Raw genomic sequence first — 144,179 nt, forward strand, 5'->3', positions numbered from 1 at the left:
CATTATCCTAAAGACATTCTAAATAGTTCCTATCATCCTGAGGAACTCAGCAGTCACCCTCCCAAACCCCTAAGGGAAGAGTCACAGCTGCCTAAGAATGCCTGCCTTCTATGTGACTCCTTTTGCCGTTTGTTCCCAATTTAATCAACTTTACCTGAACTTATAATCTTATTGACTACCAAACCTCTGTCCCATTTACGCCCATCTGCATTGTGAGTTCCTAGTTTTACCCACCTTAAACTCATTTCACCACATGATTTTAACTCTATAAAGGTCCCTAGAAAAGACAGTGTTTGGCAACCTGCTGAGGACCCCTTCTCTCTCTCAGGTAGCTTTCTCTCTCTCAATAAGTTCATTCTTTTCTTAATCTCTGTTCTTCCTAAAATTCATTCTTTGTTGGTAGAGAAACAAAAACTCATATTATACATAGTAGACCGGGAGATTCATTCTGCTATAGCAATATCAGTATAAACTTTTCTTAAAGTCAGAGAACTCAGTAGTAGTTTGTATCACACATTGTTGATCTCATCTTGCCAGGGACACTTGCATTGAAAGGCCTTTATCCCTGCCTTTAAGTGCTGCTACTTTTTCTGAAAGTGAACTGATCTGTAATTTTGGTTATGGTGTCGACAATGCATTAAGGAATTCACTCAAAATATTTCTTATGCGTGGTTTACCAACAGCCGTGGAGGAAGACAGCAAAAAAATTTTTTGTTTTGATTTCTTCATTAAAACCAAAGGATGTACTTGAAAGAGCTTTGCCCTTCAAACAATTACAGGACCTCATGGTGGTAGTTCAAAGTGGAAGAAGGTAAAATCAGGGATGCTTACTCATATGTCCACTTCCTCTTTTCTCCTTGAGTACAATTTCCTCTTTCTTTCCCAGGGGCCTAAAGAAAATTCCCATCAGCTCCTAGCATGACATCAATGTCCCCTCCAAGCACCACATCCAGTCAAAAGTCACATATACCCCATACCGCCATAGTCAGTGGGGGGGGGACTCTTGGTAGTTGTGGACGCCTCTCCACATTCTTTAAATAAAAGGCCACTTTTACATTTCTTATATTCTGCTTCTCTATTGTGCTAATTTACCTCCTCAGTAACCTCAGTAATCTAACACACTTTAAACCTATCTCATCACATGATTTTATTCTATAAGGTCTCTAGAAAAGACAGAGTCCTTTGCTACAGGCTCAGAATCCTGCCTGTTTTTCTCAGACAGAAGCTTTCCGATAGGATTTTTGGTGTAGTAAAGAAGAGAATATAAAATCAAAATGGCCTTTATTCTAAGAATATGGGGAGAACCCCATGACCACTGGACGTCTGGATTTTTCTTCTGGAAGTATGTGGGTGGCATACATATAGTTTTTGACTTGGGCGGTGCTTAAAGGTTGCATTGCTGATATGCAAGTAGCTGATTGAGATTCTTTTCTGGCCACAGGTAGGTTGAATAGGGGAGAGGAAATTGACTTCAAGGTAAAAGTCCCCTGGTTCCACCTCCCACTTCCAAAATATCCTATTTAGAGCAAAATATTATCACTTTCTTTCTCTAAATAAGTATATTCTGCTCTTCATCTCTGTTGTTCCTAAAATTCATTTTAGCATTTTAGTCAACACAAATTCATACCAGACATAGAAGGGCAGGAATTTCATTCCACTTCATCATGGAATGGTTGCCTGAATTTCTAACTAACTCAGCTGCCTGTAACTTTAAGAATTGTTTATCAATTTGACTTGGAGTAATTGTAACAAATAAAATATTCTTAATGGATATAGGGAAATATATCATTAAATTGAAATAATGATTATCACAGTTTTTCTAGCTAGCATCAGCAAACATTTTCAACTTTCAAGTATGTGGGAAAACAAAAAATAAAAACAACTCAGAAAATAGCAACTTATAGGGGACAGTGCATCATTCACTGTAATTGCCATGTTATCTGCAGGTAATTCATAGACCACAAAGGAAACATTAAGCCTATTAATTAACAAGTATCAGTTTTAATAAACATGCTCATAGCATTGCATCACTGACAACTGTGATTTTTTTTTTGTATGAGGGATTGAACTCATGACATTGTGCTCTCCAGGCAGCTCCTTGTATCACTGAGCTCAATCCCCAGCCCCAACAACTTTAGGTACTAAATATGACTCTTAACAATGTTTAATTTGCCATTGACATGTTTAGTTATAAATTTTGTAAATTTACATTTTCACAAATGAAATTACTTTCTTTCCTTGCAATTTAAATTACTTTTGGTTATAGGTACTGGGGATCAAAATTACAACCTAGCACTTTCCAGGCAGATGTTTCTGCCTGCTAAGCTTAAATCCCTGGCCTGTATTAATGAATATTTTTAAATGTATAAACATCACTTTATTCATTCAAATACTATTGTGATTTTAGCAAAGGATGTCAATGTAGACAGAAATTGATATACAATCAGACAGGAACTGGAACCTCAAAGAGTCAATGCAAAAAGCTAAATACAACAATCACTGTTACAATCACAGCAGAAGAAAACCAGAACTGAAGGTGAAGATGCAGTGACCATGTCTATGTGCTCCTGAAGAGAAAAACCATAGCTTGAAATGTACTACAGTTACCACCACCTCCTCCAGGAAGTCTTGATAGGCATCAATTACCATACTCAATGACCAGGAAAACTGGACTATTCTTCCCACAAAATGCCTTGACTCTTTCCACACACCTTTTCTGGCTGACTTATTCCCCTGATGAATAATATGAATTAAGCAGCTATAAGTTTATAGGTTGATTGTAGTCTGAGACCAACACTATACCCACATTGTGACTTTCCTCTATAAATGACCCCTGACAATAGGTCTGTGGCCAAAACACCAAAGACCACTCCTGAAAATTCAAGGCTATTGTTCTCTCTTTTTTCTAAGACAATTTTTGAACTTCTTTTGGTTTGTGGCTTCAGTTCTCAATTTTGTGAGCCATTAAACTTGGTGCATTTGACATCAAACAGGACAGGATTATATTTTTCTTATTTCAATTTAAATATGAAATTCTATTAAAGGCCATGTTCCAAAGCCTGGATTTCAAACTGCTTGTTTGCCATGAGTTTAACATTTCCATGAGCTTTTAGAAGTCCTCAGTCTAGTAAACTGCAAATGTATTGGAGGAAAGAGGTCATTGTTGTGCTATAGCACAATAAGTGCCATTCCTAAATCTGTGTTTGTCACTGTCTCCTGGATGCCACTTCATGGCCTTCCTTCTTCTGCAGTATCATTCAATAATTTCCATTTTGCATAAGTCAACTTTCACTCAGCTCTATTATCATTTTTTTAAATAGTCTTTCTGTCACCTTGGTTGTTTATTTTTTTCATTTTAGGTTTTTGATTTAAAGACATAGTCTCACTTAGGAGTTCTGGCCAGCCTTGCACTCACTATGTAGGTTAGCCTGTCTTTGAATATATAGCCATTCTCCTGTTTCAGTCTCTTCATCACTAGTGAAAAGAGGTGGGCATTATAACACATGGCATTTGTCTTTTTTCTCCTCTCCTTTTCACTATTATTCTTTCATTTCAGTGGCACTGGCATTTAATCCTGGTGTTTGCTTGTGTCAGTAAAGCTTTCTGCATCTTGAGATGAGTTGGTGAACAACAATATAGGAAGACAAGCAAACCAATTGAGAAATGTGAAATTTAATTAGCTGGTCTCAGGACCACTTCTATACAAAACCCCCACCCCCATTTCAAGATCTAAACAAGAGGCTTTGAACTGGAAAGTTACAGATATTTTAAAAGATAGAATCACAAAAAGATCCTGTTGGAAATCATTTAGCTAGAATCTTATAATAATTTTTGGATGACAACTGTATTCTGCTTCTTTTGTTGAGCAGGTTAATTTTTTTCTTTGGGTACAGCTCATTTTGCTTTTCTCTTGGGACTTTTACCCTGAGTGATTTTCCATCTTTCTGGGTGAAATACAGGGCACTAGTTAAATGCAAAGCTCAAGATGGCATCTATTATGACAAGCTACAACAAAGCTAAGTTATAAGCCTCAATATTTTCTAGGGTAAAAACACACATATCTATAATCCCAGCACTCAAGAGGCTGAGGCAGGAGTGCTGCTTTGAGGTTAGGGAAACTCTGCACTCCATAAGGGGTTCAAATCTAGCTGATATACATAGAGAAAACCTGTCTCAATAAAACAAAACTAAACTAAACAAATAAAACCAAACAAAACAGCTGAATGGAGACTGATTTCTTCAAATCTTAATTCCATATCTTGGGGATTAATTTTTTGTATATACACATTTTTTGAGACAGCAAATTTTATGCTATATTTCAACTCACCGCTAATGTAACAGCCAAATAGGAGCACTGATTCTCATGCTGAGTCACTGCAAGAGTCGTTGTGCACTGTCTCTAAAGCAGAGCTCATAGTGAGAGCCTGCAAGACCAAATCCATAAAGCACATAGGCAGACAAATATCTCATCTATCACTTTGATGTAAGGCAATGATATCTCTTCAAATCTCAATTAGGTCACTGAGTCCTTTGTTCTTAATATACTTAAGCAGCATTTTGATATTTGAAATTGGTTTCACAGAACAAAACATAAATAACATCAAATATGGTACATAAATAATAACTAAAATGTTCATGGAAAACTGCTGTATGTAAAAAACATATAAACAATGAAACCTGGTGCAAGCTTCAAATTAGAGCTCAGTGTCACCAAGTGATCACTTTCCATTCAGATATAAGAAATATATCTTGGGAGGCTGATGCAGGAGAACTGCCTTGAGTTTGTGGCTAGCCTAAGTTACAGAGCTGTCTTAAATAAAGAAACCATGACTGAGACACCCCACAGACAATATGAAACTTGGAAAGTGACTACATAAGACACATTTGGTTTGCTTTAAAAAATTATAACCATACAATATAGAAAAATTCCACAATATTCAACATTTTCTGAGGAACAAGGGATATCATCCATAACATACAGAAAACACTTTCAGAGCTGGGTATTTAGCTAGCAGCATGAAAAGCTAACTTGCAAGCTTGAAATCATGAGTTCGATCCTTGGTAGAAAAAAAATTCAAATTTCACCTTCATGATACTGGGTCATAATTCAAGATAATCAAAGCTAGATCTCCAGGGAAGAACACAGAATTCATGGTTTGGCAGGGATGTGGAATACTGATTGTTACCAGAGCTGTTGTTATTCACCTCAAGGAAGATATCATAAGCCAAGTTTAACTTCATGCTTAGCCTAAGAACTACCTGACTTTCAGTGAAGACCCTCTCTGTTGTATGTCATGGGATTTGCACACTGTGTCCTGCCGGTCACTTCCACATCCTTTCCATGCTCATCTGATCCACTCTAACCAGGAAAACCTTCATGCCTTAACTATTGATATCCCTACACAATTTCAATTTAGGGCATCTCCTTACATGAATTAGTGAAGACCATTACAGAGCATTTCCATATTTAAACAATTTATATGATCAACCAAGCTAGTCAATCAGCTCTTAATTCAGATATGACACCCATATTACTTTCCATTCAGAAGGATATCACGTGTATATATGTTCATGCACATGACTACATTTAGGCATTTTTCAGTGAGAATTTCACAGGCAGTGCTTTCTGGAATTTGTCCTTAGCAAGCACACTTTACCCTGCCCTTGATGACACTTTTATATCTCCTTCATTTTTCTCAAAATTCAAACATCTAAGGCTGTTCTCACAAACATAGTCTATGAGCACATGTGTCACATAAAGTATGTTCAGAAATTCTTTGCACTGCTATTTATCATACACAGGAGTTCACCAGGTGTTTGGAAAATCTTCCTGCACTGAAGCACATCACTACACATCTCTGAATTCTCATAATCTTTGCCAACACCTGTCATGGGTTTTGAAATGCGAGAACATATGATAAATGTAGGCAATCTCTATAAATACAAAAAAGTACAAGTTTAAGGAGTGCTGTTGTGGATATGAGGCCCTGCATTACAAACATTTATAAGCTTTAGAACATCACGATTTCTGATTCCTGGAATGAGAACAATAACCAAGCTCAGTACTGCTGCTCCAGCTACAAAATGCATCAGAGTCAGGGGCTTCTGATGGTGAGGTGCCAGGGCAGTAGAAAATTTCAAAGATGATACTCCAGTCTGTTGCTATCATAGTTAATTCAGGGTTCTGGGGACACAGAATCATCCTTGCTCCCAGCAAGAGAAAAAAGGGAAAGTGTACAATCCAAAGCCAATGCTAGAAGACCTCAGGAGCTGAAGCTAACTGAATACCTGAGTCTACAGACACCAGAACTGCTTCTAACCACTTGTAACTGGTTTCTCCCAATTCCACGCTATTTCTGGGCTCCCATCGAATGCCTCACCATTCCGTAGCTAGAGGGTCTCCCAGGTTCTTTGCTAATCAGGCCACAGGAGAGCAAAACCAGTAAATGAGATCCTGCAAGCATTCTGCTCCCAGTTTTGTGTTCCAAACAGGTAAACAATGTCTACACACCGGAAGAGACCCAAGAGACTTACTGTGTTGGCTCGCCTGATTGGACATTTCATTCAGCCCGCCTCTTCATCACTGATTGACTGCTGCTCTACTGCCCTCCATCTGAGTCAAAAGTAAACAGGGAAAAGAACTCCTTCCTGCAAGAGAGGACCCCAAATGATAGTAGTCAGAGACTTCTGTAGCTGATTGTCTTCAACAGTGTTGATCTCCGCTACACAGAGTAACATGTGTACAAAAGTGCCTTACCTCAGGCTTTTCATTTCCAAATCCATTTCATTTCAAGGATAAAAAGAAAGAATAAACTAAAACTAAATTTCAAAACATGTGAATCAGGGGGCAACACTGGTATATACATTGCACACTGTCATCTCCAGATCATTCACCCAGAGCACAAGACATTTGTATTCAATTTTCCTAAAAATACAGTTATGTGGAGCTGAGTTAGTTTATTATGATTAGCAATGAGACAGGGCTATGTCCTCCGAGGAGCCCATCCAGAAACCCAGATACCTTGCAACTGTGGAGAAGATGGACAACTCCTGCTATGGGCTAAGCCTCAAGACAGAAGATCAACTAATTCATCCATATCCTAAGGACTCATATTCTAAATAGTTCCCTAGCACTCTGAGGAAGTCAGGAGTCACCATTCAAAGAAATGTAGCCTTATCCTAAAGACTGACATTCTAAATAGTTCCTATCATGATGAACTAAGGAGTCACCCTCCCAAACCCCTAAGGGAAGATTCACTGCTGACTAAGAATGCGTGCTTTCTATGTGACTCCCTTCCCCATTTGTTCCCAATTTAATCAACTTTAGCTGAACTATTTATCTTATTTGGTACCATAGCTCTGTCCCATCTTATGCCCATCTGCATTGGGAGTTCCAAGTTTTCCCCACTTTCAACCCATCTCACCACATGACTTTACTCTATAAAAGTCCTTGGAAAAGACAGTTTGCAACCCAGTTAGGACACATTTGCTGTCTCTCACACAGCTTTCTTTCTCCCAATAATTATATTATCTTGACTTCTGTATTTTAGAAAATTCATTTTTTGACTTCAGAGAACACAAATTGATACCAGACATAGTAGACCTGGAGTTGCATTACCCTATAGCAATAACAGTGTAATTTTTTCTTTCTTTAAGTCAGAGAAATCAGTAGATGATTGTATTCTTAAATGTGGTCTCACCTCTGAAGGACCAGAAATTTAAAGGTTAAAAACAAGATGCTGTTTCTCAGCTAGAAACAGCACTGGGCCTCATGACTTAGTCCAAACTCAGCCCTGAGGGAGGATCAAAAAGAAATAATCTACAACTGCGATATGCTTAGGCTGCGCTGTGCATCAGGGTTGTAAAGCATTTCAAACTCGAACCATACAGAAACCAGGTGTCCTAAAGATAAGTTGTGCAGAACAAGACAGTTAATTAACTCTGACCTGCTGGTCAGCCTTTATGAGTTAACCAACCACAAAGAGATAGACAGCCGACTATCCCGCTCTAACTGCTATGATTGGCTTCTGTGAAAAATGCTTGCTTTGCATTTTTTTCCCCTTAAAACACCTGCCTCACCTATACTCGGGGCCCTCTGTTCCCGCTAGTCCGGAGGAATCCGTGCGCACAGAATAATAAATACCCCTTTGTTCTTACATGAGAGCAGAGCCCTTGGAGTCTCCTTTGCGACATCGGTCTTACACCTCTTAAGGGACATTTGCACTGAAGGGCTTTATCCCTTCCTTTTAGTGCTGCTTCTGTTTTCTGAAAGTGAACTGATCTGTAGTTTTGTTTATGCTATCCACAATACATTAAGGAAATGACTGGAACTTTCCTTGAGAATTGTTTACCATTAACCATGGAAGAAGATACATAGCAAAAATTCTTTATTTTCATTTCTTAATTTAAACTGAAGGATGTACTTTAAAGATTTTTGCCCTAGAATAAATTACAGGGAATGATGGGGGTAGTCCATCAGGGTGAAATGTTAAATCAGGGAAGCTTACCCATATGGCTACTTCCTCTTTTTTCCTTGAATACAACTTCCTCATTCCTTTCCCAGGGGCCAAAAGAAAATTCCAATCAGCTCCTTACATGATATCAGTGTCAGTGCCAGCACCAACAAATTTCATATATACCCTATAATCCAATAATCCATCAGAAAAAAAAGGCAAACACTTGGTGGCTGTAGGCTCCTCTCCACATTCTTTAAATAGAAAGGACACTGCTACTTTTTCTTATATTCTGTGAAAAGGTTTTGGCCCAGACAGGAATCTGTAGCCAGGAAAGCCTCAACTATCTCCCCCACCTCTGGAATTTACCTGTGACACCATCTTCCCATCCCTAGAAATTTACCTATGGCGCCAAACCTAAGAACAATGGGCTACCTGTGTATTCCTAAAGTCCTCATTAGGTTGCACCCCACACTGAGGCTATTTACATACTCCCACCCCACGTGTCCACCAGAGAGATCACTGGACTCCAGCGGTGGGAGGGGGGGTGCCAGTCATCTTTCTCCATGTTCTCAGAATAAAGGCCTGTTTGTTTTATACTTCTCATCTTTTGGAAATATTTTTCATCTTTTGGAAATAATCCTATCATTCTGTTTCTCTATTGGGCCATAAAATCCTAACTGATTCTTGTGTATGTATGAAGCTAATTTACCTCCTCAGTAATTCACATGCTCTATGCCGTGAGTATCCAATGGAAATTAATGCAGTGGGCTTTTGCTTCACTCTATCAGTGTCAATGCAGTGAGTTTACTCTTAAGATAAAAATAAATCTTCATACAAGTTTCAAAACAGAATTGTGGATCAAATTATAGCCAAGGCCCTAGAGGCCTATGGACTGCTTTCAATAATATAATAGAAACCTTCTAGAAACTGAAAAAATACACAGTTTATCTAATTAAAAATTGTTTAAGCAGCCAATAATGTAGAAATTTTTCTAAACAATTACAGGTGAACCTTCTCTTTTATAAGATATAATCTAGTGCCATGGCAAAGTCTAGATCTTGCTAAATAATACAATCAAACCAATTATTTTACACTTATCATGACTGTTGTATACAGTTTTAGATATTGCCAGGACTATAATCACTGTGAGTTGTATTAATCACTTGAAACTGCAGGAAAAGAAACAAATTTCAGACATTATAAAACTATAGTCATGTTAATTTGGCTCATGTTATTGGTATAGGGGAATGAAACTCCTTACCTACTATATATCCAGTATGAGTTTGTGTTCCCTAAAATTGAAGAATGAATTTTAGGAATGATGGAGTTTAAGAGTGAAATATATTTATTGGGAGAAGGAAATCTTCTGTCTGAGAAACAGGAAGGGTCTCAGTGGGTTGCCAAAGACTCTGTTTTTTTGAGAAACTTGTATAGAGTGAAATCATGAGGTTAGATGAGTCCAGGGGAGGGGAAAAATGGGAATCTGAAAGTTAAGCATAAGGTGGAGTAGAAATGTGGTCAACCAATAAGGTTAATTGCTCAGGTAAAATTGATTAAATTGGGAGCAAATGGGAGAGCAAGTCATAGTAAGTGGGCATGTTTAAGAGCAGAGACTCTTCTTGTAGAGCGTTGGGATGGTGACTCTTGTGTTCCTCAGCGTGATCAGAGAACTATTTGGACTGTTGGTCCTTAGCACTTGGTTGTATTTAATTTATCTTTTGTTTTGAGATTTGGCCCACAGCAGGAGGTGATTGTCTCTTCCAGTTCTACAATAATGTGAACTTATTTTCTCGCTCCTTTGAGGGGCAAGCCCTATTGTTATAGGCAGCTGAGTTAGTTAGAAATATATAGCCAGGGAGACAGGATCAGGTCCTAGATGTAGCCAGCTCAGAAGCCCACATACCTTGCAGCTATGGGGAGATAGATACCTCCTATTATGGGACAGGCCTCAAGAGAAAATTCCAAGCAAATGCATCCATATCCTAAGAATTGATTTTCTAAGTAGTTCCCTGTCACCCTGCTGAAGTCAGGAGTCACCCTCCCAATCCCATAGAGGAGAGTTACAGCTCTGTAAAATGCCTGCTTTCTATGACCTTGCTTCCCCATTTGTCTGCAGTGTAAATGATTTTACCTGAACTATCAATTATATTGGATAAACATAGCTCTGCCTAACATAATGCCCATCTGCCTTGTGAGCTCCCAATTTTCCCACCTTAAAACCATCTCATCCCATGATTTTATTCTATAAAGTCCTTGAAGATACAGAGTGCTTGACAACCCACTTATGACCCCGCCTGTTCTCTCAGACAGAAGCTTTCTGATAGGGTTTTCACTGTGGTAAAGGAGAATAAATTAAAAATGGCCTTTATTCTAAGAAGGTGGAGTGTACAGCATAACCATTAAACATCTGACTTTTTCTGCTGGATACGTGGTGAGTATCCAGCACTTTTTGACGTGGGTGGTGCTTAAAGGTGGCATTGCAGATGTGCCAGTAGCTGATTGGGACTCTTTTCATGGCACAGGTAAGTTGCCTAAGGGAGAGGTAAGTGATTCAGGGTAAATGTCCCCTGGCCTTCTTCCTACTGCTGTAATATCCTATCTAGAGCAAAAATATTTCACTTTTTTCTCTCAATAGTTATATTGTGCCCTTCACCTCCATTGTTCCTAAAATTCATTCTTCTATTTTATAGAACACAACTCCTACCAGACACAGTAGGTCAGGAGTTTCATTCCATTATATCACTATCTGACTGCCTATATTTCTAACACAGATGACTGTAACATTAAGAATTATTTATTTATTTCACTTAGCATAATTGTAGCAAATAAATGTGCTTAATGGATGTAGTGAAATATCCAATAACATTGAAAAAATTATTATCATAGTTTATCTATCATCACCAATCATTTTCAGCTTTCAACTATGGGGGGGAAAAAACAAAAGTGGCTCTCAGCAAATAGCAATGATGTAGTGCACAGTTTATTACTCACTGTACTTATCATGTAATTAGTAGGTACTTCATAGATGACAAAAGAAACACTGAGCTTTTTAATGAACAACTATCAATTTCAATAGTTGTACTTATAGCACTACATGATTGACAACTGTAGATTTTTCTTTGGTACCTGGGATTGAACTCCTGACTTTGTGCTTGTCAGGCAGGTGCTTTGACCACTTAGCTCTATACCCAGCCCAATATCTTTAGATTCTAAATATGAATATTAACATTGTTTAATTTGCCATTGACATATTTAATTAAAAATCTTGTTTATCTACATCTTCACAAATAAAATTATTTTCATTCATTGCAGTTTAAAATACTTTTTTTTAGGTACTGGGGGTCAAACTCACAGCCTAGCACTTCCCAGTTAGCTGCTTCTGCCTGCTGAGCTAAATCCCAGGCCCCCATTAAATAATAATTTATAAAATGTATAAATATTACTTTATCCATTGAAATAGTATTGCTATTTTACTAGAGGAGGCCAAAGTAGAGAGGAATTGATATAAAATCAGAGAGGAAATGGAACCTCAAAGGAGTCAGTGTAAAATACTAAACACAACAATCCCTGCTAGCGGCACAACTGAAGAAAGCCAGAAGGTAAAGATGCAGTGACCATGTATACATTCCTCCTGAAGAGAAAAACAATAGCTTGAAATGTACTTCAGTTACCATCACCTCCTCCAGGAAGTCCAGAGAGGCATCAATTACCATACTCAATGACCAGAACAACTGGACTATTGTTCCCACAAAATCCCTTGGCTCTTTAACATACTTTTTCTGGGTGACTTCTTCCAAGTTTGAATAATATTAGTTAAGCCACTACAAGCTTATAGGATGATTGTAGTTTGAGACCCACACTGTACCCACATTGTGACTTTCCTGTATAAATGACCCCTGACAATAGGTCTGTGATTTAAACACTGAAGAACATTCCTGAAAATCCAGGACTATTCTTCTCTCTTTTTTCCCAGAAAAGTTTTTGAACATCTTTTGTTTTGTGCCTTCATCCCTCAATGTTGCGAGCCGACGAACTTGGTGCATTTCACATCAAACAGGGCAGGATTATACTTGTCCTATTTCGATTTGAATATAAAATATCTGCTAAAGGCCATGTTCCAAAGCCTTTGTGTGAAGCTACTTGCTCACTATGAGTTTATGATTTCCATGAGCTTTTGGACCTCTTCTTTCCTGCAAATTGCAGATTTATTGGTGGAAGGAGGTCACTGTTGTGCCGTAGCCCTATAGGCACCATTTCTAACTCTGTATTTGTCACTGTTGCCCAGATGCTACTGCATGGCCAGCTTTCCTCTGCAACATCATTCGATAATTGCCAATTTAGGTCAGCTTTCATTCAGCTCTATTGTTTTGTTTTCCTTTAATAGTCTCCCACTCCCTTGGTTTTCTACATTTTTCATTATTATTTTTAGTTTTTAAAGACATAGTCTTACTTTGTAGTTCTGGCTACCCTTTCACTCTCACTGTGTAGGTTAGATTGTCCTTGAATACATGGCCATTCTCCTATTTCAGCCTCTATTTTTTTGTCTTTTTCATTTTTATCGGTACCAGGGGTCGAACTCACGACTGCCTGCTTGCAAGGCAGGCGCTTATGCCGCTGAGCTAAATTGCCAGCCCTGTTTCAGCCTCTTTAATGCTGAGGAAAAGAGGTGGGCATCATAACACATGGTGTTGGTCATTTTCTTCCCTCCTTTCACTATTGTTCTTTCATTTCAGGGCCACTGACTTTAATCCATATGTTTTCTTGTGTCAATAAATCTTTCTGCATCTTGAGGTGAAATTGTGAACAACAGTATAGAAATTCAAGCATCCAAAGGATAAATTTGGAATTTAAGTAGCTGAGATCAGAACCACTTGTATACAGACCCCTTCCCCATTTCAGAATCAAAACAAGTGGCCCTGAACTTGAATGTTAAGCATTTTTAAAAGAGAGAATCACAAAAGACATCCTGTTTGGAAACAATTTAGCTAGAATCTTAAATGAATTTTTATTTGACACCTTTATCCTGCTTCTTTTTTTAGCAGGTTACTTTTTTTCTTTGTGTACAGGTCCTTTTGCTTTTCTCATGAAACTTATACCCCGAGTGGTTTTTAATTTTCCTGGGTCAAATACAGGGCACTAGATAAATGCAGGGCACAAGACGCCATCTGTTATGCCAAGCTACAATACAGCTGAGCTACAGTGCCAAGCCTTAATATTTTCTAGAGTAAAAAGCCCATAATGTTTGAATATTTCATAATTTGTAATGTTCATCCTTATAATAAAATGTGATCTATAGTCAGGACAAGCTAAGCTAACCAGTTCTCTCATTGCTTTCCACTGGTTTTTTCCAGTAACCCTTAAACACAATACTCTCTGAGTTCTTAATACTAATGCTCACATTTGATTCATATTCCTACCTGTGACATCTCCTGTTTCTGCAGTAGTCTAGACTGGCATCCCCAGCCCATAAGAGATAGAAACTCATCTTGTGATTCCCTACAATCCAATGAAGTTATGTGTTAAATTGGACATTTTTCCTTTAAGGGGATGGCAGTTAATGAAGACATGTGTATCTCATGACTGTTTCTTCATGTTTCAAATAACAGCATTAATTGTTTCAAGCATTAGGTGCACAACTGTAATCCTAGGACTTAAGAGACTGAAGTCGGACAATCAGTTTGAATTTACAGGACTAAGAAGTGAGTCCACAGTCAGCCTGAACTGCATAGGGAAATCCTGTCTCAAACAAACAGAAAAAATATCATATTATTGTGGATATCCTTGGGAAGAAGAACTCCACAGTTTGAAACTCTGAAGATCATACACATTAGGTTTCATCTGGTGAATATAAGAGACCAGTAAAACTACCTTCAAGGATATGGAGAAAACTCAAAAAATCTTATTGCAAACTGTCATATAGATGTAATGCATTGCCCACCAAAATACCATGAGCTCACAAATGTAGAGAAAACATTTCTAAAATTCATTTGGAAACAGAAATGCTCTAGATCGCCAAAGACATTGTTGGGCAACACAGGCAATTCTAGAAGCATCACAATTCCTGACTTGCTATAATGCTAGAAAGCTACTATCAGAAAATCAGCATTTTTCTGGCAGAAATACAGGCTTTAGAATCATCCAAAAAGTCTAGAAAATGCAAATACAACTAGAAACAGACTCTGCTAGCTTGTCTTTGACAAAGGAGTCAAATATGTTCAGTGGAAGAAGATAGCCTCTTCAATAAATGGTGCTGAAGAAAATGAATTTCCTCATACTGAAGACTTAAACTGGAGAAATGTCTATCACTATGAAATAAATATGTCCAACTAGATCAAAGATTTAAATATTAAAACAGAAACTAGACTAATGAGGCTTCATGAACAAAATACACATTTTAAAGAATCAACCACTGGGACCTCATTTTATTAAAAAATATTCATACATCAAAAGAAATCACTAACAGAGTGAAAAGACAATGCACAGAATGGACAGGGGGGCTGCGCCTGGCCATAGGTCTGCAGAGGAGGAGCTGGGCAGATCTGGGGTGCCCTCACCGGCCTCTCTGCATGTCTGGAGGACAATGGATATCTCCGCCCAGACTGCTGGAGTTCCCCCAGGCTTCCAGGTGCAGTGAAGGAGAGAGGTGGGTTTGAGGCTTCCACATCAGCCTCCCCATTCCACCTTCACTTGGAGACCTGCTGAGCTCCCGATAAGTGGGCTGGCCCACACTACCAGCCTAGCCCAGCCTGTTTAGCTGTCGTGCCTGGCCATAGGTCTGCAGAGGAGGAGCTGGGCAGTTCTGGGCTGCCCTCACCAGCCTCTCTGCATATCTGGAGGACTCTGGATATCTCCGCCCAGACTGCTGGAGTTCCCCCAGGCTTCCAGGTGCAGTGAAGGGGAGAGGTGGGTTTGAGGCTTCCATATCAGCCTCCCCATTCCGGTTTCACTTGGAGACCTGCTGAACTGCGGACGGATGGGCGGGCCCACACTACCAGCCTAGCCCAGCCTGTTTAGCTGCCGCGCCTGGCCATAGGTCTGCAGAGGAGGAGCTGGGCAGATCTGGGGTGCCCTCACCGGCCTCTCTGCATGTCTGGAGGACTCTGGATATCTCTGCAACCAGGGAGGGTCCACAGGTTCCTGAAGCACTGCAGCCTGTGGTGAGTACCCTAACCTGGCTGTGATTGAAGAACTGTGGAGCTTCCAAGGGGCAGGTGGGCGCACAGTGTCCCTGAGGCCCAGCTTGTCTGGAACTGCGGAGTTCTGAGGAGGCAGAGGAGGGCCACTGGTTCTGTAGGCCCAATGGCTTGGGGTAGCATGGTGCCAGAGTCTCAGTAGCTCCAAACATAGAAGGGGATTTTCAACAGATCCTGAGGAAGCTTTCAAATAACACTTGAAACACAGAAATATAGGAAAATGACAAAACGAAAGACCAAATTACAACCTCAAACCTCTAGCCCATCTCAAGAAACGCTAGGAGCGATGTATATAGAAGAAAATATATCCCATCCACCTCATATATCGGACACAATAGCCACTGAAATTGACAAGCAACTCCAAGAAGCTTTAAAGAAATTCAAACTCGAAATAATCTCCCAGATAAAAGAAGAAATGATAAAAGAAATGAAAGAGATTCTAAATATATCTAAAGAAAACACAGATAAAAAATTGGAGGAACTAAACAAAAAGATAGAATCCCTAGATGAGCAATATAAGAAACAAACAGAATACATAATGCAGATGCACAGAGATATACAGGAAATAAAAAACGCCACTGAAAGTTGTAAAAACCGCCTTAATGAAAGTGAAGATAGAATTTCAGACCTTGAAGACAGGATGGCAGCTAGTGAACAGGAAAGGAAAGATCTTTTGAAAATAACAAGGAATCAGGAAACAACAATTCAACAACTGCAAGACGATGCAAAGAAGAATAACATAAGAATGATAGGGATTAATGAAAGAGAGGGAGACAACATGAAGGATGTCAGGAGGATATTTAGAGAAGTAATAGCTGAAAATTTCCCAAGCATGAGATCAGAAACTGACATCAGGATCAGTGATGCATATAGAACTCCAAACAGTCATAACCAAAATAAAACTACACCCAGACATATAATAATCACCATCCCAGAAATCCAACACAAGAATACATTATTAAAAGCTGTCAGAGAGAAAAGACAGATCACTCATAAAGGAAAACCTATCAGAATCACAGCAGACTTCTCAGCACAAACGATAAAGTCAAGAAGAGCATGCAGTGAAGTATTTCAGATCTTAAGCAAAATGATTTCCAACCAAGACTGATATATCCTGCAAAACTATCATTCAAAATAGATAGTGCAATACGATACTTCCATGACAAAGAACAGCTGAAGAACTTCATGAACACCAAACCAACCTTGCAAAAAATATTGAAAGACAGTTTAGATACACAAAGGAAAGAACCACTAAGCAAAGCAAATAATTAAACAGAACAGAAAGATAAAGATGCAACAGCAGAGAGATAACATTCCTACAATTAACCAGCATTTAACAGTAATAACCATTAATGTAAATGGTCTCAATGCACCAATCAAAAGAAACAGACTAGCAGAATGGATCAAGAAACAAAATCCAACCATATGCTGTTTACAGGAAACCCATCTAATCCAGATGGATACTCACAGACTGAAAGTCAAAGGATGGAAAACAATTCTTCATGCAGCAGGAATCCAAAAAAAGGCAGGAGTAGCCATTCTGTTTGCAGACAATGTGAACTTTAAACCAACAATGACCATAAAGGACAAAGAAGGTCACTACATACTGTAAGGGGAAAACTCCAAGAGGAAGAGATAACTATCTTAAATATATACGCACCAAACTCCAGAGCACCCAGTTATATAAAACAATTATTAACAGAAATGAAAACTCAAATTATCAGTAACACAATTGTAACAGGAGACCTTAATACACCACTGACACCAAGGGACAGATCAACCAGACAGAAAATGAGCAAAGAAATAACAGAACTGAATCACACCTGTGAACAAATGGGTTTGATAGACATATACAGAATGTTCCACCCAACAACATCAGAATACATATTCTTCTCAGCAGTACATGGATCATTTTCTAAAATAGACCATAGATTAGCTCACAGAACATATTTAAGCAAATGTAAAAAAGTTGAAATCATCCCTTGCATATTATCGGATCATAGCGCTCTGAAATTAGAAATTAATGACAAAAGATACTGCAAAAATTCCGCAAACACATGGAAACTAAATAACACACTCTTGAGTAATCAGTGGGTCACAGAAGAAATTAAAGAAGAAATTAAACAATACCTAAAAGAAAATGAAAATGCAGATACAACTTACCGGAATCTGTGGGATGCAATGAAAACCGTTCTGAGAGGAAAATTTATTGCACTGAGTTCCCACATCAGGAAAACAGAACGAATACAAATAAATAACTTGATGCTACACCTCAAACAGCTAGAAAAAGAAGAGCAAGTCAAGCCCAAAGCCAAAAAAAGAGAGGAAATTATAAAAATCAGAGCAGAAATCAATGCAATAGAGACTAAGAAAACAATCCAAAGAATCAACGAATCAAAGAGTTGGTTCTTTGAAAGAATAAATAAAATCGATAAGCCCCTAGCCAACCTTATTAAAAAAAGGGAAGAAAAAGCTCGAATTCATGCAATAAGAAGTGAAAAAGGAGAAATCACTACAGACCCAATAGAAATACAGAGGATCATCAACACCTATTTCGAAAACCTCTACTCTCAAAAGTTTGATAACACAGAAGAAATAGACAGATTCTTAGAAGCATTTGAAGTACCAAAGCTAGATCAAGAGGATATAAAACTGTTGAATAACCCAATCTCTGCTAATGAACTTGAAAATGTAATTAAGGCCTTACCCACCAAGAAGAGCCCAGGCCCAGATGGATTCACTGCAGAATTCTACAAGAAATATAAAGAAGACCTAATGCCGACACTCCTCAAACTATTCAATGAAATTGAAAGGGAAGCAATCCTTCCTAAGTCATTCCTGGAAGCAAATATTACTCTAGTACCAAAACCTGAGAAAGACCCAACTATAAAAGAGAACTATAGACCGATCTCCCTAATGAACACAGATGCAAAAATCCTCAACAAAATATTGGCAAATAGGATCCAGCAAATCATCAAGAAGATTATACACCATGACCAAGTGGGATTCATCCCAGGAATGCAAGGATGGTTCAACATACGCAAATCAATAAATGTAATCCACCATATCAATAAAGCCAAAAATAAGAATCACATGATCATTTCTATAGATGCAGAAAAAGCCTTTGATAAGGTCCAACACTTATTCATGAAAAGAACTTTACAGAAAATTGGAATAAATGGTCTTTACCTCAATATAATAAAGGCCATTTATGACAAACCAACAGCCAGCATCATACTAAATGGCCAAAAATTGAAAGCCTTTACTTTAAAATCGGGCACAAGATAAGGATGTCCTTTATCACCACTCCTATTTAATATAGTACTGGAAGTACTAGCCAGAGCAATTAGGCAAGAAAGAGAAATAAAAGGGGTAAAGATAGGAAAAGAAGAAGTTAAATTATCATTGTTTGCAGATGACATGATACTCTACATAGAAGACCCCCTAAACTCCATTGAAATACTCTTAGATACAATAAATAAATTCAGTAATGTGGCTGGATACAAAATCAATACTCAGAAATCAATAGCATTCCTATACACGAACAACAAAATTACAGAGAGGGAAATAAGAGAAACTGGACTATTCACATTAGCAAGCAAAAAAATGAAATACTTAGGAATTACTCTTACGAAAGAAGTGAAAGACTTATACAGTGAAAATTATAATACACTGAAAAAGGAAATTGAAGATGATCTCAGAAAATGGAAAGACATCCCTTGTTCATGGATAGGAAGTACAAACATTGTGAAGATGGCCATTCTCCCAAAACTGTTGTACAGATTCAATGCAATCCCAATAGAAATACCATCAACATACCTTATAGATCTAGAGAAATCACTCCTAAATTTCATCTGGAACCAGAAGAGACCTAGAATCGCAAAGGCAATTCTAAGCAGCAAAGACAAAGCAGGAGGCATCACAATCTCTGACTTGAAGTTATACTACAAAGCAACAGTAGTAAAATCAACATGGTATTGGAATCAAAACAGAGCCGAAGATCAGTGGAATAGATTAGAAGATACAACCACAACTACGAACACACTCAACCACCTTATCTTTGATAAAGGAGCCAAGCAGGTTCAATGGAAGAACGACAGTCTCTTTAATAAATGGTGCTGGAAAAACTGGCTCTCCATTTGCCGAAAACTAAAGCTAGACCCATGTCTATCACCATGTACTAAATTAAAATCTAAATGGGTCAAAGATCTGAATATTAAAACATGAACACTAAATCTATTGGAAGACAAATTAGGTAGAAACCTTGGAGACATAGGAGTAGGTAAAGAATTCATGAACAGGACTCAAACCGCACGGGAAATACTTCCCAGAATCAATAACTGGGACCACTTCTTATTAAAAAAGTTTCTCCATGTCAAAAGAAATCTCCAGCGTAGTGAAAAGAAAACCCACAAACTGGGAAAAGATTTTAGTGAACTCTCGCTCAGACAAGGGCCTCTTGTCTAAAACATATAAAGAATTAAAGAAACTCAGACCTCCAAAATTCAAAGATCCAATCCAAAAATGGGCATCTGAAATGAATACGCAATTCTCAGATGAAGAAATGCAAATGGCAAATAAATACATGAAAAAATGCTCATCATCATTCGTCATTAGAGAAATGCAAAATAAAACCACACTGAGATACCATCTCACTCCTGAAAGAATGGCCAGGATCAAGAAAACCGACAACAAGTGCTGGAGAGGCTGTGGGGAAAAAGGAACTCTCCTGCACTGCTGGTGGGAGTGTAGACTGGTACAGCCTTTGTGCAGATCTGTCTGGAGATTTCTCAAAAAGTTGGGACTGGAAATCCCATTTATTCCAGCTATTCCACTTCTAGGCATATTCCCAGAAGAACTGAAAGCATCATACCACAGTGATATATGTGCACCTATGTTTATAGCAGCACAATTTGTAATCGCCAGATCTTGGAAACAACCCAAGTGTCCATCAACTGAGGAATGGATAAAAAAGTTGTGGTATTTCTATACAATGGAGTATTATTCAGCTATAAAGAAGGATCACATTGAGATATTATCAATAAATGGGCGCAGCTTGAGACCATACTCATAAGTGAAATAAATCAATCTCGCATGTGTGAATACCGAATAGTTTCCCTAATGTAAGTAATGATTCAAATATATAAAAATATGTGGTAATCATGATTCCCCATTAGGTGGCCTTGGAGCCTTATAAAGTTTTCACTCCTTAATTAGAAAGGCTTTATTCTGGGCTTCTTGATATGAAAATATTCGAAGCTAGAGTATATGAAGTTTTATCCAAATATTTCAAGGAAAAAAGACACTATGGTATCTACTATTAAGTCAGGTTATATGGTGGTGAAGTACTAGGTTGTTGAAACAGTCATGCTGTGACCTCTATTGTTATATTGTTATGTCCTGTTTTATCTCAATCTCCCCCTTATTGTTTTAAAAAAATATTTAGTCATTTCTTATGTTTGTCTTAATTAAAGAAAAAATTCAAAAAATTAGGATATATAAATAGTAACTCTTTTTGATTTCCGATTAACTTGTTTTGAAGTCCTGTAGTACTCCCACGATCTTGTTTTGACTGATTAGACTCTGTTCCATTCTATATGGTAGTATCAAGTTTGAAGACATAGGCAACTACTTTGAAGAAAATAAGATTCACTAAGATACCCATTCTGGTTTGACTATTGTCTTCTTTGGAAGTCCTGTAATGTTTACAATGCCTAAGTTTTATTGGTCTTGTTCTCTACTGTTTTGTCCAACTTTATAATATCTAATGAGATAGACAATTCTTTTTAAGGAAACAAGGGACAACGTTGATAACCATTGTTGATAAACTTGTACTCTGTTCTACACCATGTGCTATGTCTATCCTTGGTATTGACTGACAGCTTTGTTTTGCCATATTTGACTGTATTCTTTCCCCTCCCCCAAAAAAGTAATAAGCACTAAGGTGTAATAAAATCCAAAATGTGTAAATTTTGTTGTAAAAAAGAGAGGGAAAAAAAAAAGAAAAAGAGCTCTAACGGATATAACAGCAAGTGTGTTTAGGGGTGTTAAATAGCTGACTATATCAATGTTTTTGGATCATTGAACACAGCTGTTTGCAGTCTCCCTGTTTGAATGTCCACCTTGTATTCCTTGATACTGTGATTTGAGGAACTATTTTCAAGATGATAATATGTAATCTACTAACAGGTGATTTCTTACTGTTATGTTTTTTGTTTGTTTGTTTTGTTTTGTTTTTTTGTAGCTCTGTATTACGTGTACCCTTACACCATTTTGGTTTGTTTTGTGTTTTTCTCTTTTTCCTCTTAAATTAAAAAAAAAAAGAATGGACAGGGGATATTTTTCTATTTTCTGATAATCTCTTCAATATCATTTCCAAAGTACTATAATTTTCAGTATATAAGTCTTTTACTTTCTTTGTTAGGTACTTTCCAAGTATTTCATTTACTTGGAGGCTATGTTAAATGGTGTGGTTTCTGTAACTTCTCTCTTGGTGAGTGTGTTGATTGTGTACAGGAATGCTATTGATTTTTGATTGTCAACTTTTTCTCCAGCTACATTATTGAATTTGGTTATTAATTCTAGGCCTGTTGTGGTAGAGTTTTTGGCATCTTCTATTTAGAATATCATACCATCTGTGAATAATGATAGTTTAACTCTTTTCTATTATATACATATTCTTATTTCTCTCTTTTGTCTAATTGTTCTGTCTAGTGTTTCCAGAGCTGTGTTGAATAGGAGTGGTCATAGTAGTCATCCATGTTCTTTTCATAACTGTAGAATGAAAGTTTTCACTTATTCTCCATTTTGTATGATGCTGGATATTCTTTGTCATTGTCTGATTTTTTTTGTCTTTTTCTTTTTTATTGGTACTGCTGATGGTACTCATGACCACAAAATTCTAAGGCAGGTGCTTATGCCACTTAGCTAAATCCCCAGCTGCGTCATTATTTGATTTTATCAGCTTGAGGTAAAGGTCATCTATTGTTATTTACTGTAGGGTTTTTATCACAAATCAGTGCTTGACTTTATCAAAAGCTTATTGTGCATTTATTGAGATAATCACCATGTGACTTTTGTTTTTGCCTGTGTTGATATGACATTTAAATTTGTTGATTTGCATGTACTGAAACACCCCTGCGTTCCTGGGCTGAATCCAAGTTGGTCAGGTTTTAAAATCTTCTTTATTATTTGCTACATTCACTTTGCTAGTATGATGTTAAAGATTTTTGCATCTCTGTTCATTAGGAAAACTGTTCTATAGTTTTCTTCTTTTGGTTGGGTCTTCCTCTGATGTTAGCATCAGAGTAATACTTGCCTCAAGGAATGAGTTAGGGAGAAGAGCTTCTCTTTCAATATCATTAAACAGCATTGGACTTAAATTGTTTTCTACATTTATTGTAGTATACAGCAGTAAATCCACCGGGACCAAGACTTTTTTATGTTGGCCATTTGCTTTTCTGTTGTCATTGCTTTTCTTATTTTTTAATGTGTTCATGAGGCAGGCTCTCATTATTCAGTTCAAGTTGGTCTTGAGCTCACTTTGTAGCCTTGTTTAGTCTCAAACTCAAAAAAATCCTTGTACCTCAGCCTCCCAAGTTCTGCACCACCATGCCCAACAGGGGATAAATTTTTATTAAATCTTCATTCTCATTAATTGATACTGTATTTTCCAGAATTTTTATATCTTCTTGGATCAGATTTAGCATTTTATATGTATCTAGGAATTGGTGCATTTGTGTATTTTCTACCCTATGAAAGTATAAAATTTTCAAGTAGATATTGATGATCTTGTGAATTTTCACAAGATCTGTAGTTTATTCTTCTGATTCCTCAATGCATCGTTTTTCAGCCTTTATTTTTTTCTTTTTTGATATGGTTGTCCAAGGGTTTATCAATTTTGTTTATTCTTCCAGTGAACCACTTATTTGATTCATTAATTTTTTGAATTTTTTTCTTGTTCTGCATTGCATGAATTTCTTGTCTGGTCTTATAATTTCCTCCCTTGTATGGGACTTGTGTTTGTCTTGCCATTCTTCTTCTGAAAGATTGAGATGCAACATTTCATTATTTGTTTGTGTTCTTTCTATTTCCTGATGTGAGATTTGACTACTATAAATTTCCCTATTTGGACTGCTTTCATTGAATCCCGTAAGGTACAGGATTTTGCATCTATATTCTTGTTAGGTTGTAGATATTTTTAAGTTTCTTCCTTTATTTCGTCTGTTACCCATTGAGTGTTTAGGAGAGTGTTAAGTTCCATATACTTATGAAATTATTGCAACTTCTTCTACCATTATTTCACAATTTAAATACATGCTTAAGAATACTAGCCTTTAGGCTGCAAAGTCAATCAAGTAATACAAGCATTAAGTTGTTTTTATACCTTCATTGCTATCAAATGAACATGTCCTCTAAACCAGTCAGATGGTTGGTGGTGGGAAGAGGTGATTGTGGTGCTCCTCTCCCAGCCAATATAGTGGTTAGCTCACAGGAAATGTAAGTTACATTCTTGCTTTTCTTCTGAGAAATGGAATAGATTCCACAGAATCACAACATAGGCATATTGGCTAGTTTTCCACCATTCCCCTTATGAATTTCACCAGCTCAGAGGAAGGACAAATTAGATTTCTATTTCTCCTCTCAGGCCTGAGATGGCTCGGGATTGTTAATTTTCTCATCAGGATGACTGGGTGGAGACATATCATAAAACATGCATATCTATGTGTGTGTCCTACAGAAAATAATTCATATGTAGGTCATTGATTGGAGTGGAAATATCCTGAGGAAAGTTGTGTCATGTAAGAGGATTTGGCATTAGTGAACCAAAAAAAAAATACAGTGGAAAAGAACAGCTTCTGTTTACTTGAATTGTCTTAAACATGTTTGATACTTTGTCCTGCCATCATCCAACAATACCAGATTTCAGGGCTGAGTCTTTAAAACAGATACATTTTATATTTCATGTTGGGGTCTTTCTTAGACACCAAGATGCCAAAAGGGGGTACCAAAAAGGCTCTAAGAAATAAGAAAAACAGCATGGTCTTCAGGGATACAGGAGAAGAGTGATTCTTGGCAGAGCTCATCACTCTGCTAGCCAGCTGGCCAACTCATGCTGACAGGGGTTTAGTGGACAATGCAGGAAACCTGATAAGGATCTTGGTAGGGGTTCAAGACACCCTGAGAGCAACAGACGATGCCAACTGCAGAGAACTATCCCACAGAAAATGTCTAGATGGCCTCAGCCTTGTCCTATCTTGACCCCTGAGGCATCTCTTCATTCTCAGTTTAATCATGCCTGGGTCATATCACAGCCCTGCTTGAGTAGTCAGCTTCAATGGCTCCAACACATCCCTCCTTTTTGTTTGGTTGATACACAGATAGGTGACCAGCTGAAGATGGAGAAGCTGTGTTATAGCTTCCATCACTGTATATTCCATCCATTCATAATGGTAGTCAGTTACCAGCATAGCCAGCAATTGTCAGAGGATGTTAGTGATCCGAGATTCACTCATAGATCATATTTTACATTGCACTGTATGTACAGAGGCCAGCCTTTTCTGCAGAAGGTTCAAGACCAAGCTAACATAAGGACTGCACTAAGGACAATTGGTTCAGTACTTCCCATTAAGGCCAGTTAGGTCTCCTCAAGAACAATCTTATAACCATGCATTAGCTCCTCATATCTCTTCTGTCAGTGTCAGCCACCTGGAAGAGTCATGGCCATTGCTGACCACGTTGATTTGTGTGAAAGCTTAGGAGATTTCTCTGGTGAATCTTGGCTCTCCTTAGGCACACCTTCATCAAAGTTCACTTTCTTTTTTGGTCTCGTCATCTTCCTGATCAGAATACCAGGTATTCACTGAGTATCTTTTGATGATGCTAGCAGAATTTCTTTTACATCCTGGACCTCCTCCAAGTTTGAAGTGCTGCGGCCAAAATATTGGCTATCCATTATCCCATCTGTGTCTCTCATTTTTGGTCTCTAAACCTTAGCTGTTGGACATCTAGAAGAAATGATTGATAACAATACAGTATATTAGAGGCAATAAGCTTAACACTACTATTTTATCTAAACATGGAACACCTTAGAACGTTAAATGAAATGTATTTTCTACTCTCCATGGATATTTAAACATTTGAATACCTACAATGTTAACAGTGACATATTTTACATAGGAAATCAGAAATCAGAACCATACATATTATTGTATCATGACATCCTTGCAAAAATCTAAATTTCTCTTTTGACATAAAATATCCATTTTAGTCAAGCACCCTTATCTAATACCCAAGAAGTTTCTTATGTATTACTGACCAATTTATTGACCTTTAGTGGAATATGAATCGCACAAGTCTTTGTTATTAGCAAAAGTATGAACATGAATCAAAAGTTTGCTACCATACTTAATCCCCATTTTACAATCTTAGGGGTCTATTCCTCCAGAAATATGAATATATCTAATTTATCATGAAATTGATGACAATCAACTGTCATAACTATGTGAAACCTTTACTCAGCCATCTTCAATCAAAAAAAGTATTAATTCTTTTGATATTGACCAATGTGAACATTGAGGAGTACATTTCATGACTTTAGTTAAGCTGTCTCCTATAAGGCTATGGAGATCATTGAGGTCTCTGATCAATAAATAAGAACTGGTTGAAAACATTACCAGGCAGCCACTTTCTGATTTATCAATTAGAGCCCTGTCCAGAAATCTCAGTCATAAGGGACTTTGTTTATTCATCCTAATAATATCATTTCTAAATAATGAGACTATCAAGTCAATGATAAATAACAACATATTCCATCCATATCCCCAGTCTTTGTGACATTTGAAACAGCAGGCAACAATGTACAAGCGTACTTTACGAATCAGTAAAGAAACAAATCTTTCATTATGTGATCCAGATATGGAAAAGAGAAAGATTACTGAGCTCCAAATGAAAGAGCGGACAAGTGGATAAATGAACACAGACAATCTGTGCTGATTCAAACAAACACAGAAATAAGCACAGAGCTTGTGGAGGTTTTTGAGAATAATGTAAGTTCCTCAGAGGCCATTTGTGTACTTATTCAATATTCCTTTGTTAAACTAGCTCATCTCTTACACTCGGTGCTCCCAGTGCTGGAACACCTGTACACCTAAAGCACTCTGGGTCTTTCCCAGAAGTTCTGGGCCACTTGAGCACTCCTGTATGGGCATTTTTGCTTTCTGCTTTACAAGTTTGAACAATCACTAGCTCAGGAACTCCCAACAACTGCTTACAAACAGACTAAAGAAATACACAACTGATACATGGACAGAGAGACAAACATCTTATAAAATCAGAGTGCACTTGAGCATATCCTTAAGTCCAATAACAAAACCTTCCTACAAAGTTAGAATATACAACTATAAATCAACTAGTTCAAGTTTTTATAGACCAACAAGCTGAGATCCTGTATAAAAGGATCCGAGGCTTGATTCAGGGAGAGGTGAAATTGTACAACTATGTTGTGTAGCCTGTGGTGAAAACTCATTCTTTGCAGAGCAAACACAATGAGCAGGATTCCATACAAGGCCTTGGCAATAACACAGAAATGTCCCCTCTTCCCCACGTTGGCAGGGGCACCAGCCCCTCCCCACTTGAGTCTGGAGGTGTTTTGTATACTACACAAGGCTTTGTCAGAGATATAGCCTGGTAAAAACATATTTGAATTATGTAATAAGACAGCCTTGTTGGGAAAGAGAAGTGACTTACAGTAAATAGCACCATGGACAGAATAGTAAGAACCTGTGCAGGAAGTGCATTATTCTCCTTTAATTGTTTCAAGAGAAGAGATTTGAAGGTATAATGAGCTTGTTCAGTGATTGCTTGGCCAGTAGCATTATACGGGATAAAATTACATGAGAAGTGTTCCATGTGGAACAAGAGGAAGCAAAAGCCTGTGAGATATAGGCTGGACCATTATCAGGTTTAAGGAAAGAAGATACACCCATCACTGCAAATGTAGGCAGGAGATGTTGATTACATGTCGGGCAGACTCACCATGCAGCGGTGAAGCACAAATAAAACCAGAAAATGTGTCAACAGAAGCATGAGGAAATGAAAAAGAAATCAAGATACAGTATGTGGCATGTTTACCAAGGTTCGTTGCAGCAGTGGCCATGAGAGTTGACAGCATCACAGGGAAAAGGGTGAGGTATGGCAGCACAATGGAAACCAGTGAGGGAAAAAAATCTTTAGCTTCAGAAGGTGGAATGTCAAACAATTTATGCAAGAAACAAGTGTATTGGTGAAAAAAAGACATGGCTTTGCTTAGTGTTATCAAAAAGAGGGTAGACTACAGAGTAAACACAAGGCCAGACTGAACTTCATAGAGAGAAAACTGCCTCAAAAAGGCCAAAGGAGTGGGGGGCTGTAGAGTATATGCAATCATTGATCAGAAATCGCATTATCTTGTAAAAAGCCAGGTTAGGCTTAATGACCACATTTATATAAAGGAAAAAGTGCCCCATTGTGAGGGTAAATAATTTGTACATGTAAAAAAAAGATACTAAGTGTGAGTCCATTGCCACAGGAGAGATTAAAAACAGAAGATAGCTTAGATAAAAACAGAAGGAATGAAATAGAAGAAAACAAGCTCACTTCTTACACTCTGTGCTCGCTGTGCTAGAACACTTGTTCACCTCCAGCACTCCATGACCTCAGGACATTTCCCAGATGTTCTGGGCACCTTGAGCACTCCTGTATGGGCACTTTTGTTTTCTGCTTTATTAGTATAAACAATCAGATGCTCAGCAACTTTCAGCACCTGCTTACAAGCCAACTGGACAAACAGGCAACTGATATGTGGACAGACTGACAAACAACTTATAAAATCAGAGCACACTTGAGCACATCCTTAATCAAGCCAAATTATAATACCTTCTTACAAACTTAGAATTTACAGCCACAAATCAACAAGTTGGATTTGTTATACACCAACTACCAGAGATCTGGCATAAAAGGATCCAAGGCTTGATTCAGGGAGAGGTGAAATGGTGGAATTATGTTGTGTAGCCTGTGGTGACAACTCATTCCATGTAGGGCAAACACAATAAGCATAAATCCACACAAGCCCTTGGCAACAGCATAGAAGTATCCCATCTTACCCAGTTCAGCAGGGGCACCAGACCCTGCCCACTTGAGTCTGGAGGTGTTTTGTATGATACAAAAGGCTTTGTCAGAGATATAGCCTGGTAAAAACATATTTGAATTAGGGAAGAAGAAAGCCTTGTTGGGAAAGAGAAGTCACTTACAGTAAATAGCTCCATGGACAGAATAGTAAAAAAAATTGTGCAGGAAGAGCATTTTTCTCCTTTAATTCTTTTAAGAGAAGAGATTTCAGTGAATGATGATCTTGTTCAATGACAGTGTGGCCACTGGGATTATAGGGGATACAAGTTACATAACAAATTTGCTATATGGAACAAAAGGAAGCAAAAGGCTGTGAGGTATAGGCCGGACCATTGTCAGTTTAAAAAAGGAAGATACACACTCACTGCTAATGCAGCCAGGAGATGTTGAATTACATGCCGGGCAGATTCACCAAGCAGTGCTGAAGCACAAATAAAACAGAAAATGTATCAATAAAAACTTGAAGAAATGAAAAAGTTTTAAGGAGGAACACTGTGTAGCATGTTACCATGAGTCACTGGAGCAGAGGCCATAAGAGTTGACAGCATCACAGGGAAAAAGGGGAGCAATGGCAGCACAATGGAAAGCATTGGAAATTAAAGTTCTGTCTGCAGAAGGCGGAATGTGAAACAATTTGTGCAAAGAACAAGCTGATTGGTGAAAAAAGGTGGGTCTTTCTTTAGTGTTATCAAATGAGGATAGACTACAAATTAATCTAAAGATCAGCCTGAACTGCTCATAGAGACATTCTGTTAAAAAGACCTTGCCTGAAAAAAAAAAAAAGAGAGAACAGAATATTCAGTGCTTGATCAGTAATAGCATTATCATATCAAACAACACGTAGGGCTTAATGACTACCTATATGTTAAAAAAAAAGAGTGGCATGGTGAAGGCAAAGAGGAGTCTGTAGATGTAAAAAAGAGACATTAAGTGTGAGTCTATTGCTACAGGAGAGACAACAAGAGAAGATAAGTGTGAGATAGTATTATGTACATATAAAGAGGCAGTAACTAAGTTAAGGACATGCGTTGAAAAAATTTGCAAAGCAAGGATAACACAGAGAGCTCACTGCATTGACAAGAGGTTTTTGGTAGTAAATATAGGTGTTTCCAATTATTATAAAAACATATGTTACAGCTTCATGATGGGGGGTTCCATCAGTGAAGACAGTGAGGGCACTATTTAAAGGGGTGCTAATGAAATAAGTTTGAAGAGAAAAGGGAAGTAGGGTAAATAAAGACAAACAATGATCATGGGGCATATCAAAAGAAATGGAAACAACATAGACAGCCAAAGCCACTTGCAGATTTTTTTTATTTTTGGTCCCAGGGATCAAACTCATGACTGTGCATTTGTAAGGAAGGCACTCATGCCACTGAGCTAAATTCCCAGACCTGCATCTTGCAGAGGGAACAGCAGAGGACAGCAAAAAGGAAAAGTCAGCCTTGGTAAGTGGTAAGATAGTATTGATTAAATCAATTCCAAGCACTATAGGTGTTTCAGTACATCCTCAAATGATGAGAGGGAATAGAACTGACAATGGGAAATAAAGGATTGCCAGGTGAATGGAGTAAAATAAAACCATCAGCTCCAGTGTATAGCAATCCTGAAAAGAAAAGGTTGTCAATAGTTAAACAGAGGCTTCAGCATTCATCTCCCTTGGGAATAGCAGTAGCCACCACAGTAAAGCCAAATGCTTGATTTTCATGAGTAACATCACAAGTTTTAGAGGAGACAAGGCAAGACAATTAGTTGGGCTACAGATTCAAAAATATTAGTTGAGTGGGTAAGAGAGATCACAGTTAAAGCAGCAATATGCCCATATTATCAGCATCAAGGAGGCCAAGGATAATGAAAGTGCCTCTTTTTTGATGCAGGTGAACAGGAAAGAACTGGCCAGCTGTCCAGGAGGTAAAGGATCATGAAAAGTAGTAGGAAGCTTCTAAAACATACCAGAGAATTCCAAGCTAGTGTCAGGTTATCATAGAAACATCTTTTAAAACATTTTTGTAGCTTTGGTTTGCATTTTTGTATGTTAATTGCTTTAACAAGATAGAGGCTACTGCCTTGTTGTCCACCTGGCATTCAATAGCTTTATTTAATCTTCTATAAAGGCAAGGCAAGGTTCAGTGTCCTCCTGTTTAATAGTACTAAAAATCCTTGTGTGTCCACTGCTTCAGGGATTCTTTTTCAAGCTTTAAAAGCAATTTGAGGATAATAGCCAGAGGGTGGCAATTAACTTGATGGCAAATATCTGAAAAATCTCTCTCCTCTCATAATTCAGCAGCTCCTATAGGAATATAGCAATTAAAATTATTTGTAGCTTGCTTGTCCTCAGCAGCAGTATGTTCTTAAGCCAAACCTGATGTTGGGCTGGAGTTATAATAGTATGCACTGAGAGTTTCCAGTGCAAAGGTGTCATTTCACAACCATGAATGATACCCTCAATAATGCCAATTACAAAAGTACTTTTAAATCCATATTCCTTGACAGCCATTTTAATCTCTTTATCTTTCTTGTTTTTGTTGTTTGGAACATGGGACAGAACTCACAAATTTGTGGGTGTCACACAGCCACTTAGGCCACTGAGAATAACCCCTGCCCCTTTTAACTCTTTAAATAGAGTACTGCAAACTTTCAAAGTGGGGCTCTTTTCCTGTTGATACAAAACAGGTCAAGCAATTAATTCATCATGTTGTTTACCTTCTTGGGCCATCTTTTGTCTGGGAAGTCCAAGATGGGAAGAGTTGCCCAGAGGTTTTACAGGGTTTGCATATTTTGGAGGCAGCAGCAGGAGGACGTGAGAAGCAGCACAAGTGAGGCATCCAGGAAAACTGGGAAGCCAACCCTGTGTTGTTCCTTGTGCCTGCCTGCCAAATGTCACAGCATCCCCGCAAAGATACCAAATGTGCAAGACAGAGATCAGAGCTCAAAGCTCCTCAATGCAGCAGTTTACATATGTTTTTCCCAATCTGACACAATGACCACACCGACCTCAGAATAACAAGGAGAATGATCATGAATTTCCCACAAAAGGTGCACCAAACTATCCTCGGACATAACATGGCCTGCCTTCCTAAGGAAATGCAGTTTTGCATTATGTTTCTGTTGCACTTCAGACATAAAATTCTCCATGATTTAATGGATGAAGGGATTTTTTCCAAAGAAAATGAAAGGATTTTCCAAAGAAAGTGAAATAGACATGCTCTGAGGGCTGTATTCCACCCCAGGAACTCAGTAAAAGTAAGTTACACTCTACATCAGACATCTCCACTCTAGAGTCCCTGTTGAGGCAACAAGATTTTGGGTTCCATTACTGGATCCCCAACCCCTCAAATAGGTGCATGGCAAAAGAGCAAAACAATGAAACAAGTGACACAATCTTTAGGGATGTAGGAGAATTAAAATTCTTGGCAGAGCTCATAAGTCTGCTAACCACCTGGCTGAATGATGCTGGGTAGCAAGTATTTAAGCAGAACCAGAAAGGAGTTTAGTGGACAATGGAGGAAACCTGAGCAGGATCTTGTGAGGGGTTCAAGGATCCCTCAGAGCAACAAATGATGCTAATTGATGTAACTAATGCTAAATGATGTAAACTATCTTGCCCTATCTTTCCCCTTGCTATGTCTCCTCATTCTCAGTTCAGTCATGTGCAGGCCATGCCATGGGCTTGCATGTGTATTCAGCTTCAATGGCTCCAACATTTTTCTATATATTACATCAATCGCAAGTGCACAACACTCAGGTCTCATTCATCACTGCCACTTTCTCTCACTCACAGATGTGGCCTTTCAGTTTTACTGAATACTGATAGACATTTGCCCTATCTCATTACATTTATGCTTAGTCACCATGCTCAACAGAAGAGAATTTGTCAGTCTGAGCCATGAGATGCTGAGGACAGGGTAACACTTTTTTTTGTCAATACTGTTTCTCAGCATGCATAATATTTTTTAGACCAAATGAGTATGAAACTCATAGTGGTGATAATAAGGAAAAATTAAATTGCAAGTTTCTGTAAGAAAATGAGAAAAGACCGTGTGAAACTCATTAGCTCAATTGAAGAGTAAAATTGCATTTTGCCTAGAGTTGTTTGAATAACACAAATAGGTTAATGAGACAATGTTAATATAGTATTGATGGCAGAAACAGTAGTTTGAAGCAAAGACATGAGCGTCTGCTGACCATAGAGCCATGGCATTGTTACACACTGTGTAAATGTAAATCAAAAATGAGAAGGGAGGCTCTGAGAAACTTATCCTGCTTGTGCTTGTAGAAGTCTAGTAACATGTTGCAGAATCATTAGGTTAAAGGCCAATTCTAGATGGAATAGGGAAAGCCTCTAGTTGAATTTCCATGATTTCAAATAGGTCTATAAAGTTGTATTAATTGATTACTGGGAACTCAGATTGTGCATCCTACATTTTTTTCACATCAGCAAAATCAGTAAAAGATTTGGGAGACTTGCAAATTCGATTTTTTCAGAACAGAACAATTTAAGCAACACAGTATTTTACCACAAGACAACCCCATATATCAGTAGCTACCATAATTTCTTTCCTTGAAACAGTTGAGTATACTTTCATATACAATAGTATCAAACATAATAAAATAGTATAAAACCATTAAAGAGAATGAAATTATTACAGGGCATTCAAAACCAAATAACACAAAATGGAAAAGTGTTACCATATTATCTCATTATTCATAAAACATTTGCTTATACTATCACACATAATAAAATCCAATAAGATAAAACATGATGTAACCAATGAAAACAGAAGAACAAAAGCATGGTAGCACTTCAAAGCAAGATGATATTAAATTAGCAGTGGCTATTATAATGTCTTGTTTTCTTAAAAGTAGCTGTTCATACCATCACAGATAATAAAATCAAACAACCCAGGATAAAACCATTCCAACTAATGAGTGGGGACATTATAAGTCTCCAAAGCAATGTAATGTGGAAACTCTTATTTACTTTTACGGGCTCTTACACTAGGGAAAGTATACAGTATTTATACATGTGAGTTTGATTGATTTCACATATGAGTAAGGTCTCAAGTTGCATCCATTTATTTATAAATATCTCAATGTAATCATTCTTTATAGCTGAGTAGTACTCCATTGAATTAAAATACCATAGATTTTTATCCATTCCTCAGTTTGTGGACACTTAGGCTGTTTCCAAAATCCGGCTATTACAAGTTGTGCTGCTATAAAAATGGGTGTACATATATTACTGAAGTACGAAGCTTTCAGTTCTTCTGGGACTATGCCTAGAAGTGGAATAGCAGGGTCAAGTGGGACTTCCTATTCCAGCTTTTTGAGAAATCTCCATACAGACCTCCATAATGGCTTCACAAGTTTAAATTCCCATGAAGAGTGCAGGAGAGTTCCATTTTCCCCTCAGCCTCCCCAACATTTGTTGTTAGTAGTTTTCTTGATCCTGACCATTATTTCTGGAGTGAGATGGAATCTCAGTGTGGTTTTAATTTGCATTTCTCTAATGAATAATGATGGTGAATATTTTTTCATGTATTTATTTGCCATTTGTATTTCTTCATCTGAGGATTGTATATTCATCTCAAATGCTATTCTTGGATTAGATCTTTGATTTATTGAGGGTCTGTTTTTTTTTTAATTCCTCATACGTTTTAGAAAGAAATCCTTTGTCTGACGGATGGTTGGTTCTCTAAGATTTTTTCCCAGTTTGTGTTTTTTTTTCACTGTGCTGGGGATTTCTTTTGACATGCAAACACTGTTTAATAAGATGTGATCCCAGTTATTGATTCTGGGAAGTATTTCCCATGTAGTTTGATTCTTGTTCATGAATTCTCTACCTACTCCTATGTCTTCGAGAATTGTACCCTATTTATCTTCCAACAAATTTAATGTTTCTTTTATAATATTCAAATTTTTGATCCACTTACATTTTAGTGTGGTACATTTTGATAGGCATGGATCTAGTTTTAGTTTTTGGCCTATGGTGAGCCAGTTTTTCAAGCACAATTCATTAAAGAGCCTATGTTTCTTCCAGTGAACATGTTTGGCCCCTTTATCAAAGATAAGATGGTTGAGTGTGTTTGTATTTGTGGTCATATCTTCTAATTTATTCCATTGATCTTCAGATCTGTTTTTATTCCAATCCCATGTTGATTTTATCATGATTGCTTAGTAGTATAAGTTCAACTCAGGGATTGTGATGCTTCCTGCCTTTCCTTTGCTGCTTAGAATTGTCTTTGCTATTCTAGGTCTCTTCTGATTCCAAATTAATTTTAGAAGTGATTTCTCTAGATCTATGAGGTATGTTGGTACTATGTTCATTGGGATTGCAGTGAATCTGTATAACAGTTTTGATAGAAAGGCCATTTTCACAATCTTTAGTCTTCCTATTCATGAACAAATGATGTCTTTCCCTTTTTTGAGATTCTCTTCAATTTCTTTTTCAGGATATTATAATTTTCCTTATATAGATTATATTTTTACTTCTTTCATAAGATTAATTCCAAAGTATTTCATTTTTGGGGGGTGGTACTGTGAAGGGTGTGGCTTCTCCTATTTCTCTCTCAATGATTTTGTTCTTAGTGTATAGGAATGCTATAGATTTTTTAGTATTGACTTTGTATCCAGCTACTTCCCTGAATCTCTTGTATCTAGTTGCCTAGATACTTCCAATGGAATTTTGAGGGTCTTCTATTTAGAGTATCATGTCATCTGCAAATAATAATAATTTAACTTCCTCTTTTTGTATCTTTACCACTTTAATTTCTGTCTATTATCACATTGCTCTGGCTAGTATTTCCAGTACTATTTTGAATAGGAACAGCAATGAGGGACATCCTTGTTTGTGCCTTATTTTAAGATAAAGGCCTTCAGCTTTTGGCCATTTAATATGATGCTAGCTGTTGGTTTGTCATAGATGGCATTTATCATATTGAGGTAAAGGTTATCTATTCCAATTTTCTTTAAGGTTCTTTCATGAATGGAAGTTGCGCCTTATGAAAAGCTTTTTCTGCATCTACAGAAATGCTCATGTAATTCTTACCTTTGGTTTTACTGATATTGTGGATGTCATTGATTGATTTACATATGGTGAAACATCCCTGCATGCCGGGGATGAATCGCACTTGGTTGTGGTGTATCATCTTTATGATTTGCGGCATCCTGTTTGCCAATATTTTATTGAGGATTTTTGCATCTGTGTTCATTATTGAGATTGGCCTGTAGTTTTCCTTTTTATTTGGGTCTTTCTCAGATTTTGCAACTAGAATAATATTTGCTTCCAGGAATGATTAAGGAAGGATTGCTTTCCTTTTGATTTCATTGAAGTGTTTGAGGAGTACTGGCATTAAATTTCTTTTTAGTTCTTGTACAATTCCACAGTGAATCCTTCTGGGCATGGGTTCTTTTTAGTATGTAAGGAGAATTATTATAATTTCAAGTTCATTAATGGAGATTGAATTATTCAGTAGTTTTACATCTTCTTGATCGAGTTTTGGTGCTTCATATATTTCTAGGAATCTGTCCATTTCTTCTGAGTTATTAACCCAATGAAAGTAGACAATTTTAAAATAAGTGTTGATGTTCTTCTGTATTTCCCAAGAGTCTGTTGTGATTTTGTCATTTGCATTCCTTATTTCATGAATTTGAGCTTTTTCTTCCCTTTTTTAAATAGGGTAGATTAAGTGCTTATCAATTTTATTTATTCTTTCACAGAACCAACAGTTTCATTTATTGATTCTTTGGATTGTGTTCTTAGTCTCTATTGCATTAATTTCTGGTCCGGTTTTTACAATTTCCTCCCTTCTTTTGACTTTGGGCTTCACTTGCTCTTGTCTTTCTAGATATTTGAGGTGTGCCATCAGGTTGTTTATTTGTATTCTTTCTGTTTTCCTGATGTGGGAAGTCAGTGCAATAAATTTTCCTCTGAGGACTGCTTTATTGCATCCCACACATTCCAGTAAGTTGTATCTGTATTTTTGTTTGCTTTTAGGTATTGTTTAATTTGTTCTTTAATTTCCCCTGTGACCAACGGATTGCTCAAGAGTGTGTTATTCAAATTCCCTGTGTTTGTGTGATTTTTGCAGTTTCTTTTATCATTAGTTACTATATTTTTGGCACTATGATCTTATAACATGCATGAGATAATTTCAACTCTTTTGCATTTATTTAAAAATATTCTGTGGGCTAGTATATGGTCTATTTTAGAGAATATTCCATGTAATGCTGGGAAGAATATAGATTCTGTTGTTGTTCTGAGGAACATTCTGTATATGTCCATCAGGTCCATTAGTTTACAGGTGTGATTTAGTTCTGCTATTTCTTTGCTGACTTATGTCTGGTTGATCTGTCTCTTGGTGTTCATGGTGTGTTAAGTTCTCCTGTTAGAATTGTGTTATTGCTTATTTGATTTTTCATTTCTATATATACTTGCTTTGGATAACGTTGTGTTCTGGAATTTTGTGCATATATATTTAAGATAGTTATCTCTTCCTCGTGAAGTTTTCTTCTAACCAGTATGTAGTGACCTTCTTTATGTCTTAGAATCATTCCTGGTTTGAATTTCACATTGTCTACAAACAAAATAGCTACCCTTGTTTTTTTTTTTTTTTTTTTTTTTTTTTTTTACTTCATGTTGCATGATGTATTGTTTCCATCCTTCGACTTTCAGTCTGTGAGTTTCATTTTGGGTTAGATGGGTTTCTTGTAGACAACATGTGATTGGCCATTGTTTCTACCAGTCTGGTTCTTTTAATTGGTGAATTAAGCTCATTCACATTGATGTTTATAACTGTTATATATTAGTTTACTGTTGACATGTTATCTTTCCATACTGGTTAAATGTCTGCCTTGCTTAGTAGTTTTATTCTATGAGTACCTAAATTGTCTTCCAGTATTCTTTGCAGGGTTAGCTTGATGGTCATAAATTTCTTTAGATGTTCTTTGTCATAAAAGTTAAAGATGCAACAGCAGGAAATAACATGCCAATAGACTTGAAAATTATTTGTCATTATAAAATGACTGCACCTGTGAGTGCACCCCTTATTGGCAATTCAGGTACACAGAGGCCTTGTAGCATAGGCTACAGGACTAGGACCAGGTGACAGGAAGCACCACACAGGTTCCTAACCTATGTGCTTCTTGAGCATGCAACACAGAATGTAGTGGCTTAATATCCGTAGAGAATCTATCAACAGTCTTCAAAACCAAGCTATTGATATAGCTGGGATTCTCCACATGAGAAAAGTGGCATGGAACCTTAGCAACCTAAAGAACTTTTTCATGTCTGAAAAATGTCACCTGTTACCCTTTCCCATCTGTTGTTGTCAGGGTTTGCAAGGAAAGAGATTTAATATGGAACTTATAATTGATAAAATCCTATTAAAATATTCACTCCCAAAAAGTCAGATTTAGAGAGGTGTAGATCTGTCCACATATTAGATACCTAAAGAATCCAGCTGTCAATCTGAAACTCATGACAATATACTTCTTAAGTCCTGCTGAATACCTAGAGCCAATGGCAAGGGCCACCACAAGTTTACCTGGAGATAGAGGCACGGCCGATGTCTCATGCAAGTCTCTATCAAGGTTGTGTACTAGGAAGAGTCAAAGTTCAGTGTTGGAATCTACAAAGTTTGTGCACTTGGGCACAGCATGTGTGCCATCAGGCTGAGTGATCAGTACTGGAACCAAGACAAAAAGCTCAGGATGAGGGCCAGAAAACTGCAAAAGAAAACAGTAGCCATGCACAGTACTAATGAGGTCCTGAGCTCCTCCTCTGATGTGGATGATGATTTCTGTGTTCATATCTGGAAAACTGTGATACCAGGTTCTCCATGAGAATCAATAGCCCAGCCCCTTCCCCTCCATTTCTCCTTTGATGGAATTTGCAACAATCCTTCAATGGATGCTCTATGCCCAAAACCATGATGCCTCAGTTCACTGGGTGATCCAAGTTGACATTACTAAGTGGGCCACACCAACAAAGCAGTTCTTTAGATACTTAAATTCCAAAATAGACTCTATGGGTCCTGAGGATTGATCTCAGTGGCATAAGCATCTGCTTACCAAACTCAAGGTCATGAGTTTGATCCTCTAGAAACAAATAGGACATTATATAACTCCATGTCTTAAAGTAGTCATCTGGTCTACCTCACATAAACAACAGTGAGAAAACCTGAAACTCATTCAAATGTAATAATCGGGAACACATACCTCCACGGAGTTGTCTTCTCATGAGCCTTGACAAACATCTCACGGGAACTATGTGGTCTCTTTTCTGTATGTGTGCTCCACTATACTTAACTGTGGGCTTTTGCATCAAACTGTAGACAAGGTTATTGATTCTATCAGGCAATTTTAAAATCTTTTTGAAGGAAAGTAGAAAAACAAAGGGTTATATACATTTGTACACATAAGTCTCACTGCAGTACACTGACAGCACTGAACCCAGGAGAGAATGTCATGAGGCTGGTTGTATGTATATCACCACCTCAATAAGGTCACAGTGGTTATAGATGCTGGAGGTAAAAAGTGGAAATACTTTAACAACCAAAACAGTTGAAATAAAAAATACTGAATATGCATTTAACATACTAAATCTAAACTGGACCTGATTGCATATGTGTGTAAGCGAAGTACTTGAGAGGCTGAGGCAGGAGAATTGTTTGAGACCACTCTGGGTTATAAAGAGATCTCAAGCCAACCTAAACTTCATAGCAAGATGTTGCCTCCAAAAGAAAAACAGTTCAAATTTAATGAACACAATAATGTAGTAGTGATAGCCTTGTTACATTAGCATGATTATCATGCTTATATCATGCTTATCACACTATGAAAACCTAACTTAGAGGCCATTTCATAATGAAATATCATATCATTTACTAAACGGAGTACACTGATGAGTATCTGTTGTTAATCATTGGCATTTGGTGGTGATGGAGCAGTGCTTGCTGCTGCTCTCCACAGAAAAGTGGAGTACTAAAAGTGAAGTAATTGCTGTAGTAAACAGGAATATACATGAGTCACTGCAATGGGTCCTTAGATCTTTGAGTATGAGACTCATTAAAGGATGCACTGCACTTAGTGGACTTACTATGTTTAATCATTTGAATACTTTGAACACTGACTTCAGTAGTGACTGAAGTACTTGCTGACATTTCCATCAACAAAGTTAAATAGTTCCTTTTCTCCTGCTGTCTCATGAATGTTCTTTTGATCTCGTGGTGATTGGTCTCTGCAATGAGATGGTGTACTGATTCGCTATTCTCTATTGTGCATAAATGCTCAATAGTTCTTCAGGTATTACTTGACAATTTGTACCTGTTCTGAAAAGTGTGTATTCGTTTCACATTTATATTGGATTTACATGTTAGTTGTCAGGGAGTAACATGCAGTCTTCTCCTGTCCTGTAAATTATTTTTTCATCATTTTATTTGACTTTTTTTTTGTTTGTTTTTTGGCTTCTTCATTTGTGCATTGGTATTAAAATCTTATATAATCCTTTTTGCTTATTTTGTTACCCTATCTTATTTTCTATAAAAAGCACCAGCAATAGCATTGAGTAAAAAAGTTTTGTTAATGCCTCTACATTCAGAATGTAGAATGCCTGGCTCATTCATGTTACTATGTTTTACTCTAATACAGACATATTTAAGACTGCTGCACAAATTACCATGCAAAGCATATTTCCTGAGCCAAAAAAAATCATGATTGCAGTTTGGTTCAGTCATCCCATCCTACATTTATATTCTTGACCTAAACTTACTTTTTTCCTTAAACTTCAAATGCAGGTATAAAAACAACTGCCACACATTCTGCTAAATCATCTAGCAAAATTGCCTCCCAAAGTCAGGTTCAAAACCATGATTGTCCCCTCTCATCCTCTACTGATGCTGGGACTAAAGAATCACACTTAGTCTAGCGCTTTATACATAAGTCCTTACCAGTGCAATTATTTAAATAAAAGATAATTAAAATTGCATACTTTTTATTATTTTTTATAAAATAACAAGAGATATAAAAGTGACTATTGTAATGTATTCAATGCAAGAATCAACTGGTTAAAATGACAACTGCCCCAATGATGCTCAGTATAGTCGGTGCATAAACAAATGTGCTTTCTAATTGATGTTAGGGGATAACTACTGAGTGGCCAAGTGATAAAAGTATGATCCTAAAGATTCGTACATATATTTATCAAAGGAAGGTTGAGACTCAAGGCCTGTGATATCTCAAATTTGCTCACAAAAATCTGAATCAAAGCAGAGTTGGTGCATATCTATTATCCCAGCACTCAAGAGGCTGAGAGAGAAGGGTGTTGTGAAGTCAAAGAAATTGTAGGCACCATAGGGGTTTCAAATCCAGCTGATGTACATAGTGAAAGCCTGTCTCAATGATACAAAACTAAACTAAACAAAGTAAAACCAAACATCACAGCTGAATGGAGACCGAATACTTCAAAGCTTAATTCCATGTCTTGGTGATTAATGTTATGTATAGACACATTTTTTGAAAAAGCAATTTCGATGCTAGATTGAAACTCACACCCAAATAGGAGCACTGATTTTGTGCTGAGTCACTGCAAGAGTCCCTGTGCACTGTCTATAAAGCAGAGCTCACAGTGGGAGCCTGCAGGACCAGCATCCACAAAGCAGAAGGGTAGGCAAGTGTCTCATGAATCACTTTGATAGACTACAGATGATATCTCTTCAAATCTCATTTAGGTCACTGAGTCCTTTGTTCTTAATATACTTAAGCAGCATTTTGAAATTTGAATTGAGTTTCATACAAGAAAACATAAGTAACATCAAATATGGTACATAAATAATAACTCAAATGATAATGGAAAACTGTGTATGTAAACAAGGTATAGACATTGAAACAAGGCACAAGTTGCAAATTATAGCTCAATGTCACCAAGTGGTCACCTTTCACTCAGAAATAACAAATATATCTTGGGAGGCTGAATGCAAGAGAACTGTCTTGAGTTGGAGGCCAGCCTCAGTTACAGAACTGTCTGAAATAGAGAGAAATACCCTGACTGCAAAACTCCACAAAAAAATGAACCTTGAAAATTGACTGCATAAAACACCATTGGTTTGTTTTAAAAATTATATCCATACAATATACTAACACCCCAAGAATTTTCAACATGTTCTGAGGTAGAATGTTGATATTTTCCTTATTATACAGAAAACACATTCATGTTTGGGTATTTATCACAGTGGCACAAACACCTGCCTGGCAAGCATGAGGTAATGAGTTTGATTCCTGGTACAAAAAAAAAAAAAGATTCAAATTCCTACCTTATGACACTGGTGCATAATTAGAGAAAATCAAAATTAGATCTCAATTATGGAACACAGAATTCATGGTTTAACAGGTATGTGGAATACTGATTATTGACAGAGCTGGTGTTATTCATCTCAAGTAAGGAATCAGAAGCCAACTTTAACTTCATGCTTACCCTAAGAACTACTTGACTTTCAGTAAATATTCTCTCAGTTGTAAATCCTGCTATTGACACCCTGTATCATGCCAATCACTTGCACATCCTTTCCTTGCTACTCTGATCCACACTCCACAGAAAACCTTTCATGCCTAACAATGGCTATCACTGCAGCACAACTTCTATTTAGGAATTCTATTTTACACCATTTAGTAAAGTCCATTGCAGAGAATTTCTATATATAAACTCTGTATTATCAGCCAAGCTGTGAAATCAGCTGTTAATTCAGAGATGACACCCCTATTCCTTTCCATTCAGAAGGATATCATGGGCATGTGTCCATGCAAATGCATAAATATTGGCATTTTGCAGTGAGGGTTTAATAGGCAGGTGATTCTCGAATTTGTCCTTAGCAAGTACACTTTACACCTCCCTTGATAACACTTTCATATCTGCTTCATTTTTCTCAGAATTCAAAAACCCATGGCTGTTCTCACAAACAGTCTGTGAACACAGGTGTAACCTAAATAATTATGTTCAAAATTATGTTGCATTGTCCTGTATGATATGCAGGAGTTCACCAGGTGTTTAGGAAGCCTTCCCCCACTGAGGCACATCACTACACATCTTTGAATACTCAGTACCTTTGCTAACACCTGTGATGAGGATGGAAACACAAGAACATTCTATAAATTTAGGAGATCACTCTAAATACAACAAAGCACAAGTTTAAGGAGAGCAGTTGTGCCTATAAGGCCCTGTATCACAGACATTTATAAACATCAGACCCTCCAGGTCTGCTTCTCACAGCAATGTGGGCCGAGACCTTCCTCAGTAATTTTGTAGAATCTTCAAAATGCATCAGAGTCAGGGTGTCCCCAAGCTCCTTCCCTCACTGAGTTTGTGGACGTGCCAAGGCAGCAGAGAATTTCAAAGATAATACTGGAATCTGTGGCTGTCAAAGAGAAGATAGAGTCACTCTTGCCACCAGAAAGAGGCAAAATGCACAGTTGATGACCCATAGCCAATGCTGGAGGACCTCAGGAGCTGAAGCTAACTAAATACCCGAGGATCGAGACACTGAAACTGCTTCTAACCACTTGTAACTGGTTTAGGCCTTTTGCACCCTATTTCTGGGCTCCCATCCACAACCTCACCATTCTGCAGCTCAAAGATCTCCCAGGTTCTTTCCTAATCAGGCCACGTGACATTGAAACCTCTAAATGAGATGAAGCAAACATTCTGCTCCAGTACTGTGCTCACAAAATGTCAATAATACCCTGATACAGGAAAGACCTAAGAGACCACCTGTCATGGCCCACCTGGTTGGACAGTTCATATAGCCTACCTCTTCATCACTGATTGAGTCTTGGTCTACTGCCCTCCTTCTGAGTCAAGAATAAACAGGGAAAGAAACCCCTCCCTGAAAGAGAGGATCCCAAATGATAGACTGTAGTGCAGACTTCTGGAGCTGGCTGTCTCCTTCTGTGCTGATGTCCACAGAGGAGTGCTTGCACCAAAGAGATTTACCTCAGGCTTTTTTTTCCAAATCCATTTGATTTCAAGGATAAAAAGAAAAAGTAAAACTAAATTTCAAAACATGTCAATCAGGGACAACAATGGTAAATACATTGCACACTGCCATCCCCAGTACATTCACCCAGTGCACAAGACATTTGTATTCAATTTTCCAAAAATACTGAGCTGAGTTAGTCAAATACTGTTGGCAGAGAGACAGGGCTAGGTCCTCCAAGGAGCACTTGCAGAAGCCCAGATACCTTGCAACTATAGGGAAGCCAGATACTTCCTGATAAGTGTCAAACTTCAGGACAAAATATTAAGCAAATGTATTGATATTGTACGAATTGAATCGAAATACTTCCCTAACACTCTGAGGAAGTCAGCAGTCACCATTCAAATAAATGCATCCCTATCATAAAGCCTGATACTTTAAATAATTCCTATCATCCTAGTGAAGTCAAGAGTCACCTTCTGAACCCCCTAATTGAAGAGTCACTACTGAATAACAATGCCTGCTTTCTGTGTGACAGGCTTCCCCATTTGTTCCCAATTTAATCAACTTTACCTGATCTATTAATCTTATTGGCTTCCATATTTCTGTCCCATCTTATGCCCATCTGCCTTGTGAGTTCCCAGTATTCCCACCTTAAACCCATCTCACCAAATTATTTTGCTCCATAAAAGTCCCTAGAAAAGAGTCTTTGGCAACCCACTCAAGACCCCTTATCTCTCTCAGACAGCTTTCTTTCTCCCAATAAATTTATTCTACTCTTAAATTCTGCTGTTCCTAAAATGTATTCTTTAATTTTAGAGGACACAAATTCATATTGGACATAGTAGATCAGGAGTTTCTTTCCCCTGTAGCAACTCCATTATAAATTTTTCTCTTTAGTGAACTCAGATAAATGAGTAGTAGTTTGTATTCTGTAATGTTGATCTCACGTCTTCAGGGATACTCTCACTGAAGGTCCTTATGCCTGCATTTAAGTGCTGCTACTGTTTTCTGAAAGTGAACTGATCTGTAATTTTGGTTATGTTATCTACAATTTATTAAGGATATGACTGAAAATATTTCTTTTGAAGGGTTTACCTCCAGGCTTGGGGGAAAACACATAGCAAAAATTCTTTATTTTTATTTCATCATTCAAACTGAGGGATGTACTTGAAAGAGTTTTGCCCTAGAATGAGTTACAGGACCTCCTGGTTGTAGTTCAACATGGTGGAAGGCCCAATCTGGGATGCTCACCATATGGCCACTTCCACCTTTTCCCTGATTACAACTTCCTCATTCCTTTCCCAGGGGCCTGAAGAAAATTCCAATCAGCTCCTCGCATGACAGAAATGTCTGCTTCAATCTCCACATCCAGGCAAAGTCACACATACCCCTAACCCCATAGTCAGTCAAAAAAAAAAAAAAAACCTTGTTTTTTTGGGGGTTCCTCCTCACTTTCCTTAACTAGAAAGGCCACTTTTACTTTTTCTTATATTCTGCTTCTCTATTTCACCAGAAAAAGCTAACAGTACTGATTCTTGACTATGTACCTCCTCAGTAATTCATATGATCAATGCCATGAATATCTAATTGAAATTAATGTAGTAGACTGTTGCTTAACTCCATCAGTGTCAATTCAGTGAGTTTCATCCTAAGATAAAAAAATAAACCTTGATACAAACTTCAATGCAGAAAAAGCATCAAAATATAAAAAGTGTCCTACAGGTGTACAGACTTCTTTCAATAATATAATAGAAGCTTTCTAGAAAAAAATGCAAAAATACAGTTTATGTATCTTAAAATTGTTGAAGCAGCCAGTAATGTAGAAATTGTTCTGAACAATTTTAGGTGAACCTTCACTTTTATAAGAGATAACCTACTGCCATGGCAATATCTAGTTCTTGCTAAATTATACACTCAAACCAATTATTTTACATTTGCAATGACTGATGTATACAACTTTATACATTGCCAGGAATACAACCACTGTGAGTTGTATTGATCACTTAAAACTGCAAGAAAAGGGAAAATCATTCAGACAAATCATAAAGATATTTATGTTAATTTGGCTCATGTTAATGATAGAAGGGAATGAAACTCGTGACCTACTATATGTCTGGTATGAGTTTGTGTTCTCTAAAATAAAAGAATAATGTTTAGAATGATGGAGTTTAAGAATGGAATATATTTATTGAGAGAATGAAAGCTTCTGTCTGGGAGACAGAAGGGGCCCTGAGTGGGTTGCCAAAGACTCTGTATTTATAGAGTAAAAACTGGAGGTTAGATGGGTCAAAAGTGGGGAAGAATGGGAATTTGCAAGGTGAGCATAAGGGGGGATAGAGCTGTGTTCAACCAATAGTGTCAATTACTCATCTAAAATTGATTCAATTAGGAACAAATGGGGGAGCATGTCCCATAATAAGTGAGCTTGCTTAACAGCAAGGACTCTTCCTGTAGGGAGTTGGGGTGGTGAGTCTTGAATTCTTCACTGTGATAGAAAACTATTTGGACTATTGGTCCTTAGCACTTGGTTGTATTTCTGTTGGCTTTTTAACATTTGAGCACTGCAGAAATTTGTGACATATTTTCGACTGCTCACTATTACATTACACAATTTTCTGTTAAAAGTTATTATTCGACTGGTGATCTTGTATTAGCCTGATCTAAATCACCAGGCTGGAACACAAGAAAAAGGCATAAGACATCTACATATGAAAGGAAATATATTTGAAAGCATGAATACACCATCAGATCAGCAACACTGAATTGTCTTAGTAATGTGAACTTTACTCGAGCTTTCTCCCATGAGGCTATAGAGTTTATTTGGACCTCCAATCAGTGAACCTGACTTGGTTAAAGTTATCTGGTTGTCCATGTGTAAATACCATATAGGCTCCCTACTTTGAGAAATGGTAAGAGTATATAAGAGTTTGTGGTAATCCTGCTTCCCCATTACATTGCTTTGGAGCCTTATAATATTCCCATTAATTACTCAGAATGGTTTCATCCTGGGCTGTTTGATTTTATTCAGAACCAAATAACACAAAATGAACAATGGTTACTGTATTATCTATGATTATTTGAACAGCCATTTTGAAGAAAACAAGACATTATAATAGCTAGTGCTGATTTAATACCATTTTGTTTTGAAGTGCTAACATGGTTTTAATCTTCTGTTCCCATTGGTTTCTATTTGTGGTATCTTATTGGATTGTATTATTTGTGATAGCATAAAAATATTTTATGGACAATGAGATAATACAATAACCATTGTTAATTTTGCATTATTTGGTTCTGAACAATCTGTAATATTTTCATGCTCTTTGATGGTTTTATAATATTTTGTTATGTTTGATACTATTGTGTATGAAAATATACTCAACTGCTTCAAGGAAAGAGACATTATGGTAGCTACTGATATGTCATGTTGTCTTGTGTTGAAATACTGTGTTGCTTAAATTGTTGGGCTCCAATCTCATTTGCTAAGTCCTCTTTTATTTTAATCTCTTTGAAATTAATATAAATTTTTTAAAAAGTTCCCAGGTGGCCACTTTCTTATTTATCAATTGGAGTGCTGTTTAATGTTGCCTCACCCCAAGGGATTTTGTTTAACCAATTTTAGCATCATTTTGACCAGCTGGCAACCTAGGTGAAAGCATGTCTTTTAAATCTGTTACTCAAATAAACCTTTATTACATGATCTGAAAATATAAATGTTGAGGAAAAAGTTGATGAGCTCAAATATAAAGAAAAAGCTTCTAACAGAGCATACAATTGGACAAATGGACAACAGATATATAAATTGACAATCATCTTATAAAATTAGAATGCCCTCAAATATATTTGACCATCTTGAACTATCATAAATAGAGTGAACCTTATTATAGATCAATTAATAGAGATCTCTTGAAATAAGAATACCAGAAAAGGAACCTAATTGATGGTTAACCTGAGGTAGCTCAGAAAGTGAAAAAGAAGGAACACAAATATTACTTAATCCTTTAGGTCCACCCTGTTCCCAAAACAGCAGTAGAGATGAGCCCAGCAGGTGCATGTGTGTAATCAACATGGCTGCTGGCAACCATTTGGCCTGCCAAAAGACTTCAATGCCTGAGACCCAGTATGGTGGGCAGGCAGAGAAAATGGTGATGCAGGGGAAGGAGAAAAAGAACCCTCAGATTGGACAGATGGCTAGGGTAGGAGGATTGAGAAGTCAGAGCCTTATGAGAAATGCTAGGGGAAGTATTAGAGACCGTAGGGGAAAGACTGGAGACCCTAGAGGGAGGATTGGAGACCCTGGGGAGTGAAGGAGGAGGAGAGGATGACACATGGGGTATAGAAATCTTTGGCTGAGAAAGCAGCGGGATTTGGTATGAGAGATATGGGGAGAAGCTGTAAACACAGAAGCCGCATCATAAGTGAGGGGAAGGAAGAAATCCTGGTGGAGCAGAGTGAGCCAGGAGTACTTGGGCCATCACAGAAGACAGAGTGAGAGAAAACCACATCCTTAATGTGAAGAAGGCCTAAAAATGAAGGGTTTCTGCCAACTTGTCACTATTGTGACAAAAGCATTAAAAAAATCAGCTTTTTGGTTGTAGCCTTTTAGAGGCCAAAAGCACCAAGGTTATGAACCAGGCACCACAGAGGTGTGTTTTCTGGAGGACAGGAAGTGGTCCCCACGACTGAATTATAAGGGAGCTGAGAGAACAATTTCACCTCAGGAACTAAGAGCTTTAGCTCCCCCAAAGAACATGGAAGCTGTGCTCAGTCACACACAACATAAGAGATTATAATCTATTTTGAAAGTGTGACAGGCAAAATCCCAACACCCATTCTTCTTGGCAGGTAACCATGAGAGCAGGGCGGGATCTCAGCACACAAAAATCTCCATGTTACCTCCAGGTATGTGGCCTAAGGAGTGTGGAAACTAGTAACCCTGTTCGGGGATTACAGGATGGGTTTTCTGTCACAAGCTTGCTAAGGAACCGAAACAAACAAAACAAAAACAAAAACAAACAAACAAAAAAATCACCCCAGATGGTGTCTCACCCATGTTCAGTGAGTAAGGCTGCTTTTGTAGGCAGATTAGCAGTGGCAAATAAACTGTCCCAGAGGAAGAAACAGGTGGTTTTAAGAAAGAGGGACTCAAAATGGGAGGGATTCCAAGGAGACACTCAACTGCCTTAGTGGTCAGGGAACCAAATGATAGGATTTTTGGCGTGCTAAAAGAGAGAATACAAAATAAAAAATATCATGTGGGGGCATACATATAGTTTTCCATTGGGGTGGTGCTTAAAGGTGGCATTGCTGATGTGCAAGTAGCTGATTGGGACTCTTTTCATGCCACAGGTAAGTTGCATAGGAGAGGGGAAAGAGACCCCTGGTCCCACCTCCCAGTGCTGAAATATCCCATCTAGAGCAAAATCCTCTCAATTTCTTTCTCGCAAAAAATATATTCTGCTCTTACTTCCATTGTTCTTAATTATTCATTCTTCAATTTTAGAGAACCTAAACTCATACCTAACATAGTAGGTCAGGAGTTTCATTCCCCTATATAACTGTCTGACTGCTTATATTTCTGACTAACTCAGCTGCCCATGAAATTAAGAATAATTTGTCACCTTCACTTAACATAATTGTAGCAAATAAAATGTACTTAATGGAGATAGTGAAATATATGATTAAAATGAAAAAATAATTATCACAGTTTCTCTACCTAGCATCACCAAACATTTTCAGCTTTCCAGTATGTGGAAAAATAAAAACGAAAAACAACTCTCAGCAAATACCCATAGTATAAAGGACAGTATATAATTCACTGTATTTACCATGTTATCTGTGGATATTTTGTAGACCACAAAAGAAAAATTGAGCCATTGAATGAACAACTATCAATTTCAATAACTGTGCTAATAGAACTACATGGTTGAGAATTGTAGAAAAAAATTTTTTGGTACCAGGGATTGAACTCATGACTGTTATACTCTAGAAAAAATAGCTTCATTATATTTGTATTATAGCAAATTACCTGTAACATGGCCATACCATATATATGTTTTCCTTCTCCATCTGGGTGACCTAATTGATATGTGAATCAATGCTCTCCTCTGTAAAGAATTATAAAATCTTACCTAATTGATATGTTAACCATTGCTGCCCTCTACAAATAACAGATGTGGTGCTAAAATAAGCTAACAAAGGTTGTTAATTGCTACTAGACTTCTCTATTCTCTGCTGAAGGAAACAGAATTGATTCCTGTTTACAGGAAATCTTGCTTGTTTGCAGGAAAATCTGCTTGTTACCTGAACTTTGCTCTTCCCAATGTAATCGCTGTGATCTTGTTCTGTAGTGCACCCCAGCCCCCCTCCTTACATTGTAAGACCAGCAGCTGTTTGCGGTTTTACAAGCTAAAAGCCTGCCTTTTAGCTGGTAGGTGCGCAGTCTGCAAATTGGCTCCTGGAGACTGTCACCAGGCCTGGCCTAAAATAAAGCCTTTGCTCCCTAAATTTTAATTTCTTGCTTCCTTAAATATTATTCTCGGGTCTGAGTTATCACAATGACATTGTACTTGCCTGGCTGGGGAAGGTACCACTGAGTTCAATACCCAGCCTGAACAGCCTTAGATTCTAAATACGACTATTACTACTGTTTAATTTGCCATTGACAGATTTAATTGAAAATTTTGTTCATCTACATCTTCACAAATGAAATTATTTTCTTTCCTTGCAGTTTAAATCACTTTTTTTAAGGTACTGGGGATCAAACTAACAACCTGGCACTGGCCAGGCAGGTACTTCTGCCTGCTGAGCTAAAACCCAGGCCCCTATGAAATAATATTTTATTAAGTATATAAATATCACTTTATCCATTCAAATGGTATTGTGATTTTACTACAGGAGGCCAAGGTACACAGAAATTAATATACAGTCAGAGAGGAAATGGAACCTCAAAGGAATCAATGTAAAAAAACTAAATACAACAATCCCTGCTAGAGGCACAGCTGAAGAAAGCCAGACCTGAAGGTGAAGATGCAGTAACCATGTCTACATGCCTCTTAAAGAGAAAAAAAAAATGTGATAGCTCGAACCCCCAGGATAAAATCCAAGGAAGCAAGAAATTAAAATTTGGGGACCAAAGGCTTTATTTCCAGGCCTGGGGGCACAGTCTCCTTAGGATCGACACAAAGACCGCGTGCCTTACAGCTGGGGGAAGAGGCTTTTAAAGCTGAAAACTGGAGGAATGTTGTAATCACTGACACAGATAGCATCTTGGCTTTACAGAACTTCCTGAAATTTCCTTGAATTTAAGCATTTTCTAAAGAACAACACATTTTATTATAGACCACTGGGTAGGGAAGGGAGTTACAAGAAACTGAAACCTAAGGCTTTTATGGCCTTTCAGGAAATTGAAACTTAACCTAGACAGACAGCAAGGGGGAAGGGGGAATGAGGAAAGGGGAGGCAGTGCGGTGCAAACAGAACAGAAATAAGGTGCAATGGTTAGAGCTAGGCTATAATAAACAATAGCTTGAAATGTACAACAGTTACCACCACCTTCCCCAGGAAGTCCAGATAGGCATCTATTACCATACTCAATGACCAGAAAAACTGTACTTTTATTCCCACAAAATACCTTGGCTCTTTCTGCATACCTTTTCTGGGTGCCTTGCTACCCTTCTGAATAATATTAGTTAAGCACCTATAAGCTTATAGGTTGATTGTAGTTTGAGACCCACTCTGTACTCACATTCTCACTTGGCTCTATAAATGCCCCGTGACAATAGATCTGTGGCCTAAACACTGAAGACCACTCCTGCAAAGTTAGTGCTATTCTGTCTTTTTTTCTAAGAAAACTTTTTGAACTTCTTTTGATTTGTGACTTCATTCTTCAATGTTGTGAGCCAACCAACTTCCTGCATTTGCCATCAAACAGGGAAGGATTATATTTCTCCTATTTCAATTTGAATATGAAACATCTGCTAAAGGCCATGATCCAAAGCCTTGATTTCAAGCTGCTTGTTTGCTCTGAGTTTGACATTTCCATGAACTTTTGGACCTCGTGTCTAGTAAATTGAAGATGCATTGGAGGAAGGAGGTCACTATCGTGATGTAGCACAAAAGGTCCCATTCATAACTATATTTTTCACTGCCTCCTGGGTGCAACTTCATGACCAGATTTCCTCTACCACAACATTCCATAATTCCCATTTTAGTTAAGTCAACTTTCATTCAGCTCTACTATTATTGTTTTCTTTTAATAGTCTTTCTCTGTTCCTCGGTTTTTTATATTTTTCATTTTTGTTTTTTGTTTTTTAACACATAGTCCCACTTTTAGTTCTGGCTGACATTGAACTCACTATGTAAGATAGTCTGTCCTTGAATACATGGTCTTTTTCCTGTTTCAGCCTCTTAAATGCTGGATAAAGATGTGGGTAACATAACACATGGTGTTTGTCTTTTTTCTTCCCTCCTTTTCACTATTATTCTTTCATTAAGGTGACACTGTATTTAATCCAGGTACTTGCTTGTGTCAGTAAACCTTTGTGGAGCTTGAGATCCCATTTGCAAACAACAATATAGGAATCCAAGCAGCCAAAGAATAAATTTGGAATTTAAATTGCTGTGCTCAGAACCACTTCTATACAGACTCACCTCCCCCATTTCAAAATCTAAACGAGTGGTCCTGGACTTGAAAGTTAAGAGTTTTTAAAAGAGACAATCACAAAGAACATTCTATTGGAAACAATGTGGCTAGAATCTTATGTTAATTTTTGGCTGACACCTGTATCCTGTTTTGTTTTGTTTTTTGTTGAGCAGGTTAAATTTTTTTCTTTGGCTACAGCTCATTTTGCTTTTTCTCATTGGACTTATACACTGAGTCATTTTCCATTTTCCTGGGTCAAATACAAGGCACTAGTTAAATGTAGGGCTCAAGATGGCATGATTTATGCCAAGCTACAACATATCTAGGATACAGTGCCAAGCATTAATATTTTCTAGGTAAAAATGCACATAATATTTGACTATTCCAATATTTGTGAGGCTCAACATTATAATAAAGCCTGATCTAGAGTCATGAAAGGCTAAAGTCACCAGGTCTCTCATTATTTTCCACTGGTCTTTTTCCTCATTTTCCATAAATACTCTCTGAGTTCATAATATTGGTGCTCAAATTTGATACATATTCCTAGCTGTGATGTCTCCCATTTTTGCAGTAGTGTAGTCTGTTATCCCCATAAGAGATAGAAACACATCTTTTGATTCCCTACACTCCAGTGGAATTATGTGTTAATTTGGACATTTTTCCTTTAAGTAAATGACAGTTAATGAGTGCATGTGTATCTCATGACTGTTTCCTCATCTTTCAAATAACACTAGGAATTCTTTCAGGTGTTAGGTGCACACCTGTAATCCCAGGACTTGGAATGCTGAGGTAAGATAATCACTGTGAATTTACTGGACTAAGGTGTGAGTCCAGAGTCAGCCTGAACTGCATATGGAAACCCTGTCTCAAACAAAAAAAATCTATTATTGTTGATATCCTTGAGAAGAAGAACTCCATAGTTTGAAAGTCTTAGGATCATACCTTTTAGGATACATCGGGTGACTATAAAAACAAGTAAGACTACCTTTAAGGATATGGAAAACTAAAACAAAAAAATCATATTGCAACCTCTTATACAGATTTAATGCAATGCCCATAGAAATACTATTAGTTTAGCTCACAAATACAGAGAAAATTTTTCTAAATTCATTTGGAAACAGAGAAGATCTAGAATACTAAAGACATTCCTGGGCAACAAAGGCAAGTCAGGAGGCAACACAATTCTTCACTTATAATACTAGAAAACTACTGTCACAAAATCACCAGAGTACCGGCAGAAAAACAGACCTGATAATCTACCAAAGAGACTAGAAGATGGAGACAACTACAAAGACAGTCTTGTCTTTGATAAAGGAGCCAAATATGTTCACTGGAAGAGAGATAGTCTCTTCAATAATGCTGAAGAAATTGACTTTCCCCATACTGAAGAGTTAAACTGGGTCCATGCCTATCACCATGAAGTAGACAAAAGTCAAATCAGCTTGGAGACCTAAGTATTACAACAGAAACACTAATGAGGCTTCATGAACAAAACACAAATTTTGAATAATCAACTTCAAAGAATCAACCACTGGGGCCCCATCTTATTAAATAATATTTGTACATCAAAAGAAATCATGAACATTGAAAAAACAATGCACATACAGTTTGGGCAAGGGATATCTTTCCATTTTCTGATAATCTCTTCAGTATCCTTTTATAAAGTACTGTATTTTCAATATGTAAGTCCTTGACATTCTTTGTTAGGTTATTATAAGTATCTCATTTTGTTGGAGGCTATTGTAAAGGGTGTGGTTTCTGTAACTTCTCTGAGTGAGTTGATTGTGTACAGGAATGCTCTTGATTTTTGATTGTCAACTTTGTCTTCAGCTACATTATTGAACTCGGTTAAGTGTAGAAGTCTTTTGGTGGAGTAATTAACATCTTCTACATAGAATATCATGTCATTTGTGAATAATGATACTTTACTTACTTTCTGTTATGTGATTATTCTTATTTGTCTCTTATGTCTAATTGTTCTACATAATGTTTCCAGATCTTTATTGAATAGGAGGGGTGATAGTAACCATGCTTTTGTTGTTCTTAATTGTAATGCAAAAGTTTTTAGTTTTTTACCATTTAGTATGATGCTGGGTATATTTTGTCTTTGCTTGTTTTATCAGGTTGAGGTAAAGGCTCTCTATTGTTACATACTGCAGGATTTTATTACAAATCAGTGCTCAATTTTATCAAAAGCTTATTGTACATTTATTGAGATGATCACCATGTGACTTTTGTTTTTGCCTGTGCTGATAGGACATTTACATTTATTGATTTGCATATACTGAAACATCCCTGCCTTCCTGGGATGAATCCAAGTTGATCAGGTTTTAAAATCTTCTTGATGATTTGCTACATTCACTTTGCTAGTATCTTATTAAGGATTTTTGTACCTATGTTCATTAGGAAAACTTGCCTATAGTTTTCTTTTTCTGGTTGTGTCTTTCTCTGGTATTAGTATCAGTATAATCCTGGCCCCCAGGAAAGAGATAGGGAGAACTGCTTCTCTTTCAAATTCATTAAAGAGTAGGGGCCATCAGTTTTCTATACATTTCTTGTAAAATTTAGCAGTAAATCCATGAAGACCTAGACTTTTATATGTTGGTCAATTGCCTTTTTCTTGTCATTGTTTTGCTTCATTTTAATGTGTTTTGCAGAGGGTCTTATTATGCCCTCGAGTGGCCTTGAGCTCACATTGTAGCCCTGTTTAGTTTCAAACTCACAACAATGCTTCTGCCTCAGCCTCCCAAGTTCTGGGGTTAAAGGCATGCACCACCCAGCTAGTACCCAATAAAATTTAACTAGATCTTCAGTCTCATTAACAGATACTGCATTATGTAGAATTTTTATATCTTCTTGAGTCAGCTTTGGCAATTCATATGTATCTAGGAATCGATTCATTGCTATATTATCCAACCTAGGGAAGCATAAGTTTTGGAAGTAGATACTGATGATCTTCTTAATTTTCACACGATCTGTAATTATCTTTCTGTTTTCATTCCTCAATGAATGGTTTTGAGTGTTCTTTTCTTCTTTTGATATGATTGGCTAAGGCTTATCAATTTTGTTTATTCTTTCAATGAACCAACTCTTTGATTCATTAAATATTTTTATTGTTTTATGTTCTGCACTTCATTACTTTCCTCTCTGATCATTATATTTTCCTCACTTTCATTGGCTTTGGGTTTGTCATGCCATTTTTATTCTGGAAGTGTGAGGTAAAACAGTAGATCTTTATTTATGCTCTTTCTATTTCCTGATGTGAGATTTGAGTACTATAAATTTCCCTCTTTGAACTGCTTTCATTAGAATCCCATGAGAACCAAGGTTTGCATCTGTATTCTTGTTGTGTTGTAGATATTTTCAAGTTTCTTCCTTTATTTCATCTGTGACCCATTGATTGTTTGGCAGTGTTACTTAATTTCCATATATTTATGAAGTTTTTGCAACTTCTTTTACAATTATCACCCAATTGTATTGCACTATGCTCAGCATGTAGTTTTATTTTGGTTATGTCTGTTTGGATTTCTATATGCTTCAGTTATTTGTAAAATGTATGGGGTAACTTCAGTTTTTCTTTACATTTACTTCAGCATGTTCTGTGGACTAGTTTACGTGGCCTGTTTTAGAGAACCTCCCTTGCAGGGCTGAGAAGAATGGTTATTCTGAATATGTTGGGTCACATACTTGGTAAACATCGATTCAGTTAATTTGTTTATAGATTCGGTTCAACTTTCATGTTTCGTTGCTGATTATTAGTCTAGTTCATCTATTTGTGATAGTGGGATGTTGAAGTCTCTTGGGTCAATTGTGTTATTCTTTGTTGCATTATTTTCAGCAGTAAATCCATGAAGACCTAGACTTTTTAAAACTGCCTTATAATGTTGGGTGGTCATGTATTAGATGTACACATATTTATCATTGCTATCTTATTTTTTAAAAACCTTTGCATTAACATGTATGTAGTGAGGCTCTTTATCTTTTTGGTCCTTCTTGGTTTGAAGTTCACATTGTCTGCAAAGAGCATAGCTACTCATGCTTTTTTCTGGGACTCAGTTGCATGGAAAATTGCTTTCTGTCCTTTGACTTTCAGTCTCTGAATTTCTTTTTGAATTAAACATGTTTTCTGTATACAGCTTATTTTTGTATATTGTTTCTTGATCCATTTCACCCATCTATTTCTTTTGATTGATGCGACCATTAACAATGGTACATATTGGTTTGTCTTTGTTGAAATATTGTTCTGCTGTTGGTTTTCTGCTTTTTTTCCTCTGTTTAATTACTTGTCCTGCCTGGTTATTTCTGTGTTTTTCTTGGAATTGTGACCATTTTTTCCTCTCTCTAATATAACATTCGTTACTTTTTATAGGGTCAGTTTTGCAGTCATATATTTCTTCAGTTGTTCTTTCTCATAGAAGTATCTTATGTTTCCATTAATTTTGAAAGTTTTGTAGGATACATCAATCTGGATTGGATGTTCTTTCCTTTCAGGACTTGTACTTCTATCCAACTTTCAGGACTTGTTCTTCTGTTTCAACTACAGCTTTCTTCTTTACTTGGATATTTGTGTTGAGAAGCCTGAGGTAGGTTCATCAACAAAAATAAAGGAATCAAAGCATACAAATTGATAAATTTGGAATTTGATTAATAGAACTCAGGACCACTCATATAAATTACCTGCCAATTTCAGAGTCCAAATGAGTGCCTAATCTGGAAACTTACAAATCTTTTAAACAGAGAACCACAAAGTGACATTCTATTGGAAACAATTGAGCTAGAATCTTACATTAATTTTTAGTTGACACCTGTATCATGTTTCTTTCATTGAGCATGGTAATTTTTGTCCAGGTGGTAAAGCTTATTCTGCTTTTCTCACAGGACTTGTACTCTGAGTCATTTTCCATTCTCTTGGTTTAAATATATGGCACCAGTTAAAAGCAGGGTCTAGATGATGTAAGTTATGCCAAGCTACAATAAAGAGTGCTAAGAATTTGATGTGCTTTCAATTATAAGTGATCTGTGACTTCTCCATAACCGCATTTTATAATGTGTCCTTGTGCTGTATTTCTGGTATCTTGAATATTATATATCTTGGTGTAGTTTTATTTTGGTTATGTCTGTTTGGATTTCTATATGCTTCAGTTATTTGTATGAAAAATTCTTTATTCATGCCTGGGAAGTTTTCTTCCATTATTTTGTGAAGTTTTTTTATGGTATTTGTGTTGTCTCTGGCTTTCTCATTGACCCCAATCAATGTCATGCAATTCTTCTTTGATGCATTTTGTACCTGCTGGATTGATTTCTCATAGTCTCTTGCTACTTTTAAGATAGCACTGTTTTCATGACAACTAGCTACAATTTTGTCTTCAAGATCTGAAATTCCAAACCTCTCTTTTGTTCAGTCTGTGCATATAATTTTAATCTCTTATAGGTTTTATATAAATCATATATAGCATTGAACTTGTTGAACTCTTGTTTGGATCTCTTTCATGTATTCCATTTCTTCCCTATGTTGGGCAACCTTTGTTTTTCATTGTTTTCCTATGTTCATCTATTCTTCTATTTGCTTGTTCTCTAATACATTTGACTTAAAGTATTTTTTTTTTTTGTATCTGAAAGATTTTCTCTGTAAACTTTTCCACTTTTTTTTTCAATTCTGGGTGATCAATGTAAAAATTTAGAGAACAGTCTCTAGTTGATGGGTTTCACTATCATGCATCACATAGGATCTAATATGCATTCTGCATAATAAACAAACCGTGTGTCTATCATCAGTGTAATCAATGTACACTGCAAAGAAGTTCTAGTAAAAAATGTATCATAAAAAACAAAATAAACAGAAAAAATCCACTTCTTACTTGTGGAGAAAAAAAGAACAAATAGTGATAAATCTCACACATGAAGGACACCCTCCAGGCTTCAAGTAAGGGGTCCTTAAGGCAGATGAAGGCAAGGACGAAGCATCAACTGTCCTCAAGTTAAGACCTTACTAATGGAGTTTCTGGGACCAATCTTCCTATCATAGGAACATGCACTTTTATACTTTGCTCTATACACAAACTAACAGAGACACATGGAGATCTCACTGTGTGCTGACTGCCCCACATCCCCAGAAGCAGCTCACTCTTGGGGAGACAAGTGAATCCACACCACCAATATCTGGTGATGACTAAGTCATGGAACAGAAAGCGAAAATGAAAAGCAGGCAAATCCTCTGGAGGAGCCCTCAGTCTGGCTCTAATGTCCTGCCTTTGTATCTCTGTTCAGATCTCTGATTTCTAGCAAAGTTATCAAAACTGCTGTCTCTTCTCTGACCACAGGATACAACCTCAGAAGTGGGTGTAACAGTGAGAGCTGAAGGTTCCCCTGCCCCTCTGTAGCTGCTGTTTGGAGGTCAAAACCCCTTGTCCTCCTCCATCTCCCTCACTGTCTCTCCCACCTAGCTTTGAAGGTTAAGCTGCTGCCAGGCAGTCTGGGTGGAGATGCTTAGCAGGGCCTTCAACATATATTTATCTGACACACAACTTTTGAGTAACTGATCATGGGAAGGAAAGTTATAGTAAAAAGTGACATCTGAGTGGCAGGAATCTTGCTCTGTACATCATGACACCAGCATCCATGTGGTGGGGATCAAAACACATAGGGTTCTTGCCACACTCCACAGCTTTTCACAACACAGCAGCCCTATTGCTGATGGTACAGGTGCTTGCCTCACACCAGCACACTGGCCTACAGTTTGCAGCTGGACTTGGGAAATCAATTCTGCTGTGATTCAGGAGACAGTGAGCAAGAACAGAGAGAACACAATGGAAGCCTGGCAACTAGGTGGCCAATACAAAAGAAGAGCTGATGGTGGCCATAACCTGAGGCTGGTCAATGGGACAGCATCACGTTGTACATAAGTGAGCCTTGGGCCTGTCCCCTATCCAGGGCTGTCCAGGTCCTGAGGGGCCCAGAGCTATGCCATTAGAAGGCTGACCACACTACCACACCTTCTAATACCATCCATTGCTCTTAGGACAGGACCAAAATGCATGAACTCAGGTGGCAGGAATTTAGATGCAGACACATTTGGGCTGGGGCACACTTATTTGTCTTTATTCCAAAATGTAGTACAGATCTGAGGGACCCACTTCATGGTCTGGTGCACCCAGCCTTTGTTCCCTGAGCTGATACAATTCTGCCCATATCACATGAGTCATTTCAAAGTTACTGTGTCTACCTGGATTCTGCCAGACAGGAGCTTCTGCATTTGTCTCCTGACATAACCAAGAATATATGCATCACACAGGGACCCAAAGCTTATGTCAGGTCCTGCATTGCTCTACAATCAGATTGATCTTGATCCCCCAGTTCTGACCACCATGTCCTGAGGAGAACTCTAGAGCTTAAAGCCAAGAATAGAGTTCCTGGTAGCCTCAGTCCCACATTGTGAATCAAGGACAACACATTTTGGTTCTAGTTTGTTGTGGGTGACAACAAATCATCCATACCTGTGGGTACTGGATTCTCTCTTTGTCAAAAGTGTCTGGGGGAATGAAGAACAGCTCCCAGTCCAGCCAGGGCTAGCACAAGCCCAGATGTGTTCTCTTGAGAGAAGGGAGTATAAGAGGAGGAGGGAGGGATACCTGGGGAAAGAGAGAATGGAAGCTGGAAGAAGAAGGCTAAGAAAATTCCCTGAGCTACACAATGGCTGGCACTTTATTTTGCCACCCACCATACCTTTTGGCTGATAACACCAAGCTGCACCAGCTATATTTTGGGCAGCTACACATGCAGTTTCTCCTCTTGTAGCTCCACTGAAAGGTTCAGAGAAGACTGTGGTGGAACAGGAAGGACCTGGGTAGACAAAGTCAGGCAGTCATACAATCTGTGTTGTGCAAATTCACTATCAGACAGAGCCAGTGTCCACTGCCACCCTGACCCAGCAACAGCAGGCCAGGAGCTCTCTTGTTCAATCCTGATGCCCTCACAGGCACTGGGGCCCACACATCAGAGAAGGGCTGCCTACCTCTGTGGCTTCCACAGCACCTGCTCCTGCCCTTGTTTTGTGCTCACCTTCATGGTGCTCAGCTCCCACATGGTGCCACACAGAGGGGCCTGGATTTTTCCATGCTACCTGGCACTGATCTTGTGCTTCAGCTTGCTATGCCACAGTACCAGTTCAAGTAACTCCCCTCATGCTCAGGGAGTAAGGGAGGCCACATTCCCAGTTACATGGTTGCCATGTGTGAAAGTGAAGCCAAGAGATGCTACTGCCCTGGACTTTGAGCCCGATAATGATGACCATCAGATGGTGGTCAGAGCAGCAAGCTGGGGAACTGCACATCTGTTGCTTGGAGAACAATGTTCCAGTCCAGGTCAGGACAGCTGAGATGCTCAGTGACTTGTGGGGAACAGGGGCGGGATGGAAGTGAGGCAAATGTCATCACAGGGTTTAGGAAATGATGCCAGGGAAGAAGAATGAAACTTAGTCTCCTCTCAAAAGATGTAGTCACCAGGGATTTGGGCTTTAGTTAGTCATCAGTACCATGAATCAGGTCAAAGGGCGGTTTGGTTTGTTCACTGTGTCTGAGGTATGACAGTCCTTGCAGGCACTTGGTAACAATGATCAAATAGGATGAAGTTGTCTCAATGGACAATTCAGTCAAGAACAACCTGCAACCCTCCCAGTTTACTGTTGGCCCAGGAGGAGACATTCACAAAGCAGTTAGCTGCTATGCAGGAGGGGATAGGGTAAACAATCATTGTTTGGGAAGCTGGGGGTTAAGGAAAATACTACTAGTAATTGCAAACACCCCTTTAAATTGTTTACTTATTTCAGATGACATCCTCAAAGTAATGAGAACCACAGAAGTCTTTGCTTTAGGCTGAGGACTTTGCTCAGCAACTTCAGCACCTGTCTAGAAAATGCAAGGTTGCTAGTTTGATCCATGCTACCAAAAAAACAAAGACATAAAATGATAAATTACATTAAACCAAACAAAACAGCACACACACACACACCCTCTTGTAAGTCATCTAGAGTAAACAGTGCTTGTTAAAATCACCCTTTGAAACTGGCATAGTTATGCACAACTGCAATTGCCATACTGTAGGAATTTGAGACAGGAAAATCAGAAGTTCAAGCCTAGGCTGAAGAATATGGAGACTTAAAAAAACAGAGAGAAAGAGAAAGAGAGAGAAAGAGAGAGAGAGAGAGAGAGAGAGAGAGAGAGAGAGAGAGAGAGAGAGACAGAGACAGAGACAGAGACAGAGAGAGAGAGAGAAGTTAAACAGAAAAGCTATGCAAACATTATAATATCTAGTTCTCTACTCAGAAGTGTTCTAATCCACCATTTGTTTTGTTTAATTTTGTCTTTTTGAAACAAGGTCTCACTTTGCAGTGCAGGCTAGACTTGAGCTCACTGTGTAACCTAAGTTGGTCTCAAACTTTCAATAATCCTGACTCAGCCTCTTGAGTGCTGGGATTACAGGTCTGCACCACCATGCCCTGCTTCCACTATTTTTTTAAAACACAGGCTTCAGAAATGTTTGCTAGAGGAAGACACAAAATGCACTCAAGCATGGAGTCTGGGTGCTCAATGAGATGAGGCACCTAATCCACCAGTTTTGATGCACAGTGCACAATGCAGCAGGATCTATAATGTGATTCCAGGAGAAAAGGAAAGTGTCTCCCTCTAGAGGTGAGGACCAGTCCTCCCCACATGGGTGTGATAGGTCTCTCCAGCACAATCCAGCTGCCCTTGTGTTGGGGAGGCAGTTTTGACAGTTACCCCAGCAGCTCTCTTCAATTGCCAATAGTCATGAATCTGTCTTCACTCTGCTATTCTCTGGCAGTGTACACTTTTGGCATTGAACTCTGCAGGGTGCACCCAGAATGCTGTTCCTTTAGTAGTTATGTGTGGGAAGCCGCCTATGATGGCACCCATTTCTTGCTTCCGGGTTCTTCCCGGCCTGAACAAGCCCGCCAAATTGTCATGTCTGCCCAGTTACCCGTGACGCTAGCCTATCAGCTTGTTAGACGCGCTTCTCTGTGATTGGATACTGCTTCCCCTTATAAGAGGCTGTTCCTGCCCCCAACGGGCGGAAGAGGAACCAACGTTGAGGGTGGCGGACCTTGTTAGGTCCGGTTCGCTGTACGCAATAAAGTTTGAGAGCTGATCCTGCTCGAGTTTGGTCTCCTGTCTCCCGCGGCTCCGGTCATCTGGTGGCCCGTACGGGGAAAAAGGTAAAAGACTCAGTGACGTGCCTCTTCGGCCGGGAGGTGCGATTGCTGTCACCTGCGGTACGACGGAGGACCTGGCCCAATAACAACGGAAGGCCCCAAGCGCCTCTTCTCTTCACCCTGATCAGCTACGTGAGATACAGCGGTTCCCGGGACAGGTGAGTACTGGATCGCCTGGGTTGGGTGGACGCACCTAACAGATTTTGAGCGCCACACGGGTGGGCACCGGTCTTTTTTTTTTTCCCTTGCATTTGTTTCGCTTTCGCTTCGCCATTGTGGGCAACGCTGCTCGCAAACCCCTCGCTGACTCCCTAAGAGTCCTGCTGTGGACCCGAGGCATCTATATAAACCGGGTCACCCTTTCGAGATTTCTGGATCGTGTTAATGAAATTGCCCCCTGGTTTTGGCCCACGGGCTCTCTAACCCTCCCGTCATGGGAGAAGTTAGGAGAGGATCTTAGATGCGCCCGAGAAGAGGGACACTTGGATCCCATGGTTTTACCCCTGTGGGAACTGATTAGGGCTTGTCTGACGGACGAACAAACCCCCGGGCTTTGTTCAGCCCGACAGGCTCTTGACAAAGCTCGATCCGAGTGCTCGGAGGAGCCCGAAGTTACACCTGACTTTGGGCCTCCAGAGAAACACAAGGGCTCCAATTCTGATTCGGATTCGGAAGGCTCAGAAGAGGAGGTCGTCTTTGCTAAGCATCACCCTCCTACACCGTTAAAAGAGGAACTTAGGGCTCGGGAAGATAAAAAGGGGAACCAAACACCACCCTGCCCGAGCTACTCCGCTTTGCGGGAGGAACTTAGGTACTTCCGCTCCTTGGCAAGCTCGCGACCCATGGTCGCCCCCTTTAGGACGCCAGGCCCCACTGCACCGCCGTGGCCGGAAGAGGAGTTGCTCCCTGGGCTGCCACCTCCACCCGTGGCCGCCAGAGGGCGCCCACAACCTATGGCACCGCGCTGGTTAGAGGGAGAGCTACTTCCCGGATTACCTCCTGCGCCCCCTTCTGGGGGAGGAGGAGGACGTTCCTTCCATATGTGGTAAATGCTCTCCAAGTTCTGGAGACGGCGGGTCCCATTAAACCCTCTTCAACGGTAGCCTCCATATTCCTAGGTATTCAACATCAGTTATGGAATAGAACCTCAAAAGTGTTCATCTCACATATCAGAGCCCATACTAATTTACCTGGGCCCTTGGCGGAGGGCAATGCCTTGGCAGACTCGGCCACATGCCCGATATGGGTCTTCACCTTTCCCAACCCTCTGGAAGCAGCCCAAAAAATTCCATTCTCAGTTCCATGTTAATGCCTGCACCCTCATGGCGTGCTTCAACTTCACGAGAGCACAAGCACGAGAGATTGTACGGTATTGACCAGCTTGTGTGATCTCTTCACCCCAACAATCTATTGGCATTAACCCAAGAGGACTTCGCCCAAATCATATTTGGCAAATGGATGTTACACACATCCCAGAATTCGGAAAACTTAAATATGTTCATGTTTCGGTAGATACCGCCTCCCAGGTTATGTTTGCCTCGGCAGAACCCGGAGAAAGGGCTACCCACGCTATTAATCATTGCCTGGCAGCCTGGGATGCTTGGGGAAAGCCCAATATACTAAAAACAGACAATGGTCCTGCCTATACCAGCAAAATTTTATGACATTTTGTCAACAAATGGAGGTCACTCTTAAACATGGCATTCCTTACAACCCCCAAGGACAAGGCATCATTGAGCGATCCCATCGGACACTCAAGGGTGTCTTACAAAAACAAAAGGAGGGAATAGGCCATGGCCTAACGCCCAAAGGAAGAATATCATTGGCACTCTTTACCATAAATTTTTTAAACCTTAATCACAATAATCATTCCCCTGCCATGGAGCACAATAACCCGTCCCCAGCCGACAAAGGGCTGGTGAGATGGAAAGATGTCCTTACAGGACAATGGATGGGCCCGGATCCAGTGGTTAGTTGGACCCGAGGTGCGCTTTGTGTCTTCCCACAGGAACCAGGTCGTGAGCCTCTGTGGGTCCCGGAAAGATTGACGCGATCAGTAAACTCCCCACCAGTTCCTGATAAAGCTCAGGAGGATAAGCCCGCGGACACAAGTCAACTCGACCCTTCTGGGACCGACGCTCAGCGCCCGAGACCATCTACAAACTAAAATGTCTGGTTGGGAGCCTTTTCTATTCTGTGGGTTCCTATTAATCACCCCTGTTCGCACAAATTTGACCAACACTGTTAAAAATATGACAGCTTGGCTGCAAGACACCTACCTACCTAAGTTTCACAATTTGTCCCTCATAGTCGGTCAGGAACTTGACAATATGGACGGTATCCAACTAGGTCCAGTCAGGGGTTCTCCTGGCCCATCCTGACTACTTGGATCCTGATTGCCGTGGCCATCCTAGTGGGGCTTGTGGTTATTAAATGCTTGTTAGATCGCCTCATACAAACTCAGCAGCAGGTTAAGATCACAGCTATGGCAGCCATGCAAATGGCAGCAGGTGGCCCATCAGGCCAGCAGGCCGCCGCATATCTCCTTCACATTGCAGAACATCAGCTATAAGAGCTGAGTGGGCAAGCCAATGACGGGTAAGACAGGAAAAGCCCTCCCGGTCAATCTAAGACAGGCTCCACTCAGATATACATGGCCTATAAGGCCAGGGGTCCCTCCCGTAGTCAAATTATTGGCATTGAGATGCGAGATCAAGGGTACTGCAGTGCCATCCGCCCCAAAGGTTGGGGGGAAGGCAGGAATGAATGTCTATATGCATCCAGGTTCGGTTCACAAAAGCCTGGCCCTGCGAAAAAATGAACCACTCACCTTGAGCATGGTCCTGGCACAAGGATATGCACAAAACAGGGTGATGCACAGCAGGGTATAGACCTCTACATTCTCTCATGCCTCGGCCTACAAGGTAGGCCCACTCCTAGGTGTCTAACAGCAACAAGGTCATAGACACCTTGGAGGGACCCACAGACCATCCTATTTTAATAAATAAAAAAGGGGGACATGTGGGAAGCCGCCTATGATGGCGCCCATTTCCTGCTTCCGGGTTCTTCCCGGCCTGAACAAGCCTGCCAAATTGTCATGTCTGCCCAGTTACCCGTGACGCTAGCCTATCAGCTTGTTAGACGCGCTTCTCTGTGATTGGATACTGCTTCCCCTTATAAGAGGCTGTTCCTGCCTCCAACGGGCGGAAGAGGAACCAACGTTGAGGGTGGTGGACCTTGTTAGGTCCGGTTCGCTGTACGCAATAAAGTTTGAGAGCTGATCCTGCTCGAGTTTGGTCTCCTGTCTCCCGCGGCTCCGGTCAGTTATGAAACAGTGTCAGCAAAAAAAAGGGGCCAGAGATATGGATTAGTGAACATTTATCACAATTGTCAAGACTCTTGAGACATGAGCCTTCCATAATCCTGCCTCTTGGGCTGGGAACAATGAACCAACCAGGTTGATTGCTGGGTGCAAGGAAGGCAACTGGCAGCCTGAATTTCTGAAGATGCAGGCAGATGCCAATCAATGATGATTCGGCTCTCAGTCAAATACTTACCAGTCATGAGGTCATTTAGCCACTAGTCCATGAAATTAGTGCCCTCTAGAAGAGCATGGGGTGGGATGCAGCTGCCTCCCTTGTCTGTGACCTAAGGCTCACAGAACAGAAAGGGAGGCTCCCCGACATCTGCCAGGTCCCTCTGCCTGTCCATGGGAGCCTGGCAGGAAGTGAAAGGGTGCAGAGTAACCTCCCTGGGCACACACTCTACCTGCCTCCCAAACCATGACCACATACTGAAATCCACAGTATCTTGTGCCTGGGACCCACCACACTCTGCCTGACATGGGGTTCATGCTCCAGGTGACAGAATATGGTACACTAGGGTATGGTTCCCAATGTGCCCAGCTTCCATAGATGCCTCTGCCTTTTGGGGCCCAGGTCCACCTCTCCCTTGTTGTAACGTTTATTACCTGCTTCTTTGTTATTCTGAGACTGTGAGACAGCTTCAACACAGACCGTCGTGGCCTTGGCCATGACCAAGTGCTAGGTTACAGGTTTGAGCAGCCATAGAGAGCATGGGTTGAGAGGACCACACACCATGTCTGGGTTGCTGACCCCAACTCTCTATTCTGTGCATCCAGGAGGAGGGGGGCTTCCTTCCTATGTAGACAGAGCCTTGTGGTGGGGAAGAAGGCACTGCCCAGCTCCTGGCTGCAGACCCCCTTCATGGTGTTCTCTGTTGCTCTGCATAGCTCCCATGGAGCATGAAGCTCACTCTCTGAATGGACTTTTCCTACTAATAATCAACTCCAAGCACATCAGGAGTCTGACTTTGACAGAAGCTTACTCTTTGGGGCTGAGCATCCCTGAGCCTGGATCTTTTTGATGTGGGGTTTGGTCAGTCAAAGTTCCCCATGATCTCACAGGTCAAAGGCCTGCTCTCAGATAGCACAAGGCTTGAAAGGTGGCCTGTGAGACACAAGCTCCAGTGCAGGTCTCTAATTACACAGGGCCAGCACTGCTCCTTTGGGTATCAGATGCATGGTCTATATGGGAAATGGGTTACACTCAGCTGAATTCAGCAATGTGAGCAAGAATTCCTGAGGCTGAGAGCATGGAACCATATAGCAGGCTGGGTCTCTTGTGTGCTGTCTTAGTTACTTTTCTCTTGCTTGTGAGACAAAATAACAGACACCCAGACTTTAAAAGGAGAGGGTTTATTTAGTTCACAATTTGGAAAGGTTTCAGTCCATTACCTGCTGGCTTCAAGGCAGGGTGGGACATGGCAGAGGGCAACAGACCATGACAGTGGAAAATGGTAAAAGCAACAGGTGAGGAGAGGAGAGGAAGTCTCCTTCCATCCCTAACAATGTAAGCAGGTACCAACCCTAGGGCAGCTGTTCCACAAACACCCTTAATCTCAGCATTTGACCATGAATCCATAACAAACTTAGTTTCAGGGACTTCTGGAAAAACCGTGCTCCTGTGACTACATGCGGCTTTGGGGTACATCGAGACACAAAATGTAACATGTGCAGTATATATACTGCCAGTGAGAGATGGTATAGAATTTTGACCTGGCTCTAAGGCAGGGACTTCAATCGAGAATCTAGGTACTTATGGCTTAATTTCTTAAGAACCATCCTGTGTACAGAAGAAGCTCTGCTTCCCAATAGCCCACTCAGGTGGCCATGAGTCACCAGCAGGAAACAGGAATAGAGATGGCTGTGTTTCAGGCCTTAGATGCAGAGCAGAGGCAACCCAGGTAGAGGGAATCTCACCAGGGCTCTGAGGAAGGCCACATGGCGGCTGATAAGTGAGCCTGAGCTGGTCCAGGGTTTTGGGAACCACAGTGTAAGAATAAATTCTAGATGGGGAGATGAAGGTGGATGAGATCCACTTCCAGAAGGACCCAGGCTGGCTTTCCCACCAGGCCAGCAAGCCCCAGGTGCTATCTGAAAGGCTGCCATGGGGAACTGCAATAAAGGACCTGGTTCATCATATGCCTGGTGGCTTCTGTGCTGTCACTAGAAAAGTGAATCCTTCCCCACTTAGGCAATCCCAAAGGAGACAAAGTGAGACTCCTGGTCTGCTGCCTGGCTGGCTGGTGGCTTTGAGGGCTTCCTGGATCATAAATGCTAGTGAACACCTCTTAGTAACTACCTGCTCAGTGGGTCTGGGTGTCCCTACCATCCATACCATGGGGGAGCAGGGTTATGAGACAGTGTGTGGACCCTCCAAGTTCACAGTGCAGGGCAGACCCTGCAGCTCTATGTGCAGCCTGTGCTTCCAGAAGCTGCCAGGTCTCTGTGCTGTATTCACATCTCTGGGAGGCTTTGTGGAAGTCCTGATGGCCCCCTTCTCTGCTTGTCTGAGATCTCAGAAGCTTCTCACACACTACTAGGCACTGCACCAACTGTGCTGTCTCAAACATCAGCCTGGAGCAGGTCCTTGCAGGGCTGCAGTACACATACCTGTACCACAGTGGGGCCTCCCAATAACAACAGATGCCAGCAGGGGGAGAGTGTGAGCTGAGGGGACTCTGTAATGAAGCCACAGGAGAACAGGGGATCTTCAGGGTCAGATTACAACTTCAGAACCTCCCTCCAGTGTATAGTAAACAGCAGGCTTGTGGTACTGCCTCCAAAGGAAACTGGGGTCTATGTCTTCAACTATCACTTCCTCTCTGCTCAGCCAACTTGGCCAGGTGCCAGGTCACTGTCCACACATTAGTGGTAGCATCATAATAGGGACATGGACACTAAGTCACTTCACTTCCAGTCATGATTTACTTCTGCTGTTTTAGTTCACTGTAACTCCTGGGCCCAGCTATCCCTTTGGCAGTGGCATGACTGTGCTTCTACCATATCCCCCGTTCTGACACATCATCACATCAGAAGAGGTGCACTCATCCAAAACCTAGGCCCTTGCTACTGTGTCCATGTCTCAGGGTCAATATCCAGCCCCTCAGGTCAGAGGTTAGGGGCCCTCTAGGATAATGACATTGTACCAGGAGACAGTGAATACAGCCACTCAGCCTTTCATGGCTAAGAAAACTGGACCAAATTTTTTCAGCAGCACCACAGCGAAGTACCCTGTGAGTCATCACATACAGGTCCCCATTCCAACACCCAGGACAAGCCTGTTTTCTCATCTCTAGAATGTGTTGTTGTCACAGGACACATGAGATGATACTCTTCATGTAGGGAGTTTATGACTTATTTGCTAACAAACTGATCTGAAAATGCTATTATTTCTAACTGTTCCTTATGAAATTTAACCTTTGAGTATCACTGCAGCTTCCAGCACTCACGGTGGGGCATGGCTGGGCCACTAACTCTAGGCTTCCTACTGTCTCATCACAGACTGCAAATCACTCAGTGTAGAACTTGGCAGTGGTCTGCACAGTGAGGGTGGCACAGGCAGAAAGGCTGCACAGCCAGATGGAGCCCCTGGAACAGGACTTTCTGCACAGCAGCCCTATTCACAGCTCTTCCTTCCCAGGTCCCTCAAGGGCCAACATTTCCAGCCCACAGTCCCCGATTGTGGGATAGTGAGTTTGCTCTCAGCTGCACAGTATGACATGGCCACCTAAAGCTGAGTCTTTGAAATGTGCTTACATCTTTCATCTTCACTTCAAGGAGAAATGAGAACTCGACCCAGTAATAGTGCAATTCTCAGAACAGTGAATTGCACCTAAAGCCAAGCTTATCAGGTCCCTATGGTACAAAATGGGGTTTCCAGGCAATTGCTGACACCAACCAAGGCTCTATGGAAGGCCTGCTGGAGTAGCTGTGTTTATTCTCCATAGAGCTGCCTTCTCCGTGGGAAAGGTTGTTTCTCCCTCACTGATCCCTACACTGAGTAAACATTCTCTCTTCATTGTAGAGGAGATTGGATAGTTGCTCTATAGGCTTTGGGATGTATTACTGAGAGCCCTATTCTCTGGGGGCTGGCAGAGGCATCAGGCCCATTCAGACATCAGGGCAGGAACCAGTTGGTAACATGAGTACATGAATATACATTGAGCCACACCACACACAGACACTTTCCAGGCACTGACAATGATCCAATGACCAGGAAAGATATATGTACTCCCCTCTTGACCTTCCACATTAGTAGGGGCTACCCTGGATGGCAGATCATGTACCACTGACATTATAGTACATGAGAACCCCTCTTCGCTCCCCTAGACATGCATGAACAACAGTGAAAGAGGAGCCCAGAGGAAGCACAGAGTACTGGGTGGCAAGTCACTGAGCAATCTAATGACTGAGGAAAGGTGGAACAAGACACAGCCCTCTGTCCTCTCACTTCCAACATACTTATGGAAGACAACCCCTGCACCACAGCAGACAGTTTTCCATCCCCCATGAAAGCAACATGCCACTGGAGAGCACTAGACAGATGTGTGTGCAGCTTCCCTGAAGAAGGGAGAAATGGTCACACCAGTGTACACAGACTCTCCCATGCAGTCATCTGTCAGTCTCTCAGGGCTGTCTAGACCAAGAGTGATTCACTGGTGGTGGAGATAGAGTGGGATTGGGCTCTCCACAGCTGGAGCAGCAGGCAGGTGTCTAACTCAGCATGTTGACTTGGACAAGCATTTTGGGTTTGAGGACCAGATCTCACACTCAGCTCCCTACACCTGTCTCCTCCAGAACCACAGCCTTAATTCTTAGCTCTAAGCAGCAGCTGCAAACTCACATGGACCCTCCAATGCAACTTCACTTTGCTGAGCTTGAGCATTGTGAACACTCTGAGGCAGAAACTAGGGTGAGGAGGACTGGTAAGGTCTGTGGGTATGTGAGGAGGACAAGGCTAAGGGACCACCCTGTAGCTCTGAGACACACAGGAATCAGTGGGTGGATGCAGTGTGAAAAACTTCCAGATAGTGGATTTGTGCACAGAGCTATCTCTAACATGCAGTGGGAAATTTGCACTGCAAGGAACATGGGAAATTGATGATCTTTTCTCTTTTTGCTGTTGAAGTGTCAGCTGCACACCAAGCTCAAGGAGCAGCTGCAGAGTCTGCACCTGATCCATCTCCAGTGCCTTCACCAGCTCTGGGACCACAGGAAGAGCCAGCTCCCGGAGCCCATCTCTGTCCTCTCAGAGGTATGACTAACAGGGGCTCCACAGCAGGTGGCAGCTCCTCATCTCCCCTGAGGCCAGCTCCTGCTGAAAACTTGAGTTTCCCATCTCCTCCACTATTTTTTTTTCCATTTTCTTGCCCTTACCTCTAAACTCCTTTTAAATATTATGGCATAAATTAATTTTAAACAAATGATAGGATGTCATTCACTTTAATTAGCATACTCAGTGCAGTGGCATGCACACATTCTCAATATGAACAATCTTCAGTTTTGCCCGGTTCCAGAATATTTCCCATAACTTCATTCCCATTTGGACACATTTCCCTCTCTTCCCTGCCAGCCCCAGCCACCACTGATCTTTCTGCCTCTGTGATTTAGTACTCTAGGTTTTCACACCAGTGCATCACAATTCTGTTTGGCCAAGCATTAATGGAAGAGACTAACTGATATTTTTCTTTGATAAAGGGGACAGTCCCAGATAGATCTCTGTTTATAAATAAAACTTAAATACATTCATCTTTGAGGTTGGAAATGCTTTTCCATTTGTTGTGTGAGGTAAGAGACAAATACTTGCAATGCAAAAGGGAATCTGCTCATATGGCCAACAAATGTACAAAATGCGCAGTATCCCACTGAAGATACATTCAGGGCCATGTCACTGAGTGATGCTGTGTCCCCATTTGACTTCAGGTTTTAAGGTAAGTGGGGAACAACAGTGTGGAGGAAATGGGGTGGGGGAAGCAGAACCATTTCCCTCAGCTCCCCTCAGAGCTCTACACAGGGTCCCTTGACCTTTCTGAGCTAAGCATAGAGGTTTCTCCCACACAGAGAGCTGTACAACAACACAAAAAAAATAAAGAAAAATCTGCATAACATTTTAACTTTCTTTTAAGTTGTTCACAGCACTTTTAGAAAAGGAAGGAACTAGGACCCTCCCTACCCTGCAGGTAGAGTGTGCAGGGCACCAGTGTAGGCCACAGAAAGCAGGGAAAGCTTCAGGGAAGCTGAGCTCAGTATCTCTGGGCCCACAGAGAAAGAGGCCAAGGAATCTGATCATGAAATTACCATTGATGCAAGATGGATTTGTATGTGGAAGATCTCAGTTTTTACAATGAAATATCTCTGCCATCAATATGCATACACATGGAGATGTGTGTGAGACAACCAGAGGGACAGAGGCAGCGTGAGGCAGAGCCTGGGAGACTTGCCCATCACTTAATGAATGGAGCTGCAAAGGACTTGAAATGTGAATGCTCTTCTTGGTTGTACTCTCAAATTCCTTTATCATACCATGTCATCTTTGGGTGGGGAAGTGGCACAGTGAACTAATCCAAACCTGGTGACATAGATAAATATACCAAGATTTTCCTTTTTTCTTTTTCTAAATCTGTCATTGGTAATAAGAGAGCATATATTAATGGCATACAAATAGTTCTCCAGTAGCAGAGTCCTCCATGGGCTTGTCATTAGCAGGCTCAGAAGACAGAAGAAGGGTGGGAAAAGCAGAGCAAGGTCCATATAAAGGTGGAAATGACATTTTCCCTTAGTTGAAAAAAATGTCACCTGAGACTACTTACTTAAACCAAAGAGAGATGCCACCTCTTCCCAAGGTGGGGGGGGGGCAGCACAGAGTACAAGGCTGGGTAGGAAGAGAGCCAGGGTTCAGCTGTGTGAGAGGGGATCACAATGTACCTATCAGGGCCATTAGCATGAGTGGTCTGCCATCCACCAGCTCCTCTCTCCTGTCATTGCCTGCTGTGAGGGCCTGTGTCTCTTTACTGCTGGGTGGAGAGAGGGCCAAGACATAAGCATTCTGTCATTTTGTCATCTCAAGAAAGACTCGGGACAAGGCCTAGAACATGGCCTTCTTTCAGCATTTTCTGTGCCTGTAAGTTTATAATTCACTCAGCAGTTTTGCTGTGTGCTACATTCATGGTTTCTAATTTTTCACACCTTAACTGAGTAAAAAAAGAATACGGGTGTCTTTCAATCTCACTTTTTGTAATGAAGACTTAGCAGTACATTTTCCAAGTTAAATGTATAGATGTTGACTGTCATAGACACAGATGTCAAACCTGAAGTCTCCAGATTGAGTTGGAGCCTGGAAGAGGAAGTCCAGGGGTGCTCAGATCTTTGTGGAGATCTTATGTCAGGGGAAAATGGGCCAGGCAGTGGTAGAGGAAACCTTGGCACCAGGGGCAAAAAATTGTGAGGTACAGGCCTCCTGATCCACAAGTCAGCTTCTCAGCAAAGCAGCATACACTGCACACTGGACAGAAGATGGCTGGAATGGCCCTGCTACCAGAACTCCTCCCTGTAGGCCTGAGGCCCCCTGTCTCACTCAGGGAAGCACTATAAGAAAAGGTCAGTCTGTTACACAGCCCACATTGACTGAATGTCTTCCATCCAGGTGCAGATCTCAACTTCCACATGTGGATGCACCACAGCTGTGGAGTAGGACAGGTGTTTGCAGGGAGCAGGTTAGGAGGTGGGGGCACTGCAGGCAAGGTCAGTTTATGAAGCCTGAAATAAGAGATGAGCACCTGACCAGCTCCAGTTTCCTTCAGCAGTAACCACCCAACAAGAACTTTTTGCCTTAAAAGTCTAAGTAACTGAAAGGAGTTACTGCCAAAAATATATACTGTAGTATTAGTTGGAAGATACAAAAGTAAATGGCTGCATCCCTAAGTAAAATGAGAAGTGACTCTTAATGGGAATCTTGTCTCCTTTGGTGTCACTGACCCGCATCCATCAGGAACACACACACTGATGAACAGAGCAAAAATTAATATAGGCAATGTGTCAGCAATCAAAACTCATTAATAACAACAACAAAACCCATTGATAAGATAAATGACTCAGTGAATTTTTCAAGTGTATAATAAAGAATAAATAGTAATTACTTTTGTATTCTTCCTAGAAATTGAAGGGAAAAAACCAACACCAACTTCTTTTAGATGACAAAGTCACCCTGAGAATGAAGCCAGACAATAATGTATTAAAAATAAAATAAAAAACAATTTAAAACACCCTACTGACCAATATTCCTAATGAACATATGCAAGATTATTCAGCTAAATGCTTGTCAGCTAAATTTTCAAGCACAGGCAAAATTTAAGCACCATGATTAACACTCGGCTCAATCTCAGTTATGCAACTACCATCGCACTATAAAAACCATTGAGCATCACTTGCCACTTTCCCAGAATGAGACAGAGCTAACCCTTCAATAGATTTGGAAAAATAGCTTTGAGAAATTCTGAAGTTCAACATTTTGTCATTGTAAGAACTATTCACACACTATGTATAGGAAGAATGGACCTCAGCACAGCAAAGATGATACATGAGAAGCCCATCCCGGACATCGTGCCCCGAGGGTGACAAGCTGCAAGATTTTCTTCTCAGATCAGCAACCAGAAAAGGCTTGCAGCAACTTTCAACACAGTACTCCAAGTTCAAGCCCTAGAATTTACTCAATAATAAGAAATGAAGGCTTCCAAATAAGAAAGGAAGAATTAAGCACTGTTTCTGTTTCCTGAGGACACAACCTTTCATATTAGAAACATATGTCTCCACTGAAAACCTTTTAGAACAAATTCAAAAATCACATAAGGTGCAGGGTACCAGATCCACATATCCTAAACAATTTATATCTATGTGCTTCAAACAAACTGCAACCTCAAATACAAAGAATACAATTCATTTCATAATTCATCAAAAAGAATTAATGCTTAGGAAAAATTTAACCAAACTCACATGTTCTTTAAAATTTGTAGAAATTGATGCAAACAGTATAATAGCACTAACAGAAGAAAACACATACCATGATGCCGGATGGGAAGAATTCATGTTGGTATAATGTACATGCTACCCAGCCCTTTCAAAGTATTCCTGTCAAAATACCACTGATATTTTCCTAGAAATAAAAAAAATATGAAATTTCACAAGGAAGGACAAAGTGTCATCCTCTAGCCATGTAAAGAACATTAAAGGTAGAAGCACAAAATACCTGGTTTCCAAATACATTATAAAGTGACAGCAGTCAAAAGGTTCTTATACTGAAATAATTGGACCACAGATGAAAATGACTAGTCCAAAGACAAACCGACTCATAGAGTCACGAGGAATTTGGATTTGTTTCTTCACTCCATTCCTGTCCTTTCCTATATTTTCCTTTACTTTTTCTTTTCAGGTTCTCCCTCTGTTGATCTGCCCTGAGCTGAAATTAGAGTGTGTTGCAGGCTTGTCTGAAACTCCCATTAATCCTGCTGCCTCAGTGGCCTGAATGCTAACATTGCAGGTATTTTCACCATTCCTTGCTCAGCCAGTGAGTTTTTAATAACACCAGGATGAAAGCACGTCTGGTGGGGTGTCTTGTAATCCTATCACTCTGGAAGGCTGAGGCAGGAACATCATAAATTCAAGGATAGACTCCCCAACTTAGCAACTCATTGAGAAACTCCTCAAAAAAATGAAGACTTTTTGGGCTGGGGGTTTAGCTCAGTGGCATAAGCGCTTGTCTTGCAAGTAGGCAATCATGAATTCCATCACTGGTACCGATAACAAAAAAAGACCAAAAGGAAGACTTTTAAAAGTAGAATGTAATAGAACTTAATGCAAAAGCTCTGTATTCAACGTCTAGAAACTGAATGGAAAACCTAAACCATAACCAAAACAAAACCTTGGAAAGTAGAAGGGAAGGCAACAGTGTTTTATCCTGGCCTGGCCTTCTGGAGGGCAGTGCGCCCCAAGTGGGCTTAACCTTCACATCTTTCTTGGGATTTAACACCAATCATCAATTTCCATGAGTGATCAGAGAAAAAGAGAAAGTGCTTTGGGGATATCAAGCCTGAGACCCCCACTGGAAGGCATTTGCAGTGATATTCTGAAGTGCATGCTGACCACAGTTACAGTTAAAAAGCAGTGACTCTAACAATATTGTTAACTGGATTTTCAGTCCTACTCATTGTGAAAGAAACTGCAGATTAGGAAGGTGGTAGAAAGCTTAACTATATGGATTCTTTCTACAAAGTCTAAAGATCAAAGTCAAATATTTTATTCCATGAATATGCAAAATTGTTTGCCAATTGCCACTCAGAATAATGTACACCTGTAATCCCAGCCCTCTGACAGTGTGAAGAAGGATGAAGGGTTTAAGCCTAGCATGGGAAACTCAGAAAACTGGTGAGACTATGTCTTAAAATCTTTAAAAACAAAATTTTACAAATGTATGAAATTATTGATCATTAAGAAATCCTAGAAATCACTATGCAAGGTACATTAACCACTGTTATTCTACAATTATTTTATCTTTACTAAGAGTTAAAAGAGTATATTTTATATGGCCCTTATTATTATTTCAAAAAAATAGCAATCCCTTGATCAACTTCTGATTCTAAATATAAATTTAGGAGAGGAAAAAAAGCAATGATCACATTCTCTTCACACTGAGCTACTCAAATCCTAAGAAATTATATTCAGTAGCATATCTGCAGTTACCTCTGTAAAATATTCAAAAAAATTGAAACAATGCAAACTTGTCAGCACATCAATGTCTACATGATGGTAAACCTTATGCTAGGTGTGCTGACTAAAGTACATTTGCAAGAAAAACTCACATATGTTTTTATTCTGAATTCACAGGTGATATTTGACTTCATATTTTTAAACTTTTTAATTTTTTCTTCTTTTCTTTCTCTCTTTCTTTTTTTCTTTCATTCTTTTTTTGAGATTGGGTTCTGCTATACAGTTGAAGCTGGCTTTGATCTTCCCTTGTAGCCCCGATGACCTGAAACTTACAACAATCCACCTGCCTCAACCTCTGAGAACAGAAATGACAGGTGTGTACCAACATCACTGACTGTGTTTTCCTTTTAAAATTTTCTCCAAAAAACTTACTCAGAGTTATGTGATAATCTTATATTTTCTCAGACTGAATATACAAAATCAAATCAGAAACCACAGAAAATACAGTTTCAAAATCCTCGCGAACATATAACACAATGTAACATAATATAGCATAGCACAGTATACCATAATAAAACAAAATGAAAAGCAACCACCTAACTCTGCTTTAAACAACTGCTTCCAAAGATACTTTAAGAATTTCTGTTAGCCATAAACTAGTAATATAATCCATTAATTTCACATTTAAGTAGTTTTTCTTTAAAATGAAAGACTGCATCCACTCAAGCCCATGAATAAGAATGGCTGTGGCAGCTTGCTTTCAAGGGTTGACCCAGAAACAGAAGAAATGGACATCAGCCGATGGGTGAGGGGTGCATGAACATGTGACCGCTGGTTTTGTTCAGCCCCCCAATGGCATGTGGTGGCAGCACACTGGGAGCCCAGCATGGAGACACTGCTTGAAGGAGACCAACTAGAGAGCATTTTGCCTGATCAGCCTCAGGGCCATCACCTCTAGGAAAGGCAAACTACCCAGCAGGGACACAAAGCCCATGGTCTGTTTGGGATGGGAGGACTGGAAGTGATATCAGTGGCTATGAGACAAGTTCCCCAGGAGTGATGTGCATGTGTCCTTCCTCAGCATGAGATGATGATGTCCATGGCCTTGGAAAGCCTCCCCTTGTAATCATCACCTGCTCTCCACTCCACAGGATGTCAGAGTATGGAGCTACAGTGTGTGGCTGAGTTAAATACCTAAGTAATAAGTAATCACTCATAGGCCCATGAAAGTCAAATTTCCTAGGAATCCTCATCCCCTGGACAGGAGGAGGTTATAACATGAAACATTCACATACTTCAAAGAAAATTATTATGGTTATTCTGGGAACATCTCCATACTCCCAAATGGAGTTGAAATGAAACTAACATAAACCAAGGAAAGAAACTCATCCTAAAATTTCACAGATCTCTAAGTGAAGCCTAATTCTCAATGAAAAACACTTTATGGGTGGAAATGTGCACTTGGCACCCATCCTGCCACTTCTGAAGCATTTACATTTGTTGTATGAAAAATTTCAAAGTGAAGAAAAGTGTAAAACCACCTTCTGTTTTCTAGTTTTCACTTGCCATTTCTAAGGAACACAAATTTGTTCCACAATAAAAAGCAAAGAGGCATGGGAGGGGGCAGCACAGCTATGGACCCCAGCACATGACACAACTTCCTTGGCAACAGGTCTAAACAGAACTTTGAAGGTTCTGGTTACCAGGCACCTTTGTCTGGTGGCAGTTGACCTTCACCAGCACTTGGCTCATGAGAGTGACCAGTGAATATGCTGTGCTGCTTTCTGAGGCTTTGAAGCCCCAGCTTCTTAACCCTGCATGGGAAAACCACATGAGAATGAGTGAAGGGATGGTTCACTGGGCCAAGATGTTTCAGGAAGCTCACCGGGAACTGCCTAAAATCAAGGGCAGCACAGAGCAGGGCCCAAGAGCCCCAACCCCAAGACACCAGAAAAAAGAGGGAGCCCAGGACAGGTGTCCCTAGACTCAGCAACCAGCCACTGAGAGACACCAACTAGAGGACAGAACATTAAGGCCTAGCCACCTCTGTGAATTCTCCTAAACAATTCCCATCCTAAATCATCAGTATAAGGCCTCTGAGGACAGGCAGTGAAGGCAGATGCTCTGGGGCAGGGGTAGGTGTTGGGAAGTGTAGGTCTGTGCTCCTGTCATGTTCCTACCCAGGACAGGGCTGGCAGGAGGAGAAGGGCAGTGCTCATGTGTATCCAAAGCCTGCAGAGTCATCTCCTATCCTCCTGGGTAGAAGTCTGGGACAGAGCTGTTAGTCTTTGAGGAACATAAGGTTATCTGGGTTCACAAAGTGAAACCTGTGGTGTCTCAGAGTCTCAGGCTTCCTGTTGGATACTGGGCACTGCCCCAACCATGCTGTACACAGGACATTGGCATGGAGGAGGACCCTGGGCCCTGTGTGCCACATCCCTGCTCCAGAGATGAGACCCACAATAACAGGAGGTATTGGCTCCAGTGCAGAGAATGTGAGCAGAAGGGAATGTATGGAGGCCCACACATGACTAAGAGGAACTTTGGGTCTGATTAACCCTTCCAACGCCTCTATCCAGGGCTTGTCAAACACTGGGCCCATGGTCTTGCTCCAAAGGAATCTGGACTGCAAGTGCTCAACTACCATATCCTCTCTACTAAGCCTCTACCTTGTCACAGGCAAGGTCACTGTACACATATTGATGGAAGAGGAGAAAGGAAACAGACACAAAATCATTTCATTTCTTGTCATGAATGAATTCTGCCATTGTACCTCATTTTCTGTACTGGGCCTGGTGTCCAAGGACCATTAGCAAGGCGTCTTCCTCCACTGTCCCCAGCTCTTACACAGCATCACCTCACCAGATGTGTGCTCACCTCAAATGTCAGTCCACTCTGTCCAGTTCTCTGGCACTCATCTCATGGGATTTTTCCATGCACTGCAGGTCCTTTTGCAGGAGCCTCCGGGCTAAATGAGCACAAGAAGAGAGCAGTGAACACAGTGGCTTAGCCTTCCATGGCTATAGAAGAGGAATTTAATTCCTTCCTGGGGCCTTTTCATCAGAATCTTGGGAAATTCTGTGGTGCCACATTAATGGACCTGGATATCCAGAATGAGCCTCCTTTTCTCATCTCTAAAATGGGTGGGCTGTCTTACGACTCATAGGTTTTGTTCATACATAGACTTCTATTCAACCTCTCTATTGAGGTGATCTGAGCATGCTAGTATTTCTAAGTTTCCCTTGTGAAATATAAGTTTTAATAAGAGAATCCCTTTTCTGCAGGGGCCCTCCTGTGAGCCCATTACCACTAGCCTCTGCGGACTAATTGGAGTGTGGGCTTTGCTTCAGCCCTAAAACCTCCTGAGAAGCCATGTGCAGGACACCAATTCCATGTCTACCCACAGTCTCAGAAGTCAGGCAGCAGAGAAACTGGTAGAGGTCTGTACAGGAAGCACGGTGCAGGCAGATGGGCCTCACAGCCTGAAGAAGCCTAAGGAGCTGGCCTTCTGGATAGATACCCCAGGCACAGCCTCTCCTCCTTGGACTTCTCCAGGGCTAAACTCTCTACCCTATAGGCACCAAAGCTGAGAAGGGGAGTTCTTACCTAAGCAGCCCAGTGGGAATTGGTCACTGTGGATTCAGGTCCTGGCCCTATGCAAGGGCCTCAGTCAACCCTAGTTTACAGTGCCAAACAGGTCAGGAATGAGTGGATTGAGAGCTTAGGGTCACTGAGGATGAAATGGGGGCTCCATGCCAAGCAGTTAGCTGTGGCCTTGGCCCCATGAAGACCTGCTATATAGGCTGTGATAATTCTGATGGATGATCTTCCATCCCACCCAGTGACCAACACTTGGTGGATGCAGTTCTGTTCATCAGAAAGGAGATCGGAGAGTCACTCCATGACAGGAAATCTTGAGAATGGCAAATTGTCCATAGCTGTCAGACAGAAAGGAAGAGCAGATAGGTGTTACCAACCCACAATTGTATATGAAGACACACTGTGTGAAAGCACGTTTCTGGGTATTAACCAAGATTCTGTAAGCAGAGCCTGTGGAACCACTGCCCTTTTGAGTTTTGATGTTTGTGGGAGGCCACAGAGTAACCCTTGGCAGCAGAACATATATTGCTCACCTCAAAGCCATTGTTCCAGTCTCCAGGCATCCCTAGTTGTGTGTACAGACCATGCACAAGGAGCTATACAGAGGCAAAGAGAACTGGGCAATGCATCACTCCCTGAGCTAGAGACTGCAGAGATGCAGGACAGACACTGATTGATCCCTCACTTCTCAGATATTCATGGAGTGGCAGCCCTGAGCCTTTGAGTGCAAAGACAGGGCAGATTGCAGTCTCTACCTTCTCCAAGCTGACTTTCACTGGGGAGGGGTAGGGAGATACTGTGTCAGGATTCACTAAAGAATGTAGATGCATGATAAAACTAAGCAAGGTCTCCCTCCCAATGAGACTTCTTTCAGCCACTAAGGGCTCCTTGGGCCCTCACTGCCCAATTGTGGGTGGGTGAGGATGGGGCTGGACATTGTATCAACTGGGCAGGAGGTCCACAAACCCCTCTCTACAAGTGAGATGTGCAGGCAATGTGGGAGGAAAGCCCAGGTCTCTCACTCTGCTGGTTCCCTGTCTGCCCCAGTTCTTCTGTGCTTGAGGCCACATTGGAAGTATATACCCATGTGGATCCCCAGGCTGAGCTTCTCCTGGACCAGCTGGAGCCCCAGAGACTGAGCCACAGGGTAACTATCTCTGGAGTGTAGGATGTAGGGTTGTGGGGAGTTGATGGCCTTGGAACTCAGCAAAGAGCCCAGATGCTGGGTGACCCAGGAGTATGACACACTCAGCAGTCGGTGTGGGGATGCAGTCAGGAGGCGTTCCTGGGGCTGTGTTGGTGCACATGGCTGCCTCTGACAGGCAGTGGGAAGGTTTTGCCCAGGAAGTCCATGGAAAGTTGGCAATCTTTTCATTTCCTGCAACTACAGGGCCAGGCTCAGCCCATGCAGAAGTTGCACCTGCAGAACTTGGGCCAGCTCTACCTGCAGCTCCCTAACCAGCTGTGATCCCAGAGCAAGAGCCAGCACCTGGATTCCTTTGTCCAGCAGCTGAAGTTCTGAGCCTCCTGGTGGCTCCACTCAGGAGCCATCTCTCGAGCTCTAACTGCAGGCAGTTCTTGACCCACACCTGCCATTCCCCTCTCTTCCAGATTTACTTACGATTGTTTTCACAGCTACACTTATTTACATTAGTGATAGAACAAATATAGGTAAAATTTAAGATTTTAGGTTTGTTTAAAATAGTCACCTTGCTGACATTCATTGCATTCTCAATGGTGAGCAAATTTCCCCAAGTCCACTTCCAGAACATATTCTTCAAATTTTACACAATGGTGTTTTCTTTTCTTTCCCCTCTTGCCCCATCCCAGCCACCACTGATTGTATGTCCTCATACTTAACCTATATTGCATTTCCCACATCAGTGCCATAAAGTTTTCTTTGGCCAGGAATGTTGGTAGTGACTATCTTGGGTTAGAGTTAGGTTTAGGGGTAGGTTAGACTTAGGGTTAGGGTTGGACTAAGCTCCCAATTATTGCATCATTACCCACTGTATTTGTCATAAAGAAAGGACAACCGAGACAAAGCAGCACCTTATGCTGGCAATGTCTTGGCACTGAGCTGTGTGCTCAATGCACAAAACTTTGAGAGCAATCACTGGTGGTTGGATTGTACCACTGTGCAAAAGATAGGGCCCAATATGTACTCTGCACCACATGTGCCCTGGTCCTAACACCAACATAATCAGTATACACTGTAAATATGTAGTTAGAAAAAATATACAGTTGTCTGTAAACAAAACACAAAGCAAGAAAATCCACTTCTGACATGTGGGGAAATAAAGAGCTACTGATGAAAAATCTCACACAGGAAATACACACTCTCGTTGGCCAGCAATGTTTCCTTTGTGCAAATGCAAATCTGTAGAACAAAGCATCAGCTGTCCTCAGTCTGCGTCCTTGCTAATGGAATTTTTGTGGCAAATCCTCCTATCATAGGAACATGCAATTTTATACTTTTCTCTATGCACAACCTAACAGAGACACATAGAGGACTCACTGTGTGCTGGGTACCAGAGCTCCCCAGATGCAGATCACACTTGGGGAGACAATGAAACTCACACCACCAATAGCTGGTGATGACTAAGTAATGGAAAGAAGGTGAAAACCAAACACAGGCAAATCTTCTGCAGGAACACTCAGTCTGGCTCCCAAGTCCTGTATTTGTAACTCTGCTTAGACCCCTGATTTCTATCAAAGTGATCAAAACTGCTGTCTCCTCTCTGGCCTCAGGATACAGGCTCAGAAGTGGGTGTAACAGGGACAGCTGGAGGTGCCCTGGCTCCTCTGCAACTGCTGTCTTGGAGAAAGACTCTTGTCTTCCTCCACCTTCCTCCCTTGCCTCTCTCACTACATTTCTTTTTTGTCTTTTTCATTTTTATCGGTACCAGGGATCAAACTCACGACTGCACACTTTCAAGGCAGGTGCTTATGCCGCTGAGCTAAATCCCCAGCCCTCACTACATTTCAAAGGCTGAGCTGCTGCCCAGCAGTCTGGGTGGAGATGCTCAGTGGGGCCTTCAACATAGTTTTATCAGCATAGTTTTATATGTGACATACTGTGTCACATACACACAACTTTCCAGTAAATGGTCTTGAGATAGAAAGATGTAGTAAAAAGTGACAGCTAACTGAAATGAACCCTGCTTTATACACAAAGGCCCCACATCAATGTGGTGGGGGATGAAATATATTAAGTTCTTGCCCCACTCAGTGGCCACTCAAAACTCAGCTGCCCCATTGCTGATCACACAGATTCCTGCCCCACCCCACCAAACTAGGCTAAATCCTCACCAACACCAAGACCAGAAAACTAGGTGTTTTCTTCTGGAGCCAATAGGCAGGAAAGTGGGAATACAGTGGTGCCTGGCAACTAGATGGCCAGACAGAAAAAAGAGATGACAGTGGCCATGACCATCTTACCTGAGGGTCAGTCACTGATACAGAGGAATATTATGCACAGGTAAGCCTTGGGCCAACTCCTTTCCAGGTACTCTCCACTCTTGAAGGACCCAGAGACATACAAATAGCAGGGTGATGACACTGCCATGCCTTTATAACACAGTCATTTGGTTTGGGACAGAACAGAGATGGATGGTAACAGTTGGGAAGAATTTATCCCCAGACACTATTGTGCTGGGGCACCCTTATTTCCCTTCTTTCCAATGTGTGGTCCAGATCTCAGGGCCCTGCTTCAATGTATGGTGCACATAGCCTTTGTTCCCTAGCCAGATCCAATCCTGCCCATCCCACAGGAGCCATTTCAAAGATACTGTTTCTACTTGGATTGTGCCAGACAGAAGCATCTACATTTGTCTGCCCACATATCCAGATATTCACGCATCACATGGTAACACACAGATTAAGTCACCTCCTTAGATGTTCCACAGATAGGGATTTCCAGACTGACTTTGAGACCTCAATTCTGAGCACCATGTTCTGAGGAGAACTTCTAGAGCTGGGAGCTAAAATTAGGGGCTCTTCAGTCATAAGGCCTGGACCAAGTGCAACACAGGCTAGACCCAGCTTGTCCTAGGTGATAACCAATCAGCCATACTTGTGGGAACAGGATTCTCTCTCAGACAGAATGGGATGGGAGGGGCACAAAACAGCCCCTAGGCCAGCCAGCTTTGTACTTTTAGGAGGAGAATGGAATATAGCAGGAGGAGGGAGGGGTGCCTGAGGAATGAGGGAATGGAAGATGGAATAACAGTAGAAAAAGGCCCTGTGTTACTCATTGAGGGACACCTGATTTTGTTACCTACCATACATTTTTTTTCATTTGTTTATTGGTACCAGGTATCGAACTCAGGACCACACACTTGCAAGGCAGGTGCTTATGCCCCTGAGCTAAATCCCCAGTCTCCACCCACCATACCTTTTCGGTGACAGCAGACAACAGTGACACTTGACTTTGGGCAGCTACACATACACTGCCTCCTCCTGTGTAGACAAAGGTTTGTAGCGGAATGAAAAAGACAGTGTGAGAGGATGTCCTGGGCATGTGGTAGTGGTACACACCCTGTGTTGCTCAACGTGGCTACTTGACACAGCCAGGGTCCAAATGCCTCCCTGACCCAACACCCTCAGGCATGGATCTCCATAGCTCATTCAAGAGTGCCACCCTGGGGTCCACACACATCAGAGAAGGGCTGCCCAAATCTATGGGCACCATAGCACCTGCTCCTGCCCTTGTTTTGTGCTCTCCCTCACGGAACTCAGCTACAACATGATGCCACATGTTAAGAACAGATGGTTTGAAGAGTACTTGGCGGGATTCATGTTCAGCAGGGTTTGTGCTAGGGAAGGGATCTCCCTGCCAGCATTAGTGCTGTGCCTGGTTTTAACACATCATGACACATAGGAAAAGTGAGTCCCCATGGGTTGAGGGATCAAGGGAGGCTAAGATATGCTGGTAAGTAGCTCCACTGTGTGAGAGTGGGCCAACAGAAACTATTGTCCTCAGCTTCCAGCCTGGGACTGACTCACCTCAGACCATGGTCCAGGCAGTCTGTTCAAGAACTACATGTCTGCTGCTTGGGGAGCTGTGTTCCAAGTCCACGTCAGAACATTTGAGACCTTTCATGCCCTGTGGGGTACAGAAGAGGAATGGAAGTGGGAAAAATGTCCATCACAGGGCTTAGGAAGTGATCACCATGGCACAGGTATATAACTTGTTGTCCTTTCTAAAGCTGTACCCCAACAGAGATTTTGGCTTTAGGATATGATGCATGGCTTGGAACAAGGCACAGAGACTTTAGTTTTGTGGGGCATTAAAGTGCCCAGTGTCTGTGGCATGAAATTTTCTCAGAGTTAGGGAGGTGAATTGGTATTTTAGTGGGTAAGATCCCCAGAGAGAAGAAACCACATGGAGCCAACATTAGCAACAGCAGCAAGCAAGCATCTTTATTACCCAGCCTGTATATATCAGCCGTCATCAAGCATTACATTCTTGCATAGTGTCACAAACCTAAGCACATCCATGGCTGTTTTTGTTAACTCATGCTTATATAACTATGTCCATGGTGTGCACATGCTAATCGGTAGGGTCAGATCCCATAGGTCTTCATACCTTTTGGTGTTGAAGCAGTGTGCAGTGGTTTCTCACATTCCACCACCTCAAAGATCAGGGAAAATGTGCTTATTGTATGTGACCTATAGGGTGGACTCATGCACACAAAGACCATCACAACAATAAATGTAAAGAATAATACCACTCATCATGCCACAGTGCAGCTTATGGCCACCCAGAGCCAGGTGGATCCCAAGGATTCCCACCACTGCATGAGCAGGTCCTGTTGCAAGGCATCAAGGACACAAAACTCCATGTCCATTTCTTTTAATTTTTTTAATTTAAAGACAGAAAATAAAATTAAAAGAAACAAAATACAAAAAAGCAAAAAAGTGTAGAATATAGAATTCAAAAACATTAACTCCTAAAATTACTAGTTGATACATTACATATTCTCATCTTAAAAACAGTTGTTAAAGTTACAAAAACAAAGCATAAAAAGTCACTAAATACTGAAACATTGATGGCAAACCCTTCTGTTCAGTGATCTAACAGTAGTTTAGTAATATGGTCATCTATCTTACATACTATACATATCATTATATCATTTAGAGCCCATTTCTTTGCTTTTGCTTTTACAATATATACTGTACTTTTTTGGATCCCAATTCTTTGTCAGTTTTTTATTATTTTTTACACTAGAGAGACAATGAGAGAGGATATTCTCAAGTTACTTTCATTTACTTATAAAGGCCTCAAATCATCCTTTTCTATAGCTGAGTAGTATTCCAATGTGAAAAAATACAATTTTTTCATCCACTTGTGGTTGATGGCATTTTGGTTGTTTCCAAGATTTAGCTATCACAACTGTGTTGCACATATCATTGCACATATATCACTGTGAAATTTTTTTTTCAAATTTCTTGGAAAATACCCAGAAGGGGAATAGCTAGATTAAATGGAACATCCAATCTTAGTTTTTTGAGGAATTTCCACACTAATTTGCACAGTGCTTTTATCAGTCTACATTCCCACCAACAGTGGAGAAGTGTTCCTTTTTCCCTTCATGCTGCCAAAATTTGTTTCAGTTTATTTCTTGATGTCAGTCATTTTTTCCAGAGTAAGATGAAATCTCAGTGTCTTAATTTGCATTTATCAAATGACCAATGATTGTGAACATTTCTTTATGCATTTATTTGCCATTTGTATATCTTCATCTGAGAACTGTGTACTTACCTCTGTTGCCCATTTATGGAAACAGTCTTTGAATTTGGGGACTTGACATTTTTCAATTCTTTATATGTTCTGCATACAAGTCCTTTGTCATCTATCCAGATTCTTTCTGACTCTGTGGGCATTTTTTGACTTTATTTGATTTCTGGTTACTTACAAAAACTTTTTAGTAATATGAGATCCCAGTTGTTGATTCTTTGAAGTATTTTCCATGTGCTTGTGTTTTATTAATGAATTCTCTGCCTACTCCTATGTCTCCAAGATTTCTATCTACCATGTCTTCCAGTAGATTTTTGTTTCTTTTTGAATATTAAGATCCTTGAACCACTTTGACTTTAGTTTAGTGTATGATTATAGGTATGGGTCTAGTTTCAGTCTTTAGCATGTAATGTCAATTTTTCTAACACCATTTTTTAAAGAAGCTATCATTTTCCAGTGAACATTTTTAGCTCCTTTGACAAATTTAAGGTGGCTTTGTGTCTTTGTAGTAGTGTTTTCATCTTCTAATCGGTTCTGTTGATCCTCAGGTCTATTTCTTTGCCAGTACCATGCTGATTTTATTATTGTGGCTTTGTAGTATAGTTTCAAGTCAGGAATTGAGATGAGTCTTGTCTTTCTGTTGTTGCCCAGAAATGCTTTCGTTATTCTAGATTTCTTCTGTTAACAGATGAATTTCAGAATTATTTTCTCTAGATATGAAGGTATGTTAATGATATTTTGATTGGGATTGCATTGAAATGTATAACAGTTTTGGAAGTATGGCCATTTTCACAATATTGGCTCTTCCTAACCAAGAGCAAGAAATATCCTTCCATTTTCCAATTTCCTCTTGAATTGCCACTTTCAGAGTTGTATAATTTTCAATATATAGGTGTTTTACAATTTTAGTTAGGTTGATTCCTAAGTATTTCATTTTTTTAGATGCTATTGGGAAAGCTGATAGTTTATAATTTTTCTCTCGTGGAGTTTTTTGTTTGTGTACAGGGATGTTATTGATTTGTGAGTGTTGACTTTCTATCCAGCTATGCTGCTGAATTTGTTTGTTGCCTCTAGTAGTCTTTCAATTGAGATTTTGGGGTTTTCTATGTAGAGTATCATGTTGTCGGCAAATAATGATAATTTAACTTCTTTCCCTAATTTGATTCCTTTTATTTCTCCCTCTTGTCTGATTGCTCTGGCTAATATTTCCAGATCTCTATTGATTAGGAGTGGTAGTGGACATCATTGTCTTGTTCCTGTTTTTAGTGTGAAGGCTTTCAGTTTTTGTCTATTTGGTATAACATTGGCTGTAGGTTTGTAATAAATGGTCTTTAGACTTTGAGGTACATAGCATCTATTCTGAGTTACTGTAGGGTTTTTATCATGAACAGGTGTGGATGTTATCAATAGTTTTTCTGCATGCATTGCAATGATTAGGTGATTTTTATTTTTGGCTCTGTTGATGTTGTGCATCACATTCATTGATTTGTGCATATTGAACCCTCCCTGAATTCCTGGAATAAATCCTACTTGGTTATGTTGTATAATCTTCTTGATGATTTGCTGCATTCTATTTGCTTATATTGTATCGAGAATCTTTGCATCACTGTTCATTAGTGAAATTAGTCTATAGTTCTGCTATTTACTTTGATCTCTCTCTGGTTTTGGAATCAGAATGACACTTGGTTCTAAGAATGAGTTAGGGAGGACTAATTCTCTTTCAATTTCATTGAAGAGTTTAAGGAGTGTTGCAGTCAGATCTCTGAATTTCTTATTTAATTTATCCCTGAATCCAGCAGGATCTGGGCTTTTATTATTGGTAAGTTTTTAATCACATTTTTGATTAATGTAGCCAATATTTGGTTACTCAAAATTGTTATATATTTTGATTGAGCATTGATAGTTCATATTTCTACAAATCTATTTCCTCTGTTTTGCACCATATGTGAGTAGAGATTTTCAAGGTAGGTGTTCATGGTGTTTTGAATTTCCATGGGATCTACAGTAATTTTTCTCTTTTCAGTCCATATTGTGTGGATTTTTTTCTTGATAAGCTTGGCTAGAGGTTTATTAATTTTATTTCTCAAAAAACAGCTCTTTGATTCATTAATTCTTTGTAAATATTTTGGTTTCAATTTCATTAAGTTCTGCTCTAATCTTCTATAATTTCCACTCTTCTATGAACTTTGGGTTTGACTTGCTCTTCCTTTTCTAGAAGCTTGAGATATAGCATTAGGTTTTTTTAAATTTGTGTTCATTCCATTTTCTTGATGTGACTACTTATTACTATATATTTCCCACTTAGGACTGCTTTCATTGTGTCCCATAGGTTGTGGTATATTGTTTCTGCACTTTCATTGTATTATAGACATTGTTTTATTTCTTCTTTAATTTCATCTGTAACCCACTGGTTGTTCAGGATCGTTATTTAATTTCCATGTATTTATGCAGGTTTTTCCAGGATTTTTGCCATTGATTTCCAATTTTAGTGCACTATGGTCCCATAATATGCATGAGTTAATTTTGCTCTATTTGCATTTACTTAAAAATGTTTTAAGGGATAATATATGGTCTGTTTTGTAGAATGTCCCATGTGCATCTGAGAAGAATATATGTTTTGATATGGTTGGGTGGAATACTATGTAAACATGCACTAAGTCTTTTCGTGCACAGGTATGATTCAGTTATGTTATTTCTTTGCTGACTTTTTGTCTAAGTTGATCTAGCTCTTTGTGACAGTGAGTTGTTAACGTCTCCTATTACAATTGTGTTCTTGTGTGTTTAGCTTTTCATGCCCATTAGTATTTGTCTAAAATAGTTGGGTCCTCCTGTATTTGGTGCATATATATTTATAATTGTTAGTTCTTCCTCTTGTAGTTATCCATGTAAAAGTTTGTAGTGGCCTTCATATCTCTTTTAATAATTTTCTGTTTGAATATCACATTGTCTGCAAATAGAATAGCTACCCCTGCTCTTTCCTGGGTTCCTTGTTAATGGAAACTCTTTTCCATGCTGTGACTTTTAATCTGACTTTCTTTTTGAGTCAGATGTATTTCTTGTATAAAACATACTCTGGAATCCTATTTGTTCATGCATTCTGTCAACCTGTTTCTTTTGATAGGTGAGTTGAGTCCATTTACATTTATGGATATCACTAATATATACTGCTTTGACTTTGCCATATTGTGTTCCTGTTGTTGGTTTCCTGCTTTTCTCCATTATTTAGTATTGTGTCCAGCCTGGTGGTTTCTTTCTGTTGTTCTGGAGATTGTGGTCATGTTTACCGCTGTCTTGCATATCTTTCAGTATTCTTTCTAGGGTTGGTTTGATGGACATGAATTGATTCAGTTGTACTTTGTCATGGAAGTATCTTGTTTCTCCATTAAATATGAATGAAATTTTTGCTGGATACATTATTCTGTGCTGAAAATTGTTTTCTTAAAAGGCTTAAAATGCTTCACTCCAAGCTCTTCTTAACGTGAAGTTATGCGCTGAAAATTCTGCTGTGATTCTAATAGGCTTTCCTTGATACATGAGTTGTGCCTTTTCTCTAACAGCTTTCAGTATTCTGTTTTTATGCTGTATGTCTGGGATTTTAATTATTATATATCCGGGTGTAGATTTATGTTGGTTGTGACTGTTTGACATTCTCCATGCCTCACTTATTTGTATATCAGACTTTTCTTACCTTTGGGAAATTTTCTGCTATTACTTTCTGTAAATAATTTAGTTATGTCATTAGTATCAACTCCTGTGTCTTCACTGATGCCACTTACTCTTCCAATGTTTCTCTTGTCATTGTCTTGAAGCTACTGAATTGTCACTTCATGTTGCTTTGTTGTTTTTAAAAGTTCAACCCTATCATGATCACTATGTGCAACTCTGTCAGCTTCATTCAAATGTTTTTGCCAGCTTTCAGTAGTTTTTTTGTCTTGGATATTTCTTTGCATTTGTTTCATGGATTCTGCTTGTTTTCTGTGTTATTCATGCAAAGTTTCAATTTCCCATGCTCCTGTGTTTTTTTTTTTTAATTTATTTCTTCTCTAGCTATGTTGAGCAACTAGTTTAATAAGGTTGGTATTTCTGTCTCTACATGAGACAGTCTTTCTAATTTGATTTCTGCTATAGACTCATGGACTGGTTTCTTTACTTCAGTTGCTCTCTTTTGAGAGATTTCTGGTGTATGACTTTTAAGATCCTCTGTTTCACTGTTGCCTGTTATTGCTCCTTATTGACTAATGTTTGAGATTGCACTTTGCCAATTGGCTTGTCATTTTCAAAATTGGGGTACATAGTTGGTCTTTAAATCCCAACATAGTTTGACCTTTAGGGTCCTACTGTGTGGTGGATGTTTGTGCAATTGCTGGGTAACAAAATGAAAAGGAGAGTCACTCTGAATTCCTCCTGCAGAGCCTGTTTTGTGAGTCCTATATTCTTCCCAGACTAACTAGCCTAGAAGTATTGATGTAGGTCAACTCTTACTTCCTGCTATTGCTATGTCTTCAGGTTGTTGCAGGTCACCAGATCTCCCTGTCTATAATGTTCGTGTCAGCCTAGGCCCTACTGTGTCACTGGGTTTCTTATAAGCTCTTTTAATTTGCTCCATTTGGGGGAGACCTTATTGGGGCACTCCTCAGCCTGTCCAATATTCTCTGTGTGGAGAAGGTGATTCTTGACCCTCTTGTCAGGTTCGACAAGGGCTTATATTTGGAAGGAGCTTCATTTCCGCTCCTGTTTACCCACTGCAGACCTCTATTTTAGGGGAAAACTCAACACATTGACTGGAGCCTGATGATGGCTTCTGTTTGCATGAGGGGCTCCTGAGTCTCTCATTGAGCCAGCATGGTAATCCACTATATTCCAAGGTTTTGGGAGAAAGGGTTAGAGTCAAAGATCAATGGCAATACTAGGTCCAGCAGGTGAGGGTGTTCCTCCATGGCGTGGCCTGAGTGGTTGTCCAGGGGGTCCTCAATTGTCGGTCAGAGCGGTGGCCCATGGTGACAGTCCAGGCATCTCAGGTGCACATCCATTTCTTGCAAGGCTTCTTATTCCTATCTCTGTTTGTCAGTGATATACATGCCAGATTCTACATGCAAGACGGCACAAGTACCTTCTTGTGCTGTGGTTCACAAATCAAGGCTCATGTGGTTTTGCAAAACCAACTTTCACATTTGAGATGTTTCATCCATGGGCAACACCAAGCCTAGCAAGTGAGGTTCATGGATTGGGCCCTGCATTGACAAGGGTTTCAATCTGGATGATGAGGTCCATGATTCCTGCCCTTGGTAGCAACACTGTTACCAGATAAATCCCCCAGGCCACCTTTACAATATGGTGGCACCTGTTGAGTATTGTGGAACTTATAAAAATGTTTCACAATATTGCAGAGTGTCCAATATAATGTGTTTGATGGTGCCCTGGATATATGGGAAAGCCCAGTTGGTGTCCCAGTCATTGTGGGGATATTTATGATCATCCCTAGCTCACACAGACCCAAGAGGCTCCCACAGTCAGCCAATCAGTGGGCACCACCTTGATGAGCTTGTTGCCACCCGAAATATTTGTATCATTTTTCAGTGATACACAGTTACACAGGTTAAGTCGTATCCACTGCACAATGGGGTGCCCCAATGCTAAATTTACCTATTGCATAAAATGTGGGGCTGCATCCAGTTATGCTCCTTAGTTCCCTGTTACCCAACCCCAGACATTGTACATAACAGGCCCCAGTCCCTGTGGTGTAGTCATGTTCTACAAATCAGCACCTTGCTTGCCTGGCATCTCTGATGCCAGGCTGATATTATCAACAAGGTTATGAGAGTGTGCTTATCTGCTGACAGGCTGTCATTTGCACATTCTGTAGAACTTGTCACATATAGGAAGTGCTGGCTGGAGTAAATTTGGGACACATTCTGTGGGCACAACTTTATGTTATCAACACCATTTTCCCATAGCTATAAAACCCATGTTGGGACAATTTCACTCACATTTTGATTCAACTGTTTCACCAAGTCTCATATTCCAGGGCATTATGGGTAGAGAGAAGCATTCCTACAAGTCCCCCTCCTTAGGCTAAGGGCTCCTCCACCTCCACCTTCTGTCAAGGAGCAGGCCTACCATGAAATACTAGAGAACTCTCACAGAGACTATCCTGGTCATTGGGCCTTACCCTCAGAAGGAGGCAGTGTTCTCTGGGTTGTGCAGTGTGATTTATGCAGGAGCCAGCAGTGTTTCCAAGGCCCCTGTGGGGTCCAAGTGTCTATCACTTCTGAAGGCCTTCAACGTTCCCTTGGGAGTCAGATGGACTATTCCCAGTATGTACATGTCTCTTATTATTATCAGTAATAAGTGAATACTCATCACACAAGGATAAGCCTTGCTCATGTTTTGAACAGCATTAAAGAGCAGACTTTGTCTTTTACATCGAAGTACAGTGATATTAGTGAGGAAGTGTAGGAATGAGACTCCTGCCTTGCTAGTGGTACATTCACTTCAGAAATCATTTTGGTAGTTAAATTAAGAGTAACACATCTGACTACCTTAACATTCTGTGCATCCAATTTTCTATGTCATAAAGAGAATTTTACAAGATATTCACATCAACATTGTTTTCCTTAAACTGAAAACTACAGTGTGAATATCCAATAAAACCTGAATGAATAAACAAACCACAGCAAGCCGTGTATTGAAAGTCTGCTAAAAACATAGCAATAACCTTAGAATGATTGATTGGTGAAAAAAGGTAGAGAGGTCAAATTTTGTCTATTCATTAATACATTTGCAAAATATGACAAGACACATATGTGATAGAAGGCAGGTCAGTCTGTACCTATCTGATACAAGAGAAAATATGCTGTTGTATCAAAGTTGCTTTTATGGATCCAGGAGACTTTGCTGGGGCTGCTACCATAGTAGCTCAGTGCACAGAGCTACATACTCAGTGAACTTGCTAATAGGGGAGAATTTGCTCTCGGGCTCTGTCCTTTGTATACAGGCAGGACTCCGGACAAAAGCCTGATGTCTCCTCTTTCTGTTTTCTCTTTTCTCACTCAACGTTCATCAGCTTGTCCTCAAAGAAGCTGCAGAGATAGAAGTGATTTATTTGGAGCCAGAGATCCCCCCAAAAAAATAACCCACAATATTGGGGAGAACAAATGAAAAGATGAGGAGGTTGGTCACAGTTATTTTGTGTGAACCTTAATAGTACCAACACACAACCTCTGCCATATCCAGTTATTTAAGACTGAGTCAAAAACTGGGAAAAGAGCTCAGGATACAACACGTGCTTACCATGCATGAGGCCCTGGGCTCAATTTCAGCACTGCTAATGAAATATAATAACACTAATAATATTAACAAGCCACAAAGCTGGGCCCATAATATAGGGAACAGCTACACAGGATATGGCCATCACAAGATGAAGTTTCTGTGACTGAGCAGGAGAACAGGCAATAGGCCTGGTGGCTCCCACAGGTGTGAATACAAGAGCTATGGACATAGATATGGGGATGTAGCTCCATCCATAATGCTTGCTCAGTCGGTGTGAGGTCCTGATTTGAGGTCACAGCACCAATACATAGAAGAAATTGAGATGCTTAGGAAAAATAAGGATGGCTGAATCGATGCACTTCCACCCCCTCATGAAGCTACCAGGGAAACATGTCCAGGAGTCAAGTCTCATTTCTACTGTCAGACAGCAGGATCCAGCATTGTGTGCACTGTATTCCACCTCCATCCTAATCCTCCCTGGATTTTATTTCTAGTTCTGTGCTCTATGTATATGTGATACTAGCCCACAGATTTTATAAATGTTATCTCACACCACTGATGATGTTCCCAGGTAGTAGATGCCAGGATGACCTCCACAGAGCATAGGAACACATTGGGAAGTTCCTGAGAGACATGGTGTCATGTCTAGGTTTACATAGAAAGTCAGGAGGACAAGTTCTATCCAAACCCCTGACTTTTGCCTCAGAGCTGAGACCCTGCCTGCACTGCTGCATTTCCTTAGCCTTGGAAAAGCATAGCATCCTGCCAAGAATCCATCACTTGGGTGAAGAAGTTGTTGTTTATTGTGAAGGACAATGGAGATTCATTCTGTGGGCTTCCATGTTATCCTGACCAGCAATCTCTGCGAGATATCATGGAACCAGGTCCACACAGAAATCATGGAGGGAGCGGGTGGGTACGTTTAATCATCAATTTACTAGGCTCTGATAGATGTAATGACCAGATTCAACATAAACAATGTTGTCTTGTGCAGGCCACACAGTCACTCTGCAGAGCAGATGAAGTACTACCCACATTACTGTGAATGCACCTAACTTCCTGGCCTCTGTTCATGTGAACACATAATAGGGTAAAGAGAGTCCCACTAAGTTGCATAGAATGGTGATGCATCATTATATATACTGAAGATGGAGGAAAGGCAGGCAGGACCCCTACTCTCTGTCCAAACACTTTGAAGATATTTATAGTACAGCACCCGTGTAGAGTGACTATGAGTAGAGTAACATGGCAGATACCACTCCTCCTCACAGAGTCAACAGGCCACAAGGGTGGTAAAGTTAGGTGTATGTCAGGCTTCCCTGAAGAATGGAGGAAAGGTGGTCTTAGCACTATAAGGGACTTCTGTCAGCACATGAGGACAACCTGGGCCAGCACTGCCACACTACAGACAATGAAAAGGCTGGTGCTGGGATCTCTGCAACAGGCACAAGTGTTTGATGTCCAACTCTACAAGATGCCCAGTTGAGTTCAACCAACCTAAGCTCACTGAAAATGAGAAATGCAATCAGGAAAGTTTGGCCTGAGTCTGTGGGCCTCTGGGAAGTCCATGGGACATTTTACACAAATACTCCAAGACTTGTGACCTCCAGCAACACTGAGGCAAGCAGAAGTGAGTGAGTCAAAGAATGGGAAGCTTTCCTGGGGTGGATTTGTGCACAGAACTGTCTATGATGGCATTGGCAAGTTCTAGAGCTTGCAAGGAACAAGGACAGTTGGTGATTTTTCTCCTGCTATCACAGGGTAGTACCTAACTGAGCTCAAGTCCCACATGCAGAATTTATGCTAGATCCATCTCCAGTGACCTCTCCAGCTTTGGTAGCAAAGTGAAAACTAAGGCCGTGCACCCTGTCTTGAGGAATTATAGAGCTGAGGCTTTTACTGGCTCCACAGCAAACATCCTGAGCTCCACTCAGGGCCAATCCTGCAAAGCACCTGCCTTTCCCTTCCCCTCCACTTGTACCCCTTGTATTATTTTCAGTTTATATTTCTACTCCTAAGTCTGTAATTCTTCTAAACATTAAATTCTAGTACAATTTAAATTAAAAATTAAGATACCATTACTTTCATCATGTTAAATTCAGTAACATATAAGAACATCATCAATTTGTACAATTTCCACATTTTTTGAGTTCCAGCTGTCTGCTCAGTTTTGGAGCCACCCAAACCCCTATTCTCTCCTGCTATAACCCACCAAACTCTGACCTTTATTCTCACTGAGATTTAGTGCTTTGGGTCTTTAATAACCTTTAATCAGATTCTGTTCAAATTTTACTGGATGACAGTGGCTGCTATTGCTCTTTGATAGAAAAGAAAACCCCAGACAGAGAATGAGTTAATTCTGTGAGATATGAAAAATTCTTGTAATTTAGAGCAGAAATCAATGCAATAGAGACTAAAAAAAATTCAAAAAATCAATGAACCAAAGAGTTGGTTCTTTGAAAGAATAAATAAAATCAATAAGCCCGTAGCCAACCTGATTTTAAAAAGGGAAGAAAAAGCTCAAATTCATGCAATAAAGAATGAAAAAGGCAAAATCACTACAGACCCAATAGAAATGCAGAAGATCATCAACACCTGTTTCGAAAACCTCTACTCTCAAAGGTTTGATAAAACAGAAGAAATTGACAGATAGAATCATATGAAGTACCAAAGCTAGGTCAAGAAGATGTAAAACTACTGAATAACCCAAATTCTATTAATGAAACTGAAAATGTAATTAATCCTTACCTACAAAGAAGAGCCCAGGCCCAGATGGATTCACAGCAGAATTCTACAAGAAGACCTAATGCCAACAATCCTAAAACACTTCAATAGAATTGAAAGGGAAGCAATCCTTCCTAAGTCATTCCTGGAAGCAAATATTACTCTAGTACCAAAACCTTAGAAATACCCAACTGAAAAAGAGAACTACAGGCCAATCTCCCTAAGGAACACAGATGCAAATGTCCTCAATAAAATATTGGCAAATAGGATGCAGCAAAGCATCAAGAAGATCATACACCATGACCAAGTGGGATTTATCCCAGGCATGCAGGGATAGTTCAATATACATCAATCAATAAATGTAATCCACCATATCAATAGAGTCAAAAGTAAGAAACACATGATCATTTCAATATTTGCAGAAAAAGCTTTTGATAAAGTCCAACATTCATTTATGATAAGAACCTTGCAGAAAATTGGAATAGATGGTCTTTACTGCAATGTAATAAAGGCCATTTATGACAAACCAACAGCCAGCATCATACAAAATGCCAAAAATTGAAAGCCTTTACTTTAAAATCAGACACAAGACAAGGATGTCCCTTTTCCCCACTCCTATTTAATATAGTACTGGATATATTAGCCAGAGCAATTAGACAAGAGAGAGAAATAAAAGGTGTAAAGATTGGAAAGGAAGAAGTTGTTATCATTATTTGCAGATGACATGATACTCTACATAGAAGACCCCCAAAACTCCATTGAACGACTCCTAGATATAATAAATAAATTCAGCAATGTGGCTGAAGACAAAATCAATACTCAAAAATCAATAGCATTCCTATACACTAAAAACAAGCCACAGAGAAAAAAATAAGAGAAGCCACACCCATCACACTAGCAATCAAAAAAATTAAATATTTAAGAATTACTCTAACAAAAGAAGTGAAAGCCCTATACATGGGAAATTATACACTGAAAAATTAAATTAAAGATGATTTCAGGAAATGGAAAGACATTCCTTGCTCATGGATAGGAAAAATAAGTATTGTGAAAATGGACATTCTTCCAAAACTGTTATACAGATTTAATGCAAGCCTGATAAATATACCATCAACATACCTCATAGATCTCAAGAAATCCCTCCTAAAATTCATCTGAAGTGAGAAGAGACCTAGAATAGCAAGGACAGTTCTAAGCAGCAAAGGCAAGTCAGGAGACATCACAATTCCTGACTTGAAGTTATACTACAAAGCAACTGTAGTAAAATCCACATGCTACTGGAATCAAAACGGAGCCAAAGATCAGTGGAATAGATTAGAAGATACAAACACAACTGCAAATACACTCAACCACCTCATCTTTGATAAAGGTGACAAACATGTTCACTGGAAGTAGGACAGTCTCTTTAATAAATGGTGGTGAAAAACTGGCTCTCCATATGCCGAAAAATAAAACTAGACCCATGCCTATCACCATATACTAATATAAAATCTGAATGGATCAAAGATCTAAATATTAAAACAGAAACACTAAATCTATTGGAAGACAAATTGGATAAAAACCTTGAAGACATAGGGGTACATAGAGAATTCATGAACAAGACTCAAACCGCATGGGAAATACTTCCCAGAGTCAATAAGTGGGATCACCGCTTATTAAAAAGTTTCTGCACATCAAAAGAAATCTTTAACATAGTGAAAAGAAAACCTATGAACTGGGAAAAAATCTTAGTGAACTGTCCCTCAGACAAAGGACTTCTGTCTAAAACATATAAAGAATTAAAAAAAATCAGACTCCCAATATTCAAAGACCCAATTCAAAAGTGGGCATCTGAAATGAATACACAATTCTCACTTGAAGAAATACAAACAACAAATAAATACAGGAAAAAAATCTTCATCATCATTGATCATTAGAGAAATGCAAATTAAAACCACACTGAGATTTCATCTCACTCCTGAAAGAATCGCTAAGATCAAGAAAACCACCAACAACAAATGTTGGAGAGGCTGTGGGGAAAAAGGAACTCTCCTGTACTGTTGGTGTGAGTGTAGACTGGTGCAAACATTCTGGAGGTCAGTGTGGATATTTCCCAGAAAGCTGGAATTTAAAGCCCCATTTGACCCAGCTATACCACTTCTAGGCATATCCCAGAAGAACTGAAAGCATGATACCACAGTGACGTATTTGCACCCATGTTTATAGCAGCACAATTTGTAATAGCCAGATCTTGGAAACTACCTAAGTGTCCATCAACTGAGGAATGGATAAAAAATTTGTGGTATTTTTAAACAATGAAGTACTACTCAGCTATAAAGGATGATCACATTGAGATATAAATAAATGGATGCAGCTTGAGAACATACTTATAAGTGAAATAAATCAAACTCACATGTATAAATACTGAATAGTTTCCCTAGTGTAAGAAATGATAAGAATACATAAAAGTACATGGTAATCATGATTCCCATCATATTGGTTGAAGCCATATAATGTTTTCATTCATTAATTGGAATGGTTTTAATCTGGGTTGTTCGATTTTATTGTCTGTAATAGTACGAATAGCTATTTTGAAGAAAATTAGACAGCATAATAGCTAGTGCTGATTTAATATCATCCTGTTTTGAAGTCCCATCAAGTTGTTGTTCATCTGTTTCCATTGGTTTTAACATCTTGTATCATATTATATTTTAATATATGCAATAGTATAAACAAATTTTTTATAGGCAAAGAGATAGTATAGAAACAATTGTTCAGTTTCTTTTAGCTGGTTCTAAATATCCTGTGATACTTTCATTCACTTGAATGATTTCACAATGTCTTGATAAGTTTGATGCTATAGTACACAAAGTTATACTCCAATATTTCTAGGAAAGAGACACTATGGTAACAACTATTATGTCAGGCTATCTGGTGGTGAAACACAATGATGCTTAAATTGTTCAGTTCTGACCTGTGTTGTTCTATTGATATGTCCTCTTTTATCTCAATCTCCCTTTTTTTCTTTTTTTACAAATTAATTTCTTATTATTTTTAAGGGAAAACTAAATTAAAAATAGTGGGATATATTATAGTAACTTTTTTGTTTTGTTATTAACTGATTTAAATCCCTGTATTGTTCTCCACATCTTGTCCTGACTGATTTTACTACATTCTGTTTGTTTAATAGCATCAAGTTGAGGGTATAGGCAACTACTTTGAAGGCAACAAGATATTCTATGATGCTCATTATAGTTTGACTATTATCTTCTTTGGAAGTCCTGTAAGGCCTCCAATGTGGGTTTTATTGGCCCTGTTCTGTACTGTTTTGTTCAAATCTATTATACCAGATGATACAGGCAACTCTTTTTAGAATAGCAAGAGGCATAATGGTAACCATTGCTGATCACCTGGTATTCTCTTTTTGCATTATATACTATGTCCATCCTCCTGTTCTGACTCTGTTTTGCTTTGTCACGTTGGGGTTTTTTTGTTTTTGTTTTGCTTTGTTTCATTTGTTATGTTTTTATTTTTGTTTTTTTCCTCTTCAAAGAAAAAGTTATAAGAACTGTGGGAATAATAAAACTCCAATGTGTAATTGTTATCATAAAAAAGAGAGGAAAAGAAAGTGATCCCAAGGTTATAACTGTATGTATATTTAATACATATAAACTATATGTATATTTAAGTGTATAGAATACAAAACCATATTACTGAGTTTTTGTTGGATCATTGAACAGAACTGTCTAAAACTTCACTGTATTAATGTCCACTTTGTATGTTTTAATTTTGTAATCTGGACAACTGTTGAAATGGCATTACATAATCTATTAACTAGTGATTTCTTACTGTATTTTTTTTCTTGGAACTCTGTATTACTTGTACCCTCTTACTGTTTTGTTTTGTTTTGTTTTGTTTTTCTCTTTAAATAAAAAAAAAAACAGAATCACCACATTTGGCCAACAAATGCAGAAAACGCTGAGCCTCCAAAGCTGATTCATGCAGGCACACATCCCTGAGATGTGCTGAGTCTCCACCTGATGGCAAGTTTTAAGGCAGGTGCTGAATAGCACTGGGCAGAATATGGCGGGCAGAGCAGAGACCTGTCTGGCAGCTCACATCAGAGCACTACACACATTTGTCCCTGGACCTGGCAGGGTTAACAACAGATGTTTATCCCTTACAGAGAGCTGCACAACTTTGCAAGATTTCCTTGAAAGAGTTTGATTCACAGCTATTTGGAGCAGGAAGGAACTGGGGCCATCCCTCTCTTCCACGTAAAGGGTGTGTGGTACCAGTGTGGGTCATAGGAAGCAGGGAAAGCTGCAGAGATGCTGAGATTGGTCTCCCTGGGTCTACAGGGAAAGAAGCCAAGGAATCTGATCATGAAATAATACATGGATGTGAGAACAAGTATCTCAGTTTTGAAAGGGAAATGTCTCTGACATCAATGTGCATCCGCACATAGACTTGTAAGAATCTGTGTGTAAGAATGGTGTCTCAGCAGTATAGTTACTTATGGTGACCCTGGCTAAAAATAAAAAAGAATTTTAAAAACAAAAGTGTAGTTCAGTGCAAGTCCCTTGTCATAGTTTAAGTCTGTGGTCCCTAGGCCTCATGCCTTTACATTTTGCATTTGTGCTTGGATCATTGTTTAGGGCTTGCATTGGGGGTGTGAGTGTTTCACTGGCCTAGGGGTAGAGCCAGGATGTGATGTACTGGCAGGAAGAAGTTGTGTTTGGTGCTTTTGCCTGTTTCCTCCTTGCTGTTTTCAGCCACCATGAACTGCGACCCTGCCATGTCACCCTATCTTGGAGCCAACTGAGTATGGACTGAAACCTCCACAAAATGTAAGAAATAAACCTTTCCTTTCCCAAATTTTGGCATCAGGATTTTTGTCTCAGCAACCAGTAAAAAGTAACTAAGACATCCCTGCATCCGATTACTATTCAGTTAAGGAAAAAGAAACAAACAAACAAAAATTGGGAGCAAGGTGAAGGGCTGCAGAGTACCACTGCCTGGTCTTTCTGAAGAGCAGTGTGCCCCAAGTACCTTTAGCCTCCACACAATTCTTGATTTTAAAAAATGATCATTTCCATGAGGGATGGGGAAAGGAGGATGGTCACCCAAAAATACAACATCTCAGTCACGGTGGACAAGAAATTTTCAGTTCTCTACTGAACTGCATGGTGACTACATTTAACTAAGAAGGATAGATTTCAAAACTCCTAAACAATGGGATTTGCAGTCCCAGTCACTGTGAAAGAATTTGTAGGTTTCTAAGATGGTAGGTACATTAACTAGATTGATTCTTTCCACAAAGGAGCCATCGATCAAAAGCACATTTTATCCCATAAACATACATAATTGTTGTGAATCTGTAAGTAAAGACAGCCTATACCTGTACTCCCAGAACTCTGGGAGGTAAGGAATAAGGAACACCAGGTTAAACCAAACCTGGGGAATTGAGAAAATTATTTAGACACTGTCTTAAAAAACAAGCAAATAAGAACAAATTTTAAAAGTGCAGGGGCATATACCTCATGCAGAAATCCCCGGCATCATTGAACATAGTACATAAACTGCATAGTATGAAACTGCATAGTTTCTTTTTTCTTTTTTGGTGTTTTTGAGATGTGGTCTTGCTATGCAGTTTATGCTGGACTTGAGCTCACATTTTAGCCCAGGCTTGTTTCAGACTTGCAAGGATTCTCCTACCTCAGCCTCCTGAGTGCTGGGATTACAGGTGTGAGCCACCATGCCCAGCTCAAAAACTTAATAGTTTCATACTATGCAGTTTTACAGTATATAAATTTATATAAAGTATGCTATAGTGTATAAGGCATACTATATAGTTTCATAGTATACAAACTGCATAGTATGAAAACTTTATTTATAAAAGTGTTTTCATATTTTCTTTATTAGTATCTACTTATGGTACATTAAAATAAGAAAAGAGGAAAAAGGGGTTGTTTATTTCATTCTGAAACAAGGTCCTGCTATGTACTGCAGCCTGATCTTGAACTCAGCAAGTATTTCAGGCTAGCCTGGCATTCACTGTGATCCTCCTGTCTAACCCTCCAGAGTTATGGGATTACAGGCATGCACCACCATGAACAGCAAGAAAATATTTTTTATTTCATTTTTTATTTTAAAGAGAATAAAACGAAATGAAACAAAACAGAATAGAGTCAATCAAAACAAAAAATGAACATGGTACATGACTTAATAACAAAGTCCAACAGTAGGTTGTGTGGCCTGTCTCTCAGCCTGCACAGAAAATGACTCAACCTCTTGCTGAACTCCAAATTTGCCAAGAAATTTGGGCAAATACCTAGATTTTGAAAGATGTAAACGTGTCTTGTTTAGGCACCAATTCATATCAAGTGGCAGGGAAAGAGCAGAGAACTTTGACTTAGTATTTCCAAATTCTGGAATTTATCCCAAGAAAAAATGATATATGTTCAATGAAAGTGTTCTAAGAGGAACTAGACTTATGTACATGGTCAGTAAGAGAATAACTAAGTACAACACTACCTATGCATATAATATCAATATTCAACACTATGAAAATATATAAATGATGTGAGCACAACTGGGGAGTAATGGTCAGAGACAGCAGAATAGGACAAGAAGGATATTCTGCATCAGGGTTCAACAATGTGTGTGCATTATTTTTGTGGACTTAAATTGTGGAATCACACTTCCTCATGCCTCAAAGCCCCATGACACATTCAGACTCCTCACAAAACCTAAACACCCCTCACAAAACCTAAACACCCAAGTAGTGCCAATATTAAAAGAAGCAGAAAGCCCCTTATCAATGAAACAGACTGGAGCCACAGCATGTGCAGGTAGAATAATAACTGCTATCTTACTGTAACATCTCAGTCCTCTCTCAGTTTCTGCAGGGAAGGAGCTTCTAGTGGAATGAAATCGTCATTTTGGGGGTAAATATCCGCGGCTCAGCATGGGCAGGCTCACTGACAGCAGAGGCCATGTGAGACCCCAAGCCGCCTCCTGCAGGTCCCACACCAGGGCTGGGCTGCCTGTAGCCTGGCTGTGCTGACCCCCGACGGAGAGGAGGGAAGAAGGGAGAGAGGGGCCCTGCGCGCGGAGGCCGGGTCGCCCGCAGCGCCATGCCCGCCACCGCCCAGGCCTGTGACCCAGCCATAAGGACTCCCTTCCCGGGCAGCTGCGCCCATTAACCTGGGGGCCACCTAGCCGCGCCGCCGCTTGCTGCGGGCTCCCGCCAGCCTACCTGGACCAGACCCCAGCTCAGGCCCCGACGCAGCCTAGGCCACTGAAGGAAGAGAGCACTGGTCTTCAGACAGCATCTCTAGGGGCAAAATGGAGACTCCAAGCACAAGACCGGCATGCACTGCGAGGGCGAGGCGGGGCGCGGCCGGACTGAGCTGGGATGTGGAGGATCATGCACAGGCCGTCGGTGGGCGTGGCCCGCCGGGTGTGGGGCGGAGCAGCAGAACCTTTGGTCCTGGAAGGGGGTGGGGAGAAGGGTATGAGGGAAGCGTAAGGGGCAGTGCTAGAAGTTGGGACAAAGCAGGCTCCAAGCCTGTCAGTGGGGCAAGAATGAGGCAGTGGGCTTGGCAGTGGGGGTTAGGGTCCCGCTGAAGCAGGGTGTGGCTGCCGGTGGAGGTCTCTGATGAGGCTTCTGGGAGACTCTGAGCCCCAGGCCCACTATGACAGGAAGCATAGGAGTGGACTGAGTCCCAGACATGGAATTTATTGGTGTCTGGACTCAAATCTTGTAGCTCTGAAACCTTGGGCCCACTGCTTCTCTTCTTGGAGTCTCAATTTCCACTACTGTCATTCTCCTATTACTTTGTTTTGAAATATTGTGGATTTTTTTCCATTCGAAAAACAAACCATGATCAATGGCAATACTCCTCTCTTGGCACTGCTGTGAAGATCCAATGAAAACCCTGCAGAGCGCTTCCCATGGCTCCTAGCATATAGCAAGAGCTCAGATGCCATTGGTTATTTGCATTGTTTCCCTTCTTTTATTACAGAGAAATGAGTGCTTCCGGAATCCATTGTCTGATGTTTTTGTATCTTAAAAGTATGTTTACATGTTCATATAATGTGCTAACAAGCTTCTTTCTCACTTATCGGTGTCAGTCCAGGGCCTCTTTGAGGCGCTTTACATATGTTAATTCTTACAAGAGTGTGAGATAGGAATTATCTTCATTTTCATTGCTGTGTGAGCCTAGACACCAAAAATAAATACCTTTTCCAATGACAAAGCAGTGGACAGAATTTTAACCCAGCGGGCCTTACACCAACATCTCTGTTAACTAACTCATACTTAGCACAGCACCGCTGCAGTTTCGCTTTGGATTTTTCACATGAGTGAGGCATAAAATTGTTCATGGGAGGTTGCACAGCTAGGTAGAGGCAGTGTTTGTCAGGGTTCACTATAGGATCAGATTCAATTTCTGTGTGTGTGTGTGTGTGTGTATGTGTGGGTGATATAAAGGATTTGCAAATTAGGCTTAGGATGGCCATCTGCAGAGTCAGGTGGAGAAGAGTGCAAAAGGGTCAGGTGCTCCTTGGAGATGCAAAAACTCCAATCACAAGTCTGAGGTCTGGAGCTCACTGCAGAGTCCCTGGAGAGTCTCTGGCAGGGAGCCGAAGAATCTGTGCTAGGTGCCTGGAAATGATACCTAAGGTGATGGCAAGGATTCGAACTCTTCTGAAGAGGCAGAAGCCATACTTTCTCCTTTCCCTTTTTACAGCCTCCAGGATGAAGGCCTATTGGTTCCCCACCACACACAGGAAAGGTCTTCCATCTTCAGTGAGTCAGTAATCTACACACAAACACAAAATTGTGCTGAAACGATCAGCTAGGTGTTCTTTGTTGGTTGGTTTTTGGTTTTGTGAGTCAGGGTTTTGCTATGGAGTTCATGCTGGCCTTCAACTCACTGTGTTGCCTAAGATAGTCTCAAAGTCAACGATTTTATTGCTTCAGCCTCCCAAGTGCTGAGTTTACAGGTATGCACCACTACACCAAGTTCCTCCTTCATTTGAATGCACTTATTCCATCATTTTGCCATTTTCTTTGAAACAATTCTGGAAGTCCTCTTATGAGTATCTTTAGTTGTGCTGTTGTGGCTGTCTCAATGTATTGAATCAATTCAAAATATTCATCTTTCATGGTCATTTTGATTTTCAGAAGAGTCACAAGGGTCCAGATCTGGCGAATCAAGTGGATGAGGACACATCATAATGTATTTATGAGCGTTCCTTTCCATTGGATGGCACTAAGCAGCAGCACTAACTATAATGTTTATTCCAATATTTAAAGACACTCACAAAAGAGGACTTCCAAACTGCTTCAGAAATTGCAAGAACAAATGGAGAATTGTTTTTCAAGTGAGGGTTTATTTATTTATTTATTATTTATTTATTTTATTTATTTGCCTAAATAGGGGCTTTTTAAGAAGGATTAATTGCCACATATCACTATTGTGGTACATCTAAAAAATTATTATTAGCTGTATATTTTGATCACCCCTTGTACTTCTTCTTTGAGTTTTTAATTAAACATCTACAAATTAAGTGTCCCCTATAGAACATGATTGTGACCAGAACTGTTTGGAATTTCTATATTTTTTATTTGTTGGAAAATTTGCATATACATAATAAGTTATCTTGAGGATGGAACACAAGTTTAAATATGAAATTTATTTATGGTTCACATATACTTCATACTCATAACCTGAAGTAAATTTTATACAATACTTTTCATAATTTTGTGTTTGACATGTGTATTGTATTGTTTCTCTGGTGTGGGAAGCTGAAAATGTAGATAAGCACTAAAATAATATAGATATTGTGAACATTTTCTAATGAAATGAGGAATTAGGCATGTAGGAGGGAGAAAAGAAGGAAGAGAAAAGAAACAATTAATGCCAAAAGAAGCCAACAAAGCTTTCATAAATAAGGAAGGGAAGGGAGTTGAAGCAAAGTTAGAATGGAGAATAACACATTCAAGGATTTAATGTACGGTACAAATTTCCCATGGTTTACATGATCATTATTTACACCTAAAATATACTAATAGTCTTAATGAAAAACTATTGTGTTTGAGACAAAATTTCTTGTGAAAATTTTCACTTTTGGCACTGTATCAGTACTCAAAAGTTCTAGACTTTGAAGCATTTCAGACTTCAGGATTCAGGTTAGGAATGCTCAGCCAACATTTGGGTAGTGATTGGATAAATATCCCTCCACCTCAATAGACTGTAGGCTTCATGATGAGAGTATGACTGCAGGCTCTTTGTCATGGTTAACCTCAGTACCCCTCAAGCCTCATGTCATCATGGATGTGACCATATCTATGTTTTCTGATTGGTTGTTTTCTAGCACTCAGATTGGTGGTATGAGTACTACACCTGCCAAGGTTGGAGCCAGCATGCAGTATACCTGAGGAAAGAAGGCTTGTGTTTCTCTTTTGCTGTTCATGCCTGATGTTTGTAGCCACCACAAACTACTGCCCCTCAGCCATGTCATTTAAAATTGGAGCCAACTGAGTATGGACTGAAGCCTCCAACCTGTAAGAAATAAACCTTTCCTTCTTTCATGTTGGGCATCAGATATTTTGTCTCAACAACCAGTGAAAAGTAACTAAGACAACTTGTAATTACTGTTTCTCAGTACCCAACTCAATGCCTGAAACAAGAATAGTGTGGTTTTGTTGACAGAAAGAAAGTAAGCAATAGCTCACAATTTTAGTTTTGTATCACACAGAATTTCACTACTTCCAAGGTTCTGCAGTGAAATGAGGTCTCATCAGTTTTCCTCCCTGCTGGCACTAAGCTTGTCATTTCCTTTGCTTTATTATAGCAAATAATGCTCCTCTATCCAGTTTTCATTTATCCTATTGTCTTAGAAATCAATTGTAAGCCATTATACAATCGTATAGTGGGAATGTAACTCAGGACCTCCTTCATGCTAGGCAAGTCCTGTACCTCAAGATACATTCCAGCCCTCCCTTTTTTATTCCTGGAGTTCAGGCTATGGGAATGTACTGTGGTGGATGTCCAGCCCAAATGACTCACCTGGGAACTGCAGTTTTAGCTGCAAGCTGACTGAAGTTCCATGACAGTGTACTGTAATCAAGAACTACCCAACTGAGCATAGTCAAACCAGAAAATTGAGTAATAATTATAAAAATTTGCAAAAAGGCACTGATTTTGGGAATACTTTGTTATACAACAATGGCTAATGAGCAAGAAAGGAGCAAGAGAGGCACTATTCACAATAACCAAGCAAGGAATCAGTCTACATATCTGTCTGCTGGTCAATGGGCAAAGCAAACATGGCGTGCACATGTGCACACATGCACACTCACATTCTACTCAACCATAAAGAAGAGTAAAATCTGGTTATATGGCAGAAAAATGCATGGTAATGAAGGATATATGTTAAACAAAATAATTCAGATACCGAAAAATATTGCATGTTTTCTCTCATATGTGGAATCTTTAAAAAAGTAGAAGAGGGACTACACAGACCTGCGAGGAGGGTTAGGGGAGAGGGAGAAGGTAAGAGAGGGGTGGATGAACTTGATTGATGCACAATATATGCAAATACAAAAATATAATGAATCTCTTTACTCTGTATAACTAGTATGTGTCAATAATTATAGTTTTTAAAACAGAAAGGAGATGGAATAAAATTTAAAGCATGTGGGCAGTTACTTGCTAACATAGACATTGCTGAATTGCTTGCTAATACCTTGTTTCTTTGGCAGTTTTCATGTGATAGGAGTGCCTAGATTGTTGGGAAAACATCACTGGCCATATTCAAGGCTCACACTCTTGCATGTGGAACATGAATCAAGAGGCCCAAGGCTAAGAATCTTGCTATCATTTGATGAAGTTTTTTTTTCAAGCAATGTACTATAGCTGCATGATTCCCTGCCTTCAGATGGCAAGGAGGTGGCTATCAGACACCAGGAACAGGGACTGCATGCTGACTCTCCTACTGCAGAAATGACCTGGAACAGATCCTGTTGCTTTTCCACAGTTAGTTTTCACCCTGAAAAATGATCACTTAAGTTAGAAGCTGTAGAGAAAGGAGGTGAGAAATAGCATTTTGATGGAGTTCATGAGTCAGAGGTGGCCAGAGAAAAATTTTTTGCAATGCTTCTTCACCCTTATATCTGTGGCCATCAAGGATGCAGAACAAGGCTGTCATGTTTCCCTAAGGAAAAGAAGAGGACAATGGCTTGTCCAGAAGTGGGAAGCAGCAGAGGCCTAAATCAGGTTACCTCACATGGGGTTTTGAAAGTTTCATCATTGAATACTTTCCCCATCCTGTAGTTTTTGTTTCTCTTTTTCTACCTAAATTAATCTTTTGGTAATTATGATAATATTTATACATTTCACAAAATCAAACAAACAAGGAAAATGTAGAAATATTTGCCCTTTTTCTATGTAGAGAGGTAAATATTGTTCACAAATTTTTCGCCTCTCTTTTCCTGTTAACAATTTATTGTAGACATGGTTCCAAGGTAACTGATTTAAGTTTGCATCACTGTAACAGGAATCAGTGAAATAGAAGTTTGGGTTCTACCAGGCATTAAGAACAACAGCCCAAAATGGAGTTTGCAAGTCCAAAATGGAGCCTGCTGAGTTGTGACCATCCAGGCACCTTACAAAAACATCTCCTGTCTGTTCTTCAGCTGTTTGGGACCTTTCCAGAGAATGATCAGGCAGGCCACTGGCTGAAGGGTACATGGGATTTGCATGGGCACTGTGTGAAAATTTGTTGGCCTGCTTTGAGGACCCAAGGAAGATTTTCATGGGTGAAGTCCCAAGGTTAGAGAATGTACATGTTCAAGAAATCAGTAACAGTGTAGGCAGCATGGAGCAGGTTGTTATCTCATATTTACATTCTTTTGTAGTGCTCTAACCAGTGCATGGGAGTTCACCTGTGCTAAGTCATGGTTACATAATTGTAGCCCACTGTGTGCCTGTGCAGACAAGTAGAGTCATTCCTCAGTTGTCTTTAGACATCCCTGATCTGTGAAGCAGTCTGAGTGATTCCCCACAATACTACATAGATTGGACTCTGAAAAGTAGGTAGTCTTCCATAGGTTAGCTCTTTTCGAAACCCATTAACAACTTCTAGACAAAGACTCCCTCATTGTTCCCCTACTCAGAACCCGTTCCTTACTGGTTGGCACTTTACTTCCTTGCCTTTATATCTTTCAGTGTGTAGGAGGCTAAGGTGTAAATTGTTTGTGAGGTCCCCAAAGACAGGATGGAGGCAGACCTCAACACAGCAGCAGCAGCAGGCAGCAGCAGAAAGAACAATTGTGTCTTTATTGTCCAGCCTCTGTATATGTTTTTATGTTTACATTCTTGCATGCTGGCCTCACCCACACGTGTGTGGTCATCTCATGCTAAGTCATTGTTACCTAAGTGTATCCTGCTCTGCACCTGGGCTAGACAGCAGGTTCACATCCTCAGGTATCAGAAGACTTCCTGGGGTTTGCTGTAATCTGCTGTGGTTCCTCATGATATTCTTTACTTGCTAGATAATGTATCTTTTCAGCAAATTTGCTTGCATCCTACCTCTTCCATCTGTGGTTTCATTTCTCACTTCTGTGGGACACAACCTTCACATTCTGGTGTAAACATCATTATTTGAACAGTGGACAAAGAGCACAAATTTAGGAAACAGTGGCAGGGCCCACTTCATTTCTCTGCTTCTCTTCAGCTGTGTGACCAGAACGAGTTCCTTAACTCTTCTGGACCTGTTTTCTCATCAAGGAAATGGGAACAATCATGGCAGTTACTTCATGGGGCTGTCATGACAGCCAAGTGAGTTTTACCTTAGGCACAGTTGACCAACTATTTTCTGTTAGCCACACTTAGGACTACTGTGTTCTGGATGGGTCACAATTTTTTAAAACTAATCCCTAAATCTGGGTACTTTGTACAACCTGTTTGGTATAATTAATCAATTATTTACTCATCATAAGTTTCTAGAAGTAAGTTTGTTGGGGCAAGAGGGTGTGACCATTTCCAATCTGGTTACCTAGGCATTTTGAATTAATTTATATTCTCACCAGAATATCCCTATTTTCTCATCAACGTTGGCACCACTAAGTTTTTATTTTACCTGAGTTGATGGCAAAGGTTTCTCAGTTTTTTTTAAAATTACTTGTCCAAATCAAACAGTCCCTTCTTATGCTGGCCAAACTGCCACATCAATATCATCTTTTCTCCCCCATCCATCAGATATTGAGTACTTCATATATGCCAGGGCTTAGAGCTTACTTCATATATTGCAGCAGGAACCAGAATGCTCTCACTTACAAAGACAACCCAATGGGCCAGCCACTGCAAATCAGTTAACAAAATGCTGATTTATTACCTTGTAAACTGTACTACAGATGACCAGTACTTACAAGCAGTCATATAACATTTATTTTCTAAGTGTATCAATAATATGATTATTTATATTGATGTGGGATTCAGCACCAGACCAAATGGAGAGACGGTACCACAGGGACTTTAGAAGACAGCTTTAGTACACTAGTGGGCTGATGGGAATCTCAGTTCCAAATCATCAGCACTGACTGGAATTTTCCAATCACTTATCTGTGTTTCCAAAAGGAAGGACAAAAGGGAGATGACATACCTATGTTTGTTACACATTTCTTTGTTGCTAAGTTGTAAGCAGAATTTACTCTTTCAGAAACAGCAACTAAATGAGGTTACTATTGTGCAACACAGAGGAAAAATCCATTATTTGTAGAGACTGGTCAGAGGTGTCCTTGAAGTGATTACTCTTGGGGGCTTGGAACTAAGAGAAACATTTCTTCCTGGCTGAGTTACTCCTATCTTGTAATTAGCACCCAGAGCATCAAGGCTCATTAAGTCTGTAGCTTTCTAAACATGTGAATGGGCTGGGTCTCCTGGTCTCATCCTTAAACAGTGTTAGAAATATGCTTAGTATTAGAAATGTAATTTTTAAAATTTTCTCTGCTTTAAAGTAGTTTTGACCATATGACATTCATTATAATGATGATAATAGTGTCAGCATCTTTGGCTATAATACTTCAGAAGTTGCTGCTCTTCCCTGACCCTCAGTTTCCTCATCTATGAGGAAGTTAGTGCCATGCACCTAGTCGAAGAAGGTTGGGAACCAGCCTTGAACCATGAATTTATGGCACCTGGCAATGAACTAAAGCCACAGTGAGTTTGAGATAAGCCACACACAGTGATTGCTCTTCCTTGCAGCTATTCTGGTTACTGTTGAGTCACAGCAGCAGCCCAGGAATTGTTGGTTCTTCATATCCATAATTGGAAAGTGCAATCAAGGCAGCACTGCTCCCAGCACAAGGCTGCTGGGTCTCCTTCCTTGCCAGAGACCATCATCTCCCAGACCCTAAGCTGGAATCATCACCAACAACCCCAAATCATGTTCCTCTTGCTTGAGCCTCTAAATACCTCATCTTGAGCTGGAGTCTATGGAGCCCACCGATCTCCTCCTCTACCTGCCCTACAACTATCTGAGAAGCAGAGTTCCTGGCTATAAACTTACAGAATATTTCTTCTTCATGCAGTGAAAACCTCTGCTAGTTAAGACGGAAGACAGGGGCCCTGGGCCTTGCTTCCTGGTGATTTAACTTTCCAATTATGCATGTGAAGAACCAACAATTCCCAGCCTGTGAAAGCTGCTTACTGTTACCAGTCTTCAGCAAAATGTAAATTAAAGCTCAGTGATTTACTACTGAGCAAAAGTTCATGAACTATATTCCCTCTGTGTTAGATCTGTGGTCTGCAGCCCATGCTACTACTAGAAAGTGGTGGAACCTTTAGGAGTTCAAGCAAAATAGGAGCAAGTTAGATCACTGAGATGTGCCCTTGAAGGAAAATAAGACCCTGTCATTTCCTCTTTTTCTTTCTCCCTTTGCATCCCAGTGGCCGTAACATGAACAGGTTTTTGCATTGTATTCCTACAATGATGTGCTGTGCTACCACATGCCCAAAGCAAGAGTCAAGTGACCATAGAGTAAAACCATGAGCTCAAATCACCTGCTTTTTAAATTGAATGTCCCAGGTATTTTGTCACAATAATAGACATATAACAAGCAACAATACTGTTGGTAAAGAAGTGAAGGGATGAGAATTCACATAGATGGTCATTGGGAATTTGAAACAGTAAACTTTGGAAAGCAAGTCTGTGATTTCCTATCAAATCAAACCTACACTTACAGTACAATCCACAAACCTCTCCTAGACACTTACCCTAAAGAAATGAAAACATTCTCTATCAACAAACTTTATATGTCAATATTCATAGCAGTTTTAAATATTGTCCCCCAAAATCAGACATAGCCCAAATGTCCTTGTACTATGTCCTAGGAAATGGATGAACAAAGTGTAATATATTAATAAAATAAAATTTGACCCATGGATTCTTCTAAAAACCATTGTGTGAATGACAGAAATCACTGTATAAACATTCTGCAACCCCTTTATATGAGATTATAGAAAACATAAATTTAATCTATGCAGGCAGAAAGTACAGTTGCCTACACACACAAACAATCAGGGAAAATTTTCAGTGATTTAAAGTTCTTTAGTCTCAAATAGCAGGATAGTGCATGTAGAGGCATCACAATTTATGACATATAAATCCTCACTCTATAAAGCTTATTTTAAAAACCTGCCATGTCTGAAAAACACACCATGTGCCCTGCATACTGGACAATGTGGACCAGTCAGTTGTCACCTCACCTGTCCCGCCTCACTCCCTCTGTATTAGTCTATGTTGCATTACCATAATGAAATATCTGAATCTGGATACTTCAGAGGAAACAGAGTTTATTCAGTTCATGATGCTAGGGGTTCAGGGTATAGGGCTGGCATCTGTTCAGCTCTGGCCAGGACATCATGGTGAGTAACCATTCCAGCCCAGCATCCTGAGAAGAAGTCCAGAGAGGCATCTTTTCCTTTCCATGGGGTTTCCTGGAACTTCCACTTCCCTCTCCTTTGTCAAAATTCACTTCCATGACCACACTTTGCAGCAAAGGATGCTGGGAAATGAAGTCTTTTCCTGTGCTCATTGTTGCCCCATGAGAAGATCAGCAGTGGGGGAATAACTGGAAGAAGTGTTGTATGAATTGGAAGCACTGTGTTTATGTTTTTAAAAATTGTTAAAATGCAGTGCTGGGCCCATTGTTAGATTCCTGTTTCAATAGGGTTGGAGTGAAACATGAGCACTGATGTTTCTAAAACAAGACCCAAGTTTATGCTATGCTAAAGTCTGGGTATTGCACTTCAAGAGTCATCATCTCAGAGCTCTGTTTCTAAAGAGAAAGAGGACCAGACATTGGGGGATACTTGGCAACTCCATTAGAGACAGGAAAGTCACCAACCCATGTCTCACAAAGGCCCACAAACAGCGTGAAGACCTTGCTTCACACATAGCCTTTAGACACTGTACTTCACATCCTTTATTAAATGTATCAAACATACCCCTCAGTGCAGAAAATATAGCTCTTTGCTGCATTTATCATATCAATTCCTAAATCACTTGGTTACAAGTGATTCATTCAATTTAAGAGCCACTGTATTTTCTAAGCAATTACCTTGTATGTTGCTTTTATGGAGACTTCTTGCAAAATGAAAAAAAGTCTAAGCTATATGTTTTTTGTTGTCTTGAAAATTTTACAAACAGTAAATCTAACCATAAAGAGATTGAGTAAAGGGTTACATTTTGTAGGCATTTAAATAAATACATATTTTTTTTTTATTTTTCAGGGCTTTCAAAAGTTTTGGGTGTAATAACAATTTTTAGGTCTAAAATAAAAACCAAGATCTTTAGGGTCTGGGGCTGTAGCTCAGAGGTTAGGAACATTGGACTAGCATGGGCAAGATCCTGAGTTTCAGCTTAACACTGCAAATATATCAAAAATGAATTAAGTCCTTTGAAACAATCATAAGCCAGGATATTCTGTAAAAAAGATTTTACCAGATGAAGTGGACCCTCCCTGGAGGCCAGGGGTGAAAGCCCTCAAGGAGTCCCTCTGCCCACAAACCGTAGCAAGGTCAGTTCATGGAAGGAACAGCTGGGTCCTATTCAATGCCAGCAGGCAGCCAGGGAAAACAGAGGCCGAGAGAAACAGGCCTTTTCTTGATCTCAGGAACCTGGCAGAGCTGATGCACAAGGGCTGACTCATTTAGGGAGCCATCACTGTGAAGAGCAATCAAGTTTCCTCTGTTTGCCAAATATTAGCACTCACTGTGTTAGCTCTCCACTCCTATAGTGAGATACCTGAGATAAGCAACTTCAAGGAACGCAGGCTTATTGTGGCCTTTGGTGTCATGGTTCATGGTCATTTGGCCTTTTTGCTTTGCAACTGGGGCAAGGCTGACTATCATGGCAGAGCGAAACTGCTCAAGGTTTAGTGGCTAGGAATTAGAGAAACTGGGGGGGTGGATATCTGGGGTCCTGATAGTCCCCCATTGCCTTCCAGAGAACACCCCTAATGGCCTAAATTCCACTCACTAGGCTCCATTTCCTAAAGGTCCACCCCTACCAGTGGTGCCACAGGATGATGACCAAGGCTTTAACACAAGGATCTCTGAGGGACAATTACAATCCAAACCATCACACACACAAACAAAAAGCATTTCTCATGTGTGTGTCCCTCAGGGGCCAACAGTGGTGTCTAACTCACATCACCTGCACTTCCTTCCCCTCAGTGGGACACTGCCTTTCTTACTGCAGATTAAAAATAATTTTTACTAATTAGTCAGTGATAACTACAAAAAACAGAAGTCAAAATAAATAGTACATGGGAAACCCTGTTGCAATTCAGGTGCACCCCCTCAAAGCAGCCCCATAAGGCAGATGCTGTGAGGTTTGTTGTACGGAATTCCCACAGAGTTATTTTCAGAGACAGCTCCCTGACTAGGCAGACACATGAGTTACACATGCAAGTAAGTTTCTTGGAAGGGAAAAAAGACACTGTAACTTTGGATACATCTGTATCCTGAAGCTGTAGTTGTTTTCTTTTTCTTTTCTTTTTTTTTTTTTTTTTGGAGGGGTCTCCTTTCAACCTATACTTTTCTTTTTTAATTTTAAAGAAGAAAAAATAAAACAAAGTTTCAAAACATGATAGATGTTATCATGATAGATTTAACAATGGTTAATACATTACATATTGTCATCTTTAAATTAGTGACTTAAGAGTTCAAGATGTCTGCATTTAGTTGTCTGAACAATATTAGCACAAACCTTTCTCTTCAGAGAACTCAAAAATATCAATAGTATGTTTATTACCTATAATCTACATATATATGTAAGTCTGATTTATTTCCTTTATCAGCATAGTTTTGTCCATTTACTTATACAATTCTCAAGTTAATCATTTTTATGGCTGAGTACTACTCTATTATACAAAAATACCACATGTTTTTGTTTGTTTTTCAGTCGATGGGCATTCATGTTGTTTCCAAGGTCTGGCTATTATAAATGGTGTACTATGAACATGGGCTCACATATAGTGCTGTGGTGTGATGTTTTTAATTCTGGGAGTACAGAAGAGGAATAGCTATTGTTGGTTTCTTTGAGGAGATAGTTCCCAAAAACAAGGTGTGGCAATGAAAAGAAAACAAGAGGCCAAGTTATGGGATGAGGGAGGGGCAGTAGCCTCTAGGACTGAGCCCCAAGTACAGTTCTCTCTGGCTTTTTCTTAAAGTCTTTTCTTTAACAAGAACAGAAGTGGGTGTCAGAATGGTAACTAAGGTCAGATAAGTGGTAACTAATTGTTTAACTTTCCCAGGGATGATCTCTGGCTCTATGTGTCCTTGGCACACATCTTATCAAAGCAGGTCATGCTGTCCCAGCAGCATTCCACTGAGATTCAAGGTTCTTCATTCATTAACTTAAACACAATGCACCTGTAAGACTTCCTCCAGAACAAACAGTCATATGGCCTAGTATAGACAAAGTCTCCGGGGTGACCAGAAGTTAATCTAGTTTAATTTAACTTATTACCCACATCTGGTTCAAATGGTACCAGCAATCTTAGTTTTTTGAGGAATCTCCACACTGATTTCCACAGTAGATGCACCGGTCTACGCTCCCACCATCAGTGGAGAAGGTTGCTTTTTCCACACAGTCCCTCTAGCATTTCTTATTTGTTGATTTCTTGACATAGACATTCTTTTCAGGGTGAAGTGGAACCTCAGTGTTGTTTTAATTTTTCACCTATATTTATTTCATCTTCCTTACTCTGAGTTCATTTTTGGCTTCTGTGTTCATATCTGCATTGTCCAAATATAGCAAGTGTCCTGCTAAGTCAGTTGGCTGAAGCCTCCATTCCTGATATCTGCTCACCCTTCGTATCCAATTGGCTCCTCATCCTCCACCATCCCTCAGTTCATGCCTGTCCAGCCTGGCCTGTCCTCTGCAAGCATCCCATTAGTCTGGGTGAGGAAGCAGCTGCAGTCTATCTGCTGCTTACTCTTACTGTTGTCAGCTCCCTGACCTGACCCTGCTCTGCAGCTGTGCATCCCTAATTTTCCTAGGTGCGTGTGAATTCTCTTTCATCCACAGTTAAACCCCTCACAGTGGCACCTGCCTCTCTCAGGATAGTCCCCATATTGTGAGAAATTCTTGACAACACAAACAGGGCCCAAAGGGGGGCACAGAGGACTGTGGCAACTTAATGAATGAACCAAGGCAAGAAACATCATGGGAGCAGCTTCCTACTGCTTTGGTGTTTGGTTGTTCTGTCCCCGTCCCAGAACAATTTTTGTTGAGATCAGGAGAATCTCAGATACAGAGTTAAGGCTGCATACATTTAGTGCATACAAAAATAACAGGTGCTCTTTGCCACAAAATGTACTTCTAAAGGTTAAACAAAGTGATAAATATTTCAACATCTCTTAAAGTTGGCCCTGAAATTAAAACTTGATCTACATTAACTGGAGTTCATTAAATAGGTGTTTTATTACTACATAAATTAGATACAATTGTATTGGGTAATAAGTCTTTATATATAGTCATTAACACTCCTGAATTTATTAAATTTCTATAGATGTTCTTTAATTCTTGTCAATATAGAATTGACAAAAATTCTGTATACATCTGTTTAAAAATTTAAATTTTGCCTTAAAATAGAATAAGTAAATACATGCAAAGATTTGTACACATCATTGAAATTAGAGATTGCTAACCTCATGGTATATTAAATACATTTGTTTTCCCAACAATATAGGTTTTTTTAAGATGTAGGATTTGAGAAAGAGATTTTATCATTTAATGACTTTGAGCAACACTTATAGGTGAGATTTTGGGTGCCTAGGAGAGATGGCGACCATAGGGAGGTGACTAGGTTGATGACTTTATCCCACTCCATTTGAGTGCACATGCGGGTTTGGAGTCTGAGAGATGCTGTGGGCAGAAGGACCTTACAGTGATGTTTGCACACTGAAAGGGCTTGGCTGGTTGGCTGGCTTTGTCTTCTCACGAAGTATTAACCAGCATCCCTCTCACTGAGCCCAGTTGCATCACAAGCTGTCTCTAGCAGAGCATTGTAGTTCACAGAATGGCCAGGAGGTGGAGAGGGAGAAGGGTGTCAATATTGAAAAGTTTTGTAGAAAGAGCAACAAGGAAAGTGAAGCTTTGGTAAAAAGTAATAATAAAGAAAAATGTTGAATTCAAGGAATTTTCATAAATGAAATGAACATCTACCTCTTATGCTTTTTATGCTGCTTCTCCTCTCCTCCCCCAAGATAAATCGTATCCAGAGATTAATCTGCCCTGTTTTTATTAGTTATACATATGTATGTGCCTTTAAATCCACATGTGTGCTCTTACAGTTTGTGCTTTTTGAGGGTCTGACGTTTTCACTTATCTTTATGTTTGTGAGTTTTACACACTGACCCGTCCACAAGCCATTACATCTATGACCTGTTTCATGTAGTTGTAGATGGATTTGTTCTCATGGCTCTGTGGTTCTCACCTTGATGTGTCCCTTCTCCTGGCTGGTCTTTTCTACCCAGAGGTTGATCGATTTTGGATAATTGCTCTTTTGGAGCAATTATGAGTTCTGTGGCTGGGGCTGTATACCTGAGTTGTACCGAGGTTATGCAAAATTCTGCCCTATTACCTGATATTGTCAATGTATTTCCCATGCCATGGAGTATATTCATGATCTCAGAGCCATCTCTTGTGCTTATTTGAGATTTGCTGTTTTTTGAGAGGCAAGCCTTAAATTCATAAGCTTGAATGATATTCCTGCCTCAGCTTTCTGATCAGCTGGTTCACCAGGCATGTAGTAGCATGCCACGTTAGATTTGTCTTTAACCTCTTTCTTCATTAGTCATTAGGCACTTACATCAGGCATCTTGCTAAGTAATACAAGTAATGTTAAAAATCCCTGATAGTGTTGGGCACATTGCTCAGTGTCAGAGTTCTTGCAGAGCATGTGCAGGGCCCTCGGCTTAGTAACCCATGACATCTGGTCCTCACAACCTAGAGGGAAGAGAGGTGTGCAGGTGTGTACCTGACCACTGTGATTGTGATTCAGCACAGGCACTGAGCACCATGGACTGTGTGGTGACCCCAAAGTCTTCAGGTTTTCCAGATCTTTAAGTGCAAATGTGGTGGAGGGAAGTCAAAGTGCAAAAGCTGACAGGGAGATGAGTGGGGGGCTGAGCTATGATGCCTGACCATGCACTGCCTGGGAAAAGGAGCCTTCTCTTCACACCAAGGACAGAGGGGAACAGGTCTGTCTCTACCACTGAAGGGCCTTTGCTACTTTCTACTATCACCTGCAGTACTCAGTATAGTACCTAAAACACAGTGAATTGTTATATTTGCTTCCCAGTGATAGCTTAAAGTAACAAAACCAAATGGTTTAAAACAGCAGAAATGTGTTCTTTAAAGGGCTAGGAACTCAAAATCAGAAATCAAGGTGTTAGCATGCTCGTTCTCCCTTTCAGTTCACAAAGGGAGACCCATTCTTCAGCTCTTCCTGTGACTGCTGGTCTCCTGTGTACCTCTTGACTTGTACCTGCTCCACTTCTTTCTCTGCCTGTTGTCACAGAAAATTTACCATTGTTGGCCTGTGACACTGCTCATACTGAGGAGGAGTTTTACTCAGTCTCACTGTTTTTACTAATAAAAGGTTTTAACTTTGAGTCTTTTTATGAAAAATTGGAACTTAACATCTAAGATTTAGCAAAGAGATGTTCTAATTAAGAGTCTGAAACTACTTTAATGTTATGCTGTCCCCCTGGCATATTTAAATCAGCATCATATCTAGTTGTTTGTTAAGAGTTTAGGAAAAGAAAGTCAAGAATATATATATATATATATATATATATATATATATATATATGCATGCTTGACCTGGATGTAATATTAGCAGAAGTTCTACAAGGTAGGAAATGCACTCAGATGCATTTTTCAGAGCAGACCAAAAGACGGTGGTCAGTAAATCATTGCTTCCTTGTGCTGATGGCCACAAAATTCAAGAGGAACCCCAGCTCAAAATCACTCACACGTTATTTGAAAATTGTAGAAACTGATGAAATAAGTGAAGCTGCAGTAAGAGAAGAAAAGACAGACTGTGATGAGGGATGGGAAGGATTAATGTTGTTATAATGTACATGCTACCCAGAGCAACCAGGTGTTTCAATGCCATTGCTGTCAAAGTATCAATGCTATTTTCCTAGAAATGGAAAAAGCAACATGAAAATTCACAGGGAAGTATAAAAAGCCATCCTATAGCCATGGAAAGAACATTAAAGCTAGGGGCATCAAAATACTTGGTTTCGAGGTATGTTATAAAGTGACTGCAGTCAAAAAGGTCTTATGCTGTAAGCACAGGGCTGCAGATTAAAATGGCCAGCTCAGATACCACCAACTCATACAGTCACCAGGAATTTTGTTTTGTTTCTCCTTTCCTTTACTTTTCTTTTTTCTTCCTTTCATTTTTCTTTTCCTTTTGCTTCTCTTTTTGTTTTTGGTCAGGGTCTATCTGTGAACTTCTGCCCTGAGCTGAACTCAGAGTGTGTTGCAGGCTTGTCTGGAACTCCCAGGAGTCCTGCTGCCTCAGCCTCCTGAGTGCAGGCATTGCAGGCATTTTCACCATTCCTTGCTCAGCCAAGGAGTTTTTAACAACAGTATCATGAGACCAGGTCTGGTGCTGTGGCTTGTAATGCCAGCAGTCTGGGAGGCTGAGGCAGGAATATCACAAATTCAAGGGTACCCTCAGTAATTTAATTACTTTGTTAGAAACTGTCTCAAAATAAGAAGAGTTTTAAAAGTAGAAAGCAATGGAGCTAAGTGCAAAGCTCTGTATTCAATCCCTAGAAATTGAATGAAAAAAAAAATATAATAAAACTTGGAGAGTAGAATGGGAGAGAAAATAATGTTGTACACTGGCCTGGCCTTCTGGAGGGCTGTGTGCCCCAAGTAGCTTTAATATTCACACCTTTCTTGGGATTTGACTTCAAACAATTATCAAATTCCATGAGGTGTCAGAGAGAAAGAGAATGTACTTCAAAGACACCAAGCCTTGGTCCCAGTGCAGAAGGCATTTGGAGTGATCTTCTGAAGCACATGCTGACCACAGTTGGAAAAGCAAAGAATCTACCAACAGGGTTAATGGGATTTTCAGTCCTACTCATTGTGAAAGAAACTACAGGCTATGAAGGTGGTAGATTGCTTAACTAGATCAACTCATTCTCCAAAGTGTACTAGAAGCAAAGCCGAACATTTTATCCAGTGAACACACAAAACTGCAAACAATTGCCATCTCAGGATAATGTATACCTGTAATCCTGGCATTCTGAGACGGTGAGAAAGGATGAGTAAAGATTTAAGCCTAGCCTGGGAAACTTAGAAAATTAGTGAGACCATTTGATTAAATTTGCAAAAAACAAAAGATTTTATAAATGTGTGAAAATATCGATCACTCAGAAATCATGGTGCAAGGTACATTAACAACTATTAGTCTATAATTATTTTTACCTTTGAATAGAGTCAAAAAGAAAATCTTTATATGGTTTTTACTATTATTTCAAAAAATAGTGACCCCTGGAACAAATTCTTGTTCTAAATATAAATTTATGACAAAAAATGTAATAAAATTCTCTTCCTAATGAGCTACCCAAATCCTAAGAGGGTGTATTCAGTAGCATATCTGGAGTCATCTCAGTAAAACATTCAAAAACTTTAAACAATGCAAACCTGGCAGCACATCACTGTCTACATGATGGTAAACTTAATGCTAGTTCTGTTGACTAAAGTACATGTGCAAGAAAACCTCACCAAGATTTGATTTCTCAATTGACAGGAGATTTTGCACTTTTCATTTTTAACTTATTTATTTTCTCTTTCTGTCTTTCTTCTTTCCTTTCTTTATTTCTTTTTTTTTCTTTTCTTTTTTTTTTTTTTTTTTTTTTTTTGGACAGGGTGCTGCTACGCAATTCAGGCTGGCCTTGATCTTACCTTGTAGCCCAGGATGATCTCAAACTCACAACAATCCTACTGCCTCAGCCTTCTGAATATTGGAATTACATGTGTGCACCAATATCCCTGAATGTGTTTTCCTTTTTAAATTTCCCCAGAACAAAATTATTAAGAGTTATGTGATATTCTTTTATTTTCTCAGGTTGGTTACACAAAATCAAATCAAAGAACACTGCAAACACACTGAAGGAGTTTCAAAATCCTCACTCACACATAACATAATGCAACATAACAGAGCATAGCATAGTGTAGCATAATAAAACAAAACAAAAGGAAAAGCAACCACCTAACTCTGCTCAAAACGACTGCTTCCAAAGATACCTTAAGAATTTCTGTTAGCCATAAACCAGCAATATGATCCAGTAATTTCACATCTAAGAACTTTTTCCTTAAAATAAAGGTCTGTATACACTTAAGCTCATGTATAAGTATGACTGTGGCAGCTTGCTTTCAAGGGTTGACCCGGAAACAGAACAAATGGCAATCAGCAGATGAGTGACTGCTGCATGAACAACTCACACTTGGTTGTTTCGGTCCCATAATAGCAAAGGGGGAGCCCAGCAAGGAGACACTGCTTGAAGGAGACCAACCAAATAGTGTTGCAAACTGAACAGGCTCAGCACCATCACCTCTAGGAAAGGCAAACTATGCAGCAGGAACACAAAGCCCAGCCTAGCAACAGCTGTCCTGGTCTCCCTCTTGTCTCTGGAAGCCTGAGGGATGGGGACAGTGAGCCATGTCCTTCGCTTCCCTTGTCAGTTGGACATTTCCCAGCAATCATCCTGAAGCCTCTGGGATGAGTGAACCATTTTTTTCAGTTTTGGGATGGGAGGACAGGAAGTGACAGCAGTGGCTAACAAACAAGTTCCTAAGTAGTGATGGGCATGTGTCCTTCATCAGCATGGGGTGATGATATCCATGGCCCTGCAAAGCCTCCTCTTGCACTCACCACCTGCTCTCTCCCACACAAGATGTCAATTATGGAGCACTCCAGTGTGTGGCTGAGTTAAACATCCAAAGATGAATAAGTAATCATTCATAGGCACATGAGAGTAAAACTTGCTATGAATCCTGCTCCCCTGGACCTATGGGGGCTATAACATAAAACATTCAAGGAACATTATTATGGATATTCTGGGAACATCTCCATGCTCACTTTTGGAATTGAAATGAAACTAACATAATCCCAGGAAACAAAGTCACCATGTGGCAGATCTGTAAGTGAAGACACTGAGTCACTCATCCTCAGAGATAATGAACCCTTTGGATGGAAATGTTGCTTGGCACCCAGCCTGCCACATCTGAGGTATCTACATGTTTGTTGCATTAAAATCTTCAAAGTGCAGCAAAGTCTAAAACCACACACAGATTTATAGTTCTTTAACTTGCTGTTTCTAAGGAGGACACAGATTTGTTCCATAATAAAAAGAAAGGGGGCATCAGAGAGGGAGGCCCAACTGTGGACCTCAGTGCATGACCTCACTTCCTTAGTGACAGGTCCAAACAGAATGCTGAAGGCTCAGGTCAACAGACACCTTGGTCTGGCAAAGACAGACCTTCACAAACAGTTGGCTGTAGAGAGTGAACAGGGAACATGTTGTGCTGTTTTAACAGGGCTTGGGATCCCCTGCATTGTGGGATCACATGGGAATGACTGAAAAAATGGTTCACTCGTCCCAGAGGCTTCAGGATAATTGCTGGGAAATGTCCAACTGACAAGGGAAGTGAAGGACATGGCTCACTGTCCCCATCCCTCAGGCTCCCAGAGACAAGAGGGAGCCCAGGACAGCTGTCACTAGGCTCAGTCATCAGCCACTCAGAGACACCGAGACCAGCACAGGTACATTCAGGCCTGGTGACTACTGTGAGTCCCCCTGCATAAAACCTGCCCTAGGGCATCAGTGTGCGGGGTTCTGAGGACAGGCACTGAGGGCAGATACTTCTAGGCAGGAGCAGGGTCTGGGAAGCTGTGAGCCATGGGAAACTGTCACATTCCCACCCAGGACAGGATTGGCAGGAGGAAAAGGGCAGTGTCCACATTTATCCACAGTCTCCAGTCATCTCCTGTCCACTTGGGTAGAAATACGGGACACAGCTGTCTATCTTAGAGGAAAATAAAATTGATCTCAAGCTGCTTGCTGAGCACTGGGTGCCATGGTCCTGCTCCAGACTCTAGGAGGCGCAACAGGTAATGGCTCGGGTGTAAGGTGTGTGGGCAGAAAGGACTGTAGGGACCCACAAATGACAGAAAGGATCATGGGGTCAGATTACCCTTTCAGCACCATCCTCCAAGGCTCAGCAAACACTAGGCCCATGGTCCTGCTTCCAAGGAGTCTGGACTACAGGTCCTCAAATGCCATATCCTCTCTATTCAGCCTCTACCTTATCACACGCAAAGTACCTTGTTCACAAATCGGCGGGAGCAGGAGAATGGGGACATGGGCACAAAGTGACTCCATTTCTTTCATGATTTAGTTCTGCCACTGCACTTCATTGTCAGTTCTGGGGCTCAGTCCATGGACCATTAGCTGGTGTCTTTCTACTCTTACACAAGGTGACCTCACCAGAGATGTGCTCACCTCAAATGTCAGGTCCATGCTATTCTATTCATTCTCTGCATGCACCTCAGTTCCTAATGCAGGAGATTCTGGGGTAAATGAATTCCAGAAGAGGGCAGTGAACACAGCTGCTCACCTTCCATGGCTATGGAAGAGGAACTTAATTCCTTCCTGGGGACTTTTCATCAGAAACCTGGGGAACATTCTGTGGGGCCTCATTAATGGACATGGATATCCAGAATGAGCCTGCTTTTCTCACCTGTAAAATGGGAAGCCGTCTTAGGATTCATAGGTTTTGTTCCTGCATAGAGTTCTATTCAGCTCCTCCTCTATCAAAGTGATGTGAGCATGATAGAATTCCTTAGTGTCCCTTGTGAAATGTAACTGTTAATATGAGATCCCTTTACTGCTGGGCCCCCTCTAACGCCTGTACCACGTGCCTCTGTGGACCATTTGGAGTGTGGGTTATGCTTCAACCCCAAACCCTGCTGAGAAGCCATGTGCAGGACACCAATTCCATGTTTCCCCAATGTCTCATCGCAGATTGGAAGTCAGCCTGCAGAAAACCTGGCAGAGGTCTGTACAGCAAGCACAGTACAGGCAGATGGGCCTCATAGCCTTATGGAGCCTCTGGAGCCGGGTTTCCTGAACAGCTGTTCCAGGACTGGACTCTCCTCCCTGGAGTCCTCTAGGGCCAAAATCTCCACCCCACCGGCCCTGATGCTGGGAAGGTTATTTCTTACCTTAGTGATCCTGTGGGACGTAGCCATCTGCAGATTCAGGTCCTGGCCATGTGCACAGGCTCTCTCAGCTTCAGTTTTCAGTACTGAACTCTGGGGTGATGAGTGGATCAAGACTGCAGGGTCAATGAAGGTGAAATGGGGGCTCCACAGCAAGTGGTTAGCTGGGTCCTTGGCCCCATGAAGACTGCTTCAGAGGCAGTGCTGATTCCCAAGGATGACTTTCCAACCTCTCATTGACCCCTACTTGGGGGAAGATGCTCTGTTCATTGGAAAAGGGATTGGAGAGTCACTCTACGGGGTTCAGGGTGTGTTCAGAACAAGAAATCTTGAGTATGGAAAGAATCCATGGCTGTCAGATGTCATGGAAGAACAGGTAGGTGTCATCAACCCACAAAGGTACATGAAGACACACTGTGTGCAGATACTTTTCTAAATATTGATCATGATCCAGTAATCAGGCAGGTGCAACCACTTCCCTGTTGAGTTTCAATGCTCTTTGGAGGCCACAAAGTGAACCTTGGCAACAGAACAGGTATGGCTCACATCAAGGGAACTGTTTTGTGTCCCAGCTTCAATAGATGTGGGTACAGACAATGAAGGAGGAGTTCTACAGAGGCAAAGAGAACTGGGCAACACATTGCTGCCTGAGCTAGAGACTGCAGAGTGGAAGGACAGATATGGACGGACCCCTCAGTTCTCAGACGTTCATGGAACAGGATTCCTGAGCTCTTGAGTGCAAAGACACAGCAGATATCAGTCTCTGCCTTCCCCAAGCTGAGCTGCACTGGGGAGGTGTTGGGAGCCGCAGCCCCGAGCCCGGTCGCCTCACTTGGCGGACGTGAGGCCTGTGGTAAAGAGCAAAGCCTGAGATAGATTACCCCTCCCATCGAATATGTTAGTTTCCTGCTTACCGCGTAAACAACCCGCTCAACAATATAGTCTGCCTGGCAACTGATGATGTTAGCCAATCAGCTTGCCTTGCTTACTTTAACATGATTGGACACTATACCCGTATATATACCGGTGCCACCCCTGGGCGGAAGAAGAAGCCAGGTAGAAGCCCGGAAGTAGAAGCCCAGAAGGAGCCGCGGAGAGCGGACCGGTAGAGGCTTTGGGGCAGACTGAAGCACAAAAGGAGCTGCGGGGAGCGGACCAGAGGAGGCTTCAGCTGGGAGAACCCAGGGCAGGCTGTACGGAGAAGAAAAATAAAAAGAAAAGGTTGTCCACTACCAGACTTTGTCGTGTGTCCTTCCTGCCGGCCGGGAGTGGACATCGACATTTGGAGGCCCGCCCGGGGACTGATCACCCCCGAGACGTGACAGCGGACAACGCTCCAGTACAGAGCTGCGAGACAGGTGAGTTGGGGATAAGCCTGGGCTCTGGGTGGCGCGCACCTACAGGGCTTTTAGACTCCCCTCAGGCTCACGTGTAAGTGGCGGATTCCTTGGGCCTCACGCGGTGAGTAACATATTAAAAGATGGGAAACATGTTAGGTAGCAACACTAAGAGCGAGGGTGGTTGTGGAGAAAGCTCTCAAGAGCTTACAAAAGTACGCAGGGTATCTGAGCAGGCCCAGTCAGGGAGCTCCCGAGAGGGGTCCGTCAAGGGGAACAAGGATGCTAAGGAGGAGGACGGGGCTCTAGCCTCGGAGTCGTCTGACTCCGAGGACGAGGGAAAGTTGAATGGCAAGGAGGCCAAAGAGACCAGCTGTCAGGAGCCTAAATCGCTCAATAAGGAGTCGCAGGGTTCTTTTCCAGCGTTGCCCCGAGAATTGCGCTCTGCTCAACCTGGTCTGCGGAGGAGTAGAGAGCTCCTGAGCGCTCCCCGGCGCGAGAGGGAGGCGAAGCCTTCCGCCCCACCTTGGGGGCCGTTTCCGGAGGTGATTCCTCGCCACGAGGCGGCCGCCTGGGAGCTCTCTCCCCTTTCGCCAGAACAGGAAGTGATGCACGGGCCCCCATTTTCCGCCCAATCACGGCCGCTGTCTTATGCTCCGCCGCCGGCGGGTCGGTATTTTTACAGGCGGCTTTGGCAGGGGGGACGTTTGTCTCATGAGGTACATCCACCTGGGATAGATAGTGGCCCCTACGGGATATTTCCTGTACAAGTAGCTATGGGCCAGGGACGCAATGCATGGAAGCCTTTTGAGATAAAGCAGATTAGAGAACTTAAAAATGCAGTTACAACCTTTGGGCCGACTGCGCCTTACACCATTGCCATGCTGGAGAACCTGTCTTCTGGGCCCCTCACCCCCGCGGACTGGATTCAGCTGGCAAAGGCGTGTCTGCCCTCGGGCAGTTACCTGGATTGGCGAGCCTGGTACGCAGAGTTCTCTGCAGAGCAGGCTGAGAGAAACGCCAATCGGGGAAACCGGGGGTGGAACAAGGAAATGCTTATGGGAGAAGGTCAGCACGCTGATGACCAGACCCAGTTCCCCGGCGCTGTCTATGAACAAATCAATGCCATAGGGCTCCGCGCCTGGAAACAGGTAAGTGGTGCCGGAACAGCCTCCTTGTGTCTTTCAAAAATAATTCAGGGTACCACAGAGCCATTTGTTGACTTTGTGGCCCGAATGCAAGATGCTGCCGATAAGATATTTCCTGATCCGGGAGTGGCTCAACCGCTGGTAAGACAGCTGATTTTTGAGCAATGTACAAAGGAGTGCAAGGCAGCGATAGCTCCTCATAAGAACAAGGACCTCAACGCCTGGATTAGGATATGCAGAGAGATAGGGGGGCCGCTCTCCAACTCGGGAGTGGCTGCTCTCCTGGCTGCGGCTGTACAGCAGAGGGGACCTCGCGGGTTAGAAGGGGAATGTAAGGCTAAAGGGTGTTTTGCCTGCGGGGAGCCAGGACACATTAAACGTCATTGCCCAAACAATGCAGATGCTAGGCCTCGCCCTAGGAATGAAGAACCATATGTTTGTGGGTGATGCAAAAAGGGATCACACAAAGCTGAGGAGTGTAGGTCGGTCTTTGATGCTCAGGGCAACCGTATTTGTGGACAAGATGCTAGAGAGCCAAAAAACGGCCAGAGGGGGCCCCCTTCACAGGCGGGCCCCCGCCCCAGAGACAGGACAGCTCAGGATGGCAGCCTTCAACAAGGGCCACCCCTGGGTCAGCAGGTGTGGACCTCAGTGTCGCCTCCAGACTTATACAGAAGGTCACCATTAGGACGGATGGCGTTAGGACCCTAAATGACATGCAAAAGCTATTGGGAGACATTAATTGGATTAGGCCATATTTACATATACCAAATTCAGATCTCAAACCCCTGTTCGACCTTCTAAAGGGAGACCCAGATATAGCCTCCCACAGGAGGCTCACTCCTGAGGCAAGAGCTGCCTTACAGAGAGTGGAAAAAGCCTTAGGTGGGGCTACCTTACACAGAATTGAACCAGGGCGACCCTTTGATGTCTGTTTGCTACAGACTAGTCTACAGCCCACAGCGGTGATTTGGCAGAAAGGACCATTACTGTGGATACACCCTAAGGTCTCACCTGCAAAAGTCATAGAGCATTACCCGGAGGCAGTCGCTTCATTGGCCCTTGAAGCGCATGATAGAGCTGTCCAACATTTTGGCTCAGGACCACAAGCCATCCGAGTACCCTATACCGCCAGCCAGATCAAGACCCTGGCTGCCTGCATAGATACCTGGGCCATTCTGAGATGTGTTTTCCATGGGGATATAAGCAATCAATACCCTAAAGACCCTATCTTGTCATTTGTCACTCAGCACCCTATAATTTTTCCAAAGGTTACTGCCTCTGAGCCATTAGTCCCAGCAACTACAATATACACAGATGGCTCCAAGACGGGGATAGGCGCCTATGTGATCCTAGGCAAGCCCCCGGTTACCATACAATTTGAACCTGATCAGCCTCAGGTGGTGAAACTGCAGATCGTTAAAATGATTCTTGAACGGTTCTCAGAAGCCATTAACATTGTCTCCGATTCAAGGTATGTGGTCAATGCTATGCAAGTGCTTGAGACTGCCAGTTTAATTAGATCCACTTCCACAGTGGCTGGACTGTTCCTGTCTATCCAGACATTGCTTCAGAACAGACACCATAAGGTCTTCACCACCCACATAAGAGCACATACATTCCTGCCGGGGCCTATGGCACAGGGGAATGCGGCTGCTGACACTGCCACTCGCCCGTTATGGATTTTTACCTTACTAACACCAATCGAGCGAGCCCGTGCCTTCCATGATAAATTTCATGTTAATGCCAGGACACTAACAAACCATTTCCATGTTTCCAGAGCAGATGCACGAGATATCGTGCGACTATGTAACTCCTGTGCCACATACAAACCTGCCATACCGATGGGAGTAAACCCTCGAGGTTTGATCCCTGGTGATGTTTGGCAGATGGACATCACACATATACAGGAGTTTGGGACTCTTAAATATGTTCATGTTTCCACAGACACCTGTTCTCACGTCATATTCGCAACAGCAGAAACAGGTGAAAAAGTGTCTAATGTGATCAATCATTGCCTGGCGGCTTGGGCCGCATGGGGCAAACCAAAAATATTAAAAACTGATAATGGACCAGCCTATATAGGCAAAGCCTTCAATGAGTTCTGCAAAATGATGGAGGTTCAATTAAAACATGGTATCCCATACAATCCCCAAGGTCAAGGAATCATTGAGAGGGCTCATAGAAGCCTCAAAGAAATTTTACAAAAACGAAAAGGGGGAGTAGGCCAAGGCCTGGCCCCAAAGGCACAATTATCCATGGCACTATTCACACACAATTTTTTAAATTTAAATAATGATAATCGCTCCCCAGCTGTGGAGCACTGCAACCCTTCCCCCAACCATAAAGGGTGGGTGAAGTGGAAAGATGTCCTGACAGGACAATGGATGGGCCCGGATCCAGTGGTCAGCTGGAACCGAGGCGCGGTTTGTGTTTTCCCACAGGAACCGGGACGAGAACCACTGTGGATACCGGAGAGACTGACACGGGCGACAAAGCCCTCGACTGAAGATCAGACCTGCCCTACTGGAGATCCATCACAGACCAACCAACAAGATGAATAGAAATAGCGGTAGCCCGAAATGGACAAGAAGATCCTCAGGCATATGCATGGCTCGCTCGCCTAGCCTACGACCGAGTCTAGGGACGGTGAGCTTCCCACACTCCTCCTCTAAAAAATTATGACATAGCTGGGTAGGAGAGTCAATGACGGGTAAGAGCGTACTCCCCCGGTGCGACTCAACCTAAGCCAGGCCCTACCCCATCCTGCACGTAAGCCGCTGGACTGTTAGATGCTGCCCAGGTCTAAATTTCTCTCCGAGGGGATTTCTTTACGGAGAGGAAATGAGTGCAAGCTTGTGTGCATCCAGGTTCCGTCCAGTTTGTGCCTGGCCCTAGAAAAAGGACGAGGGCCTCAGGGCCTTGGCGGACCATGGGATGGCCGACCAGGGTCTAAGCCAAGGACCTACGGTGGGCCTACGCATAGGGCATAAGCCTCTGCACCCAGTCCAGGAAGGGCTACGATGCGCACATTCATAAAAAATAAAAAAGGGGGAGATGTTGGGAGCCACAGCCCCGAGCCCGGTCGCCTCACTTGGCGGACGTGAGGCCTGTGGTAAAGAGCAAAGCCTGAGGTAGATTACCCCTCCCATCGAATATGTTAGTTTCCTGCTTACCGCGTAAACAACCCGCTCAACAATATAGTCTGCCTGGCAACTGATGATGTTAGCCAATCAGCTTGCCTTGCTTACTTTAACATGATTGGACACTATACCCGTATATATACCGGTGCCACCCCTGGGCGGAAGAAGAAGCCAGGTAGAAGCCCGGAAGTAGAAGCCCAGAAGGAGCCGCGGAGAGCGGACCGGTAGAGGCTTTGGGGCAGACTGAAGCACAAAAGGAGCCGCGGGGAGCGGACCAGAGGAGGCTTCAGCTGGGAGAACCCAGGGCAGGCTGTACGGAGAAGGAAAATAAAAAGAAAAGGTTGTCCACTACCAGACTTTGTCGTGTGTCCTTCCTGCCGGCCGGGAGCGACATCGACAGGGAGGGGCAGGGAGAGGCTGTGTCAGGCTTCCCTGAGGAAGGCAGATGTCTGATACAATTAACCAAGGTCTCCTTCCCATTCAGCTTCTGATGGCTCCTTGGGCCAACACTGCCCCCACTTTTCATGGGAGAGGAAGGAGTTGGACACTGTATAGACTGGGTACAAGGCCCGTGCACCCTTCACTATGGGTGAGCTGCACGTGAAGTGTGAGAGGAAAGGCCAGGCCTCTCACTCTGCTCCCTACCTCTCAGCCCCAGGTCCACCTCTTCTGTGCTTGACTCTGTACTGCACCTCTGCACTCATGGGGATCACCAGGGTGAGCTTCTCTGGAAACAGTTGGAGCCTCCTGAGGCCAACAAGCCTGAGTCCAAAGGTAAGGAGCCCAGTGGTGTGGCAGTGGGCTTCTGGAGAGGAGATGGGTCTTGAAACTCAGCAAACCACACAGATGCTGGGTGGCCCAGGAGCATGAGACACTCAGCAGTCAGTGTGGGAATGTAGTCTGGGAGGCTTTACTAGGGTTGTGTTGGTGCACATGGCTGCCTCTGCCAAGCAGTGGGACAGTTTTGCCCCGAGAAGTTCATGGACAGTTGGTGATCTTTTCTCCTCCTGAAACTAACAGGGACAGTCTCAGCCCATGCAGAAGATGAACCTTCAGAGCTCATGCCAGGTCCACGTGCAGCTCCCTCACCTGCTCTGACCCCACAGCAAGAGCAGGAACCAGGATTCCCTTGTCCACCAGCTGCAGAGCAGGACCTCCTGGTGGCTCCCCAGCAGGAGTCATCTCTTCAGCTCTACCTGCAGGCAGCTCTTGACCCACACCTGCCATTCCCCTCTTTTCCAGATTTACTTACTATCGTGTTTACTGCTACCCTTATTTCACAGAGATATGCCAGTGATACAACCAATATAAATAAAGTTTGAGATTTCAGTGTTTTTAAAAATAATCACCTTTGTTCATTCTGTGCATGCTCACTGTTGTGCAAATTTCACCACTGTCCATTTCTACCACATTTTTGTCAATATTGTAAACATAGCAGTTTTGTTTTCTTTCCCCTCCTGCTGTATCCCAGCCACTATTCATCTTATGTCCTCAAAATTTACCTCTGCTACATTTTTCACATCAATGCATTCAAGTTTCTCTTCAACCAGACGATGCTGGATGTGACTGCTTAATATTATTTTTTGTTACAAATCATAATGTTAGATAAATGTCCTTGATTAGTCTTTCACATATTCAATTAATTAACCAATATTTTCTTGGACCAGCATTACAGTTAAATATACAACACATTGTGAGTGAATAATAGAAGAAACAACATAGTGACTGTTGTTCCATTCCAGAACAGTGGCCTCTCTCAATGGTGCTCTTCCTCCTGTCTCATTTTAGGGTCAGGCCAGGAGTTTAAGTCATTAGGTGGCAAGTGTTTGTAGGGAACAGCTCCTCAAAGATTACATGTAGGACCTGGGTACACAGTACTGTCATCTTCTATCCCATAAGAAACAGTCAACTTTGCAAGTGTCATTGTTTGAGTTGTTGTCCTAGCCGTGATGTTTCTAGGTCTCAGCTATAGAAGCTGGGTTAGGTCCTCTTCCTGTCCATGGGATCTGAAGATATGCAGTGTCTGGGCACAGAGCTCCATGGTGACCTCTGACAAATGCAGCTTTACCAGCTCCTGTATTTCCATGAAGACAGTGCATCCCCATGACATCTCAGCAGACAACTGAACAGCATGGCACCACCCTGTCTCTGATTCTTACACATGGATGAACATTCTCTACATTTTGATTGCATTTCTGTTACCAATACAAAATCTCAGAACATTCTGAACACTGGGGGAAGTTTGGTTCAATATTCCCTAATGGAAGATGTAGCATATTTTTGATTCAGCTTCTTTACAGGTGTATAAATTTCCTATTTTTACAGGAGGGTGCACTGAGGGCCTTCTCACAGAGCTACATTCCATCTCTTTTTACTTTTTGATTCTTAAATTTGACACTTGGTCTCACTGTGCAGCTAAATTGCTGAGTCCTAGCTCCAGTGTGTGACCCTCTTGCCCTAGTCTGGTAAAGTATAGGAATTACAGAGACTCCACACCTCAACCAGGTTCACTAGGCATTTTTTAAAAAAAACAACTCTAAATTTACTGCTATGGACTGGCACCTTCAGAACATGGTTGATTCATCTCTCTCTTTAGCCTGTACCCAGGGGTCTTTCTATGAGATGTCAATAACTTTCTGTACTTGTGTCAATTGAGTGAATTTTCTTTCAGAGCCACCCATCCTTTGTGTCTGACACAGGCTCTGCACTGAGCTCCCTACCACACTGGACTCTTAGAGTCAGACACCCCACATGATTTGCCACCATTCATCAAGGTGAGTTGGGAAGGTGATACACAATAAACCTTTCACAGTGATCCCCCCCTCCATTCCCAAATAGTATGCACAAGAGGTAGGGGCTTCAGACTGCTCCCTGTCTGAGTCTGTGCCCACCAACACTGCAGGAACCATCTCATCAATGTCCTCACACAGCCTGAGTTCATGACTTCAACCAGCTTGCCCTGGGCTCCCTCCACACAGCACACAAACACCCTCCATTTGCCAAATCCTGCAAGCTCCCAACGTTTGTGTCACTATAAAAAAGGACAATATAGGTTGAGCAGGGCTTTATGCTGGCAATGGCTGGGTGGTGAAAATGGGTGCTCAATGCAAGCAAACATGGTAACAGTTACTGGTTGATGTATTGCACCATAATGTACCAGGCAGGGCCTAGTTTGCACTTGGCACATTAAATGGACCATGTGTCCATCATCAATGTAATCAGTATGTACTGTAAATAGGCACTAATAAAAATATATTATAAATTATAAACAAAATGCACAGAAAAGAGACCCACTTCTGACACATGGGGAAAAAGAGCAACTAATGAAAAATTAATTTCACAGGAAACAGACCATCTACCTGTCTGGCAAGGAGTCATTCAGGCAGAAGCAAGCCCCAGAAAAAAGCACCAGCTGTCCTCAAACTAAGAACTCGCTAATGGAATTTCAAGGGCCAATCTTCCTATCACAGGAACATGCACTTTTATACTTTTCTCTCTGCATAACCTAACAGAGACACATAAAGATCTCACTTTGTCCTGACTGCCCAAGATCCCCAGAAGCAGCTCACTCCTGGGGAGACAAGTGAACCCACACTGCCAATAGCTGTTGATGATTAAGTCATGGAACAGAAACTGAAAAACACACAGGTAAATCTTCTGGAGGAACCCTCAGTCTGGCCCCCAAGCCCTGCCTTGGTAGCTTTGCCCGACCCCTGATTTCTAGCAAAGTGATCAAAACTGCTGTCTCCTTTCTGGCCTCAGGATACAGCTTCAGATGTGGCTCTGACAGAGACAGTCAAATGAGCCCCCTGCCCCTCTGTAACTGCTGTCTCCCTTGGTCCTTCTCCACCTCCCTCCCTAGTTCTCTCCCATTGAGGTTCCATGTCTGAGCTACTGCCAGGCAGCCTGGGGGGACATGCTTAACAAGGCCTTCAATATACATTATCCGGCACTGTCACATCTACACAGCCTCCCAGTAAATGGTCATGGGAAGGAAAGAAGAGGTAAAAAGTGACAGCTGACAGGAAGGATCCCTGCTCTCTACTTTATGACCCCAGATCAGTGTGGTGGTGAATGAAATACACGGGGTTCTCTCCCCAATCTGCATGCACTCAAAACATCCAGCCCATTGTTGATTGCACAGATACTTGCCTTACCCACCACACTCATCTAAAGCCTCACTGAACACCTGGACCCAGGTCCTAGGTGCTGTGACTGTGTAGCCAGAGGGCAAGAAGTGAGAACAGAGTGGCAGTCTGGCAACTAGCTGGCCAGACAAAAAGAACTCATTCCATTGTTCCAAACCAGCACACCTGAGGGAGAGCCAGTGGGACAGAGGCAAATTCCATGTGTGCATTTTACACAGGCGGGCCTTGAGCCCATCTCCTGTCCAGGTGCTATACATCCCAGAGACATGCCACTAACATGCTGACTATACTGCCAGGCCTTATAACACAGTCAGCAGGTCTTGGAACAGGACAGAGATGCATGGCGCCAGTGTGTAGGAATTTGTCCTCAGATACAGTTGGGCTGGGGCTCCCTTATGTAACTGCTTTTCAATGTGTGGTCCAGATATGAAGGCCCTGCTTCATGATCTGGTTCACCCAGCCTTTGTCCTTGGCCTGATTCCATTCTGCCCACACCCTGAGTCATTTCAAAGGTACTGTGTCTACTTAGATTCAACCAGACAGCAGCATCTGCATTTGTTTCCCCATGTATCCAGGTCACTCATGCATCACACAGGGACTCACACCTTACATCACCTCTGGAGCGCTCCATAGTCAGAGGTCTCAAATTGCCACTCACGGTGCTCAGCTCCCACATGGAACCACACATGGGGACTTGGATTTTTCCATGTTGGCCAGCACTGATCCTGTGCTTCAGCTTGCCATGTGCCACTGTACCAGTTCAAGTGATTCCCCTTAGGCTCAGGAAGTAAGGAAGGCAACATTCCCAGTTACTTGGCTGCCATGTGTCAAAGTGGGGCTTAGATATGCTATTGCCTGGGTCTTTAGCCCGGGAATGACTCCTCTCAGACTATGAACAGAGCAGCAAGCTAGGGAACCACACATCTGCTGCTTACAGAACCATGTTCCAGTCCAGGTTAGAACACCTGAGACACTCAGTGACCTGTGGGGCACAAGGCTGGGATGAAATTGATGCAAATGTACATTGCAGGGCTTAGGAAATGACACCAGGGCAAAAGAATGAAACTCAGTCTCTTCTCTATAAGTGTGCCCACCAGAGATTTGGGCTTTCGTATGTGATGAGTGCCTGGGGACAAAGAACAGGGCCTGTGTGTTAGTTGGTTATTGAAGTTCCCTGTGCCTGGTGCATGAGATTTTCTCATAGTTGGGGAGGTAAAGTGGTATTTTGGCAGGTGAGATCACCATGGAGAAGAAACTACATGCAACCATCATTAGCAGCATCAGTAAACAAGCACCTTTATTATTGAACACATATATATCAGCCATTGTCAGGCATTACATTCTTGTGTACTGTCACAAGCCTGACCACATGCATGGTTGTCTATGTTAAGTACTGCTTATATAACTGTGACAATGGTGTGCTAATGCTAAATGTTGGGGACATGTCCTTACAGGTCCTCCAACCCTCTGGGGTTGAAGCAATGTGAAGTGGTTTCCCACATCCTACACCCTCATAGGTTGGGAAACTGTGCTTATTGTAAGCAACCCATCAGGTGGACTCATGCACACAAAGACCACGGTAGCAGTAAAGATAACTGCTTAATACCACTAATGCAACCACAATGCAGCTTATGGCCATCCAGAGCCAGGTGGATCCCAAGGATTCCTAGTACTTGATGAGTAGGTCCTGTTGTGCCCCTGGGCAGAGAACTCCACACCCATTTCTTGCTAGGCTTCTTGCTCCTGCCCCTGGTGATCAGGGATATCCGTTTCACATTCTACATGCAAGAGGGCCCATGTACCACCTTCAGCTGTGGTTAGCAAAGCAAGGGTCATGTGGTTTATCATTTCAGAAATTTATCCAGTAGCAACATCAAAGCCTGGCAAGTGAGGTTTAGGGCCTTGGGCCTGCATTGCCAAGAGTTTCAAGTTGGAGGGTTGGGTCTATAACACTTGGTCCTGGTAGAAACACAGCCACCAGATAAAACAACCAGGCCTCCTGTAGAGTATTGTGGCACCTGTTGAGAATGATGGCACCTATAGTACAGTGTCCCAATAGGGTGGTGTGTCTGTGATGGTACGTATAATAGTGTCCTGGATATGTAGGAATCCCCAGATACAGTGTCCTGGTCAGTGTGTGATATTTATAGACAGCTTATGGCCCATATACATAGACAGCTCATTGACCTATCAGGCTTCTACAGTTAGCCAATCAGTGGACACCACTCTGTGAGTGGTTGCCACCCCAAGTGTTTCTATCATTTATCAATTATATATGGCTGCACAGGTCAAGTGGTACCTAACCCACAGTGGGGTGCCCCAATTCTGTATTTACCTGTTGAATACAAAGAAGGGCTGCATCCAGTTGTGCTCCTTGGTTCCCAAATCCGGCCACTGTGCATAAGAGGCCCCAGTCCCTGTGGGGTGGCCATGTTCTTTGAATCAGCAGCTTGATGGCCTGGTATCTCTGATCCCAGGCTGCTTCCATCAACCAGTTTATCAAAGTCTACTTATCTGCTCACAGACTGTCCTGTGTACAGTCTGTTGAACTTGTCACTTAGTGGCAGTGCTGGCTGGGATAGCATTTGGGACACCTCCTGTGAGCTCAACTTTTCATTATTAGACCGATTGTCCCATATCTGTAACAACTACACTGGAACAGTTTCACTCAACTTTTGCTTCAATTGTTTCTCCAGCTTCTATGTTTCATGGCCATGTAGATTGCATACATGTGTTACAGGTAGAGATGGGAGGTGCTTAGAGTACCCGTGCTTGGGCTGGGGGTTCCTCATCTTGCACCTTCTGTCAAGTAGTAGGCCTCTCATGCAATGTCAGTGAACTCACATAGGGATTGTCCAGGTCATGGGGCCTTAACCTCAGGAGGAGGCAGTGCTCCCTGGGTCATGCTTTGTGACTTCTGTAGGAGCCAGCCGCGATTCCAAGTCCTCCATGGCATTCGCATGTCTATCATTTCTAAGGCCTTCAACATGTCCTAGAGTGTCAGATGGATCACTTTCCAGTCTCAAGGGCCTCCAACACCACCAAAAAGATGCCTGTGGTTGACAGCAGGAGCCCAGGTGAAGCCTGTCTACAACCCACAGGGTTTTCCTTTGTGAGGTGCTGTTTACAGAGTCTCCAAGGGGATACTCCCTGCCCACTAGGAGATTCATCCTGCCCACTATGGCACTCATCTGGGTTGTGAGGCCGAAGGGGTGTTTTCCAGGTGAGGTCCCCAGAGATCATAAAGCATGCAAAGCCCACAGTAGCAACACAGCAGGTAAGTATCATTATTGTTTGCCCCCTATTACTGGCCATTGCCAGGCAATCATTCCTGTGCAGGGCCTTCTCTGCTCATCTGAGAGCTCAGTACCTCTGCTTGGGTCTCAGACGGTGCCTGCTTTGGCTAACCACATAGCCGTCTAGATGGCCAGGACTCTAGTTTCTACTAGGATGCCCTGTCTGTGTCCTCCTTGTGCTCACCCCAGATGTCTGCCACACAGGGTCCCTCTCACAATGCCATCTCAGCTGACACAGCAGCACATTCTGACCTAAACCCCAGATCAATTAGCTATTTAATGTGCTTGAACTTGTGAACCACTGAATTCTGGCACCTGACCTTCAAAGGGTGGGTAAACTAGGTTTGCATCTTGAATTGCTTTCTGGAGAGCATGAGGTAGGTTGGCCCTGCTCCTTTGGTTTTCTTTCCTGATATTCCCTGAAAGATGTTTGAGGATTTCTTCCCTCACATACACACCACACTCACCAGGCCCTTTGTGGCAAACCATTTGTGGTATACAGCAGCATGTATCTGAGATCAGTAGGCTGCATAGTAGGCAGGTTTTCTGTCTCATAATTCTCTGTGTGGTTGTAGGAAATAATCCCAGTTTTACCCAACATGCAGAGATCAATAAAATCTATTTCAGACATACTTAGATATGTATGGTACCATGCTGAGGTCATAAAACAGGTAGTCACTTTCTAAGGGCAACTGAAAATAGATTTGGGGAAAATGTTTATATTCAAGGAACAGTGAAGAAGTATTTCACTAAGAAGGAAGCCCTCCCTGGGAACCAGCACTATGTGTGGGACACCACCACCCGGGGGACAGCCAGACCATGAGTCAGCATGATTTGCAGATTATGGGGGAAGAGAACAAGAAATCACAGGAAAAAAATCAAGAAATCAACCAGGAAGCAAACCTTCCCTGTAAAGCAGTGCTGTGCACAGGGCACTCCCACCAACAGGGATAAAGTAGGAGACATTCAGACCCCATGGTTTTCCCATGAGTCAATGCCACTCATGGACTGTGGGGGAAGAGAACAAGAATTAACCAAGAATCAAGTCCTCTGGACAAACCTTTCCTTATGCAAGTTTCTGCCACCAGTTAGGAGACAGCCAGATCCAGACCCTTGTGGCATGTGTGATGAGAAACAAGAAGAGCTAGCCACTCCACCACCACCACCAGTAAGGGACTGGCCAGTCTCCAGAAACATAGACTGTGATGAGCGCTATTGAGGTGAAATGCATTTGGATCCCTGTGGTGTTTGGTGTTTCACTGATGTGGCAGGTTTATGATCAGTGTTCTGATTATCTACACAAAGGATAAAGATATGCAATGTGGCATCTATGGGGGCTCTTCTTGTGAAAGTGGTACCATTGTTAAATTTCATATTCTCTTTATTTGAAGCCTTGTATCATTTCCATTATTTTGTTGGGTTGGGTTTTATTTAATTTCATTTTGTTTCATTTTCTTTTATTCACAGGCATGGGCAGCTGTTTCAAAGATAACAATATGGTAGCCTTTTTGGATTTACTCCTGTCTTGTTTTGAAGTCCTTTATTGCATTCTTTGTTTTGTTTTTATTGGTTCTATTCTGTTCTGTTTGACTTTTACCATGTCTGAAGGTATCTGCAGCTATTTGGAAGACAAGAGGCATTAAGGTGACTATTGATTTCCTATTATTTTGAAGTTTTGTGTCACTTACACTAATTTGTTCTGATTGCCTTTATTCTGTTTTATCTTGCTTGGTTTTATTCTTTTCAAAATAAAAATTAAACATTTTTAAAAAGAAACAGTTATGGTAGGTGAAAGGACAAGAATAGATATCCCATGGTACTACACATATGTGGAAATTGACTTTCCAGAAAATTCCACAGAGTTTCAGTGGAAGAAGAGCAACTTCCGTGATAAGTGTATCTGTACACGTGTCAGATGTGTGTATGGTCCATAGAAAACCACATACAAAGGAGGTTCTTAACCCTTATCTCTTACCATATCAGGATTAACTGAAAAATCAGAAAGGATCAAGGAACAGAACATAACTCTACGGTAATGCTTATGGTTTAGATGTAAATTTTCACTGAAAGTCTCTTGTGTTTTGAGGGTGATTTTGTCATAGGGGTTATATGCTTCTCCATGGGTTTATGCACTGATGAGTTCCCAGGATAGAGATGTTAATGTGGCTCTTCTGGGAAGTGGGTCAGGGTTTGAGGAGGGAAAATGTGTATCATTCTCCCTCCTGGAACCTTACTTCCTACCTTGCTTCAGTGCCATTAGGTCACCAGCTTTCTGCCTCTCCCACTTCTACTACATGCTGTCTGCCCTGGAGTCAACCCAGGACTAATGCCATTGACAGCCAGTAAAAACCTTCCCACCTTTAGTTGTGGAATTGTGTATCATATCCCAAGAATGTGTAAATAACAAATACACATTTCTATGGGACAAAATTGGGTTTCTCCAGGGATAGGTAGAAAATTCCAATGAGCAACATTGTAAAAATGATCCATAACAGAACAAAAAAATGATAAATTAGGTTTCATTGAAATTATGAACTGCTCCATAAAAGACTTGTTACAAGAATAAAAGGATAGCTACAGATATAGCTCAGTGGCACAAGCACCTGCCTGACAAATGTGAGGTCCTGAGATCAATTCCTGATACAAAAATAAAATAAAATAAAAGGCCAAGTGATAGAATGACGTAAAATATTTGGAAGTCATGTATCTGAGAAATACTTCTTTATATGCCATAAAAGACATAGAAAACACAACAGCAGGCAATTTCAAAATATGGAAAACACAGGCAAGAGGATTGGAGAAAATAATTCATACAGGAACACAACTAGACTGAAAATAAACTCAGACATGTTTCTTATCATTCTCAGTTACCAGGTGAGTGAATGTTCATGTGACAAGGAGACACCAGTGATTATCTTGGAAGAGCAGACTTTATCTTTTAGGTCAAAACACATTGTTGTTGGTGAGGAAGGCCAGGAAGGAGACTCCATCTGCCCTGCTAGTGGTACATTCACTCCGGACATCATTTTGGCAGTTAATTTAAGAGTAACACGTCTGACTAGCTTAGGATTCTTTGCATCCTATCCTCTCTACTTAATACAAATAATATTATAAAATAGTCAGGTCAACTTTGTTCCCAATAACTGAGAACTGTAACGTAAATATCGAATATCAGCTGAAAGAACAAACAAACTACAAAGGTGTTGTGTATCAGGAATCCAGGGACTTTGCTGGGGCTGCCATCATAACAGCTTACTGAACAGAGCTACAGACTCAGTGAAGACACTACTGTGGCAGAATCTGCATGCAGGCTCTGTCTCTTGCTTACAAGTAGGACCATGGACAAATGCCTGGGGTCTCTTCTGCCTGTTTCCCTTTTCGTCACTCAAGGCTCCTCAGTCACTCATCAGGGAAGCTGAAGAGATAGCAGTGACATCACAGAGCCAGAGATCCAGAGAGGGATAAAAATCAAACAAACAAAATGAAAAAAACAAAAAGCCAGAATGCAGGTACAAACACAACAGGGAACCAGCAGGAGGTTGGTGAGTTATTTATGTATGAAACTTAGAAGTCACATCACATGGTGTCTGCCATATCTGTTGGTGAAACATGAGTGAGGGGTTGGGGAAAGAGCTCGGGGTAGAGCACTTGCTTACCACGCAAGGGGCCCTGGGCTCACTTTCAGCACAGCTAATGGCAATTAATAATAATAATGATAATAATAGCTAACTGTGATCCATACTTAAAGAACAAGGAATGTGTTACTCAGGATGTGACCATCAGAAGGTAAGCTGTCAGCTATTGAGCAGAAGCCCAGGTCATGGCCATGGTGACTCACACAGGTGTGAATCTAGAAACAATGCCAGGAGACTTGGGGGTGCAGCTCCATCCAAAGTGCTTGCTTAGCCTGTATGAGGTCCTGACTCAAGACCACAGCAACAATGCATAAAAGAAATTGTGATGCTTAGGGAACATAAGGATGCCTGAACTGATGTACTTCCACCCCTTCAGGATGCCTCCAGGGAAACATGTCCAGGAGGTGAGTGTCATTTCCACCACCACACAGCAGGAGCCAGGCCTGTGTGCACTGTACTCACCTCCATCTCAGCCACTTCCTGGATTTCACCTCTAACGCTGTACACTTTGTGCATGTGACACCAGCCCACAGGTTTTACAAAGATCATCTAACACCACTGATGATGTCCCTGGCAAGCCGAAGCCAGGATGACATCTGTAGTGCAGGGGACACCCTTGAAATGTCCTGAGAGGAATGGTATTTTTTCTAGCTTTATGGAGGAAATCAGAGTGAAAAGTGAGGTCTAAAGCCAGGTCTTTCTCCTCAGAGCTGGGGCCCTGGCTGCACTGCTGCTTTTCCTTCCCTAGGGGGAAGTTTGGCCTCCTGCCAAGGACCCCTCACTTGTATGAGCTGTCCTGTTTATTGTGAAGGATGCTGAAGAGTCATTCCATGGGCTTCCATGGTACCCAATGTAGGAATATCTGGGGGATACCAGCAGACCCACGTCCACACAGACATCATGGAGGGAGTTGATTGTTGCCTTTAATCATCAGTGTAGCAGCCAACGACCATGATGCAATGACCAGTGCAGAAATAACCACTGCTCTCTTGTGACTTCATGTTACTCAGGCCACACAGACCCTGGAGAGCAGACCAGGTACTACACACATCATGGTGAATGTGCCTAAATTCCTGGCCCCTGTAAATGTAGACACATAATAGGGGAAGGGTAAACCCTGATAGGCACACAGAATGGAGTGATGCATTGGTATATGAGCTGAAGGTGGTGGAAAGGCAAGCAGGATGCACTCCCTCTGTCCACTCACTTCTCAGATAGTTATAGAGCAGCACCCTGTAGAGCACCCATGAGTAGAGTAACAATGCAGACTCCACTCTCTTTCTCACAGTGGCAACATGCCATGAGAGCACAAAAGGGAGATGAGTTTCAGGCTTTCCAGAATAGTGGAGGGCAGGTGGTCACAGCACTATCCAGGCACTTCTGTCAGCAGGTGAGGGCTGCCTGGACCAGTCTTAAAGAAGACAAATAAAATGCTGGGTCTGGGCTCTCTGCAGTTAGAGCAGGAGTCTGCTGTCCAATTCCAAAGTAGGTCCCAGGTGGGCACTTTGGAGGGAGGCCAGAACTGCACTGCTGCCTATTCCTGTCCTCTCAGGAACAGACCCTCCCATTTTAACTCCTGGCAGGTGTGGCTGAGACAGGTGGGAC

The 144,179-nt window shown here is 41.1% G+C and overlaps 2 long non-coding RNA genes across 6 annotated transcripts; both read right to left on the reverse strand.

The window, feature by feature from the left end:
* Positions 1 to 24,494: 24,494 nt before the first annotated feature.
* LOC111755150 (uncharacterized) lies at positions 24,495 to 104,428 on the reverse strand. Of its 5 annotated transcripts, XR_010045547.1 has the most exons (5): positions 104,292 to 104,428; positions 85,324 to 85,423; positions 84,713 to 84,777; positions 80,323 to 80,654; positions 75,181 to 79,684 (listed from the first exon to the last, which is right to left on the reverse strand). It is a non-coding gene; the product is annotated as an uncharacterized LOC111755150 (long non-coding RNA). The 5 variants fall into 5 exon arrangements; XR_010045548.1 differs by adding an exon at positions 24,495 to 25,656 and having other exon boundaries at positions 79,594 to 79,684; positions 80,323 to 85,423; XR_010045549.1 differs by adding an exon at positions 71,624 to 75,166 and having other exon boundaries at positions 79,594 to 79,684; positions 80,323 to 85,423.
* On the reverse strand, positions 51,094 to 61,628 carry LOC134474674 (uncharacterized). Its single transcript, XR_010045550.1, has 2 exons — positions 60,149 to 61,628; positions 51,094 to 60,076 (listed from the first exon to the last, which is right to left on the reverse strand). It is a non-coding gene; the product is annotated as an uncharacterized LOC134474674 (long non-coding RNA).
* Positions 104,429 to 144,179: the final 39,751 nt, after the last annotated feature.

Source organism: Cavia porcellus, unplaced genomic scaffold (assembly GCF_034190915.1).
Source record: "Cavia porcellus strain 051 isolate PalLab524CR breed Dunkin Hartley unplaced genomic scaffold, mCavPor4.1 scaffold_34, whole genome shotgun sequence".
Taxonomy (NCBI): Eukaryota; Metazoa; Chordata; class Mammalia; order Rodentia; family Caviidae; genus Cavia; species Cavia porcellus.